This window comes from Hippopotamus amphibius, chromosome X, assembly GCF_030028045.1.
Source record: "Hippopotamus amphibius kiboko isolate mHipAmp2 chromosome X, mHipAmp2.hap2, whole genome shotgun sequence".
NCBI classification, from domain to species: Eukaryota; Metazoa; Chordata; class Mammalia; order Artiodactyla; family Hippopotamidae; genus Hippopotamus; species Hippopotamus amphibius.
In genome coordinates, this window is record NC_080203.1 from 68,116,914 (window position 1) to 68,261,092 (window position 144,179).

At 36.2% G+C, this 144,179-nt stretch overlaps 1 protein-coding gene across 1 annotated transcript; it reads right to left on the reverse strand.

Moving 5' to 3' along the window:
• Positions 1 to 26,716: 26,716 nt before the first annotated feature.
• LOC130841473 (sodium/hydrogen exchanger 2-like) lies at positions 26,717 to 97,546 on the reverse strand. The gene is given in 9 exon segments (XM_057717624.1): positions 26,717 to 26,885; positions 29,303 to 29,373; positions 38,105 to 38,194; positions 45,629 to 45,825; positions 49,914 to 50,104; positions 85,115 to 85,119; positions 92,704 to 92,949; positions 93,474 to 93,937; positions 97,291 to 97,546. Coding segments are annotated over 9 exon segments (1,689 nt in total).
• Positions 97,547 to 144,179: the final 46,633 nt, after the last annotated feature.

Consider the following 144,179-nt stretch of genomic DNA (forward strand, 5'->3'; position numbering starts at 1 on the left):
TTGAGGGGGGTTTGTTTATTAGTTTGGTTGCTCTCTTCTTTTTTGTTTTCACTTCTTTTTTTCTTGTCTTTTCTTTTTGTGAGTGTGTATGTATGTTTCATTGTGTGATTTTTTTCTGTTTAGTTTTACTTTTACCATTTGTCTTGGGGTTTTGTCTTTTTTTTTTCTTCTTTTTCTCCCACATGCTATTAACATTTACCTTGGGGTTTTTTCTTTTCATTTTTTTCTTCCTTTTCTTCCATATCATGTGGCTTACAGGGTCTTGGTACTCCAGCTGGCATCAGGCCTGAGCCTCTGAGGTGGGATAGCCAAGTCCAGGATGTTGGGCCACCAGAGAACTCCCAGCCCCATGAAATATTAACTGGTGACAGCTCTTCCAGGGGTCTCTATATCAACATTAAGACCAGGGTCCACTCAACAGCCACCAAGCTCCAGCGCTGGAAGCCTCACGCTGAACAACTAGCAAGACAGGAACAAAATCCCACTCATTAGTAGACAGGCTGCCTAAAGTCATACTAAGCTTACAGATACCCTAAAACACAAAACAGGTCCTGGCCCTGACCATCAGAGGAACAAGATCCAGCTCCATGCACCAGAACCCAGGCACCAGTCCTTCTGACCAGGAAGCCTACAAGCAACTGGAACAATTTCAACCACTGGGGGCAGACATCAGAAGTAAGAGGAACTATGTCCTTACAGTCTGCAGAAAGGAAAGCCCAAACACAGTAAGTTTAAAAATGAGAAGATAAAGAAGTATATTGCAGAAGAAGGAGCAAGGTAAAAACACACCAGAACAAAAATATGAAAAGGAAATAGGCAGCATATCTGAAAAAGAATGCAGAGTAATGATAGTAAAGATGGTCCAAAAATCTCAGAAAGAGAATGGAGAAAATATAAGAAATGTTTTACAAGGACATAGAAGAACTAAAAAGCAAACAATCAGTGACAAACAACAAAATGAATGAAGTTAAAAACACTTTAGAAGAAATCAATAGCACAATAACTGAAGCAGAACAGATAAGTGAACTGAAAAATAGAATGGTGGAAATAACTGCTACAGAACAGAATAAAGAAAAAAGAATAAAAAGAATGGAGGACAGTCTCAGAGACCTCTGGGACAACATTAAATGCACCAACGTTCAATCTATAGGAGTCCCTGAAGAGGAAGAGAAAAAGAAAGGCTCTGAGGAAGTATTTGAAGAGATTATAGTCAAAAACTTCCCTAACATGGCAAAGGAAACAGTCACCCAAGTCCAGGAAGTGCAGAGAGTCACAGACAGGATAAACCCAAGGAGAAACACACCAAGACACATATTAATCAAACTATCAACAGTTAAATACAAGGAAAAAATATTAAAAGCAGCAGGAGAAAAGCAAAAAATAGCATACAAGGGAATCCTTAAAAGGTTATCAGCTGATTTTTCAGTAGAAACCCTGCAGGCCAAAAGTGAGTGACAGGATATATTTAAAATGATGAAAGGGTAAAACCTACAAACAAGATTGCTCTACTCAGCATGGAACTCATTCAGAGTTGATAAAGAAATCAAAAGCTTTAAAGACAAGCAAAAGCTAAGAGCATTCAGCCCCACCAAATCAGCTTTACAACAAACGCTAAAAGAACTTCTCTAAGCAGGAAACATAAGAGAAGAAAAGGACCTACAAAAACAAAAACAAAAACAAACAATTAAGAAAATGGTAATAGGAACACACATATCAATAATTACCTTAAATGTGAGTGGATTAAATGCTCCAACCAAGAAACACAGGCTGGCTCAATGAATACAAAACAAGACCCATATATATGCTGTCTACAATGGACCCACTTCAGACCTAGGGACACATACAAACTGAAAGTGAGGGGATGGAAAAAGATATTCCACACAAATGGAAATCAAAAGAAAGCTGGCACTGCAAAACGCACATCAGATAAAATAGACTTTCAAATAAATTGTTACAAGAGACAAGGAAGGACAATACATAATGATCAAGGGATCAATCCAAGAAGAAGATATAAAAATTATAAAAATACATGCACCCAACATAGGAGAACCTCAATACATAAGGCAAATGCTAACAGCCATAAAAGGGGAAATTGACAGTAACACAATAATAGTGGGGGACTTTAACACTCCACTTAAAGCTATGAACAGATATTTCAGACAGAAAATTAATAAGGAAACAAAGTGTTAAATGACACATTAACCCAGATAAACTTATTTGATATTTATAAGATATTCTACCTGAAAGTGGCAGAGTACATGTTATTCTCAAGTTCACATGGAACATTCTCCAGGATAGATCATATCTTGGGTCGCAAATAAAGCCTCAATAAATTTAAGAAAATTGAAATTATATCAAGTAACTTTTCCAACCACAATGCTATAAGATTAGAAATCAATTACAGGAAAAAAAACTATACAAAAATCACATGGAGGCTAAACAATATGCTACTAAATAACCAAGAGATCACTGAAGAAATCATAGAGGAAATCAAAAAATACCTAGAGAAAACTGAAAAAAGATGACCCAAAACATAAGGGATGCAGAGAAAGTAGTTCTAAGAGGGAAGTTTATAGCAATACAATCCTACATCAAGAAAAAATAAAAATGTCAAATAAACAATATAACCTTAAATCCAAAGAAACTAGAGAAAGAAGAAGAAGAAGAACAACAACAACAAGAAAAATGCAAAGTTAGTAGAAGGATAGCAATTGTAAGCTCAGAGCAGAAATAAATGAAATAGAAACAAAGAAAACAATAGCAAAGATCAATAAAACTAAAAGCTGGTTCTTTGAGAAGATAAACAAAATTGATAAACCTTTAGCCAGACTCATCAAGAAAAAGAGGGAGAAGACTCAGAACAATAAAACTGAAAATGTAAAAGAAGTTACAACAGACACTGCAGAAATACAAATCATCATAAGAGACTACTATCAGCAACTATATGACAGTAAAATGGACAATTTGGAAGGAAGACATAAATTCCTAGAAAGGTATAACCTTTCAAGACTGAACCAGAAAGATATAGAAAATATGAACAGACCAATCACAAGCAATGAAGTTGAAACTTTGATTAAAAATCTTCCAACAAACAAAAGTCCAGGAACATATGGCTTCACAGGTGAATTCTATCAAAGAGAGAAGAGCTAACACCCATTCTTCTCAAACTATTCCAAAAAATTGCAGAGGTAAGAACACTTCCAAACTCATTCTACGAGGCCACCATCACCTTGATACCAAAACCAGAAAAGATATTACAGAAAAAGAAAATTCCAGACCAATATCACTGATGAACATTGGCACAAAAATCCTTAACAAAATTCTAGCAAAAAAAAAAAAAAAAAATGCAACAACACGTTAAAAGGATCATACACCAGCATCAAGCGGTATTTATCCCAAGCGGTATTTATCCCAGCATCAAGCGGTATTTATCCCAGCATCAAGCGGTATTTATCCCAGCATCAAGCGGTATTTATACAAGAATTCTTCAATATACACAAATAAACCAATGTGATACACCATATTAACAAATTGAAAAATAAAAAGCACATCATCATCTCAATAGATGCAGAGAAAGCTTTTGGCAAAATTCAACACCTATTTATGATAAAAACTCTCCAGAAAGTGGGCATAGGGGGGAAACTACCTTAACATAATAAAGGTCATATATGACATACCAACAGCAAACATCATTCTCAATGGTGAAAAGATGAAAGCATTTCCTCTAAGATCAGGAACAAGAAAAGAACGTCCACTCTGATTACTTTTATTCAACATAGTTTTGGATGTTTTTGCCTTGGCATTCAGAGAAAAAAAGAACAAATAAAAGGAATCCAAATTGGAAAAGAAGTAAAACTGTCAGTGTTTGCAGATGACATGATACTATACATAGAAAATCCTAAACATGCCACCATAAAACTACTAGAGCTCATCAATGAATTTGGTAATGTTGCAGAATACAAAATTAATGCACAGAAATTTCTTGCATTCCTATAAACTCACAACGAAAGATCAGAACAAAATTAAGGAAGCAAGCCCATTCACCATTGCAACAAAAAGAATAAAATACCTAGGAAAAAAACCTACCTAAGTAGGTAAGAGAACTATACTCAGAAAACTATAAGATACTGATGAAAGAAATCAAAGATGACACAAACAGATGGAGAGATATACCATGTTCTTTGATTGGAAGAGTCAACATTGTTAAAATGACTATACTACCCAAGGCAGTCTACAGATTCAATGCAATCCCTGTCAAATGTCCAATGACATTTTTCACAGAATTAGAACAAAAAATCTTAAAATTTGTATGGAGACACAAAAGACCACAAATAGCCAAAGTAATCTTGAGAAAGATAAATGGAGTTGGAGGAATCAGGTTGACATGGTACTGGTACAGAAACAGAAATATAAATCAAAGGAAAAGTATAGAGAGCACAGAAATAAACCCACGCACCTATGGTCAATTAATCTATGACAAAGTAGGTGCGAGTATATAATGGAGGAAATACAGTCTCTTCAGTAAATGGTGCTGGCAAAACTGGAGAGCAACATGCAAAAAAAAAAATTAGAACATTCCTTAAAACCATACACAAAAATAGACTCAAAATGGATTAAAGACCAAATGTAAGACCAGATACTATAGAACTCTTAGAGCAAAACATAGGCAGAACAGTCTTTGACATAAATTACAGCAAGATCTTTTTGAATCTATCTCCAAGAGTAATGAAAATAAAAATAAAAATAACAAGTGGGGCCTAATTAAACTCAGAAGCTTTTGCACAGCAAGGAAACCACAAACAAGGGGAGAAGACAACCCACAGAACTGGAGATTATTTGCCAATAACGCGACTGTCAAGGGATTAGTCTCCAAAATACACAAACAGCTTGTGGAGCTCAATATCAAGAAATCAAACACCTGATCAAAAAATGGGCAGAAGACTTAAATAGACCTTTCTCCAAAGAAGACATACATCTGGTCAAGAGGCACATGAAAAAATGCTCAAAATCAGTAATTATTAGAGAATAGCAAATCAAAACTAATACAACGCAATATCCCCTTATGCCAGTCAGAATTGACATCATCAAAAAATCTACAAACAATAAATGCTGAAGAGGGTGTATAGAAAAGAAAACACTCCTACACTGTTGGTGGGAACATAAATTGGTAGAGCCACTATGGAGAACAGCATGAAGGTTCCTTAAGGAACTAAAATAGAGCTAACATATGATCCAACAATCCCACTCCTGGGCATATATCTTGAGAAAATCATGGTTCAAATGGATATACACATCCCAGTGTTCATTGTTGCACTGTTTACAATAGCCAAGACATGGAAACTATGACCTAAATGTCCATCAACAGATGAATGGATAAATAAGATTTGGCACATATATACAATGCAATGTTAGCCATAAAAAGGAATGAAGTTGAGTTATTTGTAGTGAGGAGATGGACCTAGAGTCTGTTATACAGAGCAAAGTAAGCCAGAAGGAGAAAAACAAATACCATATGCTAACAAATATATGTGGAATCTAAAAAAAAAAAAAAAAAAAAAAAAATAGTACTCATGAACCCAGTGGCAGTGCAAGAATAAAGATGCAGATATAGAGAATGGACTTGAGGACACAGGGTTGTGGGGAGGCAAAGAGGAAGCTGGAATGAAGTGATAGAGTAGCATTGACATATATACACTACCAAATGTAAAATAGCTAGTGGGAAGCTGCTGCATAACACAGGGAGATCAACTTGATGATGGGTGATGACTTAGAGAGCTGGGATAGGGAGGGTGGGAGAGAGTTGTGGGAGGGAGGGGATATGGGGATATACATATAAATACAGCTAATTCACTTTGTTGTACAGCAAAAACTGGCACAACAGTGTAAAGCAATTATACTCCAATAAAGAGCTAAAACAGAAACAAACAAAAAGGATGAAATAATGCCATTTGCAGCAACATGGATGGACCTGGAGATTATCATACTAAGTCAGTCAGTCAGAGAAAGTCAAATATCATATGCTATAACATATATGAAATCTAAAAAATAAAAATGAACTTATTTAAAAAATAGAAAGAGACTCAGACTTAGAGAACAAATTTATGGTTACCTGGGGGTAAGGGTCGTGGGAAAGATTGATTGGGAGTTCAGCTTTGACATGTATACACTGCTATATTTAAAACAGATAACCAACAAGGACTGCATAGCACAGGGAACTCTGCTCAATATTCTGTAAAGAGTTTGAAGAAGTATAGATAAATATATACGTATAACTGAATCACTTTGTTGTACACCTGAAACTAACACAACATTGTTAATCAAATATACTTGAATATAAAATAAAATAAAATGATAAATAAAATGCATAAACTTAAAAAAATGATTTCTAGAGCTCAAGCAAATATGAGTTCATTTTTCAGACTTTGGGTACACAGTAATAATAATAATATTATTAATAAAAATAATACTATTCATATTAAGATTGTATTAGATGATTGAACCTGGTGTACCCCCAAAAAATAAAAAATAAAAAAAATTAAAAAAAAGATTGTATTAAGTACTATTGTATCAGACTTTAAGCACTTCACATAGATAACCATATTTAATCCTCAAAACAATAACATTAGTCTAAGTAAAACTATTTTTCCTATTTTTCAGATAAATTAATTGAGATTTAAAGTAGCAAATTACATTGCCCAAAGTCACAAAACCAGTACCTGAGAAAACTGGGATTTAAATTTAAGCAATCTGAACCTAGGCTCTATTTTGTGAACTGCTATGTTTTACTGCCATTTAAATCTTGGATCAGGAGGTGGTTCAAAAGATGCCTAATTTTTCCATATATTCCATGGCCAGATTCAAATATGTGCATCTGCTACCATTATTTTTATGCAGTCATATAATAACTTCACTCACAACCCCCCCCCCCATCTTGGAACCAAATTATAATAAAGCTCGGTGTTCACTGCTTATATCTACTCACGTCTGAGAATCACAGAGTTGCACAACCATGAACTATGGTAGTTATATCTGTGAGACAGACTACATTTGTTGTAGGTGCTCTACCTGGGCAACATCATTCCTATTGCTCTTATATCACCTAATCCACTAAAGAAGAAACTGGACAAATGTCTCCTTGTACTATCATTGCACCCTAAGCTCTGGCTCCATGGCAAAGGAAACAATTGACTTTCATCCCAAGGGTGGCAAGTTCATACCATGATATATTCAGGGATGTCAGATACTTTTATAAATCAAGTCCAGCTTCAGCATGCTTAGTAGCTCACATTACTCACTGTTGGTATAGAGTGAAACCTAGTAAATCAATTCATTCATTCACACAAGCATGTTTTCACCATAGAATTTTTGAACACCTATACCAAATGCATTTGGATTCTGATTCTTTTGATTAGTTATCTATTTTTCCTTACTCATCAGTTTCTTCATTTGTAAAATGGGCATAATGATAGTTACATCAAAGGGAATTGTGAGGATTACATGAGATGATGTAAAATGTTTACAATGATTACTGAATAGATAGTAAAAATTTAGTTAATGTTACTTGTGATATCAACACCACTATTATTTATTACTACATGCTAGGCACTATTGCCAGTGCTGGAGACAGAATGGTAAGTTAGGCAATCATAGCCCATTATTTTACTGAATTTAGAACCTAGCCCACAAAGACTGTGTACATTGAAGCCAATCACACACTGCCTAATTTTTCCTCCAAATCTTAACTTCTATTAGCTGGATTTCTACTTAGAAAATCCAAACCTTGGACTCCACCTCCCAGTTTTGCCACTAGCATTGCCTGAAGGACCTCAGGGCTCCCTCTCTACCTATCTTCCTTCCCTATACATCCATCCTGAATTAATATGGTAGCTAACAGGTGGTGTTTCTAAATGAGGAGATAGAAAATATAGCCCTATACCAAGAGTATTAATGAATTGTTTATTTGGTACCCAGATCCTAAGGCACTGCTATATGGTCATATTTAATTCTAATATTCAAATCGAGGTCTTCCAGAACTGTATCAATAATAATTTGTGACAAGGGTAAATCAGACCTTTCACTTCCCCTGTTAAGGCCTGACTACTAAGAAGCTGTTAGAAAAAGTTCAGGTAATCCTATTTCTAGTACAGGGGAGGGAAGCTGCCAAATAAGAACTAACTACAACATAACAGCTAGAAGAAAGGGAAAGCAACTTTAAATATACCTCCTTTTGAGACTGATCAGAGTCGCTTTGAGAAAGACTTCGTTGCAAGCTCTTGTGTCGGCGAATGAGGATTTCTTTTGCTTGTTCTGCTGTTCTTGTTTCTCCTGGAAGGGTATACCTGTTATATGTTTGAGCCTGGTCAAAATACAGAACACAGAGGTTTCAGAATTAAAGTGCCAAGGATATGATTATTAATGAGTAAACTCAATCTATACATAAATAAAATTAATATAACAATATGTGAAGGGTATTAGAGTCCATCAAAGAAGTTCAAACACATGAGACTTCTGTTTATCCTTTTTATGTCTCCACTGAGCTAAGGAGTGAGGCATATTTTTCAAGCTAAAAATATTCAGAATTTCTGCAGCATAAAAAACTCAAAAATTGTAACAGTACAAAAGATTACACTTAACCACATTTAAACCATATTTATTTTATAACCACATCATATCTTTAGAGATTTTGAGTGATACTTTTGAAAGTGAGTATATATTCCAATTTTGACCACTGAATTAGATCACCATTAAAAAATAACTGATTATTTTTTCAAAAAGAAAAAATGAAATTATGAATCACAAACTAATCAAAAACTTATTACCTTTAGGTGGAAGGGAAAAAACTGTGTGGGAGGAGATAGCGATGAAAGCTAGACTTATCTGAATGTACCCTGCACTATACATTCAATTGTAGGACCAAGTAAATGTCTCATGTAATTTTTTAAAAAGATTAAAAAGGGAAAAATATTGAAAACAAACTGAGTTCCAGCCAAGACAGAGCAACAAAGATCAGATTTAACCTCTCTCCTGAAACAAAGAGAAAAACTATAGGAAAAAAGGATGTACAAAACACTGTAAATCAAGCAACATAGGAGAGTGAAGCCAGAAAAATGGGCAACTAAGGAGTTAAGCCATGAAATTGCCTCAGCTAATTGTCTTGAGAGAGTCCCCATGCCCTGATGCAGGGAAAGGAAGCCTGGAATACAATGGATCACTTTAAAATGATAAAGCAGTCCATCCTGGAGTGGCATCAGCAAAGATGGCAGAATAGAAGGTCCTCAGTCCTTGACCTCTACAGAAACACTGATTATTAGTTATCCACAGATGAGAATGGCTTTGTGAGAATTCCAAACTCCAGGGAAGAGGTGACAAGACCCTAGTGGAAAACTAAAGATGAGAAAAATGAATCCAAAGGGGGTAAGAAAAAAAGTTTTACTTTTTTCACATTGATCTTTCCCAAAATCAGCACAGCACATCTCTAAGGATATATACAGTCTGCAGTTTCTCCATTGAGGGAAAGAGAAACTGAAGTGGACATTGAACTTTGCAAGCATTTGGGAAAATGCCTCAGAGGCCCATTTCTGTGTCACCTCATGCAGGACACTGAAGGAAATAGTACAGGTAGACTACCTGGATACACCTAGAGAAAAAGTAAAAGGGGCAGGGGATCTCAGCAATAAACATGCACAGATCTTAGAAGTAGCCCTGCAATCCCTGACAGTTGCATGGCAAGATTGCAGCCCCTAGCAGCAACCTCACCTAACCACAGAAGAGTGCCACCCAGATCTGCCTGAAAGATGAGGCTCTAAGTAGCTTAGCCCGACAATGGAACACCACCAGTTGCCTTATGCAACAGTGGTCCCGATAGGCTGACCCAAAAAAGTATAGAGACAAGGCAGCCAGCTGAACCTCAATTTGGAACCAAGCCAACCACATCTGCTTGACCATGGAGCCCCAGCAGTGGCATCACCAAACCACCAACCCTGCCAGTTGGCCCCATGAAACTGTACAGCCAACGAGCCCCACTTGACTACAGAGCCCAGCCAATAGGTTGTGCCCACCCACAATGGCCTACCCATTCATGGAACTCTGCCAGTGGCCACACCTGACCAGGGAGCCCATCCAGTCAACTCACCTAACCTTGAAGTCCTGCCTTCAGTCTCTGACTGACAGCAGAATCCTGCCAACAACCTTGACATATCATGGGAAACTGTTAGGAGTCAACATATGACCACAGATCCTAGCAACAGGCCCAGCCCATCCGCAAAAACTGACGTAGTTCTCAGCTACTAGCAGACCCTGGAAGAATGCACTGCCTGCTTATGGACAGAGTCGGCTGGCCTTCCCAGAGTGCAAGTCTCTGCTGACTAATGACTATCTTGCTCTGATGAAGTCACTTCATAGGACTAGAAGAGGTGACTACATCTTCAAATGTACAGATGCCAACTCCAGTATGTAAGGATCACACAGAATCAGGGAAACACAATATTGCCAAAGGAAACTAAAAAAGCGCCAACAAATAATCCTACAGAAATGTAAATCAATGAACTACCTGATAAATAATTCAAAATAATCATCTTAAAGAAGTTTAGTGAACTAAAAGAGAACACAGGAAAAATGACACATGAACAAAGTGAAAATTTCTACAAAGAAAAGAAACCATAGGGGAACAAAACACAGAAATTCAAGAGCTGGATAACATAATTACTGAAAAGAAAAATTCAATACCAAGCTTCAATATCAAATTCATTCAAGCAAAAGAAAAAAATAGTGAACTTGAAGCCAGTTCATTTCAAATTACATAATCAGAGGAACACAAAGAAAAAAGGATGAAAAAGAGTGAAGAAAATATGTGTGCCTTATGGGAAGCCATCAAGTAAAAAATATATGCATGAAAGGAATACCAGAAGTAGATGAAGGATAGAAGCTTATTTAAAGAAATAATGGCTGAAATATACAAATATTGAGAGATAAATGGACATTCAGGTTTAGATGAACCCCCAAATATGTTAAGCCTGAAGAGGTCTATATAAGACACATTATAATTAAATTGTCAAAAGTCAAAAACAAATAAAGAATTTTGAAAGTAGCAAGAGAAAAGTGACTTATCAAATATTTAGGAGGACCACCATAAGAATATATACTTTTTTCTCAGCAGAAATCTTGCAGGCCAGGAGAGAGTGGGATGATGTATTCAAAGTACCAAAAGGAAAAGAATGACCAAACAAGCATATGGTAAATGGCAAAACTGTTCTTCAAAAACAGGAGAGATAAATATATTTCCTAAATAAACAAAAATTGATGAAGTTTGTCACCACAAGACCACCCTACAAGAAGTGCTAAAGCAAGTTCTTCAAATTGAAATGAAGAGACACTAAACAGCAAAATGAAAGCATATGAAAGTATAAATCTCATTGGTAAAGGTAAATGCACAAACAGAATAATATAATATTGTAATGGTCGTAGGTAAATCACTTTTATTACAGGTATAAAATTAAAATATAGGAGTATTAAGAATAACTATAACCACAAACATTTATTAAAAGATATACTATATAAAAATAATTAGAGAAACCTTGAAAAAGATGATGGAGGAGTAGGAGGTGGAGATCATCTTCCTCCCCACAAATACATCAAATATACATCTACTTCTGGAGTGGCTCCTACAGAACACTTTCCAAATGCTGGCAGGAGACCTCAGAGTCCAAAAAGGCATGAAAATTTCCACATAATTGGGTAATGCAAAGGAAAGAAGGGGAAAAAAAGGACACAAAGGAATCCTGAGGAGACGGCCCCTCTGGGAGGGAGCTGTGAGGGGGGGAAGGCTCCCATACACTGGGGAACACCCTTACTGGTGGGGAAGGACAGGGGGAGCGTTAGAGCCCCCAGAAGACAGAGCAATGGCAGGTGTGCAGAGGGCAGAGCAGACAAATCCCTGCACAGAGGATTCAGGAAGCACTCCCCAGACAGAGAAGCTAATTTGCTAATCCATGGTGGTGGGGGGGTGGGCTGTGCACCAATGATTGGACTTCTAAGAACAGACATCAGGGAGAGAGCTGGGGCTGGCTGCATGAGAACAGCCTGGGGGACAGGTGTGCCAGCAAGCTAGGAGGGAGTTTGGGGAAAATCCTGAGCCAGACAGAGAGGCAGAGATGTTTGTTTCAGAGTGCTTGGGAGGAGCTTCCCTCTCTGAGAACTCACAGGCTGCAAAGTGGCATGACTCTCAGCTCCTGGAATGAAAAGCCCACCCACTGCCCCACACCCCCACCTGCCCAGCATGCCACTGGGTCCAACAAATGCCTGCCCACCTGCCCACTGCCCAGCTCCCCCACCCAGCTGCCACGCTGCCGGGCAGCATGGCCCACACACCTGCAGGCACCAAGGGTCCTGTGTGTAAGGTAAGACACTGGCCACACCCTCCCGAGAGTAAGTGAAGCCCACCAACACCAAGGGTACTGCATGCAGGACCAACTTCCCTGGGAGAATGCACAGCACACCTCAGGCTCATGTGGACCTCAACTGCTACAAGCATTCCCACAGATTTCAGTTAGACTGCCATATCCCTTCCTCCTCCCCCAACCTGAAGTTGCAAGTGAGCCTCAATAATCCTCTTTTGACCTCTCTTCACTGGGTGGAGAATTGACTCCTGAGAGCAACCTACATGCAAAGTAGGGACCAAAACCCAAACCGACCCCCAAGGACTGCAGGACCAAAGAAAAGAAAGAGAAACAGCCACAGGGGGAGCAGATTTAATGCCCACAAGAGGCTTGACAGACCCTACCTCTGTGGATCACATGAGTACATGACAGTTTCTACAATAGAGACTGTAGACATAGGGGGCAACTGGGGACTGTGGGGACAGGACTAATACCACATCACAGTCTGAGAGTTCCACAGTCCTCTCCACAACAGGTGTAGAGTCCTACCTAGTGGTATTAGAGGACTTCTTGCTATGTTTGTCTTGTTTCTGATTCTAGTATTTGTTAGTTAAACTTTTACTGTATATATTTGTATGTGGATTTGCTTGTAAGCGGTATGGGTACTCTGCTCATTCTTTTCTTTGCTCTCTCTTTTTCTCATCTTTTTGGTTTCTTTTCCTCTTCTCTTTTTACAAGTGCAAGGGCACACATTTCTTCGTGTGATTTTGACTGATTAGAGTTGCTTTTACCACCAGGCTTGGGGATCTGTCTGTCCTTTCCCCTTCTTCCCTTTTTTCTTCCTCTTTTTCTTTGCTGTCTTTCTACCTCATTTTTCTCCATGCTGTGCAGCATCCAAGGTCTTGGTGCCCCGACCAGGCATCAAACCTGGACCTCTGAGACAGTAGAGCAGAGTCCAGCACATTGGACCACCAGAGAACTACTGACCCCATGGAATATTAATTAGCAAGGGATCCCCCAGAGTTCTCATTCTCAACACCAAGCTCCAAATCCAACCAAAGGCCAGCAAGCTCCAGTGCTTAACATTGCAACCCAAACAGAACAAATATAAGAGGAATTACTACTAGGCAGCATAGGGAAAGGAGACAGAAAATACTATAAATTAGACAAAATGAGAAAACAAAGAAACACTTTGCAGGCAAAGGAGCAAGATAAAAACCCACAAGACCAAATACATGAAGAAATTGGTAAATTGCCTGAAAAAGAATTCAGAAAAATGATAGTAAACTTCATCCAAAATCTCAAAAACATAGTAGAGAAAATACATGAAGCATTTAAAAGGGCCTAGAAGAACTAAAGAGCAAACAAACAGTAATGAACAACACAATAAATGAAATTAAAAATACTCTAGATGGTATAAGCAGCAGAATAACTGAGGCAGAAGAATGAGTGAGTTGGAAGATAGAAAGGGAGAAATAATGGCCACAGAGCAGGAAAAATAAAAAAGAATAAAAAGAATGGAAGACAATGTCAGAGACCTCGGGGATAACATTAAGTGTACCAACATTCGAATCATAGGCGTCCCAGAAGAAAAGAAAAAAAAAGAACGGGTCCGAGAAAATATTTGAGAAGATTATGGTGGAAAAGTTCCCCCACATGAGAAAGGAAATAGTACACCAAGTCAAAAAGTGCAGAGAATCTCATACAGAATAAACCCAAGGAGAAACACAGCGAGGTACATATTAATCAAACTAACAAAAATTAAACACAAAGAGAAAATATTAAAAGCAACAAGAGAAAAGCAACAAATAACATATAAGGGAAAACCCATAAGGACAACAGCTGATCTCTCTGCAGAAACACTGCAGGCCAGAAGGGAGTGGCAGGAAATAACTAAAGTCTTGAAAAAGAAGAACATACAGCCAAGAATACACTACCCAGTGAGAACCTCATTCAGATTTGTCAGAAAACTAAAAAGCTTTACAGACAAGCATAAGTTAAGAGAATCCAGCAGCACCAAGCCAGCCTTACAACAACTGCTGAAGGGACTCCTCTAGGCAATAAACACAAGAGAAGGAAAAGAGCTACAAAAACACAGCCAAAACAATTAAGAAAATGGTAAAAGGAACATGCATGTCAATAATTACCTTAAATGTACATGGATTAAATGCTCCAGTCAAAAGACACAGGCTGGATGAATGGATACAAAACAAGACCCTTATATATGCTCTCTACAAGAAACCCAATCCATACCTAGGAATATATACAGACTGAAAGTAAGCAGATGGAGAAAGATATTGCATGCAAAGGGAAGTCAAAAGAAAGTTGAAGTAGTAATACTAATATCAGACAAAATAGACTTTAAAGTAAAAACTATTATGAGATAAGGAAGGACACTCCATAATGATCAAGGGATCAATCCAAGAAGAAGATATAACAATTGTAAATATCTATGCACCCAGCATGCGAACATCTCACTACATAAAGCAAATGCTAACAGCCATAAAAGGAGAAATCGGCAGTAACACAATAATAGCAGGGGACTTTAACAGCTCACTGACACTAATGGACAGATCATACAAACAGAAAATAAATAAGGAAACACAAGCTTTAAAGAGACGTTAGACCATCTTGACTTAATTGAAATTTATTGGACATTCTACCCAAAAACTACAGAATAAAATTTCTTCTCAAGTGCACACAGAACATTCTCTAGGATAGATAACATCTTCAGGCCCAAATCAAGCCTCAGTAAAGTCAAGAAAATTAAAATCATATCAAACATCTTCACCGACCACACGACATGAGACTAGATATCAATTACAGGGAAAAAAAAACAAAAAATACAAACACATGGAAGTGAAACAGTACACTATTAAACAACAAAGAAGTCGCTGCAGAAATCAAATATGAAATCAAAATATGCCTGGAAACAAATGACAATGAAAGCACGACGACTCAAAACCTATGGGACGCAACAAAAGCAGTTCTAAGAGGGAAGCTTATAGCAATACAATCCTACCTCAAGAAGCAAGAAGAATTTTGAATAAACAACTTAAGCTTACACCTAAAACAATTAGAGAAAAAAAAAAAAAAAACAACAACAACAGCAAAAAAAAAAAAAAAAAAAACAAAGGAAACAGAAAGAAAGAAATCATAAAGATTAGATCAGAAATAAATGAATAAGAAATGAAGGAAACAATAGCAAAGATCAATAAACCTAAAAGCTGGTTCCTTAAGATGATAAATAAAATTGATAAACCATTAGCCAGACTTATCAGGAAAAAAAGGGAAAAGAAACACATCAACAAAATTAGAAATGAAAAAGAAGTAAAAACCAACACCGCAGAAATACAGAAGATCATGAGAGACAATTACAAGCAACTATATGCCAATAAATTGGATAACCTGGAAAAAATGGATAAATTCTTGGAGAAGTACAATCTTCCAAGAATGAACCAGGAAGAAATAGAAAATATGCACATACAAATCACAAGCAATGAAATTGAAACTGTGATTAAAAATCTCTCAACAAACAAAAGCACAGGGCTAGATGGCTTCACAGGTGAATTCTACCAAACACTTAGAGAAGAGCTAACACATATCCTTCTCAAACTCTTCCAAAATATAGCAGAAGGAGGAATACTCCCAAACTCATTCCACGAGGCCACCATCACCCTGATGCCAAAACCAAACAAAGATGTCACAAATAAAGAAAATTAAAGGCCAATATCACTATGAATATAGAGGCAAAAATCCTCAACAAAATACTAGCAAAAAGAATTCAACAGCACATTAAAAAGATCATACACCATAATCAAGTGGGCATTATACCTAGAATGCAAGGATTCTTTAATGTGCAGAAATCAATCAATGTGAACCATCATATTAACAAATTGAAGGATAAAAACCATATGATCATCTCAATAGATGCAAAAAAAAGCTTTTGACAAAATTCAACATTCATTTATGATAAAAATTCTCCAGAAAGTGCACATAGAAAGAAGCTACCTGTACATAATAGAAGCCATATATGACAATCCAACAGCCAACATCATTCTAAAAGGGGAAAAAATGAAAGCATTTCCTCTATGGACAGGAACAATACAAAAGTGTGTAATCTCACCACTATTATTCAACATTGTTTTAGAATTTTTAGCCACAGTAATCAGAGAAGGAAAGCAAATAAAAGGAATCCAAATTGGAATAGAAGTAAAATTGTCACTCTTTGCAGATGACATGATATTGTACATAGAAAACCCTAATGATGCAACCATAAAACTGCTAGCAGTAATCAATGAATTTAGTAAAGTAGCAGGATACAAAATTAATGCACAGAAATCTCTTGCATTCCTATAACTAACAATGAAAGATCAGAAAGAGAAATTAAGTAAACAATCCCATTTACCATTGCAACAAAAGGAATAAAATACCTAGGAATAACCTGCCTAAGGAGGCAAAAGACCTGTATGCAGAAAACTATAAGACACTGATGAAAGAAATCAAAGACAATACAAACAGATGGAGGGGCATACAATGTCCTTTGATTTGAAGAATCAATATTATGAAAATGAATATCTTACCCAAAGCAATTTACAGATTCAATGTAATATCTATCAAATTACCAATGGCATTTCTCACAGAACTAGAATAAGAAATTTTATGATTTATATGGAAACACAAAAGACCCAGGGTACCCAAAGCAATCTTGAGAAGGAAAGATGGTGCTGGAGGAATCAGACTCCCTGACTTCAAACTATACTACAAGGTTACAGTGATCAAGACAGTATGGCACTGGAACTAAAACAGAAATATATACCAATAGAACACAATAGAGAGCCCAGAGATAAACTGACACACATATGGGCACCTTATCTTTGACAAAGGTGGCAGGAATAAACAATGGAAAATACACAGCCTCTTCAAGAAGTGATGCTGGGAAAATTGGACAGCTACATGTAAAAGAATGAAATTAGAACACTTCCTAACACCATACACAAAAGTAAACTCAAAATGGATTAAAGACCTAAATGGAAGGGCAGGCACTATGAAACTCTTAGAGGAAAATATAGGCAGCACACTCTATGACATAAATCAAAGCAAGATCCTTTTTGATCCACCTCCTAGAATCATGGAAATAAAATAAAAAATAAACAAATGAGACCTAATGAAACATAAAAACTTTTACACAGTGAAAGAAACCATAAACAAGACAAGAAGACAACCCTCAGAATGGGAGAAAATATTTGCCAATGAAGCAATGGACAAAGGATTAATCTCCAAAATATATAAGCAGCTCATGAAGCTTAATGCCAAAAAAACATATAACCCAATCCACAAATGGGCAGAAGAACTACATAGACATTTTCTCCAAAGAAGATATGCAGATGGCTAACAAACACATGAAAAGATGCTCAACATCACTAATCATTAGAGAAATGCAAGTCAAAGCCACACTGAGTTATCACCTCACTCCTGACAGAGTGGCCTTCATCAAACAGTCTAGAAGCTATAAATGCTGGAGAGGGTGTGGAGAAGAGGGAACTCTCCTGCACTGTTGGTGGGGATGTAAGTTGGTACAGCCACTATGGAAAACAGTATAGAGGTTCCTTAAAAAATAAAAATGAAACTACCATATGACCCAGCAATCCCACTCCTGGGCATATACCCAGAGAAAACCATAATCCAAAAAGAAACATGTACCAGAAGGTTCATAACAGCACTATTTACAATAGCCAGGACAATGAAGCAACCTAAATGCCCGTCAACAGATGAATGGATAAAGAAGATGTGGCACATATATACAATGGGATATTACTCAGCCATAAAAACAATGAAATTGAGTTATTTGTAGTGAGGTGAATGGACCTTGAGTCTGTCATACCGAGTGAATTAAGCCAGAAATAGAAAAACAAATACTGTATGCTAACTCATATATATGTAATCTGAAAAAAATGGTACTGATGAACCCAGTGACAGGGCAAGAGTAAAGATGCAGATGTAGAGAATGGACCTGAGGTCACAGGGTGGGGGGGCCAAAGGGGAAGCTGGGATGAAGTGACAGAGTAGCATTGATGTATATACAGTACCAAATGTAAAATAGCCAGTGAGAAGTTGCTGCATAACATAGGGAGACAAACTCAATAATGGGAGATGACTTAGAGGGCCAGGATAGGGGGTGTGGCAGGGAGTCATGGGATGCAGGGGATATGGGACTATATATATAAATACAGCTGATTCACTTTTGTGTACCTCAAAAACTTTCACAACAGAGTAAAGCAATTATATTCCAATAAAGAGCTTTAAAAAAGAAATACTTCAGGACAAATTTAAAAAGTTGAAAGAAGGCAAACTACAAATTAACCATGAAAATTTTGTTAGCAGTGTTAAAAAAATGACTGCTTCAATTAGTTTTTAGGTTCTCCATAATTTTTCATTTCTTTTCCAATTCAACTGAGAAATGACTAGTTCCACAAATCAAGGAAAACCATCCTTTGTAGAACAAAATACTATGAAAGTGGAAAATTTCTGCTTCAAATTCTAAATCTCTCATTTATTGCCAAGGCTCTGGAGAAACTACTCAGTTTCAATCCCACCTCAAGAAAGCATTATCTGCAGCTCTGGTGTCACAGAACAGAATTTCATTTGGTGAAAGGAAGCATAGAGCAAACTTTCCTCTGTAACAATCTTCTCATACAGTCACCAGCAGCAGACATGCAAAGAAATTGGTAGAGTTATGAGATGATGTCATTAGATAAAATTAATACAAGTGTAACTTTGCATGAAAAAAATTAAACTCTAACATCAGTAATATGAAATGTGGAGGACAAGAGTATAGTGTTGAGCTTTTTAAGGATATTGAAGGTGAGTTTTTAATGAGCATAAAATAGTCTATTATAAGATGTTTGGTGCAAGTTTCATTGTAACAACAAAGAAAAAATCCTGTAACAGATACACAAAAAACAAAGAGAAGAGAATCAAATCATATCACTACAAAAAAATTTGAAACCATGAATAAAGAAGAGAAGAATAAGAGAACTACAAAGCAGATGAAAAATAATTAACAAAATGTCAATAGTAAGTCCTTAACTATCAATAATTATTTTAAATGTAAATAGGCTAAACTCACTCTATGTCAAAAGATGCAGAGTGGCTGAAAAAAAGCCTGAACTATATGCTATCTAAAAAACACCCACATTAGATTTAGGGATACACATAGGCTGAAAGTGGAAGGATGGAAATATATATTTCATGCAACTAGTAACCAAAAGAGATATGGGGTGGCTTTACTTATATCAGCAAATACAGACTTTAAAAAATTGTCACAGATACAAAGAATTTTATTATGTAATGACAAAAGGGTCAATTCAACAAGAAGATATAACAATTATAAATATATATGTACCCAACATCAAAGCACCTATATTATAGTAAACATTGACACACTTCAAGAGAGATAGTGATAGCAATACCAAAAAAAAAGTACAAAACTTCAATTCAATACTTACAGCAATGGACAGATCACCCAGACAGAAAATCAATAAGAAAACAGCAGGCTTAAAAAACACTATCAATCAAATGACCCTAATAAATCTATACAGAACATTCCACACAATATCAGCAGAATACAAATTCTTTTCAAGTGCCTATGAAAAATTCTCAAGGATAGATCACATGCTAGATGAAAAAGAGTCCTAACAAATTTAACAACATGGAATTCATTTTCAAGTGTCTTTTCTGACAACAATGGAATAAAACTAGAAGATTATAACAAAAGGAAATTGGACAAAATGATATAACTGACAAGGGTTAATATCCAAAATATGCAAAGAACTCATACAACTCAGCATCATAAAAACAAACAACCTGATTAAAAATTGGGCAGAGGACCTGAACAGACATTTTTCCAAAGACAAACAGCCAACAGGCACGTGAAAAGATGCCCAACATCACTAATCATCAGGGAAATGCAAATCAAAACCACAATGAGATATCACCTCACACCTGTCAGAATGGCTATTAACAAAAAGATTACAAATAACAACTGTTGGCAATGATATAGAGAAAAGGAAATCCTTGTGCACTGTTAGTGGGAATGTAAATTGGTGGAGCCATTATGGAAAACAGTATGGAGATTCCTAAAAAATTTTAAAATAGAATGACCATATGATCCAGAAATTCCACTTCTGGGTATTTATCTGAAAAAAATAAAAACACTAATACAAAAAGATATATGCACACCAATGTTCATTGTAGCATTATATAAAATGGAATATTACACAGCCATTAAAGAGAATAAAATCTTGTCATTTGCAGCAACATGGTCAAACCTAGTGGCTATTATGTTAAGAGAAATAAGACAGATGAACAAATCCAAACACTATGATTTCACTTATATGTGGAATCTAAAAAGCAAAACAGATGAACAACAACAACAACAACAAAAAAAAAAACAGAAATGGAGTCATAGATACAGAGAACAAACAGATGGTTGCCAGAGGGGAAAGAAATGGAGGGAGAAGAGAAATAGATGAAAGAGATTAAGAGGTACAAACTTTCAATTACAAAATAAATGTCATAGGTATAAAATATACAGTGTGGATAATACAGTCAATAGTTATGTAATACCTTTGTATGGTGATAGATGGTAACTAGACTTATAACGGTAATTATTTTGAAATGTATACACATATCAAACCCCTATGTTGTTTACAAGGAAATAACTGCAATGTAAGTCAATTATACTTCAGAAAGAAAGAAAGAAACAAACTCATAGAAAAAGCAATCAGATTTGTGGTTACCAGAGGCAAAGGTGGGAGGAGCAGGAATTGGATGAAGGCAGTCAAAAAGTAGAAACTTCAGTTATAATATAAATAAGTACTAGGGATGTAATGTACAACATGATACATACATACTGCTGTACCTTATAAATAAAAGTTAAGAGAGTAAATCCTAAGAGTTCTCATCACAAGGAAGAAATATTTTTCTATTTTTTAATGTAGTATCTATATGAGATAATGGATGTTTATTAAATCTATTGCACTAATCATTTCATGATGTACATGTGAAATCATTATGCTGTACACCTTAAATTATAAAGCTCTGTATGTCAATTATATCTCAATAAAACTGGAAAAAACTATACAGAATTATTTAAAATGAGTCTGCATATAGACAGATTTGTTTACAACACATTGAAGATAATAATTACTTCATACTCTAATATAATAAGTAGTATTTAAAAATAAGAAACCCAGGGAACAAAGATATATTGTTATGCCATTCTGATAAAATAATTTGGATCATGTGCAAGCTTGCATTAAAAGAGTAGAATTCATTTATTATTATTAGATGTTTATTACTCTATTTTTCAGCGTTTTCCTCAAGAGCTCAGTGTTTTTCATATTTATTGAGTTTTGTTCTCTAAGCCTCTCAACCACACAGTAACAGAATGATTTTGACATTTATGTTAACTGACATTTCCATTACATTTCTTTTTACAGGGTTGCAATACACACAGACAAAAATTGTCTTAACACCAATGACCTCTCAGGCTGTTTCTAACCTAAAAGTCAACTTTTATATTTCAAAATGAGACCGCACCTACACACCTAGAGACAAGATTTTTTTTTCATTGACTAAGGAAAAAGATAGGATTCTAATTTGCTTAGAAATTTTCAGATTTCTGAATGATTGAAGAAATATTACATACTCTTCAATCTAGATGTATTAGGTCTATTTTATAATAAGTCTAAACCTTTAAAAATTTGGAATTTGGTGGCTCTCTAGTAACCAAAAATAAGTTACTAATTAAATAGCCAATTTTTGTAATATGCTAAATAGAATAGGGTTTACTGTAAAAAAAAATAAAGTATACTTAAGAAAATGCCATCATCTCTCAGGACTCTTGTACATCATGTAATGCACTGCACTGGCAATTAAACAGAAAATATTAAAGCACTTTCTTATGAACAATAAGTTTGAATTGTGGCTTAAACACTGACTTCTCATTTCACTTATGCTGTGATGTATATGGGGAAAATGTTCATTTGGAACTATAAAAAGAAAAGTATATAGATTTATTTCATTTGAGTGACAAAGTAGTATGTACTGAAAAAAATCTTACCACTCTCCTGATTTTATAAAGGTTTGTGGTTAGTATCTCTTGAATATTATACATAAGGCCTTGATGGAGAGGTGCTGGGGATGGGACTGACTTGGTTGTTCCATGACTGTGGCTGCAAAAAAATGTACCTGGATTTGTTATACGCATTCAATACATAAATATACAAATTCCATAAATACATTCATAAAAGGTAAACTATCAATAGATGCATTAGAAAGGTGGTCTGAAAGGCCAATTGAGGGTGAAGTGGAGAGGGAAGAATGTAGAAAGCCTCATTGAAAAGAAGAAATCTGAACTTCAAGGGTAGAAAATTCAGACATTCAGGGAATTTCTACTTTAAGCCCCTTTATCTCAATATTGGGCTAAAAATATTTCAAAGGAAAGTTCTGTTTCTGAGTACTAAAATTTTTATAATCTATACCACTGTTTACTTTATATACAACCAAATAAGTATGTATACAGTATTGATAGTACTTCCTCAAAATGGCTTTAATAAAGATATAGAAATTTAAGTTAAAGTACTTTGTTCAATCATTATGCAAGGAAAATGGAAAATCAATTTAACTATGATAACTGAGACCAGGTGTCAGAATTATGCTGTTTCATACTAGCATTTCAAATAGCTTTTGAGATTTTTCATTTTTGATTTTAAGCATTTTTAAGGGCACAGTTCAGTTGCATTAAATATATTCATAGTTCTCTGCAACCATCACCATCATCCATCATTAGAACTTTTTTATTTTCCCCAACTGAAACTCTGTACTCATTAAACAATAATTACCAATTCTCACCTTCCCCTAGCCCTGGAAACCACCATTCTACTTTCTGTCTATGAATTTACCTATTTTAGGTACCTCATGTAAGTGGAATCATACATTATTTATCTTTTTGTAACTGGCTTCTTTCACTTGGCACAATGTCTTTGAGGTTCACCTGTGTTGTAGCATTGTTAAAATTTCTTTCCTTTTTAAGGTTGAATAATATTCCATTGTATGCATATACCACATTTTGTTTATCCACTCATTTGTCAGTGGCCACTTAGGTCACTTCTACATTTTGCCTACTGTAAATAATGTTGCTATGAACAAGGGTGTACAAATATCTGTTCAAGTCTCTGCTTTCACTTCTTTGGGGTAAATAGCCAGAAGTGGAATTGCTAGATCATATGGTAATTCTACATTTAATTTTTTTGCAGAATCACTGTATCATCTTCCATAGCGGCTCTACCATTTTACATCCCAAACAAAAATGTACAAGCTTTCTATTCTCAGCACAATCTGCCCAACAATTGCTATATTCTGTTTTTTTTTTAATAGCCATCTTAATAGGCACGAAGTGGCTTGAGATTTCTCTTATGTATGCTACTATCTAATGATAGTTGAATAGAATTTTCCTATGTATACAAACATACAACAATATTTTTATGATAATTATTCTATTAAAGCTTTAGTCTCCATCTAAATTATAAAACATTATCATTAATAAAGGCTTATAAATTCCTAAATATTTAGCATACTTCTTATCCTAATATTAATGCCAAAATTATATTATTAAATCAAAGGGAAATGTCAATATTTCTGTGGTTATTTCAGACAATGATGAGAGCCAATTTGTGTGATTTATATAAAATGGAATTCACATGTAGGGTCCTGAATTAATCAGAATTGCTATATATACTACTCAAATATATCAAATTTATATTTAGCTCTTAACTGTGTTTTGATTACATGTACCTGGCTTAATAAAAAATACTTTGGGTAGTATAGTCATTTTCACAATGTTGATTCTTCCAATCCGAGAACATGGTATATCTTCTCTCCATCTGTATTGTCTTTGATTTATTTTATCAGTGTCTTATAGTTTTCTGCCTACAGGTCTTTTGCCTCCTCAGATAGGTTTTTCCCTAGGTATTTTATTCTTTTTTTTTTTAGATCTTTATTGGAGTATAATTGCTTTACACTGTTGTGCCAGTTTCTGTTGTACAACAAAGTGAATCAGCTGCATTTATACATATATCCCCATATCCTCTTCCTCCCACGGCTCCTTCCCACTATCCCTATTCTACCCTTCTAAGTCATCATCAATCACTGAGTTAATCTCCCTGTTATGCAGCAGCCTCCCACTAGCTATCCATTTTATATTTGGTAGTGTATATATGTCCATGCTACTCTCTCACTTCGTCCCAACTTCCCCTTTGCCCCCCCAACAGTGTCCTCAAGTCCATTCTCCTATACACTAACACCGAAAAATCAGGAAGAGAAATTAAGGAAACACTCGAACTTACCATTGCAGGATTATTTTACTTTTTGTTGCAATGGTAAGTGGGAGTGTTTCCTTAATTTCTTTTTCACATATATACACTATCCCACATATATCCCACCCCTAGAGGGGTAGGATAGAGAGGGTGAGAGGGAGGCTCAAGAGGGGATATGGGGATATATGTATAAATATAGCTGATTCATTTTGTTGTACAGCAGAAACTAACACAACATTGTAAAGCAATTATACTCCAATAAAGATCTGAAAAAAAAAGAAAATATACCAATATTCCTAAATATGTCCAAAGCCTAATATATTCAATGATTTACAGAATAAAATTGTTACTCATCTATCTTTTCTTCTTGTAGCCAGTACACCCTTACCTAATACAAAGATCCAGCTGAGATAATAGCAGAAATATTTTATAGCAGAAAATACTTCAGTAGGTCACCTGGTGCAGTTCACTTTAAAAAGGCAAGTCAAAACTCAACAATGAAAAAATTATGTTCTATTCTAATTAATAATCTTTTAAAACAAAAATTATTTGTACTATATTTTGATATCCTATTCCAGTTTCCATTTGCTAACTTATTCTTGAAAAGGCATCCCTTGATTTCAGTCAATTGTTTGGAACCCAGAGGATTCCCATTCTTACACTGTGGAGTTTGGGATTTTTTTTTTTATTTTTACCTTAAGTTCTGTTTTGCTTTCCATTTTAACAATTTCCTTTCCTCGATGCCTTTACAGTTTTTTTCTGGTTATAAAATTAATATATACATACACCAAAAATATATGAAAATATAAAGAATAATACAAAAATCAAGTAATCTTATTACTTAGAGAAAATTACAATTAACTCTTGGTATATCCATTTTTAGAATTTTTATGCACATATACAGACATGTATATAAATTATATTTTCTATGAAAAATGATCATGTTATACTTTCTATCTTTCAACCTTCTGATTCTAATCAACATTGTGTCCTGGTTATAGTTCCATGTCAATACATACAATATATGACTAAGGGCTGCAATAGTGTTCTAGCCAGTTATTATTTAAAAAAAAGCTAAATTTTGAGGTCTTGACTTTTGAATGTAGAATACAGAAATGAGTTATCCACTGCTGAAAGGTATTCCTGTCAAATCAACTACTTGCTGGTTGAGAATGATGGGTCCAAGAATGTTAGTTAATCCTTTTGTCCTAAGCTAAACATGCAACTACAGTTACCTCATACCCATTAAAACAAATTATTCTTAAAGGATTTTTAAAATTCTATAAAAATTTAATAAAAAGAACCTCCCCCCTCAACATCTCATGATGCAGGAAAAGACTAATTCCTCCTCAAACACCAAATACACTAAATAATTACTTATAGTAGTATTCTTTTCTTCCTTTATTACTTCCCCTTTGTTATAGTTTCCCTTTTTAAGCTCTCTCTACAACTGTCTCCTAACAATTGTCTAAAGATCTACAGCAAGACAACCTCCAAATTATATTTTTTCTCTATTGATTCTCCCCAGCAAAAGAAAAAAGAAAAACTAAATACATTTTAACACTTAGTTCAGTCCTTAACTTTAGTTGAAAAGTTAATGATAAATCACTTTACCTGAGTCTTTAAATGAAATAAAAATACAAACATGTACTTCTTAAAAGAGAGATAACCTTTTTTAAAGTTTCAGAAGCTAGAGTTTCATATACAGAATTTATTTCACTAAGCTTTGTTCACCGCTGTATGCTAAACAATGTAGCCTGTGGTACTCAAACAAACATTCTCCATTTTATCTGAGTTCTTTGTATTTTCCCAGGAGTTGATGCAAGGAAAGACAACTGTGCTTTAAAAGGAATGAACTTTAAATAATTGTGTAACTTTTTGTGATATCTCTCTAACCAATGGAAACACACAAACATGCACAAACATATGCATGTGCACGCATACACACACACACACACACACTTACAGCAAAGGTATACTAGATGGTGTGTGTATTAACTGGCCTGCTTCTGCTAGTTCAATGGCATGTTTTCTTTCAAGCTTTTCATAAAGAAGCACAATGCTTGATTTGGGCTGGTCATATTCTCTGAGCAAAATCTTCTGCAGATACTTGCTGTTGAAATACTCCAATCTGTTCAAGAAAAAAATAAAATAAAAATTCCAACAAACTACTACAATTTTTAGTACATTTATACTCTGGCTAGAAGGTCCCAGAACTGGTTCACCCACTGCCTGTTCCAAATGTACTTTGTTTAAATGGAAAAAAACAATCGATGGTGTAAAGAGGGAAAAACTTATAAGAAATTCTTACTAATTTCAAATATGTCTTTATTAGGAAATTGAAATTTTAGATTTATCCCACTAATGTCAACCAAGGCAAGGGAAACACAAACTATGAAGAAAAAAACCTTTGCACCAAAGACAGAAATATTGGCCAAGTAGGGTCTATATTTCAGAGAAGGCCATTGAAAGAAGAGGGCTTATGTAGTTTATTTCAATGAATGTTAAGTGTTTGCTTAGGGAGTCTGAATTTAAACTCACACAGTAAACTCACAAAATGAAAAATAAATCATGTTAAGCCACAGTTTCACAACACCTGAGAGAAAATGTTCAGCTAAATATAAATTTATGGTCAAGTTCATATTAAAAAAAAAACTGTACCATAATCTTAAATATTTTCCTGAGTCTACTTGCTTTTCAAATGTTTATATATTAAAAGGCACTTTCTGATGCTCCAGAAGTCTAAGGCCACCTTGATTCTAGACTCAAGTTGTCAACCTGAAATTTTCTCAGGAAGACAGTAGCTGGCAGTATCAGAAAAACAAAACAAAACTGTAGAACATTAAATAACAATTTTTATCAATGAAAAAAATCAGACCCAGAAACTTATGGGGCTTGGTAGAAATATTTTAGAGGAGGAGGATATTTGTACAGAATATGTGAGAGCAAAGAGAAGAAGGAAAGGAGATAACCCAAATCTATGTAACCATGAAGATTTTGAAGTCTGTTTGTATCGCTCTTCCACAGACAAAAGTCACTGCATAAAACCACATGGAACATACTCAAAAAGAAAGCGAGAAAATTAGCTCAAACTATTTACTGTGAAAAAAACATTTAATTGCATGGCTGTTTGAATTATCAGGAAGGGCAAGATGATAAGTGTAAATAGTCTGATTCATGGTTTACATCCTTTTTCTATAATCAAAAACAAGCATCCAAATCAAACATGTGGAAAAGACTAATTTTTGTTAGATCTTTTGCATTTATAAGAAGGATAAATTAATTTATTCTTTATCAGAGTTTAAAATAAACTTGCTTTGAGGGTGACCACTATTATAATTTCTCTTGGTTCTCTGACCTTAACTTCAACTTAGAAAACATATCTCCTGGAAGGTGACATAAAAAGCCCGTTGAGAAAGTATCAACTCTACAACTTGTGCCAAGTGTTTGCTGCTAAAACCATATCTGTTTTTTTTACACAGCTCCTGCAAGGAATCTAGGCTGAAGCAGCAGATTTTACTATGTGTTATTACCAGGGCACTAAGGAGTAGATCATAATTTAGAATAGTTTAAACATTTGGATTTAAAATCTAGCACTAGATTTAATATCAGCATTAAAAATACACCTTTTATGATTCAGTCAGTCATTCATTTACTTATTCAAAAATATTTGTTGGGTACCTATTATGTGGAAGGAGCTTTTCTAAGTGATGCAATTACAGAACTTAACTGTGCAGACAAGGTCTCTGCCCTTTTGCCACTTATATTTTAATTGAAGAGAAACATACAATAAGAATAATGATATATTTATATGAATTATATTTTCAAATTAATATAAAATTTTATTTAATAAATAAGACATTAAAATATCAGAGAGCTATATGTTTTTCAGGTAATTACAGTACACTGATATAATAGAGAATGATTGAGTAGTAAGGGAAGAGCCATTTGCAGACATGAAATTTTAGCCAAGGCTTAAATGACACGAAGGTACTAGGCATGCAAAAATCAGGTGGAAGAGCTTTCAAGCCACAGGGAATACTACATAAAGGCTTTAAGGTAAAAATGTGCTGAACTTCATGTGTTAAACAGACAGGAAGTACAACATGGCTACAGTGTAGTATGTGGCAGAGAGAATAGAATGAGATGTGGAAGGAAAGCTAACAGTAGTCATATTTGTAAACTGAGATAAAAAGTTTGGATACTTTTTAAGTGACAATGTATTAGAAATTTTAATTAGGATAGTAACATGATCCAATGTAAAATCCCTTTCTCTGGAAATGTGCATAATATTCCCTCCCCCCCAAAAGAAGGGGGTGTGAGAATTTTATGGCACACAGTTTAATTTTGGGGTCTGGACGTGGTGTCAATCATGTCCTTCATGATAAGAAAAAGAAAAAAAGGATCTTTGTTTTTCAGCTGTCATTTTTTTAAAACATGTAGATGAGTAAATCTTAACTATTCCCAACAGAAACATACAGAAAGAGATATTCGCTCATTTCCATTTTTCTATACATGTACACAAGCATACTTTTAGCAAATTCTCACTTGTCTTTCCAGTAATATTGCCCCCAGTGTCCTGATATGTCTTCTATGCCTGCCAGCAAATGATCAAAAAACTGAAATAGAACAAAACATATGTCTAAATATATAGTATACATGAGGAACTTGGTCAATTATTACCAAATAAAAGGATCCTTCAAAAGCATCTTCAAAATTGTTGATTTCATCTGACTTGCTTATTTTTTTAATCCCAAACTCTTCAGGGTAAGCATAAAAAGGAGCATTATATTTATATGTAAGAATGTTTGCAGTAATTCTTGTATAAGCATTGGAGACACTCCATTTAAAATTGAAAATGCACATATCAGTTGGTATCATATGATAGATTCATTCATCTACCAAAAAGATGGGCCTGGTAAAGTGAAGGAAATAAAAGATGTAAAAGGCATGGCCCTTGCCCTTGAAGGACGTAAAACCAAATTGGAGAGGAAAGACTTAAAGAAGTGGACAGGAATCAAAGCATGTGCATGATAAAACAGTTTAAACTTGGCATGCATATATGTATAAATGCAAAAAGAAAAGGAAAATTTAAGAAAGAAATAGAAAAAGATGGAGTTAGAGAAGGTTTATATGAAAATGTGCATTGTAATCTGGCCCTGAAGAAATGGGGTTACATTTGGAAAAAATAAATCATTCTATGTATTGGGGACATCATGAGTAAAATGTATGGGAGAAAACAAGGAACTTTCTAAGAGATTTATGAAAAAAAGAAGGTTGGATAGATGTAGGTCAAGGGTGCGGAAGAGAAAATGGTTAACAAGGGATTTTAAATACTAAGATTAAAAGTTTAATTTGGCATAACATCACAAAAATAACTTGAATATATTTATGAGAAAATAATAAACCCAACTTGAGTGATACTCTACAAAATAACTTCATGCACTTTTCAAAAAAGCCAGTGTCAAAAAACAGCAAAAGCTGGAAAACAATTTTAGATTAAAGGTAATTAAAAAGATCTATGCAATGTATGATCTTAGATCAGGAGAAAATGCTATGAAAACATTATTGGGATATTTGGAAAAATTTTGAGTATGGAATTAGATAACACTATTGTATCAATTTTAACATTCTAAATTTGATAAAGTTATGATTATGTACTAGAATGTCCTTTTACTTAGGAAGTATTAATACATGCTGAAATATTTAGCAGTGAATAGTCAGCATGTCTCTAACTTAATCTCAAATGATTCAACAAATGACATTAATATGTAGATATATAGACAGAGTGGTAAAGCAAAGGTGACAAAAGTAACAGTGAATTCACATAAAGGGTATATACATATTCATTGAACAGGCTTTGAAATCTGTATGCTTGACTTTTTTTAAGTAAAAAGTTGGAAACAGAAAATAAAGTTTGACTTGGTCCTATAAATTGGGTTAATTAATGTCATTAACATAATATATATTATAGTCATTAAAACTCATCCATATGGTAAGAATTCTGTAAAAAATATAATTTTCTCCAAAATAACCTAAAAATGTCATTCCATTATAATAAAAATCCTAACTTTTTTTTGCAACTTGGGCAACAAAGTATTAAAATTTGAATAAAACATAAAAATTTGAATTAGTCATGCTTATCTGCACACATTCTTAGGCACATAGTTATTAATAAAAATTAAATGTCATGTGTAGAAACCCATTGCATGTGCTGGAAATGTATCTCAGAAAATTTTGAACTGTGCCACATTGAAGTTGGAAGCAAGGTAGATAAGCTAGCTCTTCTCTTTGACTAAAATTCCCAGAGTTTTTTTCCATATTGATAAAATCTAAGGGTATCTCGAAGTCATTCTGAATATTCTCTAATTTCAATATTTATTTTTTAAGAACTTTTATTGAGATACTGTTAACATACAATAAATTGCATCTATTTAGAGTTTACAATTTGGTATCCCAATCTCCCAATTCATTTACCCCCAACCCTCCCCGCTTTCCTCACTTGGTGCCCATATGTTTGTTCTCTACATCTGTGTCTCTATTTCTGCTTTGCAAACCGGTTGATTCGTACCATCTTTCTATAGTCCACATATATGTGTTAATATACAATATTTGTTTTTCTCTTTCTGACTCAATTCACTCTGTATGACAGTCTCTAGGTCCATCCATGTCTCTACACATGTCCCAGTATCATTGCTTTTTACAGCTGAGAAATATTCCATTGTATATATGTACCACATCTTCTTTATCCATTCATCTGTTGATGGACATTTAGGTTGCTTCCATGTCCTGGTTACTGTAAATAGTGCTTCAATGAACATTGGAGTGCATGTGTCTTTTTGAATTATGGTATTCTCTGGGTATATGCCCAGTAGTGGGATTACTGGGTCATATGGTAACTCTATTTTTAGTTTTGCGAGGAACCTCCATACTGTTCTCCATAGTGGCCGTATCAATTTACATTCCCACCAACAGTGCAAGAGAGTTCCCTTTTCTCCACATCCTCTGCAGCATTTACTGTTTGTCAATTTTCTGATGATGCCCAATCTAACCGGTGTGAGGTGATACCTCATAGCAGTTTTGATTTGCATTTCTCTAATAATTAGTGATGTTGAGCAGCTTTCCATAGGCCTCTTGGCCATCCATATGTGTTCTTTGGAGAAATGCCTATTTAGGTCTTCTGCCCATATTTTTGATTGGGATGTTTGCTTTCTTGATTGGGTTGTTTGTTTTTTTGGTATTGAGCTGCATGAACTGTTTATATATTTTGGAGATTAATCCTTTGTCTGTTGATTCATTTGCAAATATATTCTCCAATTATGAGGGTTGTCTTTTCATCTTACTTATGGTATCCTTTGCTGTGCAGAAGCTTTGAAGTTTCCTTAGGTCCCACTTATTTATTTTTGTTTTTATTCCCATTATTCTAGGGGGTGGATCAAAAAAGATCTTGCTGTTATTTATGTCGAAGAGTGTTCTTCCTATGTTTTCCTCCAGGAGTTTTATAGTGTTTGGGCTTAAATTTAGGTCTTTAATCCATTTTGAGTATTTTTTTGTGTATGGTGTTTAGGAGTGTTCTAATTTCATTCTTTTAGATGTAGCTGTCCAGTTTTCCCAGCACCACTCATTGAAAAGGCTGCCTTTTCTCCACTGTATATCCTTGCTTCCTTTGTCATAGATTAGTTGACCATAGTGTATCTCTGGGCTTTCTGTCCTTTTCCATTGATCTATATTTCTGTTTTTGTGCCAGTACCATATTGTCTTGATCACTGTAGCCTTATAGTATAGCCTGAAGTCAGGAAGCCTGATTCACCCAACTTCGTCTTTCCTTCTCAAGATTGCTTTGGCTATTTGGGTTCTTTTGCATTTCCATACAAATCGTAAAATTTCTTGTTCTAGTTTTGTGAAAAATGCCAATGGTAATTTGATAGGGATTGCATTGAATCTGTAAATTGCTTTGGGTGGTATAGTCATTTTCACAATGTTGATTCTTCCAATCCAAGAACATGGTATGTCCCTCCATCTGTTTGTGTCTTCTTTGATTTATTTCATTAGTGTCTTATAGTTTTCTGAGTACAGTTCTTTTACCTCCTTGGTTAGGTTTATTCTTAGGGATTTTATTATTTTTATTGCAGTGGTGAATGGGATTGTTTCCTTAATTTCTCTTTCTGATCTTTCATTTTAGTGTATAGAAATTCAAGAGATTTCTGTGTATTAATTTTGTATCCCGCAACTTTGCCAAATTCATTGATTAGCTCAAGTAGTTTTCTTTCTGGTGGCATCTTTAGGACTTTCTTTGTATAGTCTCATGTCATCTGCGAACAGTGACAGTTTTACTTCTTTTCCAATTTGGATTCATTATGTTTATTTTTCTTCTCCGATTGCTGTCGCAAGGACTTCCAAAACTATGTTGAATAGAAGTGGAGAGGGTATTGTTCCTGATCTTAGAGGGAATGCTTGTAGTTTTTCACCATTGAGAATGATGTTTGCTGTGGGTTTGTCATATATGGCCTTTATTAGGTTGAGGTAGGTTCCCTCTATGCCCACCTTCTGGAGAGTTTTTATTATAAATGGGTGTTGAATTTTGGTAAAAGCTTTTTCTTCAGCTATTGAGATGATCATGTGGATTTAATCATTCAATTTGTTAATATGGTGTATCACATTGGTTGATTTGCATATTTTGAAGTATCCTTGAATTCCAGGGATAAACCCCACTTGATCATGGTGTATGATCCTTTTAATGTGTTGTTGGATTCTGTTGGCTAGTATTTTGTTGAGGATTTTTGCATCTAAGTTCATCAGTGATATTGGTCTGTAATTCTCTTTTTTTATAGTATCTTTGTCTGGTTTTGGTATCAGGGTGATGGTGGCCTCACAAAACGCATTTGGGAGTGTTCCTTCCTCTGCAATTTTTTGGAAGAGCTTGAGAAGGATGGGTGTTAGCTCTTCTCTAAATGGTTGATAGAATTCATCTGTGAAGCCACCTGGTCCTGGACTTTTGTTTGTTGGGAGATTTTTAATCACAGTTTCAATTTCATTACTTCTGATTGGCCTGTTCATATTTTCTATGTCTTCCTGATTCAGTCTTGGAAGGTTATACCTTTCTAAGAATCTGTCCATTTCATCCAGGTTGTCCATTTCATTGGCATATGGTTGCTTGTAGTAGTCTCTAGTGGTGTTTTTTTTTTTTTTCCCCTGCGGTGTCCATTGTAACTTCTCCTGTTTCATTTCTAATTTTATTGATTTGAGTTCTCATCCATTTTCTTGATGAATCTTACTAGACGTTTATCGATTTTATTTATCTCTCAAAGAACCAGCTTTTACTTTTATTGATTTGTGCTATTGTTTTCTTTGTTTCTGTTTCATTTATTTCTGCTCGATCTTTATGATTTCTCTTCATCTACTAACTTTCGGTTTTGTTTGCTCTTCTTTCTCTAGTTTCTATAGGTGTAAGGTTAGATTGTTTATTTGGGATGTTTCTTGTTTCTTGAGGTAGGATTCTTTTGCTGTAAATTTCCCTCTCAGAACTGCCTTTGCTGCATTCCCATAGGTGTTGGATCATTATGTTTTCATTGTCATTTGTCTCTAGGTATTTTTTTTTATTTTCTCTTTGATTTCTTCAGTGATCTCTTGTTTATTTAATAGCATATTGTGAAGCTTCTATGTGTTAGTGTTTTTTACAGATTTTTCCTGTAATTGATCTCTAATCTCAAAGCGTTGTGGTCAGAAAAGAAGCTTGATATGATTTCAATTTTCTTAAATTTACCAAGGCTTGATCTGTGACCCAAAATGTGATCTATCCTGGAGAATGTTTCATGTGCACTTCAGAAGAATGTGTAATCTGCTGCTTCTGGATGTAATGTCTGATATATATCTCTTAAATCAAGCTGATTTATTGTGTCATTTAAAGCATGTGTTTCCTTATTAATTTTCTGTGTGGACGATCTGTCCATTGGTGTAAGTGGGGTGTTAAAATCCCCCACTGTTACTGTGTTAATCTCAATTTCCTCTTTCATAGTTGTTAGCATTTGCGTTATGTATTGAGGTGCTTATGTATTGGGTGCATACATATTTATAATTGTTATTGGGGCTTCCTAGGTGGTGCAGTGGTTAAGAATCCGCCTGCCAATGCAGAGGTCATGGGTTCGATCCCAGCTCCAGGAAGATCCCACATGCCGTGGAGCAACTAAGCCCATGTGCAAAAAAAAAAAAAAAAAGGCTTTATAATTGTTATCTATTCTTGGATTGATACCTTGATCATTATGTAGTTTCCTTTCTTGTCTCTTGTAACTTTTTTTTTTATTTTAAAGTCTATTTTATCTGATATGAGTATTGCTACTTCAGCTTTCTTTGATTTCCATTTGCATGGAATTTCTTTTTCCATCCCCTCACTTTCAATCTGTATGTGTCCCTAGGTCTGAAGTGGGTCTCTTGTAGACAGCATATATATGGGGCTTGTTTTTGTATCCATTCAGCCAGTCTGTGTCTTTTGGTTGCTGCATTTAGTCCATTTACATTTAAGGTAATTATCCATATGTATGTTCCTATTACCATTTTCTTAATTGTTTTGTTTTTGTTTTTGTAGGTCCTTTTCTCCTCTTAGTTTCCCCCTTAGAGAAGTTCCTTTAGCATTTGTTGTAGGGCTGGTTTGGTGGTGCTGAATTCTCTTAGCTGTTGTTTGTCTGTAAAGATTTTGATTTCTCCATCGAATCTGAATGAGATCCTTGCTGGCTAGAGTATTCTTGGTTGTAATTTCTTCCCCTTCATCACTTGAATTATATTGTGCCACTCCCTTCTGGCTTGCAGAGTTTATGCTGAGAAATCAGCTGTTCACCTTATGGGAGTTCCCTTGTATGTTATTTGTTGTTGTTTTTCCCTTGTTGCTTTTAATAACCTTTCTCTGTTTTTAATTTTTGTTAATTTGACTACTGTGTGTCTTGGCATGTTTCTCCTTGGGTTTATCCTGCCTGGTACTCTCTGCGCTTCCTGAACTTGGGTAGCTGTTTCCTTTCCCATGTTATGGAAGTATTGAACTATAATCTCTTCCAATGTTCTCTCAGGTCATTTCTCTCTCTCTTCTCCTTCTGATACCCCTATAATGCGAATGTTGGCGAGTTTAACATTGTCCCAGAGGTCTCTTAGGCTGTCTTCAGTTCTTTTCAGTCTTTTTTCTTTATTCTTTTCCACATCATTGATTTTCATCATTCTGTCTTCCAGATCACTTATTCGCTCTTCTGCCTCAGTTAATCTGCTATTGGTTCCTTCTAGTGTATTTTTCATTTCAGTTATTGTGTTGCATATCTCTTTTTTTTTGTTCTTTAATTCTTCTAGGTCTTTGGTAAACTTTTCTTGCAACTTTTCGATATTTGCATCCAGTCTTTTTTCAAAGCCCTGGATCATCTTCACCATCATTATTTTGAATTCTTTTTCTGGAAAGATTCCTATCTCCTCTTCATTTAGTTGTTTTTCTGGGGTTCTATCTTTTCCCTTCATCTGGTACAAAGTCCTCTGCCTTTTCATTTTCTCTGTCTTTCTGTGGCTGTGGTTTTCAGTTCCACAAGATGAAATACCATTGATACTGCTTGATACTGCTGTCTGCCCTCTTGTGGAGGAAGCTGTCTAGGAGCCTCATGTGGGTGCTTCCTGATGAGAGGGACTGATGGTGAGTTGGGTTGGGTGGGCAGAGCTCAGTAAAACTTTAATCCAATTTGGTGAGCAGAGCTCAGTATAACTTTAATCTGCTTGTCTGCAAATGGGTGCAGCTGTGTTTCCACCTTGTTGGTTGTGTGGTCTGAAGCTACCCAGCACTGGCGCTTACAGGCTCTTTGGTGGGGCTAATGGCTGACTCCAGAAGGGCTCACACCAATGAGCACTTCCCAGACCCCTGCCACCAGTGTCCTTGTCTCCTTAGTGAGCCACAGCTGCCCCCCCACCTCTGCAGGCAACACTCCAACACCAGCAGGTAGGTCTGGTTCAGTCTCCTATGGGGTCACTGCTCCTTCCCTCTGGGTCCTGGTGAGGACACTATTTTTTGTGTGCCCTCCAAGAGTGGAGTCTCTGTTTCCCCCAGTCCTGTGGAGGTCCTGCAATCAAATCCCACTGGCTTTCAAAGTCTGATTCTCTTGGGATTCCTCCTCCCATTGCTGGATCCCCAGGTTGGGAAGCCTGATGTGGGGCTCAGAACCCTCACTTTAGTGGGTGGACTTCTGCAATATAGCTGTTCTCCAGTTTGTGAGTCACCCACCCAGCATTTATTGTATTTGATTTTAATGCCATTGTGCCTCTCCTACCATCTCATTGCAGCTTCTCCTTTATCTCTGGATGTGGGGTATTTTTTTTTTTGGGGGGGTGATTTCCAGTGCCTTTCTGTCAATGATTGTTCAGCAGTTAGTTGTAATTCTGGTATTCTTGCAAGAGGGAGTGAGCGCATGTCCTCCTACTCTGCCATCTTCTGTTTGGTCATTTCTTTTAATACATCAGTTATGCACTGTGCTTACTTATACTGATGATGCCACTCCCCCTATATTTCAATATTCCTTTTGTTATATTTTGTAAAAGCCCACCTGGGATAAGCAACAATTCAAATTTTATTTCTATAAGAAGATAAAACCAAGTGATATAGAGTTCACATCCTTAAATTTCTCTCACCTTCTCCTTACTTCTAATGCAGAAATGAGGTATTTTCTTCTAAATGGGGTAATTTTGAAACCCTATTTCAAAGAGTATATTTTGCAATTTGAATATGGAAATTTTTAACATTCTCCATCCTCAATGGTATAAAAAAAAGTTCACCAAAGACTAAAACACCCCAAGAGAAACTTTCTAACTACATAAAGATTACACAGGTTAGCTTATAAGCAATTGCTTTATAATATCAAATAGGTAATTAACTAAGTTACTGGTTAATTTAGTCTACTATTAACAATTAATATGTTAAACAAACCAGAAACACTTATAATCATAATTTGAAGTAAAATAACTCATAATTCATAGATTATTAAACCTGGATAGGCCTTCAGAGACCATGTAAACAGCCATTTAAATTTACTGATTAGGAAACCAAGGCCACAAAAAATTAAGACTCTCCTAAGATAATGTGGCAAGCTGGAGAGTAACAGAGCAAATGCTAGAATTCAGACTTTCATTGTTCTTACCTCTTACCAGAAGAACTGACTAATTGATTTTCAAATTACAGATTATTGCAATATAACAAATACCTATTTAGAATTCAGAAAATCACATCTCCTTTTATTAGAGAAATTCAAGTATAAGAAGACCTGACATGTAAGGACCTAATGTACAAGTGTTAGTTCCAGTCAATAAGATGACCTACATGATATACAAACATCTTACCCGAATGAGAATTTGTTCGCTCACAGTTGGAGAGGTCTCTCTTCTTCTTGTCACATCTAATAAGTCAACAAGAGGACGAATGGTCATCCCCTACAAAATGAAAAACAGAAAGCTGAATTTCTTTCATATGAAATTAGTGCTTGAATATTTCCCTGGTGTGTGTGTCTGCGTGTCTGTGTATCTGTGTCTCTATGTGTGGGTGCATATGCACGTATGTCTTAATCTGGTCATGATAGGAATTTAGAACATTCTCTTAAAATTCAGAAGGATCATTCGGGTAACACCAGAAAGAAATGCTGTGGTTTTCTCTCACAAAGATCAATGGGTAATATATATTGTTTACAAAAATGTGGGTCATTTAATAAAACTTTAAAAAATATACCACTATATTTCAAAAATAGAAAGAAGTAGTCAAATCACAGAGCCAAAGTGCTGCAAGAGATTTTCACTTCAATTATTACCAGATACCTCAGGTATATCATTTTGTCTGTATTATTCATCACCCATTAAATATGGGATTACAGTCCTCTCAGCATGTTACTGCAAATTTTTCTTAAGAGGGATAATAAAAGAAGCAAACATTCTATTTATTGAACATATATTACTTGCCAAATTCTATATTAGGCATTGGAGTTACAATGGGACCTTAAAGTCGAAAGGGCCATAGCCTTATGGAGATTACAGTGTAGTATGTCTAAGGGAGAGAGCCATTAGTTAAATAATTGCATTAATGAATGAACAATTACAACCTGAGATAAGTGTTCTGAAGAAAATGAGGCTGGTTTATGACAGTTACACAGGTTAAACTGAAGGATAAGTTTTTTCCTAAGCTAAAACCTAAAGGATGAGGAGGCACTAGCTATATGGAGGGGAAAGAACCATTATTGGCTGAGGGAATAATAGCATCTATAAGGCCCCTTGACATGGCATATTAGAGAAAATGAAAACCCTGTGTAGCTGGGTTGTAGAGTGCAAGGGAGATCATATTGTTATTAATACTGGAGAGATAGGCTGGGGTTAGACAATGTAAATCTTTCCAAGTTGTGTAAACCATTTTTAAAAAATTCTAAGACTAATTGAAAATTGAAATGCCTTCACCAGATTCATGATTTAAAAAGATAACTAGTTGCAGTGTGGAAAATGTGTTGAAAATGAACTATAATGGATATAAGGAGAATGTTTAGGGGACTATTTTTGTATTCCATGTGAGAGATGGTGATAGCTTAGACAAAGATGATGGCAGAGCAGATGCAAAGAAATTGACTTAGTGACCAAACAGACATTAAAAAAGGGACAGTGACAGAAAGGATGACACTCAGATTCCATGCTTCAGAAAAAGGGGTAGAGGATGGTAATACTAATGTAAATGAAGATAACTAGGGGTAGGAACCAGATTGGCAGAGAAAATCAAAAGTTCAATTTTAAACACACAGAACTTCTTAAGATTCCTGTAAGATAGCCAAATGAGGATGTCAAGAAAACCATATGTTCTAGAACTAAGATATTTAGACTGAAGATATAAATGCATAACTCATATGTATACAGTCAGTAAATGAAGCCATATGTGGGTGTGGATAAAATCATTAGGGAAAGAGTAAAGAGTGAGGAGAGGAAAGAGTCTACAGGAATCTTTGAGGAACTCTGATATTTAGTGATATAATAATGAGAATAAGCTTGAAAAAGAGACAGAGAAAGAGGAACCAGAGAGGTAAGAGGAAAATCAGAAAGTGGGTTGTCACAAAGCACAAAAAAGAGAATATTTCAGGAAGGTGGGAGTTTGACTAGTGGAATCTCAGTGAAAGATCAAGTGAAATGCGGATGACAAATGTGATTAGTAACCTTAATAAAAGAGATGGGAACAAAAAGTTTTATGAGGTTAAGAGAGAATATTACTTTAGTTTAGTGCAGGTGTGTTGTAAGTTGAGGGGAAGGATCTAGTTGAGAAGAAGAGTGTGAATATACATGAGACAAAATAAATGATTGAAAATGTTGGACAAGAAAGGAATAGATTACAGAGCATAGCTTGAGATAGGAGACCCCAGATCTGTTATAAGAAGAAAGAAGAAGCTAGGAGAAGATGCAGTTTTGTTGGGCAGTTGAAGGGTCTTCCGTGGATGAGTACTATATACCAAGTTGCTCTTTTCAGAGTTCTCTTAGTTCTATTTTGTCTTTTTAAACCAAAGTATGGTTGAATGAAAAGTAAGAGAAGTTGAGATTTGCCCTCTCATGTGGTAACAAGGACTTTAAGAAAGAAAGCTATCAACTGAAGTTAAGATCATGAGGTAGAATATGGAAAAAAACTAGCTGCAAATAAACAACAGAATCTATTGCTTTCAAATGAACTTTCACACTACTTAGTCATTTTCAAATGACTTTGAAAATGCTTTGAATACACATCCATGTAAGGTTTCTATTTTCATCTTATTTCAGAAATGTGCAAAGAAGCAGATAATAATTTCCATTAAAGTTAGGGTTGAAACTTAAAAGAAACTCAAGGGTGTCCTAGCTCTTCATCAGCTCTTCAGGACTTTTAAATGATAAAAATGCCTTACTATGGCCCTGGTTTCTTTAATACACCAAATGAGCATGTCACCCCAAAATCTTCCTTTCCAATTTGGAACTATGCAATTATTTGTAAATGCATCTGAATTGCCCAAAGTCAGGGGATCATCTTATACACATGGTTTTCATAAGTAATTTTGTGTAATTCCCACTTTTTAGATGATATTTGAATTGTGTGATTCCACTAAATTCATTCTGACATTTGAAAAATAATCATACAATGCTTTCATGGGATAGAACAGTGTTTATCACAGGCAAAAAGCTTCCCTGTGTGAACAGGTCTGTCTCATAACCTGGTTTTTTAAAAGGCTGACTCCATATTTGTATTTTTAAACCCATCCACGCAACTCTCCATCTTCACTTAATTCATTCCATTCAGTCTACCATGGATAGATAGAAATTAATGCTTTTAAAATAAAGGTGTCAAACCAATCTGACTTAGTGACATTTCTTATAACCCATTTTATGTATTTGTACTATTATACTCTGCTCATTTGAAGATGTAAAATATAGTTGAGAGACAAAATTGTATTCCATATGTTCAAATCTCTGTAGCATATCTGATTAAATGAAAGATTGAGTAAATCAATAAAAATCATGGTTTAAAAATGGTTTTGAGCTCAAAGCACTACTATATATGTTCATAATTTATATTCATACTCCAAATTAACTTTTATTTACTATTTATTCATTTATTTCCTTATTTCACAGATATTTATTACACATTTCATTGGAGCCCACACTAGTAGACTCTGAGTATGTATTGGCAAATAAATTATGTATGTTTCCTTCATTCATGGAACTCAGCCTGGTAGGGGAGACAGACATCACCCAAGTGGAGAAGAAAGTAACTAAAAGATTTATAGATAGGTACATACATACATATATATATATAGTAATACAATCTATGAAAGTGTTCAAAACAATAGGCCCAAAATGGAGATGCTTATACTAAGTCCACACCATCAAACCAAGACAATTTAATTACAGTTTTGGCTCTCCCAGAAATGAAATCAAACACACTTACATGGAGTGTCTGGGAGTACTTCTCCAAGGAGGTTGTATATAGCTGAGGATTAAAGGATAAAAGGAAGACAGACATGCAAGTAACTTAGGAGATAGTGTTTTATGGAGAGGAAATGACTTGTTGGAAAACTCTAAATTGAGAAGAAGTTTGTTAAGTTTGAAGTGGTTAGAGAAGCTTTTAAGACACAGTGAACAAGAGGGAGAATTGACCCAAAACATGAGGCTTCAAAGGTAGTCATGAGCCATATTTGCCACAGCTTACAGTCATGCTAAATGCTTTGGAATATTTTAAAATTTCAAAAATAACCAATAGAAGAATTTTGGAAGATAAGTAATAAAATTTTTGTTTTAAAAATATTGCTTTTGATTCTGTGAGGATAATAGACTGAGAGATGAAAGAAAAATAGAAAATTTTAAGGCAGTTCAAGAAACAGATGATAGTAGCTTGGACTAAGATGATAGCAATGGTAATGGAAAATAGCATAGAGATTCCACAAGGCGACAGATACAAGAATACTCATGACAAAACCATTTATAAAAGCAAAAATGAAAAAAGAAAGAAAAAAACCATATCAATTGAAAAGACAATGAATAAATTAATTGGTGTATAATCATAAAATGCTCTATTGTAGAGCACTGAAAATGAATGGGCTACAATTCCTCACAACTATGTGAATAAATATTTGTAATAAAATGTTAACAAACCAAAAAATTCCAGAAGGCTACATACAAAATATATACATACACACACCTCCACATACAAGCTTTTATAAAATTAAAAAACAATTTAAACTGATCAATATATTACTTATGTGTGTGTCTGTGTGTGTAATATGTGATTTCAAGAATTATGTTTTAAACACAAGAGAATGGTAAATGATTCTTTCAGGATATCAGTTATCCCTGAGAGAGAGAAGAAAGAAAACAGGATCGGAGTGCATTGCATGGATTATTGCTAACTTTCTCAGGCTTAGTGCTGGTCTCACAGCTGTTAGAAGTATTAAATTAATGAATGAGTGAATGAATGAATAAATAAATGTGTAGGCCAATGATTCTAGTGTGTCAAATCAAAATATATTACTAATACAATTTTGTGTAGCTGGAAAATTTTTTAAAATCAAATACATATTTTGAAGATATATTTTGGATTTAGAAACCATAGGGTTTGATATGAGGGATAAGTAAAAGGAAATAATCAAAGATGTATTCTACATTTTTGGTTGTAGTAAATGGCTGGATGTCAGTGCCATCTACTAAGACAGAAGAAAAACAGATAAGAATCAGATTTATCCTTTGTAGGTATATTGCCTGTGTGGACAAAAAAATGTTGCCTGCCATTCCTATAAACAATGAATGTTGCCTACTATCAAGCCATCTGCCACTGTAGCCACCCCTAAAGGTGTGCCCTGAGGGGAATTCAGGATGGAGAAAAAGAGGACACTGGCCGTTTAAAGTTAAGATGCATATCTAAGGAATGATTTCTATAAACTCAGACTCTTGCATCTTCCCATACACAGAAAAACACTAAAATGATTAACTTGAGATGTCTGGTTTTGGTGATTAGCAGTAATGTTTCGATGTTTGACTACATTTTTTTTTCAGCAAAAACTGCTATATATCCTGGCTCCTTTCTTACCTCTTCGAAATAGTTCCTCAGAGCTATCTGAGAGGCTGTTTCCCAGGCTATAGTCCTCAGTAAGTTCCCCAAATAAAAAATAACTCACAACTTTTAGGTTGTGTGTTTTTTGTTTTTTTAGTTGACAGATGTGATGTTCTTGTGAGACATCTAATGGAAGTATAAAGTAATAGTTGAATGTAAACATCTAGATCTCAGAGTAGATAGCTGGACTAGTGGTAAACATTTAGAAGTCATCAGAATTTATACTGCATTTGAAGCCATGAAAATGAATATAAACACCTAATGAAAAAGTGTAGTGACAACAGAATGTTCAGGACCTAATACTGGAGAACTCTCACATTTAGAGACCCAATACAGAAAGATCAGCCTGCAAAGAAGTCTATGAAATGCCCAGAAGACACAACACTAGCAGGATATCATGTCAAGAAAAGAAAGAAAGAAAAAAAAAAAAACATTTCAAGAAAAAAATCCAGTGTATGAAACCCTGCTGACAAGTTTCCTAATATTAGGGCAAAAGAATTTGTCCTAACTTGACACTATGGAGGCCAGCAGAGATCTTTTGGCAAGAATAATTTTAGTGAAACAGTGAGGGCAGAATCCAAATTGCAGTTAAGTGGAACTGACAAGCTCAAGCTAACACAGCATGTGAAGATAAATTTCTTGTGTGTGCTTATAGTAATAGTAACAATAATATCTTATAAACATAAAGTGCATTTATACTTATATTACTCTTTGATCTTTATAACAAAACATCCCTGAAAGATAGGTCCTGTATCCTCTTTCTAAAAAAAAAAAAAAAAAAAGAAAGAAAGATAAATAAAAAGGATACTGAGTAATCAGTCAAATGTCCAAGATTAGAAAGCTCATCTGGAATGAAGTTGTGAATAGCACCCAGGTCTTCTGATTTTAACTCTAGTCCTCTTTTCCACTCAAGGAAAATAAAGGGTTAAAATGGCCAGATCACTAGAGTATCTCAATATATCACAGAAAAAAAATTCATAGACATGTTCTACTGATGGTGGACCAGGTACTCATTTGCCTGAAGTACATCATGGCAATTTTATCAATCTCCAATAACTAAAATATAACATTGTACTTTTGTTTATTTTTTCCCCAATGGGTCTTAATTCTTAAACAAAATTTAAATTTCTGCAAATATTTTAACCACTAGATGGTGATAGAATGACATGAGAAGTTCTCTATTGTACAATCTGTCTACAATTGCAATCACCTAACAATACACCTAAACCCCACCTAAACTCCCCAATCAGGGTCTTAAATGGATTACAGTATTAATCAATGGGAAAATGTAAATATCAAATGATGAAGTCTCTAGGAGTAAGATGTATTTGAAAACTTGGAGGAAATGCAAAATAAAGGAGAACATGAGTGTTATTGATAAGTTATCAGAGACATTAAGTAAGAATTCTATAAGATATAGGAATTGAAAGTTAATTCTTTAAAATGGCTTTGCATTCTGAAGTAACACTGTGCTTCCTGACACATAATAAAATGAAAATCAGTTAATGCTTAGATAAAAACACAATTTGATTTGGGGCTGGTTTAATACAATTCATTGTTTTAAATGAGAAGAAAAATGTTCAGTCAATTAGTCATTTACAAACAAAATAAAACAAAACAAAAAATTCAAAGCATAAAGAATGATCTCATGCATTCTAGAGAAATAATTATTGCATATAAGGGAAGCCTACCAAATTCACACCTTCTGACTAGCCTTATTCCACCACACATCCACAAATATCCACCATTATTATCCTAGTTAAAACATTTTAGCCAAAATTTGAAATACTATCTCATTAAGTTACTAAATGGATTTTAGACATTTTTTCCAATATTCTTTTGGCCAGCTTTATAAAGCTGAAGTGCAGTGAATTGGCAATTAGAGGGAAATGGTGATATGGACAGGATAAAGAGATAATTCAAGAGAAATGCTGCCTTAGAATAAAATTCCTAAAGCATTTTATTTATTTCCTCTTCTACTCTCAACTCCAATCTTACCTTTTTTAAGTATCTAAAATGCAGTCTTTGTTGTAAAGCTACTGGTGTCAACCACTTGAATAAATGGCACTTCATCCACTCCCTTATTGATTTGAAAATAAATCTCATCTCAGCTTTTTCAAATATCTTGTTTGTATTATGGTAGAGACTATTTCACATGCTATAATTGTCTCTCCTAAATATCTGCTACCTCAGTTCAAGTTCCTGAAAGAGAATGATGGCCCATTCATATCCATCTGAGTGGAAGATTTCAAATTGCACTACTTTGTTTTGTTTACCTGAACAATAACAGTAAAGAGGATAACAACTGTGGTTGCTGCGATGAAGAGCTTCTTTCTGGAAAACTCTGGGAGTAGAAAAACAAGGGAGAAACAGATTGCTCCCCTCAGTCCTCCATAGGCTATAATAAATTGGTCCTTTCTGGTGACTGTATTCACATGACATTTGTTCACGAAGAAAGTCAGCACAAGAACTCCTAAATTTTCCAAAAAGAAGAATACTTGAGTAGTTAACCAACAGAAGGAAAATGCTACAAATGTGTTATAATAAATTAATGTTAAACTAGATTGGAATTCTAAGGATTTGTGATGAATAATTTAAAGGCCTAAACTAACTAAACTATTAAAAGGTTTATTTCCTCAGAGATATTTCTTTAAATAGTTACATTTTATTTTGGCTGTGCTTTGGTTTTTCCTTTGTTGTTCTGTTTTTTAGAATGAAAGCAGTGTAATTGCCTTCCTTAGGCCCATGTAGACTAATCTGGGGCATTCTGCAAAAGTAGTCTCTACTACTTTTGGAGCATATGGCAATTTGGAGGCCCATGGGAGTAGTCTTGTAGCCTCTGTATATGATTAAGAATTTTGGTCAATTTTTCTGTTTTTAAAAACATTTTAATTCAATTTAAATATTTTACACAGTACCAGAAAATGAAGACATAGTCAAACTATTAGAGCAGTATAATTAAAATAAATGAGAGCTAAATCCACTGAAAATTTTAGATCTTTTAATTTTCTTTTAAAAACTGCTTGTCTCTTTAGCTCTTTTACTTTTCTCTCCTATCACTACAAAAGCAAAGGAAGCTTTTAGAGAAAAATACAAATATGCAAAGGAAGCATATAGCACCCATAATCCCACCCATCCAGAGAAAATTGTTGCTAACACTTTGGGATAAAACCTTCCAAAGCCACACATGGCTTTGTATTATTTTTTTCCTAATAATAAATACTTCCTTACTGTTGAACATTTAAGTTGTTCCAATACTTCCTAAACATATATATTTAATAAACCTTATAATTACTCTTATGCTGTATTAAAATTATCAGAACTCAAAGCCAGTGACAGTATATTCATTTGAGGCCAAATTTCCATTTTGACTAAATGGAAATTCATCCAACATACTTTGTGTCAAACTGCATTTTGGCAAATTTAGATGCATTGCTTCAGCAATATTGACATATTTCCAGAATGTTGACTTTTCAATTTTGTTTATTACTCATCCTAAGTGAGTCCCCAAACCAAAGGAATGAGGATATTCTACTGAAATTTTCTAATTTAACAGAATCACAAAGATATCATTTAATATGGCTAAAGTCCAACAGGAAAAAAATACCATGGCCTCATATGGCCTGTATTCAGCTCATCTTTCCTCTGGATATCTGGGCACAAAATTAAGCTAAATTGTGATGCCAGGCTTAAAGGAGATATAGATACCTCATTGACTATTTTATGATAAGGATCTTTTTCCTTTTCTCATATCAGATATAGTGATTATCTACACATTATAATTTAGAAATAAAATGGTATTGGAAAGATGATTTATTTCATCTCATGAATTTTCACACAAAACTATACATGCAAATCTGTGAAAATCCTGGCATTTGTCTTTAATGTTTGCTCTTGCTAGGTCTTAACATATTACTACTTTTTTTTTTCAATTGAAATATAGTTGATTTACAATATTGTGTTAGTTTCTGGTGTACAGCACAGTGATTCAGATATATATATATATATATATATATATATATATATACATACACACACATATATATTATTTTCCATATCCTTTTCCATTATGGTTTTTTACAGGATATTGAATATAGTTCCCTGTGCTATACAGTAGGACCTTGTTGTTTATCTATTTTATATATATGAGTTTGTATCTGCTAATTCCAATTCCTTCCATCCCTTTACCCCTTTGGTAACCATAAGTTTGTTTTCTATGTCTGTGAGTATGCTTTGTAAATAAGTTCATTTCTATGATATTTTAGATTCCACATGTAAGTGATATCACATGGTATTTGTCTCTCTCTTTCTGACTTACTAAACTTAGTATGATAATCTCTAAACCCATCCATCTTGTGGGAAATAACATTATCTCATTCTTTTCTATGGCTGGGTAGTATTTCATTGTATATATATACCACATCTTCTTTATCCATTCCTCTGTTGTTGGACATTTAGGTTGCTCCCATGTTTTGGCTATTGTAAATAGTGCTACAATGAATATTGGGGTACATGCATTTTTTCAAATTATGTTTTTCTCCAGATATATGCCCAGGAGTGGGGTGCTGGATCACATGGTAGCTCTATTTTTGGTTTTCTGAGGGACCTCCATACCATTCTCCATAGTAGCTGTACCAATTTACCTTCCCATCGAAAGTGTTGGAGGGTTCCCTTTTCTCAACACTCTCTCCACTACTTATTTTTTGTAGACTTTTAATGATGGCCATTCTAATCAATGTGAAATGATATCTCATTGTAGTTTTGATTTTCATTTCTCTAATAATTAGCAATGTTGAGAATCTTTTCAGGTGCCTATTTGCCATCTGTATGTCTTCTTTGGAGAAATGTCTATTTAGGTCTTCTGCCCATTTTTTTATTGGGTTATTTGTTTGTTTATTTGTTATTGAGTTGTACAAGCTGTTTGCATATTTTGTAAATTAAGCCCTGTCAGTCACATCATTTGCAAATATTTTCTCCCATTTGTAGATTGTCTTTTGGCTTTGTTTATGGTTTCCTTTGCTGTGTAAAATCTTCTAAGTTTGATTAGGACCCATTTGTTTATTTTTGCTTTTACTTTTATTGCCTTGGGAGACTGTAGGTCTTAACAGTTTATAGGAAAACCTCCTCAATTATTCCTGGCACTTTTTATTTCCTGTTAGCTCTTTTTTATAGCACATGGGCACAAAAGAGAATTTTTGTTCAACTTTATTTAAAAAGATTTAGATTAAAAAATAAAAATTTACAACCCTAATGAGATTTTCCAGTGGGCTCAGAATAAACTAGAAATTGTCTTTTGTGAACTTGCATGACATTTTGCTGGTGGTTTGATTGTTAATAGCCAAACTAAACACATTTTAATGGATAATAAAGCATACTCTGTCCAGCCTTATTGTTCACCCTTAAAATCCTAAGCAATTTCCCTAATGTGCCCCTCAGCATTGCTACAGTAACTTTCATAGTCTCCAAAGGAAAGTCTACAAGGATTCTGTTCATTTGTGGAGGAAGAGGGAAACAGAGATATAAATGTAAAGAATATATAATAAACTATAAACTGCAATGCTATGCAGACTATAAAATGTAACATTAAAGAGACAGCTTAGTTTAACTAGCAATGAAGCTGCGGTGTTTTAGGATGAAAAATATGCTCACATGTATATTTTACTTCAGTGTCAGTGGAGTATTTTTTTAAATGTAAGCATTGGATTAGAAGAGGGTTTATCTGCTGTCAATAGTAAAGTCATACAACAGGTGTAGTTTAGGGGTACCAGATGTCACTCAGCCTCTGCCAGGGTTTGAGTAAAAGACACAGATGGTATATATTTTCCTGCTGGAGTCAGCATTCCCCAAGGCACAATTAGTACTTAAATAATACTGATGCAAACATTAGCAAGGTGCATATATGTGTGTGTTAGGACAGAAAGTTGGAACAACAGTGCTGAAGACACTTCTTTGTAAACTGGGATGAGGCAGGGTTATGTAAACATTCAAAAAGAGAAGACTGAAAGAAATTCTTCATCTCTCACCCTAGCAACAGTGATAGGATTATTATTTCTTAGTAGTAGTACTAGGAAAATCCACATACTTGTTATAATATGCTATAGTATATTAGCACTAGAATTTATAGCAGTAGTAGTAGCAGCAGCAGCAGTAGTAGTAGTAGTAGTAGTAAAAGCTAACATTTACTGAGTTTATTCTGTGCCAGGCTCTATGCTAAGCTCTTTGATTGTATTATGTCAAGTAATTATCACACTATCCAGCAGAAGTTGATAGTATTACCATTCCCATTTTATAGTTGAGGACTGTAAAACCTAGCATGATTATATGACATTTTAAATCCATAAGGGTAAGTAGCGAAGCTAGAATTTAAACTCAGGTAGTCTGATTATAGAGCTTGTTTTTTAATCTTGCTATTATGGACCCCCTACAAAAGTGAAGAATATGAAACAGTCTACTTATGAGAAGTAAAGCAAATATAGCATATTGGAATTTTAAATTTCCTATTTCTAATGCAATCCTAAGTTAAGCTGACATATTTTACATAAAAAACAGTATTCACCATACCTAATGCTCTCCATATAAGACAGAAAATGACAGTGAAACAAATGTAAGGCCAATTCCATTCAAGGAAGATGAAGATAAGAGTGTCACTAATGCTACTCCACATCTTCATAAAGTACTTGATAGTGGTATGGGACTTTTGAGAAATGTTGGCTTCCACATAGCGTTTCATGCTCATAGCACAGGCAATAATTCTAAAGAAGAGGAAAAAATATGTAAGAGTAATATTTGCATTCAACTTTAAGGGAAAGTGATCACACAAATGTTGCAGACTAAATTAGGATTTGTTACTCAAGGTGTCTTACTCTGTTCCAGAACATAAAAAGTATGCCATTTCCCCAGAATTTATACAATAACATTTCTAAAACTATCAAATGCTTAGTTTTCAAAATAAGTGAAAGATTCTATGTACTTTTGTGTGCTGAGAAACACCTGCCTGCTTTATCATCTTTAACATTGTCTAATAAGCCCTCCTTAAATAGGGTTACACTGACAGATTCTATTCATTAGTTGCCAGAAAATCACTAAGAGGCAGCTGCTAATAATGAGAAATAATGTATAATTGTAGCCTCTAAAGCACTATAGTGTTATCAGTAAAACAATTTTTGATAGAAAATGTTTTACCATTTTGTTCTATTCACTATACTTTCAAAATTATGTTTTTATATTTCTGTTTAATAATCTTTTCCAAGCCTTTCTCTAAAGCATTTAATTGCACCTTTCAATTCACCAAAATGATTTCTTGCCTGAAAGACTGTGTTTCTACACTTCCTCATTTAAGGGTCAGATATTTAGATATTAACAACTGGGGAGTGGGGTGGGGGAAAAACATTGTGTGTGAGATGAGCAATAACCTACTGGAACCCCATGATAAATTATTTTTAAATTTTGCTCTGCTGAAGATGTAGAGAGGGGTGATAGATATGCACACAACTGCATTAATTTCAGAGGAAACAGATGTTCTTCTATCTCTAATATAACCTTTTTAAAATGCAAAACTCCCAGAAGATGGTTCACATTAAAAGCCATAAGGGTAAGAATGCCAAACTAGGAATCTGGGATGCAGACAAAGGAAGATATGGGTCAGCTTTATAAATCCTCAGTTTTACTCAGGACCAGCCCAGACTAAACAGACAATTCTAAATCTTGTAATTTGATACTCAAGGCATAAAAACCATCAGTTGCTAATCCTCAATTTAAATGAATCTACCCTGGAAATCTACCCTGAAAATGGCCAGAGGATTACCATATGTAAAAACCAAAGTAGTAGGTAAAGCAGTGATGAGCAAGGAACTAGATTCAAATTTCAGCCCTGGATCTGAAAAAGAATGAATGAATATATGTAAATGTATAACTGAATCACTTTGCTGTACAATTGAAACTAATATAATATTGCAAATCAACTATACTCCAATAAATTTTTTTAAAAATTCAGCTCCAATTAAACCCAGTCTCACAAAGGGAGCCTTGAAAAGACTGATTCAGCTTCAGCTCCTTTAATATTAGTAATAACTGATTGACTTCTCCTTAAGTTTACCACAGGTCTTCTGGAATTGCTTCAGTCAAATTAAACACAGATAATTTAGTTAGAAACACACTGATTTAAGATAGTCAGTGACTTAAAATGCCATTTGACAAGCTTAATCCTTGTCCTTTCATTGACCTACAGATGAGGTTAAAATGTACATATACACATTTATATATAAGGGTAGCTACAATTTTTATGTGCTTATTTTGTGGTAAGTATATCTTCTTTTATCCCAGTTAATTCTCACGTTGGCATTTATGAGATAGACACTGTTACTATAGCTATGTCACAGGTGAATGAGGCCAGGAGAAATTGAATAACTTTCTCACAGTCAGTTGGCTCGAAAGTAGCAGAGCTGGGATTGAACCTAATCAATCTGTCTCCAGAGCCCATGTTCTTGACCACCTTGATATATATTTCACATATATACAAGGTATTTCATTTGTGTGAAATGATTAATGTTTTTTAAGTGTGACACTTAATCAACGTTTTGCTTTTCCATATTTTGGAAGTTGGTTACCTTTTCTTACTGACTTGCTTTTTTATGTTTTCTGTCATTAATTGGGTATTGAAATGTTCTGACATTCAGCATCAACCCAATATAACCCCATCCCTTTTTTTTTTTAAAGAAAAACTGTTAACTGTTCCAATTTGAAAGAAAGAGAAGAATGTAAGAAAATTCTCTGACTTTTCATTTCTTTTTTCCTCACAACAGCTTACTAGAAGAATTTTTCAGTTATTTCCATTTTTGAAGAAATAATTTCAAAGTATTTATTACACTTAAAATCAAACATAGTAACAAACATATATTGTTTTCTTTGTCAAGTTGAATTTTTCTCTCTAGTCAATTTAGTTCTAAAGAGCTGCCTCTCCTGCCATTGTTATATAGTGTTGCTTCTTTGTTCTCTAAATAATTTTGGATTTTTTTCCAGAAATTGGAAGAATTCCATGATGATGGTCAGTGTTCCAGGCCAAATGTTTTTAATGTTTTTAATTGCTCTATTTTCATTTTACTCTCAACCACTTTAAGTAGACAGGCTTGGTCAACTAATAAATGACCAACCCTTAAAAAATGTGACACACAACTATCTGCTCACAAATTTTACAGACTTTTTGCTTTCAGTTGTAGTTCTGGGTGCAAATTTTGCAGGTAAAAGCTGAGTTCCTGTTGTAAGTGCATGTGTCTCATGAATAATCAGTTTTATTTGGCTAGTGAAAATTTACTTTTATATTTTAAACCACTTCCTGGATATTAAAAAATGAATTAAAAAATGGACCAGAAACCTTTTTTTCTTCAGAAATGGAGAAAAAAAGGTGGGAAGCTGAAGGTGAGGAGAGGCCCCCACACTCAGAAAAACCCCCTCATGGTGGGGAAATCAGCTGAGACAGAAAGAGAACTCTGGGTGTTTGAAGGGGGACACAGCGGATGGTCTGTGGAAGGTAGGACAAAGTAAGAACTGTTCACATGGTCTGTTCTGCAGCTCTGCACAGCCCAGCCTGAGTCATGTGTCTCCTGTTGCAGAGGGGAGCTGAGTGCTGGAAAGTGGGGTTTTAAGCATGGACCCAGGGAGGGGACAGCTGCTGTCTGTGAAGAGACAGCCTGAAGGGATGGGAGTAAGGAGCTCCAAAACTGGGAAGGTTTGAGGAAGAAGTCTGGGCCACCATAGAAGAAAGGTGCCATTGTTGAGTGGCACACAAGGGGTAGGGTGCCAGGACCACCATTGCAACCCCCTTCCCCACCTGCTGGCCCCTGACTCCATGGGCACTGAGAGGGGCATGCGTCTGAGCAGGCTTGTCCACCCCTCAAGCCAAGGCTTCCTCCACCCATGCAGGCTCCAAGGTCCTAAGCAGTGTGCATACCAAAGCCTCCTTGGGCATCAGCTCTGGGTGCCCCAGCCTGAGACAGGAATCCATCAGTGCTGGCAGAGGCTGAGTGCTAAAGCATGGGGCTAGGAAAGCAGATCCAGGGAGAGGACGGCTATTTGCTGTGCAAATACAACAGAGGAGATAGGAGAGAGGGGCTCCATAACTGGCAATGCCCATAGAGGAAGCATGGTATGCCTAGGAGATAAGGTGCCATTGCTGAGTGGTGCACAAAGGGCAGAGCCACCACTGCCCCCACACACCAGCCCCTGCCTTCTTGGGCACTGGGAGGGACTCCCACCAAAGGGAGCATGCCTCAGTCTGTTGCAACCACCTGCAGATCCCCACTACTGCAGGCACTTCGCACACAACCTAGTTGTGGCTGCCATACCCCTCCCCAGTCTGAGTGAGTAAATATGTCCCAATCAGCCACTGTTTTCACTCCCTCTTGCCGGAGTGGGGAATAGAAACCTGAGGGTGGCACACACACAGAGGTGGGGCCAAAACCAAAGCTGAGCCCCAGGGGCAATGCGACTAAGGAAGAGGAATGGAAATCTCTCCATGCAGCTGCAAAAGCCATGGATTAAATCACTGTGACTGGCTTGGTAAACCCTGCATCTGTGGAATATCTGAATAGACAACAAGAGTGCCTACAAATGAGACCAACTACCGTTAGCAGCAGTGGACTTTGCAGGCAAGTACACATGGGAGTTAAGCAAGGTCAGAGTCTGAACTGATCCCGCAGTGCTCAGAGAAGGTTCAGAGACCTACCTAGAGGTATAGGAGGGCCTCATAGGAAGGCACGTTTTAGCCAGGGCTCATTGTGTGAGCAACAACACTAACAAATGAGGCCCCAGGAAAATATTATTAATGTTCATTTTTTATTTCATTTTGTTCAGTTCTTGGTGTTGCTGTTATATTACTTTTATTTACTTTTTTAAATTTTTAAATATATTTCTTTATTTTTCTATTTTTAATTTACTTTTTGGCTGTTTTGTGTTTTTTCTCATTTTTGTACTTTGTATTATCTTTTTTTTCATAATTTTATGTATTTGTTTCATGATTTCTTTGCTTTTCTTTCCAGTTTGATTTCTGTTTTTCTTTTCTTTTTAATTTTTTTTGATACTTTAGTCCTTATGGATTGTTTTCATTTCTTAGTTTTTTTTTAAAAGCTTTTTATTGGAATATAATTGCTTTACACTGTTGTGCCAATTTTTCAGGTACACCAAAGTGAGTCAGATGTATTTGTACATATATACCCATATTCCCTCCCTCCCACAACTCCCTCCAACACTACCTATCCTGACCTTCTAAGTCATCACCAATCATCCAGTTTATGTCCCTATGGTATGCAGCAACTTCCCACTAGCTATTTTACATTTGGTAGTGTATATATGTCAATACTATTCTTTCACTTCATCCTAGCTTCCCCTTGGCCCCCCCACCCCATGTCCTCCAGTCCATTCTCTACATCTGCATCTTTATTCTTGCCCTGTCACTGGGTTCATCAGGACCATTTTTTTAGATTCCATATATATAGTTAGCATATGGTATTTCTTTTTCTATTCCTGGCTTGCTTCGCTCTGTGTGACAGACTCTTGGTCTAACCACTTCACTACAAATAACTCAATTCCATTCCTTTTATGGCTGAGAAATATTCCATTGTATACATGTGCCACATCTTCTTTATCCATTCATCTCTTGATGGGCATTCAAATTGCTTCCATTTCCTGGCTATTGTAAATAGTACTTCAATGAACATTATGGGACATGTTCCTTTTTGGATTATGGTTTTCTCAGGGTATATGCCCAGGAGTGGGATTGCTGGGTCATATGGTAGTTCCATTATTAGTTTTTTAAGGAATCTCCAAACTGTTTCCACAGTGGCTGTACCAATTTACGTTCCCACCAACAGTGCAGGAGAGTTCCCTTTTCTCTGCACTCAACCCAGCATTTATTTTTCTAGATTTTTTGATCATGGCCATTTTGACGGGTGTGAGGTGATACCTCATTGTGGCTTTGACTTGAATTTCTCTAAGGATTAGTGATGTTGAGCATCTTTTCATGTGTTTGTTGGCCATCTGCATGTTTTCTTTGGAGAAATGTCTATTTAGGTCTTGCAACCATTTATGGATTGTGTTATTTGCATTTTTGGTATTAAGCTGCATGAGCTGCTTGTATATTTTGGAGATTAATCCTTCATCAGTTGTATTGTTGGCAAAAACTTTCACCCATTCTGAGGGTTGCCTTCTTGTCTTGTTTATGGTTTCTTTCACGGTGCAAAAGATTTTAACTTTCATTAGGTCCCATTAGTTTATTCTCAATTTTATTTCCATTATTCTAGGGGGAGGGTCAAAAAGGATCTTGCTTTGATGTATGTCATAGAGTGTTCTGCCTGTGTTTAACTCTAAGAGTTTTATAGTGTCTGGCCTTGCATTTAGGTCTTTAATCCATGTTGAGTTTATTTTTGTGCATGGTGTTAGGGAGTGTTCTAATTTCATTCTTTTACATGTAGCTGTCCAATTTTCCCAGCACCACTTATTGAAGAGGCTGTCTTTTTCCCATTGTATATTCTTGCCTCCCTTGTCAAAGATAAGGTGCCCATATGTGTGTGGGTCTACCTCTGGGCTCTCTATTGTGTTCCGTTGATCTTTATTTCTGTTTTTGTGCCAGTACCATACTGTCTTGAGCACTGTTGCCTTATAGTATAGTTTAGTCAGGAAGCCTGATTCCACCAACTCCATTTTTCCTTCTCAAAGATACTTTGGCTATTCAGGGTCTTCTGCACTTCCATACAAATTGGGAAATTTCTTGTTCTAATTCTGTGAAAAATGCCACTGGTAATTTGATAAGGATTGCGATGAATCTGTAAATTGCTTTCTGCAGTATAGTCATTTTCACAATGTTGATTCTTCCCATCCAAGAACATAATATGTCCCTCCATCTCTTTTTATCATCTTCGATTTCTTTTATCAGTGTCTTATAATTTTCTGCACACAGATATTTGCCTCCTTAGACAGGTTTATTCCCAAGAATATTATTCTTTCTGTTGCAATGGTAAATGGGAGTGTTTCCTTAATTTCGCTTCCTGCTCTTCTGTTGTTAGTGTATAGGAATGCAAGAGATTTCTGTGCATTAATTTTGCATCCTGCTACTTTACTAAATTCAGCAATTAGGGCTAGCAGTCTCCTGGTAGAATCTTTAGGGTTTTCTATGCATAATATCATGCCATCTGCAAAGAGAAACAATTTTACTCCTTCTTTTCCAATTTAGGTTCTTTTTTTATTTCATTTTCTTCTGTAATTGCTGTGGCTAAGACTTCCAAAACTATATTAAATAATAGTGGTGAGGGTGGGCACCCTTGTCTTGTTCCTGTCCTTAGAGGAAATGCTTTCAGTTTTTCACCATTTAGAATGATGTTGGCTCTTGGATTGTCACATATGGCTTTTATTATGTTAGCATAACTTCCTTTAATGCCCACTTTCTGAAGAGTTAATTTTTAACATAAATGGATGTTGAACTTTGTCCAAAGCTTCTTCTGCATCTATTGAGATGATTATATTTCAATTTGTTAATATGATGTATCACATTGATTCATTTCTGTATACTGTAGAATCCTTGCATTCCAGGGATAAACCACACTTGATCATGGTGTATGACCTTTTTAAGGTGCTGTTGGATTCTGTTTGCTAGTGTTTTGTTGAGGATATTTGCATCTGTATTCATCAATGACATTGGCCTGTAATTTTCTTTTTTTGTGACATCTTTGTTTGGTTTTAGTATCAGGGTGATGGTGACCTCGTGGAATGAGTTTGGGAGTGTTCCTCCTTCTGCTCTATTTTGGAAGAGCTTGAGAAGGATAGGTGTTACCTCTTCTCTAAATGTTTGATAGATTTCACTTGTGAAGCAATCTGGTCCTGGGCTTTTGTTCATTGGGAGACTTTTAATCACAGTCTCAATTTCCGTGTTTGCGATTTTTCTGTTCATATTTTCTATTTCTTCCTGGTTTAGTCTTGGAAGATTGCACTTTTCTAAAAATTAATCCATTTGTTCCAGGTTAGCCAATTTATTCTGATCTGATCTCTCTGAGTTCTTTCCTTCTGCTTACTTTGGGGTTTTTTTGTTTGTTTGTTTGTTATGATTTCTTTAATTGTTTTAGGTGTAAGTTTAGATGGTTTATTTGAAGTTTTTCTTGTTTCTTGAGGTAGGATTGTATTGCTGTAAACCTCCCTCTTAGAACTGCTTTTGCTGCATCCCATAGGTTTTGGGTTGTTGTGTTTTGATTGTCAGTTGTCTTTAGGTATTATTTTATTTCCTCCTTGACTTCTGCAGTGACTTCTTGGTTGTTTAATAGCATATTGTTCAGGCTTCATGTGTTTGAATCTTTTACAGTTTTTTCCTGTAATTGATATCTAGTCTCATGGCATTGTGATCAGAGAAGATGCTTGATACGATTTCAATTTTCTTGAATTTACTGAGGCTTGGTGTATGCCCCAGGATGTGATCTATCCTGGAAAATGTTCCATGCACACATGAGAAGAAAGTATATTCTGTAGTTTGTGGATGGAATATCCTGTAAATTTCAATTCAGTCAAGATGGTCTAATGTCTCATTTAAAGCTTGTGTTTCCTTATTTATTTTGTTTGGATGACCTGTCCATTTCTGTAAGTGGAGTGTTAAAGTATCCTACTATTATTGTGTTACTGTCAATTTCCCCTTTTATCGCTGATAGCATTTGCCTTATGTAGTAAAGTGCTCCTATGTTAGGTGCATAGATATTTACAATTTTTATATCTTCTTCTTGGATTGATCCCTTGATCATTATGTCGTGTCCTTCCTTGTCTCATGTAATAGTCTTTACTTTAAGGTCTAATTTGGCTGATATGATTATTGCCACTCCATCTTTCTTTTGACTTCCATTTGCATGGAATAACTTTTTTCATCCATTTACTTTCAGTCTGTATGTGTCCCTAGGTCTGAAATGGGTTTCTTGTAGACAGCATATAGAAGGGTCTTATTTTTGTATCCATTCAGCCAGTCTGTGTCTTTTGGTTGAAATGTTTAATCCATTTACATTTAAGGTAATTATTGACATGTGTGTTCCTATTACCATTTTATCAATTGTTTTGGCTGTATTTTTGTAGCTCTTTTCCTTCTCTTGTGCTTAGTGCCTAGAGGAGTTCCTTTAGTGATTGTTGTAAGGCTGGTTTGGTGGTGCTGAATTCTCTTAAATTTGCTTGTTTGTAAAGCTTTTCACTTCTCCATCGAAAGCAAATGAGATTCCTGCTGGGTAGAGTATTCTTGGCTGTAGGATTTTCATTTTCAAGGCTTTAGTTATCTCCTGCCACTCCCTACTGACCTGAATCGTTTCTGCAGAAAGATCAGCTGTTATCCCTATGGGTTTTCCCTTATATGTTATGTGTTGCTTTTCTCTAGGTATATTTAATATTTTTCTTTGTGTTTAATTTTCATTAGTTTTATTAACATGTGCCTTGGTGTGCTTCTCCTTAGGTTTATTCTGCATGGGACTCTCTGCACTTCCTGGACTTGGTTTACTATTTCCTTTCCCGTGTGGGGTAGGTTTTCCACCATAATCTCCTCAAATATTTTCTCAGACCTGTTCTTTTTTACTTCTTCTAGGATGCCTATGATTTGAATATTGGTACACTTAATGTTATCCCTGTGGTCTCTGAGACTGTCTTCCATTGTTTTTATTCTTTTTTTTTTTCCTGTTCTGTGGCCATTTTACCCCCAATCTATTTTCCAACTCACTTACTCATTCTTCTGCTTCAGTTATTCTGCTGTTTATACCATCTACAGTATTTTTAGTTTCAGTTATTGTGTTGTTCATTACTGTTTGCTTGCTCTTTAGTTCTTCTAGGTCCTTGTTAAATGCTTCTTGTGTTTTCTCTATTTTGTTTTTGAGATTTTGGATCATCTTTACTATCACTGTGAATTCTTTTTCAGGTAATTTGCCAATTTCTTCTTTATTTATTGGGTTTTTTGGGTTTTTATCTTGCTCCTTTGCCTGCAAGGTGTTTCTTTGTTTTCTCATTTTGTCTAATTTACACTGTTTTTTGTCTCCTTTCCTTATGTTGCCTAGTAGTAATTCCTCTTATCTCTGTTCTGTTTGGGTTGAGGTGTCAAGCACTGGAGCTTGCTGGCCTTTGGTTGGATTTGGACCTTGGTGTTGAGAATGAGAACTCTGGGGGAGCCCTTGCTAATTAATATTCCATGGGGTCAGGATTTCTGTAGTGGTTCAATGTCCTGGATTCTGCCCTGCTGTTTCAGAGGTAGAGGTTTTAACCCACTTGCTGGGGCACCAAGAACCCAGAAGTTGCATGGTATGGAGAAAAAGAGATAGAAGGTGAGCCAAGAAATAAGCAAGAAAAAAGGGAAGAAGGGGAAAAGACAGGTAGATCCCAAGGCTGGTGGTAAAATCAACTCCAATCTGTCAAAATCACAAGGAGATGTGCACACTTCAACTTGCAAAAAGAGAAAAGGAAAAGATAGCAAAGAGAAGAGAATAAAAGAGAGCAAAGAAAAGAATGAACAGAGTACTTATACCACTTACAAGCAAATCCACCTACAAATATATACAGTAAAGATTTAACTAACTAATACCTAAAACCAGAAACAAGACAAACATACCAGAAGTCCACTAACAATTCTAGGTAGGAGGTAGGACTCTGCACCTGCTGTGGAGAGGATTGTGGGGAGCTCAGACTGTGATCAGGTACTATTTCTGTGTGTAACTGTTCCCAAAGTCCCTAGTAGCCCCCTATTTCTACAGTCTCTATTGTAGAAACACTTGTCTATTCAAGTGGTCCACTGATGCAAGGTATATCAAGCCTATTGTGGGCATTAAATCTGCCTCTCTTGTGACTGTTTATCTTTCTCTTCTTTGGTCCTGTAGTCCTTTGGGATCAGTTTTGATTTTGGTCTCTACTTTGTGTTTATGGGATGCTCTCAGTAGTCAGTTCCCTGCCCAGGCAAGAGGAGACAAAAGAAAGTGATTGGAGCTCACTTACAACTTCCGGTCAGGGGTTAGGGAGGGATATGGCAGTCTAACTGAAATCTGTAGGAGTGCTTGTAGCAGCAGAGGTCAGTGTGTGCCTGAGGTGTGTTGTGTGTTCTCCCCAGGAAGTTGGTCCTGACTGTGGGACCCTTGGTGTTGGTGGGCTTCACCTACTGCCAGGAGGATGTGTCCAGTGTCTTGCCTTACACACAGGGCCCTTGGAGGCTGCAGGTGTGCAGGCTGTGGGGCTGATGGCAGGGCGGGGGAGCAGGGCAGTGTGAAGGTGGGCAGGCATTTGGCAGGACACAGAGGTGCAGGGGGTGGCAGAAACGTGGGGTGGCGGGTGGGCTTTTGGATCCAGCAGCCACCAGTAATGGGTGTGGGGCAGCAGGCAGGCTTTTTGATCCAGCAGCCATTGGTCATGCAGCTTCACAGCCTGTGAGTTTGTGGAGAGGGATGTTCCTCGCTTACACTCTGAAACAAAAGTCCCCTGCTCCTCCATCTGGCCCAGGATTTTCCCCAAGATCCCTCCCCTCCTAGTTTGCTGGCAAACCTGCCCCCAGGCTGTTCTCATGCAGTCAGTCCAAACTCTTTCCCTAGTATCTGTTCTCCAAAGCCCAAGCCTCAGCACCCAGCCCTCACCACTGCCACGGATGAGCAGATTGGCTTCTCTGGCTGGGGAGTGTTGCATGAATCCTCCAGGAAGGGATCTCTCTGCTCTGCCCTCCACACACCTGCCATTGCTCTCTACTCTGGGGGCTCTGAGGCTCCTCCTGTCCTTCCCTGCCAGTGAGGGGCTCCCCAGTATGTGGGAGCCTTCCCTCTGCCACAGCTCCCTCCCAGAGGGGCTGATCTACTCAGGATTCTTTGTCTCTTTTTCACTTTTTTCCTTTGCATTACCCAATTACATGGAAATTCTCTTGCCTTTTTGGCAGTCTGAGGTTTCCTCTTGGCATTCTGTATGTTTTCTCCAGAAGCCACTCCCCAAGTAGATGTATTTTTGATATATTTGTGGGGAGGAAGGTGATCTCCATGTCCTACGCCTCAGCCATCTTTTTCCACCAATGCATTTTTTCATTCTTTTGTTTGATATTTGTTCCCTAGTTTTTTTTTTTTTTTTTTCCTTTGGGGTTTTTTGTTCTTTTTTTTTTTTTTTTTCTGTCTGCTACTTTATTTCTGTTTGTTAGGTTTGTTTGTTTGTTTTTTTCATTTGTCTTGGGTTTGGTTTGCCTGTTTGTTTTCTTTTTTGTGTGTGTTTGTGTTGTTGTTTTTGTTGCTGTTTGTTTCTAATTTTGCTATTTCTCTTGGGTTTTATTTGCCTGTTTTATTTTCCTTCCTTTTCATTTTTTTCTTCTTCTTTTCCTCTGGCTGTAGTGTGCAACTTGCAGTCTCTTGGTTCCCCACCCACAGGGTGTGCCTGGACCTCCAGGGTGAGAGTGCCAAGTGCAGTATGCTAGACCACTGGAGGTTTCCTGGACCTAGGGAATATTAATCTGCATGAGCTCTGCCAGAGGTATCCACCTGAACACCAACACTCAGTTCCACCCAATTGCCTGCTGGGTCCAGTGCTAAAAACCTCATGACAAGCAACCAGCAAGAAAGTAACACAGCCCCACCCATCAGAATACAGGCTGGCTAAAGTCATACTAAGCTCACAGGCACCCCAAAACACACCACCTGATGTGGTTTGCTGATCAGAGGGAAAAGATTCAGCTCCACCCACCAGAGCACAAGCACTCGTCCCTTCCACCAGGAAGCCTACAAAAGCCCCTGAACCAAACTCACCCACCAGGGGGCAGACAGTAGAAGCAAGAGGAAAGACAACCCTGTAGCCTGTGAAAGGAGATCATAAACACAGAGTTAGACAAAATGAGATAACAGAGAAGCATGTTGCAGACAAAGGAGCAAGGCAAAAAACCAGAAGACCAAATAAATGATGAGGAAATGGGCAATATACCTGAAAAAGATTTCAAAGTAATGATACTAAAGATGATCCAAGATCTCAAATATAGAATAGAGGCACAGATTGAGAAAATATAAGAAATGCTTAACAATGACCTAGAAGTACTAAGTAACAATCAGTGATGAACAATACAATAACTGAAATAGCAAATGTGATAGAAGTAATCAATAGCAGAATAACTGAGGCAGAAGAACAGATGTGTGTACTGGAAGATAAAATGGTAGAAACAACTGCCACAGAGCAGAATAAAGAGTGTAAAGACATGAGGACAGTCTCAGAGACCTCTTGGACAACATTACATGCACCAATAATCAAATTATAGGGGTTCCAGAAGAAGAAGAGAAAGAAAAAGGGTCTGAGAAAATATTGAAGGGATTATAGTCAAAAGCTTCCCTAACAAGGGAAAGGAAATAATCACCAATGTCCAGGAAGCACAGAAAGTCCCACACAGGATAAACCCAAGGATAAATATGCAAAAATACATATTAATCAACTACCAAAAATTAAATTCAAAGAGAAAATATTGAAATCAGCAAGGAAAAAACAACAAATTACATACATGGGGATCCTTTTAAGGTTATCAGATGATTTTATAGCAGAAACTCTGCAGACCTGAAGATACTGGCATGATATATTTAAAGTGATGGAAGGAATAACCTACAAACAAGATTTCTCTACCCAGCAAGGATCTCATTCTGATTTGATGGAGAAATCAAAAGCTTTACAGACAAGCAAAAGCTAAGAGAATTCAACACCACCAAACAAGTTTTAGAACAAATGCTAAAGGAACTTCTCTAGGTGGTAAACACAAGAGAAGAAAAAGACCTAGAAAAAGAAACCCAAAACAATTAAGAAAATGGTAATAGGAATATACATATTGATAATTACCTTAAATGAAAATGGATTGACCGTGCCAACCAAAAGACACAGACTAGCTTAATGGATACAAAAACAAGACCCATATATATGCTTTATACAAGAAGCCCACTTGAGACCTAGGGACACATACAGACTGAAAGTGAGGGGATGGAAAAACATAGTCCATGCAAATGGAAATGAAAAGAAAACTGGAGTAGCAATACTCATATCACACAAAACAGACTTTAAAATAAAGACTATTATAAGAGACAAGGAAGGACACTACATAATGATCAAGGGATCAATCCAAGAAGACCAATTGTAAATAATTATGCACCAAACAAAGGAGCACCTGAATAAACAAGGCATATGCTGACAGCCAGAAAAAGGGGAAATTGACAGTAGCACAAAAATATTGGGGGGATTTAGCACTCCACATTCACCAATACATAGATCATCCAGGCAGAAAATTAATAAGGAAATAGAAGCCTTAAATGACACATTAGACCAGAAAAAAATTAATTGATATTTATAGAACATCCATCTGAAAACAGCAGAATAGGCTTCCTTCTGAAGTACACACAGAATATTTTCCAGGAAAGATCACATTGTGGGTCAAAAATCAAGTCTGGGTAAATGTAAGAAAACTGAAATAATATCAAGCATCTTTTCAGAATGCAATGCTGTGAGATTAGAAATCAAATACAGAAAAAAAACTGGAAAAAGCACAAACACATAGAGGTTAAACAAAATGCTACTAAATAACCAAGAGTTCACTGAAGAAATTAAAGAGGAAATGAAGAAATACCTAGAAATGAATGATAACAAGAACACGGTGACCAAAAACCTATGGGATGCAGCAAAAGCAGGTCTAAAAGGGAAGTTACTAGCAATACAATCCTACTTCAAGAAGCAAGAAAAATCTCAAATAAACAACCTAACCTTATACCTAAAGCAACAAGAGACACAAGAACAAAATAAATAAATAAATACATACATAAATAAATAAATAGTTAGTAGAAGGAAAGAAATCATAAAGATCAGAGCAGAAATAAATGAAATAGAAATGAAGAAAACAATAGCAAAGATCAATGAAACTAAAAGTCATTTCCTCAGGAAGATAAACAAACTTGATAAACCTTTAGCCAAAGTTATAAATAATAAAAGGGAGAGGACTCAAATCAGTAAAGTTAGAAATGAAAAAAAAAATACAGCTGACTGCAGAAATACAAAGAATCATAAGAGATTAATACTGCCACTATATGCCAATAAAATGGACAACCTGAAAAAAATGGACAAATTCTTAGAAAGGTACAACTTTCTAAGGCTGAACCAGGAAGAAATAGAAAATATGAAAAGACCAATCACAAGTAATGAAATTGAAACTGTGATTAAAGATCTTTGAATAAACAGAAGTCCAGGACAAATGGCTTCACAGGCGAATTTTATCAAACATTTAGAGAAGAGCTAACACCTATCCTTCTCTAACTCTTCCAAAAAATTGCACATGGAGGGAAACTCCCAAACTCATTCTATAAGGCCAACCTCGTAGAATACCCTGATTCTATGGTATCACCCTGATACCAAAACCAGACAAAGATTTCACAAATTAAAAAATTACAGGCCAATATCACTGATGAACATAGGTGCAAAATCCCTCAACAAAATACAAGCAAACCAAATCCAAAAACACATTAAAAGGATCATACAACATGATCAAGTGGGATTTATCCCAGGAAGCTAGGATTCTTCCACATTCACAAAATAAACAGTGTGATACACCATATTAACCAATGGAACCATAAAAACCATATGATCATCTCAATAGATGCAGAAAAAGCTTTTGACAAAATTCATCACCCATTTATGATAAAAAAAAAAAAAAAACTCTCCAGAAAGTGGGCATAGAGTGAACCTACCTCAATATAATAAAGGCCATATATGAAAAACCCACAGCAAACATTCTCAATGGTGAAAAAATGAAACCATTTCCTCTAAGATCAGGAACAAGACAAATGTGTCCCCTTTCACCACTGTTATTCAACATGGTTTTAGAAGTCCTAGTCACATTAATCAGAGAAGAAAAATAAGTAAAAGGAATCCAAATTGGAAAAGAATTAAAAGTGTCACTGTTTGCAGATGACATGATACTATACATAGAAAATCCCTAAGGATGCCACCAGAAAAATACTAGAGCTAATCAATAAATTTAGTAAAGTTGCTGGATAGAAAATTAATATGCAGATATCTCTTGCACTCCTATACACTAACAACAAAAGATCAGAAGGTGAAATTAAAGAAAGAATCCCATTTACCATTTCAATGAAAAGAATAAAATAACTAGGAATAAACCTACCTAAGGAGGCAATACCTGTATGCAGCAAACTATAAGATACTCATGAAATAAATCAAAGATGACAGAAACAGATGAAGAGATAGACCATGTTCTTAGATTGGAAGAATCAATATTGTGAAAATGACTATACTACCCACAGCAATCTACTGATTCAATGCAATCACTATCCAATTACCAATGGCACTTTTCAAAGAATTAGAACAAAAACTTTTACAATTTGTATGGAAACACATGAGACTTCGAATAGCAAAAGCAATCTTGAGAAACAAAAATGGAGCTGGAGGAATCAGGCTCCCTGACTTCGGATTACACTACAAAGCTACAGTAATCAAGACAGTATGGTACTGGCACAAAAACTGAAATATACCTCAATAGAACAGGGTAGAAAGCTGAGAGATAAACCCACACACCTATGGTGACCTAATCTATGACAAAGGAAGGAAGAATATTCAATGGAGAAAAGACAGCCTCTTCAATAAGTGGTGCTGGAAAAATTGGACAGCTACATGTCAGATAATGAAATTAGATCACTTTCTAACACCATACATTAAAATAAACTCAAAATGGATTAAAGACTTAAATCTAAGGCCAGACACTATAAAACTCTTAGAGGAAAACATAGGCAGAACACTCTTTGACATAAATCACAGCAAGATCTTTTTTGAGCCACCTCCTAGAGTAATGAAAACAAGAAGAAAAATAAACAAGTGGGACCTAATTAAACTTAAAAGCTTTTGGGCAGCAAAATAATCCATAAACAAGATGAAAAGGCAACCCTCATATTGGGAGAAAATATTTGCAAATGAAGCAACTGACAAGGGATTAATCTCCAAAATATACAAACAGCTCATGCAGCTCAATATCAAAAAAAAAAAAAAAAACAATCAAATCAAAACCTGGGTGGAAGACCTAAATAGACATTTCTCCAAAGAAGATGTACAGGTGGCCAACAAACATATGAAAAAATGCTCAACATCACTAATTATTAGAGAAATGCAAATCACAACTACAATGAGGTATCACCCTCACACTGGTCAGAATGGCCATCATCAAAAAAATCTACAAACAATAAATGCTAGAGAGTGTGTGGAGGAAAGGGAACCCTCTTGCCCTGTTGGTGGGAATGTTAACTGATACAGCCACTATGGAGAACAGTATGGAGGTTCCTTAAAAAACTAAAAATAGAACTACCATGTGACCCAGCAATTCTAGTTCTGGACATATACCTAGAGAAAAACATAATTCAAAAGTATACCTGCACCCAATGTTTATTGCAGCACTATTTAAAATAGCCAGGACATGGAAGCAACCTAAATGTCCATTGACAGATGAATGGGTAAAGAAAATGTGGTACATATATACAATTTAATATTACTTAGCCTTTGAAAGGGACAAAATTGAGTTATTTGTAAAGACGTGGATGAACCTAGTGACTGTCATACAGAGTGAAGTCAGAAAAACAAATATATTAATGCATATATGTGGAATCTAGAAAATGGTATAGATGATCTTATTTGCAGAACAGAAATAGATACACAGATGTAGAGAAGCTTATGGATACCAAAGGGGTGGGGGGAGGGGAGTAGGGTGAATTGGGAGATTGGGATCGACATATATACACTATTGATACTATGTATAAAATAGATAACTAATGAGAACTTACTGTATAGCACAGGGAACTCTACTCAATGCTCTGTGGTGACATAAATGGGAAAGAAATCCAAAGATGAGGGGATATATGTATCGCTGATTCACTTTGCTATACAGCAGAAACTAACATAACATTGTAAAGCAACTATACTCCAATAAAAATTAATTTAAAAAATTCAAAAATAATTGGGTATCAAAACCCTTAAGTAAACTGTCAGGTGCTAATTAATCTCAAAAGAATGTATTTCCTTATTATTTTCACTGTGTTTAATAATTTCTTCTAGGGGCCTCCCTGGTGGCACAGTGGTTAAGAATCTGCCTGCCAATGCAGGGGACATGGTTTCTATCCCTGGGCTGGGAAGATCCCACATGCCACAGAGCAACTAAGCCCGTGTGCCACAACTACTGAACCTGTGCTCTAGAGCCTGTGGGCCACAACTACTGAGCTCCTGTGCCACAACTACTGGAGCCCATGCTCTGCAACAAGAGAAGCCACTGCAATAAGAAACCTGTGTACCACAACAAAGAGTAGCCCCGACTCACCACAACTGGAGAAATTCCATGCACAGAAACAAAGACCCAACACAGCCAAAACAATAAAATAAATAAAATAAATAATAAAATAAATCTTAAAAATAATAATAATAATAATAGTAATTTCTTCTAATATTTAGCATTTGGTTATTTGATAATTATAATGAATTTCTTGTTTTCCAACCTGCTACATGCAGGTTTTATTCTTACATCCTATTCTGTAAAAAAAAAAAAAAAGGAAAGCTGCTCAGTAACCACTAATGTGCATTCTCTTGGGTCAGTTTGTGATCATTTGAGAGAAATGGAATAATGAAATCCTCAGGGAGTAAAATTCATATAGTGCATCTGCTGAAATTCCTGAAATACTACATGCTGTCTGCTGTCTTTCAGCACAAGAGAGTTCTATGTTTGCATCTTTGAGTATCTTAGAGGTGGTAACTAATTAAACTATTACCCAGAATATATTATTGCCACCGTACATGCACTATGACCACATCTATGGTTATTCCCAGTTGAAAGCACTTAATATTTACTGATCAGTATGGTGCATTGTTTGATTTCTCTCCCATCCATGGTTCCTAGTCTTAATCATTTTATGTTCTTATATAACATGAAGTTACTCTGACAGTACATACATTAAACTAGAAATACAATTTTCATATAAATGATTATTTTCAAAGATTGGTTGTAATGTTTCTTTCTATTCTGTTTTCTAACTATGGACAGACATACATTCACACATCTCATAAAGACAATAGGTAAAAGATGAATGAAGTAGCTGTGGTTTTAAAGTACCCCCCCACACACAACACTTAGGTCATTTCTAATTCTTTTGTAGAAATGACACCAAAAAATATTAATAGAGGTGGGAATGAAAGATCAATTATGCAAAACCAGAACAATGATTTGGTCATTTCTTTTAGCCAGAGTAAGAACAGCTAAGGAAGGTGACAAGGTCAGGTAAAGGAAAAGTTATTTAAGTGAAATTTGGGGATAAAGCAGGATTAAAATATATTTTGATTTACTAACTATTAAATATAGCACATTCCTAATAAAATGCTTACAAATGCTAACATTGAGTGCCTACTACATGCTAGTCATATTTCATGCATTATTCTATTTAATCTTCATAACCTCACAAAATACACAATGTGTAAATAAGTTAGCTAACTGGCCCAAGATTAAACAACTAGCAAGTTGCAGAGCATATATTTGAACCCAACTCTGACTAATTCCAGAACTTATGGCCTTTCTATTACCCAATTCCACTTCATGTTAAAATAGACAAAAATTAACCTGTATAGATCACTTATTTTTCATATTGTAAAAATGTTCTTAATGTCCTTCGCATACAAAAAAAAACGTTACTGTAAGCATCCCAAGACTGTACTTTATAAGGAAGAAAAGCCAAAGACCTAAAACACAAAAAATCTATGGTGGAGTATAGGCATACCTCAGCGATATTTCAGGTTCTGCTCCAGATCACTGTAATAAAATGAATATTTCAATAAAGCAAGTCACATGAATTTTTTGGTTTCTCAGTGCACATAAAAATTATGGTTACTCTGTACTGTAATTTATTACATGTGCAATAGCATTACGTCTGAAAATCAATATATGTAACTTAATTTTAAAAGTCTTTATTGCTAAAAATGGTAACCATCAACTGAACCTTCAGTGAATTGTAATCTTTCTGCTGGTGGAGGGTTTAAAATATTGCAAAAATTACCAAAATATGACACAGAGACATGAAGTGAGCAAATCCTATTAGATAAATGGTGCTGATAGACTTGCTCAATGCAGGGTTGCCAGAAACCTTCAATTTGTAAAAAATGCAATAACTATGGGGTGCAATAAAATGAAGCACAATAAATTGAGATATGCCTGTACTACACTCAAAAATTTACAGGTATGTTTTACTTCATACACTCTGCATACTTTATGATTTCCCTTTACATAACAAACTGTATATGGTGCAATAGTAAATTGCTATATAATTAAGTTATAACTATTCATGTTTCTGGGTAATGGCTAGGACTAGAATCTACAATTTAGAACACCTATCAAAAAAGATCCATGTCAAATCTTTACCAGTAATAATCATATGTGGTTCCTGTAGCTCTCCATGCAAAACAAATAAAGCCTGCCTACATAAGTTAAAATCATGTCCTTGTATTGATAGTTTGGCACTCCCCATGTGATAATTTGGCAATAATTCTCACCTACTTTATAAGGTTTCCTGTCCCTACTTCTTTTATTTCTTTTCCCTTCACTAGCAACTGTCATCCAACAGATTTTTGATCACCGCTTTTTCTTTTTATTTCTTTCTCTTTTCATTGTGCAATTCCAAAGTTTTATTTTAGCAACATTTTTTTAAAAAGGGGAGACAAATATTGTTTTTGTTTTTTAAGTACAACCATTTAGGCATCAAATTCTAACAATAGGTTTTTTTAATAAATATATTATAACAAGGATTTTCAAGAAAGTGAGAACAGCTTTCTTTTTAGACCATTTATTAGATGATCAATTTCAACCATTTATTTTCTTTCACCCTTACTATATAAAGTGTTGAAGTACCAGCAAGCTCTAATAATTAAAAAGGGAATGTATCTCTGTACACAAATTTTGTATCTAGCACCTAGCACTGTAAATTGGGCTACTAGGCATTTAATACACCTATCAAATTGTAAGCAGCTTTTTGCAAGAAAGAGATATTTGCAGGAAGCAGCTCTTTGCAGGAGGCCCTTTGTCCCATCACTGTACCTAAACCAGGTGCACCCATGCTTTACTAATCCCTGGCCCAAGCATACCTCTCAAATTTTTTGATCACATAATGTCTTGTCTAACCTGTTGATTCTTTTCTTAGATTGAAGAAGTAGGAATGTAGAATAAGTAATTCATGGATGACTAGATCTTTTCCCCAGTTTCCCTTTCAGTAATCTCATGAGCAAACTGCATGAACAAGATAGCATCTAAAGAAAGACCACACGGAGTCAGCAAGTATGCACACAGTGAAAGATGACAAAGATTCTTACCCCCTCCCCAAATGATTAACTGTGACTAGCTTCCCCTTTTCCCCTTTAAAACTTCCATGGCTGAGCAGAATCTTTGGAATTTGTTTTTGGACATGAGTCCACCTTCTTCCCAGGTTGCCAGCCTCCCGAATAAAGCAAACTTTCCTTTTCCAACCAACACTTATGTCTCCAGTATTGGCTTTCAAAAGGCAAGCAGCTGAACCTGAGTTTGGTAACAAAATAATATTTTTACCAGTCTCCAAAGCATTTTACCAGTCTAACTTTTCTCTAGGAGGCACACAGAAGTAAAATAATACTAATACTTAATAAATTAATTAATAAAACATCTTCAATAAATATTTAGCATTTATGATATGTTAATTAAAGCAGAAAAATACAGGAGATATTGTCACTTTTATGGGAGCTCATAATCTTGGGGGGTGGGGAATGTATAAAATATGCTCACATATGCATAAGATAAAAATAAGTAAGTGCCTTCTGGCCACTTCCTGGAAGATTTAATGAGCAGCTGGTTACAAATTGTCCTCACACTTAAAGTAGTTAATATGAATCAGAAATTGTGCAATCCTCTAATGGCACTAAAGATTAAAAGAAGTTATTACAGAAGGCAAAAGGAGGAAGCAGGTAAAACTGTTACAGGCTCTAGGTATTCAGTGTTGAGAGAGCTTATGGTTATCTTTACATATGTGGTTATAAATCTCTTTTTTTAAGTGTAAATGTTGTGAATATTTTATAATGAACATGTATAATTTATAGGGAAAAAAAAGAAACTGTTTTCCAAAGTTACATAGTGTGACTCATACACTGCTAGCAGCACTATAGGTTACCAGTTCCACAGGTGTCTTGGATAAAGAGAAAATCTTGGAGGCAGAAATGAGTAAGATTTCTTCTCATTACATTTAATAGAGTATAAGGTTCACATATTCTCAAGGATGAAGAGAAAACAGAAAATAACAATATAATATACCATTTACTGAGCTCTCATCATGGGCCAGGTACTGTGTCAAGCCCTTTACATCTCATTTTTAATACAACACAGTCATGCAGCTAGTAAGTAATAGAGCTGAGATTTATATCCAGATTTGTTTAATTTCAAATCCTATGGTCTTAATCACTATCCTATGCTACATACTATCCTCCACCTCTATCTAAGTTTAAAAAAGTAACTGACCCTCATCATACTAAAAATAATTTAATTTTAATGAATAATCAGCTATTTTTTCTCAAACACAAAAACATTAATATGTTCTACAATGATTATTTCATTTATCGAAATTGGCAACCCCCCATTTCAACATCTCCAGACTATCCACCAAATAATAGCTGTTGTTTCTGGGACTTGATTTCAAGAATAAATACATACATACATATATACATACATACATACATACATACATACATACATACATACATAAAACACAAACTAAAAGAACAAAAAGAAAACTATTAATGAATGATTATTTGTAACACAAACCATATATGGCTCTCAGCTGTACTTTGTGTTTCTAAGGAATTAGATATGAACAGTCTACAAACTGTACATTAATGAATGAGATGCAACTCAAAAGTCTATATTTAGAATTTTAAGGTATCAATGTTCTGAATTATGGTTGTATTCCTAGACCATCACACAAAATCTATTTAACCAAGAACACAGCTAATAAGTAGCAGCAGGCCAAGCTACACATCCTGGGAGCTGGAGGTTCTGCAGGGTTGGAGGTAGAAGTTTTTCCTTTGGTTTTATTGGATGAAAGAGTTGCCTGGCACAAAATTTTAAAATCAGATTTTTCCAAGTCAGCAACAAACTATATCTCCTCCAGCTGTATCACATTGTCTTTTTATTTCAAACAAACCTAAGATCAATTTAGAAATGCAAGATGTCAGTTAAATGTTTGGCCTTTGATTACACTTGAATAATGATTCTTTAAATTTAAAGTTAAATGTGGTTAGTCTAATATATTTGCTTTTAGAGAAAACTGTAATCCCTGTATAACAATCCAGAAGGCCAAAGCAATCCAAAAAATTTCTTTTAAAAAATTCAAACTTTTTGTTCTCCATGGCATTTCACTAATGAAACCCTAAAAATCTGAAGTGCCAACCAACTAAGTCAAGACAAATGAAAGTTACAAAATTGCAAATTCTTTTTGAGGGCCACCTTTTATGGAAAGGATTTTTCCAGAAAATAAGTACTCATAATCTAATGAATTTCTCTAGAGAATTATAACCAAAAAAGTGTTTTGTACAAAATCAAGTGTCCCTACTCAACAAATCTTTGGTTGCTCAAATTATACTAATTCTTCAAAGACCTGAATCACTTATTCATGAAGATTGTATCACTCATAGAAATTTATTTGCAACTTTGGCTTAACTCTTGTCATATCTGCCTTGTATCATAGTTATTCATTTAGATGATTCTCCCTCACAAATATTAACTAATATTCATTGAGCACTTCCTGTATATCAGGTGTTATGCTTATCACTTTATGTACATTATCTTATTTAATTCCCATGGCAATTACATCAGTTAGGCACTATTTATTTGCCCATTTTACAGATCAGAAAGCTGAAGCTTAAAGGGATTAAATAACATGCCTAAGGTTATGCCTCTGGCAACCATAAGAGCAGGGATTCACACACAAATGAGTTTTATTACAGACCCCAATGTCTTAAAAACTACACTATAGAGACCTCAAAAAAGATGGAAGAGAAGTAGGACATGGAGATCACCTTCCTCCCTACAAATACATCAAAAATACATCTACTTGTGGAGTGGCTCCTGCAGAACACCTTCCAAATGCTGACAGGAGACCTCAAACTCCCAAAAAGTCAAGAGAATTTCCACGTAATTGGGTAGCACAAAAGAAAGAAGGGAAAAAAGAGACAAAGGAATCCTGAGGAGACTGGCCCCTCTGGGAGGAAGCTGTGAGGGGGCTAAGGCTCCCACATACTGAGGAGGCCCCTCACTGGCAGGGAAGGACAGGGGGAGCTCAAATCCCCAGAATAGAGAGCAATGGCAAGTGTGTGGAGGGCAGAGCAGAGAGAACCCTGCATGGAGGATTCAGGCAGCACTCACCATCCAGAGAAGCTAATCTGCTCACCCACAGCAGTGGGGGCTGGGTGCTGAGGCTTGGGCTTTTGAGAACAGACACCAGGGAGGGGGCTGGGCTGGCTGCATGAGAACAGTCTGGGGGGCAGGTGTGCCAGCAAGCTAGGAGGGAGTTTGGGGAAAATCCTGGGCCAGACAGAGAGGCAGGGGACCTTTGTTTCTACTGCTGCATCCCACCGAATGCCCACCCACCTACCCAGTGCCCCACTCCCACACCCCACCGGCGTGCTGCCGGGCCCCAGGGCCTGCCAACCTGCAGCTGCCAGGGGTCCTGTGTGTAAGGCAAGACACTGGCCACACCCTCCCAGGAATAGGTTAAGCCCACCAGCACCACGGGTCCCACATGCAGGACCAACTTCCCTGGGAAAATACACAGCACACCTCAGCCACACGTGGACCTCTGCTGCTACAAGCACTCCTACAGATTTCATTTAGACTACCATATTCCTCCCTAGCCTTCCAACTTGAAGTTGTAAGTAAGCCCCAATCACCCTCTTTTGTTCCCTCTTGCCTGGGTGGGGAACCGATTCCTGAGAGCAACCCATGTGCAAAGTGGAGACCAAAATCAAAACTGATACCCAAGGACTACAGGACCAAAGAAGAGAAAGAGAAACAGCCCCAGGAGAGGCAGATTTAATGCCCACAAGAGGCTTGACAGGCCCTGAATCTGTGGATCACATGAATACACAGCTGTTTCTACAATACAGACTGTCGACATTTGGGGCAACTGGGACTGTGGGGACAGGACTAATACCAGATCACAGTCTGAGCTCTCCACAGTCCTCTCCACAGCAGGTGCAGAGTCCTACCTAGAAGTATTAGAGGACTTGTTGCTGTTTGTCTTGTTTCTGATTCTAGGTATTTGTTTGTTAAATCTTTACTGCATACATTTGTATGTGGATTTGCTTGTAAGTGGTGTGAGTACTCTGTTCATTCTTTTCTTTGCTCTCTCTTTTTCTCTTCTCTTTGGTTTCTTTTCCGCTTCTCTTTTTGCAAGTGCAAAGGTGCACATTTCCTTTGTGATTTTGACTGATTAGAGTTGCTTTCACCACCAGTCTTCGGATCTGTCTGTCCTTTCCCCTTCTTCTTTCTTTTTTTCCTTGTTTTTTTTTTGTTTGTTTGTTTGTTTTTGTGTTTTTTTTTTTTTGCTCTCCTTCACCCTCCTTTTTTTCCATTCTGTGCAGCTTCTAGTGTCTTGTTGCCCCAACCAGGGGTCAAACCTGGACCTCTGAGACAGCAGAGCAGAGTCCAGGACATTGAACCACTATAGAATCCCTGACACCATGGAATATTAATCAGCAAGGGCTCCCCCAGAGTTCTCATTTTCAACACCAAGCACCAAATCCAATCAAAGGTCAGAAAGCTCCAGTACTTGATATCTCAAGCTGAACAGAATACAGATAAGAGGAATTACTACTAGGCAGCACAGGGAAATGAGAGAAAAAGTAGTATAAATTAGGAAAAATGAGAGAACAAAGAGAAACCTTGCAGGCAAAAGAGCAAGATAAAAACTCACAAGACCAAATAAATGAAGAAGAAATTGGCAAATCACCTGAAAAAGAATTCACAGTAATGATAGTAAAGATGATCCAAAATCTCAAAAACAAAGTAGAGAAAATAAAAGAAGCATTTAATAAGGACTTACAAGAACCAAAGAGCAAACAAACAGTAATGAACAACACAATAACTGAAACTAAAAATACTGTAGATGGTATAAACAGCAGAATAACTGAGGCAGAAGAATGAGTAAGTGAGTTGGAAAATAGAATAGGGGAAGTAATGGCCACAGAGCAGGAAAAAGGAAACAATAAAAAGAATGGAAGACAGCCTCACAGACCTCAGGGATAACATTAAGTGTACCAAGAATCTTTCAGATTCAAGAAAGTAAGAAAAAGCTTTACAGACAAGCAAAGGTAAGAGAATTTAGCACCACCAAACCAACCTTACAACAACTGTTAAAGGAACTCCTCTAGGCACTATACACAAGACAAAGAAAAGACCTACAAAAAACACAGCCAAAATAATTAATAAAATGGTAATAGGACCATACATGTCAATAATTACCTTAAATGTAAATGGATTAAACACTCTAACCAAAAGACACAGACTGGCTGAATAGATACAAAAAAGAGACCCTTATATATGCAGTCTATGAGAAACAACTTGAGACCTAGGGACACATACAGAATGAAAGTAAGGGGATAGAAACAGATATTCCATCCAAATGGAATTAAAAGAAAGATAGAGAGGCAATACCCATATCAGACAAATTAGACCTTAAAGTAAAGACTATTACAAGAGACAAGGAAGGACACTACATAATGATCAAGGGATCAATCCAAGAAGAAAATATAAAAATTATAGATATCTATGCACCCAACATAGGAGCATTACAATACATAAGGCAAATCCTAACAGCCATAAAAGGGGAAATTGATAGTAACACATTAAGGGTAGAAAACTATAACACCCCACTTACGCCAATGGACAGATCATCCAAACAGAAAATTAATAACGAAACACAAGCTTTAAAGAGACATTAGATCATCTTAACTTAATTGAAATTTATAGGACATTCTATGCAAAAACGACAGAATAAATTTTCTTCTCAAGGACACATGGAAAATTCTCTAGGATAGATCACATCTTCAGGCACAAATCAAGTCTCAGTAAGGTTAAGAAAATTGAAATCATATCAAGCATCTTCTCCGATCACAATGCCATGAGACTAGATATAAATTACATGAAAAAAAAACTGTAAAAAATACAAACACATGGAGATGAAAATATATGCTGTTAAACAACCAAGAATTCACTGCAGAAATCAAAGAGAAAATCAAAAATTACCTAGAAAAAAATGACAATGAAAACACAAAGACCCAAAACTGATGGGATACAGCAAAAGCAGTTCTAAGAGGGAAGTTTATAGCAATACAATCCTACCTCAATAAACAAGAAAATTTTTGAATAAAAAACCTAAACTTATACCGAAAACAATTAGAGAAAGAAGAACAAAAAACCCCAAAGGGAACAGAAGGAAAGAAATCATAAAGATCAGATCAGAAATAAATGAAAAAGAAATGAAGGAAACAATAGCAAAGATCAATAGAACTACATGCTTGTTCTTTGAGAAGATAAATAAAATTGATAACATTAGCCACACTCATCAGGAAAAAAAGGGAGAAGAAGCACATTAACAGAATTAGAACTGAAAAACGAGAAGGAACAACAGACGTCACAGAAATAAAAAAGATCATGAGAGACTATTACAAGAGACGATATGCCAATAAATTGGATAACCTGGAAGAAATGGATTAATTCTTAGAAAAGTACAATCTTCCAAGACTGAACCAGGAAGAAGTAGAAAATATGAAAAGGCAAATCAAAAGCACTGAAATTGGGACTGTGATTAACAATCTCCCAACAAACAAAAGCCCTGGGCCACATGGCTTCACAGATGAACTCTATCAAACATTTTGAGAAGAGCTAACATCTACCCTTCTCAAACTCTTCCAAAATATAGCAGAAGAAGGAACACTCCCAAAGTCATTCTACAAGGCCACCATCACCCTGATACCAAAACCAGACAAAGATGTCCCCAAAAAAGAAAATTACAGGCCAATATCACTTATGAATATAGATGCAAAAATCCTCAACAAAATACTAGCCAATAGAATCCAACAGCACATTAAAAAGATCATACACCATGATCAAGTGGGCTTTATCCCTGGAATGCAAGGATTCTTAAAATATGCAAATCAATCTCTGTGATACATCATATTAACAAATTGAAAGATAAAAATGATATGATCATCTCAGTAGGTGCAGGAAAATCTTTTGACAAAATTCAACATCCATTTATGATAGAAACTCTCCAGAAAGTGGGCATAGAAGGAAGTTATCTCAACATAATAAAAGCCATATATGACAATCGAACAGTCAACATCATTCTAAATATTGAAAAATGAAAGCATTCCCTCTATGGACAGGAACAAGACACGAGTGCCCACTCTCACCACTATTATTCAACATAGTTTTAGAAGTTTTAGCCACAACAATCAGAGAAGAAAAAGAAATAAAAGGAATCCAAATTGGAAAAGAAGTAAAATTGTAACTCTTTGAAGATGACATGATAATATACATAGGGAATCCTAAAGAAGATACCAGAAAACTGCTAGCAGTAATTGATTAAATTAGTAAAGTAGTAGGATACAAAATTAATGCAGAGAAACCTCTTGCATTCCTATACACTAAGAATGAAAGATCAGAAAGAGAAATTAAAGAAACACTCCTATTTACCATTGCAACAAAAGGAATAAAATACCTAGGAATAAACCTACCTAAGGAGCCAAAAGACCTGTATGCAGAAACTATAAGACACTGCTGAAAGAAATCAAAGATGATACAAACAGATAGAGGGACATACAATGTTCTTTGATTGGAAGCATCAACATTTTGAAAATGACTATCCTACCGAAAGCAATTTACAAATTCAATACAGTCCCTATCAAATTATCAATGGCATTTTTCTCAGAACTAGAAAAAGAAATTTTATGATTTATATGGTAATGCAAAAGACCCCAAATAGCCAAAGCAATCTTGAGAAGGATAGATGGAGCTGGAGGAATCAGGCTCCCTGATTTCAAAGTATACCACAAGGCTACAGTGATCAAGACAGTATGGTACTGGCACAAAAACTGAAATATAGATCAATGGAACACAATAGAGAGCCCAGAGATAAACTGACACACATATGGGCACCTTATCTTTGACAAAGGAGGCAAGAATATACAATGGAGAAAAGACAGCCTCTTCAATAAGTGGTGCTTGGAAAATTGGACAGCAACATGTAAAAGAATGAAAGCAGAACACTTCCTGACACCATACACAAAAATAAACTCAAAATGGATTAAAGACTTAAATCTAAGGCCAGACACTATAAAACTCTTAGAGGAAAACATAGGCAGAACACTCTATGACATAAACCAAAGCAAGATCCTTTTTGACCCACCTCCTACAATAATGGACATAACACAGGGTTGGAGGGGCAGGGAGCAAAGGGGAAGTTGGGACCAAGTGAGAGAATAGTATAGACATATATACACTACTAACTGTAAAATAGATAGCTAGTGGAAAGTTGCTGTATAACAAAGTGAGATAAACTCAATGATGGCTGATGCCTTAGAGGGCCAGGACAGGGAGGGTGGGAGGGAGTTGTGGGAGGGTGGGGATATGGGGACATATGTATAAATACAGCTGATTCACTTTGTTGTACAGCAATAACTGTTACATGAGTGTAAAGCAATTATATTCCAATGAAGAGCAAAATAAATAAATAAAATATAAACAAATGGGACCTAAGGAAACTTAAATTCTTTTGCACAGCAAAAGAAACCATAACAAGGCAAGAAGTCATCCCTCAGAATGGGAGAAAATATTTGCCAATGAAGCAACAGACAAAGGATTAATCTCCAAAATATATAAGCTGCTCATTCAGCCTAATACCAAAAAAAGCAAATAACCCAATCCAAAAATGTGTGGAAGACCTAAATAGACATTTATCCAAAGAAGACATGCAGGTGGCTAACAAATACGTGAAAAGATGCTCAATATCACTAATCATTAGAGAAATGCAAGTCAAAGCCACAATAAGGTATTACCTCCCACTGGTCAGAACGGCCATCATCTGAAAATCTAGAAACAATAAAAGCTGGAGACGGTGCAGAGAAAAGGGAACTCTCCTGCACTGTTGGTGGGAATGTAAATTGGTACAGCCACTATGGAAAACAGTATGGAGGTTCCTTTAAAGACTAAAAATAGAGACACCATATGACCCAGCAATCCCACTACTGGGCATATACCCAGAGAAAACCATAATCCAAAAAGAAACACGTACCACTATATTCATTGCATCACTATTTACAATAGCCAGGACATGGAAGCAACCTAAATACCCATCAACTGATGAATGGATAAAGAAGATGTGGCACATATATACAATAGAATATTACTCAGCTATAAAAAGGAATGAAATTGAGTTTGTTTGTAGTGAGGTGGATTGACCCAGAGTCTGTCATACAGAGCAAAGTAAGCCAGAAAGAGATAAACAAATACCGCATGCTGTGTATAGATCCCATATATATGGAATCTAAAAAAATGGTACTGATGAACCCAATGACAGGAATGTATATAGAGATTCCATATATATGGAATCTAAAAAAATGGCACTGATGAACCCAATGACAGGGCAAGAATAAAGATGCAGTTTTAGAGAACCAACTTGAGGACATAGGGTGTGGGGCGAAGGGGAAGCTGGGACTAAGTGAGAGTCTAGCACTGACATATATGCACTACCAAATGTAAAACAGATAACTAGTGGGAAGCTGCTGCATAAAACAGGGAGATCAACTTAGTGATGGGTGAAGACTTGGAGGGATGGGATAGAGACAGTGGAAGGGATTCGTGGGAGGGAGGGGATATGGGGATATACGTATAAATACAGCTGATTCACTTTGTTGTACAGCAAAACCTGGCACAACAGTGTAAAGCAATTATATTCCAATAAAGAGCTTTATAAAAAAATATTGGAGGTCTCTCTAGTGATATGCTTTTTTTTTTTCATTCCTGATAATGGCTATTTAAACCTTCTCTTCTTCTTTATCAGTTTTGCTAAGGGTTTAACAATTAGTCTTTTCAAAATATCAGCATTTGTCTTTGTTTTGTTAATGTTCTCTGTTTTATGTTTGCTTTCTACTTCATTAAAATCTGTTCTTATCTTAATTATTTCTTCTTTCCTTTTCTTTGTGTTTAATCTGTCATTTAAAAATATTTCATGGTTGCTTTGAACATTAATCCTTAGTCTTTCTTCCTTTTGAATAACGCATTTAAGCCTGTAAACTTTCCTTTAGCCCAGATACTTTCCAAAAGCTTTCATATGTCATATTTGTATCATTTAATTCCAAATATTTTCTCATTTCCATTGGGCATTCTTCTTTGACCTATAGATCATACAGAAGTGTATCAAAAATTTTCCAAGCATACAGAGCTTTTCTAGTTAACCTTTCTGTTGTTCATTTTGAGTTTAATTCCATCATGGTCAATGAAAATACTCTAAGGTTTAAATATTTTAAAATTCATTAAGACTCACAAATATTGCCACTAAACTCAATTTTGGTATATGTTTCATCTGCCTAATAAATGCTAATTTATATTCTGCAAAACAAAACAACAACAACAAAAACAAAAGACTACGCTATAATCCCCCAACCTACCACCCACCCCACTCCACTGGACTCATAGATCCTTATTCATCTTTGTATGAAAAGATCCTGATATGGTGCCTCACACATTTTTAAATCCTTAATGAAGGTATTAAATGGCTATTTCTAAGGTTTACTTTGGTCTAGATCAGTGCTTCTCAAACAGTCTGTGTTTAAAAATCAGTTTCTGTCAATTATAATAAAAATGAATTCCTACAAAAATGAAGTTTTAAAAAGACCTATAAAATACAAGCTCCCTTTTATTGTATTTAAAAGATGGTTGAAGACTATAAAAGTTTTCAATTTCTATACTAACCAACAGTTCATGGACCAGCATGAGTCCATGAACCACTTTGAATATTATAGGCCTATATCACTATGAAGCATTTCACATTGTCAAAACACATTCTCTTAGGCAATTTTAGTCCTTTTGTGCAAAAGCTACAGCAATGCATAAACTCTTGAGGTCATGCAAAGGAGAAAAATCTAACACCCAAATAAGATTTTAAAATTTAAAAAAATATCATAGATTATTTCTAAGTCCTTTCTCTCTTAATAGAATTAACCTTGATTTTTATGTGCTACCTTGATTTATTTCATGTTTGTTTTTTGATGAATTCAATAAGATTTCTCAGAGTCTTTAAGACTAAACTCTGAATTTTAATTAAAGGTTTAAGTATTGATTGCCATATGAGTAAAAGAGTTTCTTAGTAATTGAATTCAAAAATAAAAGGTCATGTCTGTCATTGACTCATTACAGATCTTTAGGGAATTAATTTTGCCTCCTTCCTTAAGTTTGAGATACTTAAAGTCATTTTCTCACTTCCTAGATCCATTTCTCTATAGGGAAGATTGTGTGTGAGTCATAAAACATGATCAATACAAGTACTTTCTTTTACAGAAGTGGTCTGATGATGTCTCATCCAAAATTTCCCTAGTCATTTATGCATTCATGTGTACATTCATTAAAAAAGTAACAATTGAGTCCCTACTGTGTGCAAGTCTCACTACAGATCTTGCATCTCATATTATTTTCATCAAAAGGCACTGGTTCTTTCCTGAGAACACTGTTGCCATTGTAATTTTGAAACTGAGCAAGCTGGGGAAGCCAGAGAAGTTTTGCTGAAGACACATCCAACAAAAACTATTTTATTCTGGTCTTGGAAATTCTGAATTAAAACAGTGGGGTCGGTAAACAGAGACTTTTTGTGAATCCCAATTTAATTGCTTGCTCTAATATTAGTGATTAAATATATATTCTGCCCAGGTGGTGCAGTGGTTAAGAATCTGCTTGCCAATGCAGGGGACACAGGTTTGAGTCCTGGTCTGAAAGGATTCCACATGCCACAGAGCAATTAAACCCATGCACCACGACTACTGATCCTGCACTCTAGAGCCCGGGAGCCACAACAACTGAGCCTGTGTGCCACAACTACTGAAGCCCACATGCCTAGAAGCCTGGGCTCCACAACAAGAGAAGCCACCACAATGAGAAGCCCACGCACCACAATGAAGAGTATCACCCACTCGCTGCAACTAGAGAGAAAGCCCACATGCAGCAATGAAGACCCAACACAGCCAAAAATAAATAATTATATATATATATTCCGTCAGTTACTCCAAATGACAAAGATGTATAAGCTTGATACATTTTGAAAGAAATAGAAAGAAAATGACATTTTAAAGAAACTTTGATTCTATTTGGTATCTTTAAGGAATGTTCTCAGACTAATAGTGTCAACCATAAAAATATAATATGGACTGTATCTATAATATTTGATTTTATTTATGGGCATATTTTGAGCTGACAACTTTAAATTTAAATTTAGTATTTAAAGTGTCCAATTAGACTAGAAATTAATTAGAAGGTTCTTATATGTTATCTGCAGATAATGAAGATCACAGTTGCCAACTAAAGTCATCTGTGTGTCAGTGAAATAGAAGACAAACTCCTTCCAAAAGTGAAAGAGAACTATGCTCCACAGGCACATAGAGTTTCACTATGTGAGCTAACAAACGGAAATTTCTACTGGATTCCAAGTTTTGAAAGTGAAGGAAAGTTATAATACAATGTATAAACTTCATTATATAGGGCATTTTTGTGCTGATTGATGACACTTTCTTGGATAAAGCATTATCATATTTTGAAAACAATGTTATGAAATTATCAACTGGTTCAGCTCAAACTCATTATAGAACTGGAGGCTTAAGCTAGAGTATTCCTAAATTCTAATACCTTAGCTTTATAGTTCACTTCAAATGCATGAAAATAAACTTATATATCTGATATCACAAAAATAGTGTTTGTCACTATGTAAAAACTTATTTCTGAATCCTCATGTCCTATAGTCTCCTTTTACAAAATTTAGAAAGTTTTTTTTTTTATGATAAGGCAAAGAAAACGGTATATAAAAAGAATACCCTTTGAGTATTTTAGCTACAATTATTTATTTCTATTACAATGTAAAATTATTTTGTACAAGCTCCTGAATAGAAATCACAAACAAGCTAATTGTAAAAATAATTTTCTGTAGAGAACATAATCCTTTATCTAAGGATGTTTATAATATAAGGGTGAAAGATGAAAAATGAATTGGCCTGCTACTTTCTGCACTGTAACCCTGATATAATACTATCTGCAGAGACAGCAAATGGTGCACTTCATTAATTGTATATAGAAATTATACCAGGCAAAAATAGTTCTTCTGTCTCTTCTGCCAAAATGTGGTGTCAATCTGACATTTAATAACAATGACTACTATTTTCTGAGATTCTCCAAAACAATATTAGGTAGTCACAGCTGTCTGACTCAACCGGTTAATTAAAAAACATTTTTCTCCATCTATGCTGACAGGCAACAATAGCAAATAGTTTTCCAAATGAAATACAGACCAATTTGAAGCTCAGGTAAGCAAACTCATATTTGTCAAGCTTTTAAAAAATGTAACAAAATATAGTGGTGACACAAAACATGTTATCAAGTTTCTAATAGATATCTAGCCTTGAATATTTGTCTCAAAGAATCACTAACAACTGTTAATTTATAATACAAAGATATATACATATATTTAATTTTCCATCATAGTAAAATTTAATATTTTACATATAAATTTTATATTATATCAATTGGTGCTTCTGGTGAGCAGAAGACATTACCAAAAAATATCTAAAGTAGGAGGCAATATTGATATAATAAAACATTTTAAAATATCAGTAAATTGTACTTACTGACTTCAGATACAATGAATTATTGAAAAGGAACAAAGATGAGTCCTAAATGGATGCAATATACCACTGTTAAAAGCACCCATCATTAAGACTGGAAGCCTTATGCTTTTAGGCTGAAAATAGTGTTCAATCTCACAATTCTCCTAATAGATTTTTATCTACTTTTCTCACAGTGAAGTTGCCCTCCCATTTCCCCCTCCAAAAAAAAAAATCAATGATGATATTGACCATTCTGAGAATCAGTAATCCTTCAGGTAGAATGTGATTTATACAGCTTATTTCTGAAAAAGTGACTGAGTGTAGGTATTTTGTGCTACATTTTTCAAATTATTGGATAATGCAACAAAATGAAAGGAAGAGAAAATTTTTCCAAAGTAATTGTGACTATGATTATATTTTTGTTTCATGCTTAACACAATGATTCAATCAAAGAATAACTACAGAATGACTAAAATTTACTTTTTATATTTAAATAGCCATTCAGTTAATACAGTATTTTATTATTCACAATCATTCTGTGAAGTAGATATTATCATCTACATTTAACAGATAAAGAAATTGAAGCTCAGAAGATTTTGGAGGTGCTTTTCTATTTCTATCACAAACAAGATACAATTTTAATTATTCAAATGTATTAAATATTTAAAATCTACTTGACTGTTAGTTGAATTCTCATTTTATTCATTTTAATTACAGGTTCACATAGCATCATTACCTTATCCAGTTTTGTCATTTACGTGACCTAAATTTTGGTGCTCCATTTCTTAATCCAGTGTTTTCAGCCTAATTAATTTCCCAATTAATACAACATCTTAGGAAAAGATTTTCTCAAATATTTTAAATCATGCTTGTGCTCTTCTTTTTCGACTACATTCAAAATAATTGAACTTTAGGTAAGACAAAGTTTTACACATAAACACAAAGTTTATACAGGTATATATTTTTAAAAGGATGTTTAGAGAGATACCTTTTAAATAACAAAAATGCATATAAAGCCTTAGCCTAAGATGGTCTGAATTAATTAATCATTTAATTATTTTGTTAAACTATCTCCTTAGAAAATAAGGGAAGAGATCTAGAATCAAGATGGCTAGTAGGAGGACTTGCACTCACTCCCTCTTGCAAGAGCACCGGAATTACAACTAACTGCTGAACAACCATGGACAGAAAGACACTGGAACACACCAAAAAAAAAAACCACCCCACAGCCAGAGACAAAGCAGAAGCCACAATGAGACAGTAGGAGGGGTGCAATCGTGTTAAAATCAAATCCCATAAATTCTGGGTGGGTGACTCACAAGCTGGAGAACAGTTATACTGCAGAAGTCCTGAGAGTTCTGAGCCCCACATCAGGCTTCCTAACCTGGCGGTCCAGCAATGGGAGGAGGAATCCCCAGAGAATCAGACTTTGAAAGCCAGTGGGATTTGATTGCAGGTCCTCCACAGGACTGGGGGAAATGGAGACTCCACTCTTGGAGGGCACACAAAAAAGTGTGCTCACCAGGACCCGGGGGAAGGAGCAGTGACCCCATAGGAGACTGTACCAGACCTACCTGCTGGTGTTGGAGGGTTGCCTGCAGAGGTGGGGGGCAGCTGTGGCTCACTGAGGAGACAAGGGCACTGGCAGCAGGGGTTCTGAGAAGTGCTCATTGCCATGAACCCTTCCAGAGTCCACCATTTGCTCCACCAAAGAGCCTGTAAGCTCCAGGGCTGGGTTGCCTCAGGCCAAACGACCACCAGGGTGGGAACACAGCCCCAGCCATTGGCAGACAAACAGATTAAAGTGTCACTGAGCTCCACCCACCAAATCAGATTAAAGTTTTACTGAGCTCCATCCACCCAGCCCAATCCACCATCAGTCCCTCCCATCAGGAAGCACCCATGAGCCACCTAGGCAGCTTCCTCCACAAAAGGGCAGACAGCAGAATCAAGCAGTATCAGCACTATTTCATCTTGTGGAACTGAAAATCACAGGCACAGAAAGACAGAGAAAATGAAAAGTCAGAAGACTTTGTACCAGATGAAGGGACAAGATAAAACACCAGAAAAACAACTAAATGAAGAGGAGATAGGCACTCTTCTGGAAAAAGAATTCAGAATAATGATGGTGAAGATGATCCAAGACTTTGAAAAAAGATTGGATGCAAAGATCAAAAAGCTGCAAGAAAAGTTTACCAAGGACCTAGAAGAATTAAAGAACAAACAAACAGAGATATGCAACACATAACTGAAATGAAAAATACACTGGAAGGAACCAATAGCAGATTAACTGAGGCAGAAGGATGAATAAGTGACCTGGAAGACAAAATGGTGATAATCACTGATGTGGAAAGGAATAAAGAAAAAAGACTGAAAAGAACTGAAGAAATCCTAAGAGACCACTGGGACAATGTTAAATGCACCAACATTCGCATTATAGGGGTCCCAGAAGGAGAAGAGAGAGAGAAAGGACCTAAGAAAATACTGGAAGGGATTATAGTTGAAAACTTCCCTCACATGGGAAAGGAAATAGCTACCCAAGTCCAGGAAGTGCAGAGAGTACCAGGCAGGATAAACCCAAGGAGAAACACACCAAGATATATAGTAGTCAAGCTGACAAAAATTAAAGACAGAGAAAAGTTATTAAAAGCAACAAGGGAAAAACAAATAACATACAAGGGAACTCCCATAAGGGTAACAGCTGATTTCTCAGCAAAAACTCTACAAACCAGAAAGGAGTGGCATGATATATTTAAAGTGATGACTGAGAAGAACCTACAACCAAGAATACTCTACCCAGCAAGGATCTCATTCGATGGAGAAATCAAAATCTTTACAGACAAACAACAGCTAAGAGAATTCAGCACCACCAAACCAGCCCTACAACAAATGCTAAAGGAACTTCTCTAAGGGGGAAACATAAGAGAAGAAAAGGACCTACAAAAACAAACCCAAAACAATTAAGAAAATGGTAATGGGAACATACATATGGATAATCATCTTGAATGTAAATGGACTAAATGCATCAACCAAAAGACACAGACTGGCTGAAAGGATACAAAAAAAAGATCCATATATATGCTGTCTACAAGAGACCCACTTCAGACCTAGGGACACATACAGACTGAAAGTGAGGGGATGGAAAAAGATATTGCATACAAATGGAAATCAAAAGAAAGCTGGAGTAGCGATACTCATATGAGATAAAATAGGCTTTAAAATAAAAAAATGTTACAAGAGTGAAGAAAGGACACTACATAAAGATTGAGGGATCAATCCAAGAAGAGATAAAATTATAAATATATATGCACCCAATATAGGAGCACCTCAATACATAAGGCAAAGGCTAACAACTATGAAAGAGGAAATCGACAGTAACACAATCATAGTGGGGGACTTTAACACACCACTGACACCAATGGACAGATTATTCAGACAGAAAATTAATAAGGAAACACAAGCCTTAAATGACACAATAAATCAGCTGGATTTAATAGATATTTATAGGACATTACATCCAAAAACAGCAGATTACACATTCTTCTCAAGTGCACATGGAACTTTCTCCAGGATAGATAACATTTTGGTTCATAAATCAAGCCTTAGTAAATTCAAGAAAATTGAAATTCTATCAAGCATCTTTTCTGACCACAATGCTATGAGATTAGAAATCAATTACAGGAAATATCTGTAAAAAACACAAACACATGGAGGCTAAACAATACGCTACTAAATAACCAACAGATTACTGAAGAAATCAAAGAGGAAATCCAAAAATACCTAGAGACAAATGACAATGAAACACAATTATCCAAAACCTATGGGATGCAGCAAAGGCAGTTCAAAGAGGGAAGTTTATAGTGATAAAACCCTACCTCAAGAAACAAGAAACATCCCAAATAAACAATCTAACCTTACACCTATAGAAACTAGAGAAAGAAGAGCAAACAAAACCCCATGTTGGTAGACAGAGAGAAATCATAAAGATCAGAGCAGAAATAAATGAAATAGAGACAAAGAAAACAATAGCACAAATCAATAAAATTAAAAGCTGGTTCTTTGAGAAGACAAAATTGATAAACCTCTAGTAAGACTCACCAAGAAAAAGAGGGAGAGGACTCAAATCAATAAAATTAGAAAGGAAACAGGAGAAGTTACAACAAACACCGCAGAAATAAAAAGCACCATAAGAGATTACTACAAGCAACTATATGCCAATAAAATGGACAACCTGGATGAAATGGACAGATTCTTAGAAAGGTATAATCTTCCAAGACTGAATCAGGAAGAAACAGAAAATATGAACAGACCAATCACAAGTAATGAAATTGAAACTGTGATTAAAAATCTCCCAACAAACAAAAGTCCAGGACCAGATGGATTCACAGGTGAATTTTATCAAACGTTTAAAGAAGAGCTAACACCCATCCTTCTCAAGCTCTTCCAAAATATTGCAGAGGAAGGAACACTCCCAAACTCATTTTATGAGGCCACCATCACCGTGATACCAAAACCAGACAAAGATACTACAAAAAAAGAAAACTACAGACCAATATCACTGATGAATTTAGATGCAAAAATCCTCAACAAAATACTAGCCAACAGAATCCAACACATTAAAAGGATCATCTACCATGATCAAGTGTGGTTTATCCCTGGAATGCAAGGATTCTTCAATATATGCAAATCAATCAATGTGATATACCACATTAACAAACTGAAGGATAAAAACCACATGATCATCTCAATAGATGCAGAAAAAGCTTTTGACAAAATTCAACACCCATTTATGAGAAAAACTCTCCAGAAGGTGGGCATAGAGGGAACCTACCTCAACATAATAAAGGCCATATATGACAAACCCACAGCAAACATCATGCTCAATGGTTGAAAAACTGAAAGCATTCCCTCTAAGATCAGGAACAAGACAAGGAAGTCCCTGCCACAGCAATCAGAGAAGAAAAAGAAATAAAAGGAATCCAAATTGGAAAAGAAGAAGTAAAACTGTCACTGTTTGCAGATGACATGATACTATACATAGAAAATCCTAAAGATGCCACCAGAAAACTACTTGAGCTAATCAATGAATTTGGTAAAGTTGCAGGATACAAAATTAACACACAGAAATCTCTTGCATTCCTATACACCAACAATGAAAGATCAGAAAGAGAAATTAAGGAAACAATCCAACTCGCCATTGCAACAAAAGGAATAAAATACCTAGGAATAAACCTAACCAAGGAGGTAAAAGAACTGTACTCAGAAAACTATAAGACACTAATGAAATAAATCAAAGAAGACACAAACAGATGGAGGGACATACCATGTTCTTGGATTGGAAGAATCAACATTGTGAAAATGACTATACCACCCAAAGCAATTTACAGATTCAATGCAATCTCCATCAAATTACCAATGGCATTTTTCACAGAACTAGAACAAGAAATTTTACGATTTGTATGGAAATGCAAAAGAACCCAAATAGCCAAAGCAATCTTGAGAAGGAAAGACGAAGTTGGGTGAATCAGGCTTCCTGACTTCAGGCTATACTATAAGGCTACAGTCATCAAGACAGTATGGTACTGGCACAAAAGCAGAAATATAGATCAATGGAACAGGATAGAAAGCCCAAAGATAAACTATGGTCAACTAATCCATGACAAAGGAGGCAAGGATATACAGTGAAGAAAAGGCAGCCCCTTCAATAAATGGTGCTGGGAAAACTGGACAGCTACATCTAAAAGAATGAAATTAGAACACTCCTCAACACCATACACAGAAATAAACTCAAAATGGATAAAAGACCTAAATGTAAGGCCAGACACTAGAAAACTCCTGGAGGAAAACATAGGAAGAACACTCTTCGACATAAATAACAGCAAGATCTTTTTTGATCCACCCCCTAGAATAATGGGAATAAAAACAAAAATAAATAAGTGGGACCTAAGGAAACTTCAAAGCTTCTGCACAGCAAAGGAAACTATAAGCAAGACAAAAAGACAACCCTTAGAATGGGAGAAAATATTTGCAAATGAATCAACAGACAAAGGATTAATCTCCAAAATATATAAAGAGTTCATCCAGCTCAATATCAAAAAAATAAACAACCCAATCAAAAAATTGGCAGAAGACCTAAATAGGCATTTCTCCAAAGAAGACATACAGATGGCCAAGAAGCACATGAAAAGCTGCTCAATATCACTAATTATTAGAGAAATGCAAATCAAAACTACAATGAGGTATCACCTCACACCGGTTAGAATGGGCATCATCAGAAAATTGACAAACAGTAAATGCTGGAGAGGGTGTGGAGAAAAAGGAACGCTCTTGCATTGCTGGTGGGAATGTAAATTGATACAGCCACTATGGAAAACAGTATGGAGAGTCCTTGCAAAACTAAAAATAGAACTACCATATGGCCCAGCAATCCCACTACTGGGCATATACCCAGAGAAAACCATAATTCAAAAAGACACATGCACTCCAATATTCATTGCAGCACTATTTACAATAGCCAGGACATGGAAGCAACCTAAATGTCCATCAACAGATGAATGGATGAAGAAGATGTGGTACATACATACAATGGAATATTACTCAGCTGTAAAAAGCAATGAAACTGGGACATTTGTAGAGACATGGATGGACCTGGAGACTGTCATACAGAGTGAAGTGAGTCAGAAAGAGAAAAACAAATATCGTATATTAACACATATATGCGGAATATAGAAAAATGGTACAAATCAACCAGTTTGCAAGGCAGAAATAGAAACACAGATGTAGAGAACAAACATATGGACACCAAAGGGGAAAGCAGGGAGGGTTGGGGGGGGGGAACAAATTGGAAGACTGGGATACCAAATTGTACACTCTAAATATATGCAGTTTATTGTAAAAAATAAACAAATAAAAAGTTAAAAAAAAAGAGAAGGGAAGATCTTTTTTCAATACCTTCAGCAGTCAAAAGAAACAAGGTTGTCAGATACAATCCTAAAGGATACTTGTAATCCTAACCCAAAATAAAACATCTTAGAATTATAAGAAAGTTAAGAATCAGGAGATTTTCAGAGGAAACACGTAGTTTTGACAATATTGTTTTCCCTGTTTCTTTCTTTCAGGACTCAACACAGACACGGCTGTATTCTCCACATTGCCAAGTTCTTTAAAAGTCCAGAGTGCTTAAAAGAAGGAAGCCACTTAAAAGATACTGTATTCAGAGCTTTGGAAACTGCCCTGGATTAGAAGAATTAAATTTAAATTGCCTCATCCAATTCCTTTATTGTTTTTTTTTAACATGTCTTTCATTAATAGGTAATGCGAACAATAAAAATCAAAGACAATTTAAAGCACAAACTACATCTCTCAACAAATTAAAATGCAATCACCCAGATGCTAGATAGAATCCTTGGTTTCAACCTAGAGCATTTTATTTAAAATAGACTAATTTCAACCACTATACTGTGACATTTATCATGTATAGTAAATCCTTTTAGAACTCAGAGCAACTTAAAGTCAAATGGCATTAGTTCTATAGATCTTAATTTAAAAATCAATATTTTGCAGGAGGGAGGGAATATGGGGATATAGGTATAAATACAGCTGATTCACTTTGGTGTACCTCAGAAACTGGTACAAGAGTGTAAAGCAAATATATTCCAATAAAGAGCTTTAAAAAAAATCAATCTTTTCTTTCTTTTCAAGCGTTCAGAAAACATGCGACATTTGAAAAAATGCATCCCATTTCATATAAAAGCACAGAACAGGATGGTCTGTCTAAACCCTAGTACCAAAGCATTTTGGTGTTAATACTTATCATGTGGGCATTTAGCCTTACAAGCTAATTACTAGATATGAGGTACTATCATCATTGGTTAAATGCCAGTGATGGATAAGAAAAAAGCATAGCATATGCCATATGGTTTACAAAAGAAGTCATAACATTACTTAATTGTTATGGCAGAAAGTTCATCTATACAGTAATGCCAAGCTTATTTATATGCTGTGCAATCTAATTACTTACCGCTGGAATGCTACTGAATTCAGATACACAAATCCATTAGGAGGATGATTCTCCCCTGCAAAGATAGAGAACTGCCCTAGGTGGCCCCATGCCAAATTCTCAGCATTTTTGTTATACAATAAAAGAGTCATACTGACCCACACCCTCAACATAAGTAAGGTAGTCAGGATGTAACCATTTCACCTCTACAGGGAGCCCATGAACTTGACCACAATAACACTTGCAGTGCTATGACTAAGTGACTATTAGAGGTAACAGGAAATCCTAGAAGAACATAAAGGGAGGGTCTTCCTCCCATATCTAGGAATGCAATTTTCTAGATTTCTAGTGGAAAATCAGACTCAATTCCTAAAAGAAATTCAATAAATCAAAGACTTGTCCAGATACTTATGCAACGATCCCTGAGAGATGGAACATTTCAGCTGTCAGGTAGGAGAGATAACTATATAAGAAAACAAAGAGTGGTTCGATGACCTAGATGGTCTCTGTAAAGCGTGTAGTAAAGGCAACAACCATGCCAAACAGGAGCCCGATGAAAATGCCTCCTATTCCAACCAGAAAAAACTTTCCCATCCCAGCCAAAATATCCAATGGTTTGATAGATGGCATTTCAGAGAAAGATTTGAACAGCTTATAGAGCACCTGCATAAAATAAGATTAGAGTGAATTTACCAATCAGAAAAGTTTCAATTTATGCCCTATGTATTTTTCTAATTTGAGGTTTCTCAGCTTTGAAGTCCTCGAATTCCCCATTTCCTTCCCAACATGAGTTCCTAGAAAGCTTCCTTATATCAAAAGATATTTCTATAGATTAATATCGTTATGCATGATTCTATTTGAAAATTGTCTGATAGGCTGTGAATATATCCTTCATGACTAAAATATTCTGATATGACATGACTAGGAAGATTGTGGCCTCCAGAAGTTTTATCCTAGTTTTCACTTAATAAACTGATACAAGATTAGTATAGTATCAAAGAAGCATGGTTATTTTTGAAAACATATTAATGGTGAGTAAATCATATTCTCTCAATTCATAAATTCATTCCTAGGACTAACTTGCTCAATCATGGCCTAAATCAGAATTCAATTCTAATTTAAATTTCAATGGTGAGCATAAAGGAACCTAATTAATTACTACAAAAGCTCATGCCTGGGATACTTACAACAGTAACAGCATCATTAAGGAGAGATTCTCCAAACACCAAAATATGAAGCTTTTCATTCACATGAATTTCTTCAAATACAGAGAGTACAGCTACAGGATCTACTGCAGCAATCAAACTACCAAACCAAAGGTTGTGGAGCAATGACACATCTTGAAGCTTGAAGTACTTCACCTGACACATGCCATAGAGGGAAAGGCCTATTCCAAATGCATTCCACGTGGTTCCAACTACAGCATACAACAGAATGGTCCCTATGTTTTCAAAAAATGGCCGACTGGGCATAAAATATCCTGCATCAAGGACTATTGGTGGAAGTAAATACAAGAAAAATATATCACTGTTCATGACTGGTGGGGATTTGTCATTTAAACTGTACATTAGTCCTCCCATGATGAGGCCTACAAATATCAGGAGGCAGCTTTCAGGTACAACTGTGGGTATCTTATTATAGAGGTGAAATCCTAGAAAAGAGAAAAAAGAGAGACTATTATAATATTATTATCAGTTATCTGTATATGTCAGCCTTCTTCTCAAGCCTCATGATGTCAAGAAAATAGCTTCTCAGTCATTTTACATTTTACTAATGATTTAATAAAGATGCAGAGGCATGAGTGGAGGCACTTATCTTTATAATGGAAAATATTTACTAATAGAATAAAAGTATTCACAGTTAACAGCAACAAGATTATTCACGTGTCCACTGAATCATTTTTAAATGTGAGTACTTATTTTAAAATGGAAACAATGCATTTATTAGCTGGCTATATTCTTCTGCTCTTCTCATGATAATAGTCAAAGACATCAGAAGCTTAAAAATATAAAAATGACAATCATGATTCAAAACATCTGCATTGAATAATAAGAGTTGAAAGGGCTTTAGTAATCATAACTAATTCTTTACTGATAAGGAATCATAATTATTTATAAGGAAATTGAGGTCAAAGAAGTAAAATGACTTTTCATGGCTAAGCGGTAAGTATCGTGGCAGAGCTGGGATGATAACTCAGCCAGGTCTCCTGACTTTTAGCTTAATGTTCCTATAGTTACTCCAAATTGTCACTTGGTCTGATTGACAGATATGGACTGACATTAATGCATACTACTGAATTATCAAAATACAGTTCTAGCTTCCCCTTCACCCCCCACCCCGTGTCCTCAAGTCCATTCTCTACATCTGCATCTTCATTCTTGCCCTGTCATTGGGTTCATCAGTGCCATTTTTTTAGATGCCATATATATGAGTTAACATATGGTATTTGTTTTTCTCTTTCTGGCTTACTTCGCTCTGTATGACTGCTTAGAGGGGTGGGAGAGGGAGGGTGGGAAGGAGTCACATGTGGGAGGGAATATGGGGATATATGTATAAATACAGCTGATTCACTTTTGTTTTACAACAGAAACTGGCAAAACAGTGTAAGCAATTATACTCCAATAAAGAGCTTAAAAAACATAATCCCAACTATAAAGTTTGTTTTTTCTCATAGAATGAAATGTCCTTCATCCCATGAGCTAAATGCAGTCATCTCTAGCAACATGCATAGTAGCAGTTCTCTGTTTTATCCTGTATTCTTTTACCTTTGCCCACATTATATGCCCAATCATCATACTCTAGCTTACAGGAAGTCTATAGATAATGACTCTAATTATCATCAATCCTCCCTGCTATAGAAATAACCTTAATGGTCATCTAATCTAATCCATCCCTTTCCTTTCTACCCCAGTCTCCACCAATACACAGTTGAGATCCCTTTCTAAAATGTTTGTTAATTAATTTGACCACAACTTTCTTAAGGATTGAGGCTAGTTTTTACATAAATCCCCTAGCATATTGCTAGCACATAGAAATAGCTCAACAGATACTTATCAAATAAAAAATAAATACATTTTTAGAAAAGAAAGCCAGCTGGCTCCTAAGCTAAACTTTATTTCTAAACAGTTTCAAAAGTGCTTTCACATATATTCTTCTATTTGATTCCCTCATCATACCAACACAGCAATGTAAATACTGTTATTCCAATATTAGAAATGAAAAATATGAGGCCAAACAAGTACTTCACTCATCTAACACATACTTATTGATTGCCTATATGCCAGGCACTGGCTCTTAAATTTGAGCAAATATTAAATACCTCAAAGTAATCTTATCTTTCCACTAAACTATGCTGGGTCTCTCTTCATTTGCTACAGAACCACTTATTTCCTCTAGGCATTGAAATAATTTGAAAATTCCCCATGGGAAGGATGGGATCTTATTCATCTCTGTAGTCCATGGGCCCAATATAATGTTCCACATGTAAAATGTGCTCAAAAATATTTGTGGAATGAATGCTAACAAGGAAGTTTTTTGTTTGTTTGTTTTTAATTTACATTCTCTTACAAGGTCACGGCAAAAATATCATCTGTCACTGTTGGCTCAATAAAGTCCTACTTAAACTAATGGGGATGGAAGACCTACTGGGAAGTCCCTTTGCCCTATAATCCTGAAATTAACATTGAATTAGACTATTTATTACAATCAACATATCTAGTACTGCAAAAATAATTTAAAAGAACTGTAACCCTAATAACCTTAATTATTTTTTAGCTCTTTATTGGAATATAATTGCTTTACACTGTTGGGCCAATTTTTGCTGTACAACAAAGTGAATCAGCTGTATTTATACATATATCCCTATAACCTGTCCCTCCTGCAACTGCTTCCCACCTTCCCTGTCCAACCCTAATGATTTAAAAGAATCCACAAGTGCTAATTATTATCACCCAAGGAGGCATGAGACTAGAATTATAGTTTTGGTTTGTTGAACTTCACAAAGCATCTTCTCTCCCTTGGCCTCAGATTTCCTGTCTATAAAATAAAGGAGTTGGATGAGAATGGTTTCTAAGGGTTTTTCCAGCTCTGATAATCTATCATGCTATGAATCTATGGATTTTCTGTGTCATCATTAAATACTACATTTCATGAATGGTAAAGCTTTGGTATCTATAAAGTTACTTAAATGAGACTTTGAAATGCTGAACATTTATTTTAGAATAAATTCATTTTAAAATAACAAAATTAGAGAGCCTTTCATGTTTTCCTGGCATTGTTTTTGATTCTGAACCTACAAAAAATGATAACTCCATCATAAATACTTTGAACTGTTAAAGGACTCTCATAATTTTAACACCACCAACACAAAGGTCCAATAAATTATTAAAGAATATAAAAGGAATAACAGAATAAATCTCCTTAGGAAAATCATAACACTAGCAATTCAGGGTGTTCATAAAGGTGAAATAGTTAAAACATAACAGCTCTTCTTTTCTTCGTGGATTTAGTCTTAGTTTGTGTTTCCCCTTAAATTCTGAGGGGTGACAAAAATGCCTATCTTTTTAAAAAATAGGAAATGGACTTGCCCTATTTTCTCACTACCTGGCAACTATAACAAGCATCCTGTGAGGAAAAAAGGTTTCTTAAAGATTCAAATCAGTTAGAATCATTCTACTAAGATATTTCTGTTCTCCCTTTTAAAGTTATGTCTCATCCACTCAATCCTTGAACAACTGGGAACTTTATTAGTCTAAGTTCCTGTGCTGGGCCTGTGTGCACCTCCTTCTGCTGGGAGATCACCAACTTTTAAACATAATCACTGAAGAGGGTTTGAGCTATAAAGATAAAGATCCTTTTGGCAGAGTACAGGAGGCATATATTCCACTTTGCCTTTCTCTGGTCTAATAAGAAAAGGGTGCCTTTTTTAACATCTGGAAAAGCCTGGAAAGTCTCCTCCCCCATTAGGCAACTCCCTGGGAGAGCCTTGGAAAATTCCTCACTTACCTATCTTTGCCAGAGAGGCTAACATAAGCCAGAGTGTGATCTCAAAAGGAATCTGCACATGCTGGTAATCCAGGGAGAAGAGGAGTGTGTGAGCAGACACCATTGAGGCATTATCCTGTGTTCCTTTGGGTCCCCAGCTGCCATTTTCTGCCCTCAGGTCCAAGTGGTGCAGCATGCTATCCCCAGACGTTCCCAGAAGCTGGGAGCAGAGCTGCCCCAGTAGCAGAGGTAACAGGAGCCCTAGTCCATGGGCCATCACCAGCTCTGCCAGCTGTGCTTACTAAAGTACTTAATCTCCTCCCCAGCTGTAGTTGCTCACAAATGTGGTTTGCTGCCCCTGACCTTTAGTCCTGCTGGGTAGCATTTAATGGATCAGTGAAAATTCCAGCAGCTCCCTTGAGTCCCAGAAGAGAAATACTGGGCTGTTATGCCCTGGACTGAAATTAGAGCTGAGCCAGCAAAGGGAGGAAACTGGGACAAATTCATTGATTGACATGGAAAAGAATTTTATCCCCAGTTCTAACTCTCCAGGGAAGAAAATCACTGGGAACTGGATTCTGGCCACTTAGCAATCTATTTTCTTCCTAAAGATAACTCCAATTCAGAATGAATATGGAAAACTATTCAAGAGGAATTCCTAAATCTCCAGAGAGTATCAAGGCCACGGCATACAATAATCCTAACTAGGATGCCAAATTCAAGCTACCTTTTGGGGAAAACTCTAGATGTAGAGCTCCTTGTTTCCACAGAGAGAGGTGAAGGGGTTGACAAAATTAAATCAGCTCCTCCTGAAAATTCCAGGAGAAGAGCCTTTTCTTTATTCTGAATAAGTGGCCTAGTACTTAAGAGTAAGATAGATGTACTATTTTTTTTTACCATAATTCCTATCTTCCATGTGATATCTTTCAATAGAACTTCTAAAAAAGGACAAAGACCTTCTACTCCAACTTCTACCCCATGTAAATTATGCCTATTTTACTTGTTAATCAATTTTCTCAGGTTTCACCATGAAAAACAGGTATTGGTTGATAATAAACTCAGTGAGATTTCACCAGAGAGGCTGACCTGCAGAATAGTTACATACCCTTTTGTATCATTGTGCCCTTTTCATTTTTATTATTCTCAAATTAGGCATGATTTTAAGCCTGGTGTCTTCTTTTCTGTTGTTTTCCTTTGTCAAACTATTTAAAGCATGTCTTTTTACGCAGATTACCAAATGGAATAGCATCAAAATTTAATACTTGCATATCTATTTTGTCTGTAGAAGTTGGGGGAAAATGAAATTAAAAGTGGAATGTGATGAAAGAAATTTTCACATATTGAGGTATAGGGAAGTCATTTTGTCTTATACATAAGTAAACTTGGATTTTATGCTAACTAAAACAGCCTGTTTGTGGCCTATCAAACATACATTGTACACCTGCTTTAATTATTAAAGAAAGGGAACATTGACAAGAAGTAAAGAATGTCCATGTTAAAAATAAAGATTAAATGCCTCCCTTCCTGGACACTAATGCTATACTCCTTTGATGATAAGACTCCCTTCCCAAGTGCCAAAGCCATAGTGACTCATTGTGTACATGCCGATCTGTTTTCTTGAAACTTTGAAGAAATGTATCTCTGAAATGTTTAATGTTTTTTCGTTCTGAAAAGATATAAAATTGTACTGAAAACTATGCTGCCCCTGAGCCGTTCCCCAGAGTTATCTGAGAAGCTGTCTTCTGGGCTATAGTCCTCACTTTGACTCAATAAAACTCTTTCCTATTTCTATTGTATATTGCTTATTGATTATTTTCATCAACAAATGTGTTATTAGTTTCAGAGAAAGAATAGAACCAATCTAAAAAAAAAGGAAAAAGCTTTATGCAATTTCCATGTGATTTCTTTCCCTGAGTTTTGAATGTTAAGCATCCATGTCTCACTGTCTATATAGTTAATAGTTACTATGAATAATACATATATGAATCCTGTGGCATGTTGACAAAGATGGTGAATTTTCTCTGACTACTGTTGCATTTTTGAATGACTTCTTTGTATTTGTCCTGTATTATTATAAAATCCTTTATTAGTATTATCTCTTTCTTGTAAATATTTTACATTTTCAGCCTCTGAAATTAAATAGACCAGAATAGATCACCATTTTCTCGGGGTAAAGGCATTGCTTTATAGACATTGCTTATATAAAGGTATATGTTTATATAACAATGCTTGCAATAGGTACTCAATTAAAAAATTCATGGAGGATGGTGATGAATCTATTTTAAAGTGATGTACACTTTGAGAATTATGGCAAATATAAATATTTGTGATACCAAGGAAAAATTTCTTTTTTGTTTTCTGTGTGCTAAGAATACTGCAAAATTACATAGTAAAAGTGGAAAAATGTTTTCCCAGTAAATTCTTGTTTTTAATAATAATCATCCTTGCTTTCCTGACAGAAAGCAAAAACTATATACACATACACACACATAGAAAAGGGAGGGAGGGAGAAAGAAAGGAAGGAAGGCCAAAATAAGTAAACAATTATTTCACAAAACAGGATGTGGAAGTGGTACCATAGGTGACTATTCACAGAGAACACAGGTAATTAAAATATGGGAGCCCTAGGCTATTAGATAAATGAATGACCCATTTTTTTTTAGTTGCCTAAACACCATCTAACCTAACAGCTAATGATAAATCAATGACCCATTTTTCAACAAAAGGAATAATTTGGAGACACAAACTCACCAGTGCACATGCTTTTGATATAACAAGCAGTCTTCTTGAAAATAAATCTAATTTTTTTAAATGAGGCATAAATTAAAATTCTGACAACGTAAAATTTAATTTGCTTGTAAACTTGTCCATTTGCAATTTCATTTACCTGTACATAACATTTAGCTATTTTCTTTATTTTTATATCAGAGACTGCAAATTTGACACTAACCACTACTCTCAGTAATTATTTTCTAGGTTTCCATTAGACCAAGTTCTGGACTAATCATATTAGGTGTGGAATATTCAATATTGGTGTCCCTCATTATCTAGATCTAGCCTTTTATATAAGAGGCATATAATGTGATTTTAGGATCTATGGAAGGTTATTCCATGGAAAGAAATGCACCTCTCCATTCTTTTCTCTTTTTATTGATGTATAATTTATATTTAATAAAATGCACAGTACTTAAATGTTTAACTTGATGTTTTGGTAATTTATATATGCCTTTATATAAATTTATATAAACCACCCAAAGAAATATTGAACCTTTGTCTCACACTCCTTTTCAGGTTATCCCCACCTTAACATACAGACAACCACTATTCTGAGTTTTTTTCAGTATAGATTAATTTTTGCCTATTCTTGAACTACATATGAATTGAATCATATAATGTGTACTCTCTTGTGTCTGGCTTTTTTCAATCAGCATAGTATCTATGGTAATTATCCATGTTGTTACATGTATCAGGAATTCAGTCCTTTTTATTGCCAAGTGTTGTTCCATTGTACAAATATACCACAATTTGTTTATCCATTCTTATGTGGATGGACATTTGGGTTGTTACTAGGTTTAGCTATTGTGAAAAAGCCTGCTATGGATATTATTGAACAAGTTTTGAGTGGATGCATGTTTTTATTTATTTTGGGTAATTGTCTGTGCATGAAATTGATAGGTATTTCCTGCCTTTAAAAATATACAAGACAAATATTAAATTCTATAGCTCATTGTTATTAAGACTTACATAATGTAAATCTGTAAATAAGAAAATTATTAACTTAAAGTCATAGTATAAGATAAATGACTGAACTCAGAGGACTTGGTAAATATAAAAGAGCAATAAACTATGAATTAGGAGACCTGTATTCTAGTCCCACCATTAGGTGCTAGTTCTATGACCTTGAACAGTTTACTTAACCTTTATGAACTTCTTTTTACTCCTCTTCACAAATAAGGTTTAGTGTTCAAAATCATTTGTGTATTCTGTGCATCTATTATGCTATGTGGGTATAGAACTAGATTCTGTAGACATAAGGGGTAACACTGATTCCCTGCAATTAAGGAGTGGATGATTTAGTGGGAGAAAAAGGTACATAAACAAGTAAGGTCATTAGAATATAATAAGTGAGGCTCATTCAACAATAAGTATACAACCAACAAGTATCTATAAAGAGTCTATCTTGTATTTCCTGCTAGGTACTAGGCATATGATGCTAAATACTTCCAATATAGATTTGGCCTTTGTGGTACAGATTAATGGGAGATACAAATTAAAAATCCAATCTTCCATTATATATATGTACCACATTTTTTTCTTTTTTCCATTCATCTGTTAATGGACATTTAGGTTGCTTCCATGTCCTGGCTATTGTAAATAGTGCTGCAATAAACATTGGAGTGCATGTGTCTTTTTGAATTATGGTGTTCTCTGGGTATGCCCAGCAGTTGGATTGCTGTGTCATGTGGTCATATTACTCAGCTGTAAAAAGCAATGTAACTGGGACATTTATAGAAACATGAATGGACCTAGAGACTGTCATACAGAGTGAAGTGAGTCAGAAAGAGAAAAACAAATATTGTATATTAACACATATATGCGGAATATAGAAAAATGGTACAAATCAACCAGTTTGCAAGGCAGAAATAGAGACAGATGTAGAGAACAAGCATATGGACACCAAGTGGGGAAAATGGGGAGGGTTGGGGGGTAATGAATTGGGAGATTTCAATACCAAATTTTACCCTTGAAATATATGCAATTTATTGCCTGTTAACTGTATCTCAATAAAAGTTCTTAAAAAAATCCAATCTTGATGTAGTACAATTAGACACTGGGGGAATACACAACACATGGGAGCACAGAATCAAGGTTCTTAACCCAGACTGAAAGAAGACAGAGAAAATGTCCTGGAAAAAATCTGAACTGAGACTCAAAGGAAGAAAAATTTGAAATAATCTTAAAAAAATGATGTTTCACTGGCAAAGCAAAATAGAGACATAAATGACCAGAGAAAGATCATGGCAAGTACCAGGAATGAAAAAAAAAAAAATTAAGTGTGACTGCATCTTAAATGAATGGCATGAATAAAGACATTGAGACCCATTGGGAGATGACAGTAACCTGAAATAGAGACACAATAATGAAAACATAAAGTTGACAGATTAGAAAGATTAGCAACAAGAAGCTGCTACTATGCCTAGGCTGAGGAGACAAAGAGAGGAGAGAGAAACTTATCACACTGTCCAGAATAAACTGACAGAAAATAAAACATTAGGAGTCATGTTCAGTGAGACATAGAGTCATGAACAGTTGCTTCCAGAGACCTCCCCAAGGAAAATAAGAGAGAAATGCTCTGGCCTTTCTATTCTCTCTCTCCAAATTCCCATCAGTACCTAGAATTATATGAGTCCACCAGGAAGCCAGCTGACATAGATGTCTGAGAAACACAGTCTAGAGGAGTCTGCCCCTCTGCAAACAGAGCAAAGAAGGCAAATGTCAAGGAATGAATCTGAGAGAAAGCAGGTCCAAGACTGGCATACAGTTCTAATTACTATCTACTAATTCTTACTCTTACTCTTACTCTTACTCTTACTCTTACTCTTACTCTTACTATTACTATCCCAGATGCATGTGAGGGAAGAAAAAGAATAAAAAGGAAGAGAAGACATCAAAAAAAAAAAAAAAAAAAGAGCAAACACACAAGTAAGAAGTGAGAACTTTCAATCTCTTCATTTCTTTGAATAGGAGATGCTTAAGTGTACCACATATAGACTGAAATCTTTTTTTCTGCACCCAATCAGTTAAGAATATGACACATCCCATCAAAATGTGTGGCTCAGCACAGCAGTGATTTGCACATAAGGGAGTGCAGTTGGACATATTAGGTATTCCTGAGGTTATGTGTAGTTTGAAGTGCCTCCCCAGCTTTGATGCATGCTCTTACACACACACATGCACACACACGCACATGCACTCAGAATCACTACACATTTTTATTGACAGCATCCACCTTCTTAAAGAGGTCAGTATCAGAAAATCCTTGCCTGTAATTTTTCAGAGTCCTTTTGTTATACCAAGAGCTATTTCTGCCTGGAGAAATTACTCTTTTCTAAGAAAATAGGATGGAGCATCCATTACTGCCAGAAATAAAAAAGGAGAGGAAATTGATAAGTTGTCAGCTATAGGGGCATATCCCAGAGATGGTAATAGACAGGCAGTGGAATATCCTTAAACCAAATGGGCTTTCCCAAGAATTCACAAAGGGAAATAACCTTGGAGAAAACATTTGAATTGCAGCATATGACATATTATGAGGGAATTCGGTGCCAAATTACAATGGAGCAGTCCAGTAAGATACATTTTCTCCCCCTCACCTCTGCTTCAAATCCCAACCCTCTTGCATGAGCTAGAGGCAGCCAAACAGGAAAAGATGAAAGGCATAAAAAGAAACTTAAAGAAATAGGAAAGAAGCCATCCACATATAACCTCTCTACCACCACTTCTCACTGCAGGCTTCCAATCATGAGTCAGACTCAACTATAGGAAGAAATAAGGAGAGATTAAAAATATAATAATAGACTAGATTGATGTGTGTCAAACCTAAAATTAGACTGTTGATCCCTGAAAGTGACCAGAAAAGCAATTAGATATGCCAAAGATATAAAACATAAACAGAATATGGATGTTCTTCAGAGCTCAGTTAAAAAGTAATAATGAGGAGGAGAAAAAGATGGTGGTGAAGTAGAGGGATGTGGAATGCATCCCTCACCACAGATGCATTGGGAATGCACCAAAAGACCCAATGATTCCCATAGAGAACCAACTGAACACCAGCAGACGGCCTCGGACACCAGAAAGGACCACAAGGATCCCGACATAACTGGTAGGGAGGCATCTATGATGGCTCAAAGAGGGTGCAGAGCTGTGGCAGGTGAGAGGGAGTGAGAAAAATACGGTGGGTCCACACCACAGCTCAGTGTTCCCGGACTGAGACATTGATTCACAGCTGAACAGTGGGTCCGGGAGCTGGAGCTTGGGAACTGGAGAGCTGGTTCAGGGTGAGAAAAATTGTTGCCAGAAAGTTGACCAACCAAGAGGACAGGAGGGAAGAGGTCCGCGGAGAGGATTGCCTGCCCCTGAGAGCTGCCTGGCCATGATGGCAACAGGATGCTGCAGTCTCATGAGAAGGGGGAGGAGCCACGGACATAGCCTCGCTCTCTCTTTCAGCACCTGCAACAGGCAGTGGAGCCACCTAAGTCGCTCAGGGATAATTGGGATCCTCAGGCCCTCGGGCGAGGCTGGAGTAAAACCCCTTGGAACTCTGGCAGCAGGGAGGCTGCCAAGAAAAAAAAATCCCCAAGAGAGGCCCAACTCTGAGACTCTGTTTACACCTGAGCCACAAGCGTCCCTCTGCAACAGGCACCTCCAAGCCCGACTGAAACAACAGTGTGCCACTGCTCACTCACTCCCAGGGGAAGGAGCCACTATTGTACCCTCTCCCTCCCCACACACCGACGGTTACAGATGAACAATAAAGGAAGCTCTGCTGGTCACAGAATAACACAAAAAAACCCAAGGCGAATAGAAGGACAGTTACAGCTGAGTCTCTAAGGAAACAGAAATATTAGTATCAAATATATTGAACTGGTCCATTCTGGGATCAGTTGTGGATTTTTCTTTTTTCCTTCTCTTTTTTTCCTTTTTTAATTATGATCTTAGTCCTAAAGGATGTACAAGTTTTATAACATATTTTTAATTGTATTTTTATTCTATTTTTTTTTTTGCCTTTTTCTATACTTCTATTTCTAGCTAAGTTTTTGGTAGTATGGACAATATCTCTCATACCTTCCTTTCATCCCTATCTTTTATACATTTCTATTCCTTTCTTTTTATTTGCATATTTCCAATCACACTATGCTCTTCTGTTCCCCTATCTACCATCCATTTTTAGTTTATTTTATCTTAACATACTTATAAGCAACACTATTGATCTGCTCAGACTCCTTGCTCGAATCTCCAGATGACACACTGCCTTGGGATTTAATATTAGGTTTTTGTCTTTATCATATTTCTTACAACAATTGTCTAATTTCATTCTGAGAATCTCCATTCTGTCTGGTGGTACCCTAGCTTTTTTTATATTTGATCCTAACTTACAAAATCTCCCTGGATTACTGTTTGTATATGTAAGGTGTTATTTGTTTGTTTGTTTGTTTTTGCTTTTGTTTCTGCTTTGGTTGTCAATTTCTTTGGGTTTCTCTTTGAATATCTGATAGCATACTGGGGTTCTTCTGTCAGGACTTTCCAGAGCCTTATGTCCTAAAGGATTCAGTAATTGTGTGTCTTATACATGTATGTGTTACCCAGACTTAATATTTGTTTCACCCAACACTTGAACATTAGTCTGAGGCTTGGACAGTCTTCTATAAACACCTCTATCACCGGGACAAGTAACCCCAAAAGTTTGGACTACCATGCGGAAACAAGGAAACATCATGCAGGCAAAGAAGCAGGAAAAAAACCCACAAGACCAAATAAATGAAGAGGAAATAGGAAAAATGCCTGAAAAAGAAAACAGAGTAATGATAGTAAAAATGAAACAAAATTTCAACAACAAAATACATAAAGTACAAGAAACATTTCATAAGAACTGAGAAAAACAAACAGCAATGGATAACAAAATAACTGAAATTAAAAATACTCTAGATGCTATAACCAGCAGAATGACTGAGGTAGAAGAATGAAAAAGTGAGTTGGAAGATAGAATGGGGGAAATAAATGCCACAGAGCAGGAAAAAGAAAAAAAGAATAAAAAGAATAGAAGACAGTCTCAGAGACCTCAGTGATAACATTAAGCATGCCAACATTCAAATTATAGGCATCCCAGAAGAAGAAGAAAACAAGAAAGGGTCTGAGAAAATATTTGAAGAGGTTATAGTGGAAAACTTCCCCAACATGGGAAAGGAAATAATTAACCAAGTCCAAGAAGCACAGAGAGTCCCATTCAGAATAAACACAAAAAGAAATACTCCAAGGCACATATTAATCAAACTAATGACAATTAAACACAAAGAAAAAATATTAAAAGCAGCAAGAAAAAAGCAACAAACAACATATAAGGGAAAACCCATAAGGATAACAGCTGACCTTTCTACAGAAACTCTGCAGGCCAGAAGGGAATGGCAGGATATACTGAAAGTCCTGAAAGAGAGAAACCTACAGCCAAGAATACTCTACCCTGCAAGAATCTCATTCAGATTTGAGGGAGAAATCAAAAGCTTTCCAGACAAGCAAAAGTTAAGAGAATTCAGCACCACCAAACCAGCCTTACAACAAGTGCTAAAGGAACTTCTCTAAGTAGGAAACACAACAGAAGGAAAACACCTACAAATACAAACCGAAAACAATTCAGAAAATGGTAATTGGAACACACATGTCAACAATCACCTTCAAAGTAAATGAAGTAGATGCTCAAAGCAAAAGACACAGACTGGCTGAATGGACACAAAAACAAGACTCTTCTATGTGCTGCCAACAAGAAACCCACTTCAGACCAAGGGATACATGCAGACTGAAAGTAAAGGGATGGAAAAAGATATCCCATGCAAATGGAAGTCAAAAGAAAGCTGGAGTAGCAATACTCATATCAGACAAATCAGACTTCAAAGTAAAGACTATTAAAAGAGACAAGGAAGGACACTACACAAAGATCAAGGGATCCATCCAAGAAGAACATATCACAATGGTAAATATCTATGCCCCCAACATAGGAGCACCTCAATACATAAGGCAAATGCTAACAGGCATAAAAGGGGAAGTTGACAGTAACAAAATAATAGTGGGAGACGAACATCCCACTTACATCAGTGGGGATATCATCCAAACAGAAAATAAATAAAGACACACAAGCTTTAAATGACACCTTACACCATTTCAACTTCATTGATATTTATAGGACATTCCATCCAAAAATGACAGAATACACTTTCTCCTCAAGTGCACATGGAACATTTTCCAGAATAGATCACATCTTGGGTCACAAATCAAACCTCAGCAAATTCAAGAAAATTGAAATCATATCAAGCATCTTCTTAGACCACAGCACCATGAGACTAGCTATCAATTACAGGAGAAAGTCAGCAAAAAATACAAACACATGGAGGCTAAACAATTCACTATTAAACAACCAAGAAATCTTTAAAGAAATCAAAGAGGAAATCAAAAAATATCTAGAAACCAATTGCAATGAAAACGCAAACTAAAACCTATGGGATGCAGCAAAAGCAGTTCTAAGAGGGAAATTTATAGCAATACAGTCCTACCATAATAAACAAGAAAAATATTGAATAAACATCGTAAACTTTCACATAAAACAATAAGAAAAAGAAGAACAAAGAAACCCCAAGGTGAGCAGAAGGAAAGAAATCATAAAGATCAGAGCAGAAATAAATGAAAAAGAAAGGAAGGAAGCAATAGCAACAATTAATAAAACTAAAAGCTGGTTCTTTGAGAAGATTAACAAAATTGATAAACCATTAGCCAGACTCATCAAGGAAAAAAGGGAGAAGATGCAAATCAACAGAATTAGAAATGAAAAAGGAGAAGTAACAACAGACATCACAGAAAAACAAAAGATCATGAGAGATTACTACAAGCAACTATATGCCAATCAATTGGATAACCTGGAAGAAATGGATAAATTCTTAGAAAAATATAATCTTCCAAGACTGAACGAGGAAGAAATAGAAACTATGAAGAGACCAATCACAAGTATGGAAATTGAGGCAGTGGTTAAAAATCTCCCAACAAACAGAAGCCCAGGGCCAGAAGGATTCACAGGAGAATTCTATAAAACATTAGGGAAGAGTTAACACCTATTCTTCTCAAAATCTTCCAAAATATTGCAGAAGGAGGAACACTCCCAAACTCATTCCACGAGGCCACCATCACCCTGATACCAAAACCAAGCAAAGATGTCACAAAAAAAGAAAACTACAGACCAATATCACTGATAAATATAGATGCAAAAATTCTCAATAAAATACTAGCTTACAGAATACAACAGCACATTAAAATAATTATACACCATGATCAAGTGGAGTTTATCCTTGGGATGCAAGGATTCCTCAATATACACAAATCAACCAATGTGATGCATCATATTCACAAATTGAAGGTTAAAAACCATATGATAATCTCAATAGATGCAGAAAAAGCCTTTGACAAATTTCAACATCCATTTATGATAAAAGCTCTCCAGAAAATGGGCATAGAAGGAAATTACCTCACCATAATAAAAGTCATATATGAGAAACCAAAAGCCAACATCGTTGTAAATGGAGAAAGACTGAAACAATTCCCTCTAAGAACAGGAACAAGACAAGGGTGTCCACTCTCACCATTATTATTCAACATAGTTTTGGAAATTTTAGCCACAGCAATCAGAGAAGAAAAATAAATTTAAATTGGAAAAGAAGAGGTAAAATTGTCACTCTTTGCACATGACATGATATTATATATAGAAAACCCTAAAGACTCTACCAGAAAACTGCTAGCACTCATTGATGAGTTTAGTCAAGTAGCAGGTTCCAAAATTAATGCACAGAAATCTCTTGCATTCCTATACACTAACAACAGAAGAGCAGAAGGAAAAATTAAGGAATCTCTCCCATTCACCATTGCAACAAAAAGAATAAAATACCTAGGAATAAACCTACCTAAGGAGGCAAAAGATCTGTATGCAGAAAACTTTAAGACATTGATGAAAGAAATCAAAGACAACACAAACAGATGGAGGGACATATCATGTTCCTGGTTTGGAAAAATCAACATCGTGAAAATGACTGTACTACCCAAAGCAATTTACAGATTCAATGCAATCCTGGTCAAATTACCAATGGCATTTTTCACAGAACTAGAACAAGAAATCTTACAATTTGTATGGAAACGCAAAAGACCCCGAATAGCCAAAGCAATCTTGAGAAGGAAAAATGGAGTTGGTGGAATCAGGCTTCCTGACTTCAAACTATACTACAAGGCCATAGTGATCAAGACAGTATGGTACTGGCACAAAAACAGAAAGGAAGATCAATGGAATAGAATAGAGAACTCAGAAGTAAGCCCAAACACATATGGGCACCTTATCTTTGATAAAGGAGGCGCGAATATACAATGGATAAAAGACAGCCTCTTCAATAAGTGGTGCTGGGAAAATTGGACAGCTACATGGAAAAGAATGAAATTAGAACACTTCCTAACACCATTCACAAAAATAAACTCCAAATGGATTAAAGACCTACATGTAAGGCCAGACACTATAAAACTCCTAGAGGAAAACATAGGCAGAACCCTCTATGACATCCATCAAAGCAAGATCCTTTTGGACCCACCTCCTAGAATCATGGAAATAAAATCAAGAATAAACACATGGGACCTCATGAAACTTAAAAGCTTTTGCACAGTGAAAGAAACCATAAACAAGACTAGAAGGCAACCCTCAGAATGGGAAAAAATAATTGCCTATGAAACAACGGACAAAGGATTAACCTCCACAATATACAAGCAGCTCATGCAGCTTAATACCAAAAAAGCAAATCACCCAATCCACAAATGGGCAGAAGACCTAAATAGACATTTCTCCAAAGAAGACCAACAGATGGCTAACAAACATATGAAAAGATGCTCAACATCACTAATCATCAGAGAAATGCAAGTCAAAGCCACAATGAGGTATCACCTCACACTGATCAGAATGGCCATCATCACAAAATCTGGAGACAACAAATGTTGGAGAGGGTGTGGAGAAAAGGGAACTCTCCTGCACTGTTGGTGGGAATGTAAGTTGGTGCAGCTACTATGGAAAACAATTTGGAGGTTCCTTAAAAAACTAAGAGAACTGCCATATAATCCAGTAATCCCACTTCTGGGCATATACCCAGAGGAAATCATAATCTGAAAAGAAACATGTACCATAATATTTATTGCAGCACTATTTACAATAGCCAGGTCATGGATTCAACCTAAATGTCCATCAACAAATGAATGGATAAAGAAGATGTGGCATATGTATACAATGGAATATTACTCAGCTATAGAAAGGGATGAGATGGAGCCTTATGTAATGAGATGGATGGACCTAGAGTCTGTCATACAGAGTGAAGTAAGTCAGAAAGAGAAAGACAAATATTGTATGCTAACTCATATATACAGAATCTAAAAATGGTACTGATGAACTCAGTGACAAGACAAGAACAAGGACGCAGATGCAGAGAATAGACTGGAGAACTCGAGCTTTGGGAGGTGGGGGGTGAAGGGGAAGCTGAGACGAAGTGAGAGAGTAGCATAGACATATATCTACTACCAACTGTAAAATAGATAGCCAGTGGGAATTTGTTATATAACAAAGGGAGTTCAACTCAAGGATGGATGATGCCTTAGGGGTCTGGGACAGGGAGGATGGTGGGAAGTCGAAGGAGGGAGGGAATACGGGGATATGTGTTAAAAACAGATGATTGAACTTGGTGTACCCAAAAAAATATTAAATAAATAAAATGAAATAAATATTAAAAAATGTAATAATGAGAATAAAATAGAAGAAAAATAGACCAAAGAAAATTCAGTCAACCTAACAAAGGCTGTCAACAAAAAATCAAGAAAGATAGTAAAAAACTCTAGAAACTGGCAAATATGAAGACACAAAATAAGATATAGTAATATATCTAAATATAGTCATAATTATAGGCAATGTAAGTTCGACAAAGTTATTAAATGGCAGATGCTCTCAGATTGGAATTGCTAAATCCAGCTACATCTTTTTAACAAGAGATAAACCTCAAATAAAAGTTGCAAAGAAAATGATAGAAAAAATATACAAGGCAAATTGCTTTACAATGAAAAGAAATATAACAATATTAATATCTGACAAAAGAGATACAAGGAAAAAATTATTTGATAAAAAGCTGGAGATGACACTGATATCAAAGGACCTGAAATACTGTCACTGTTCTCTGAATAAGGTGGGAGCGTAAGGAAGCCAGGATGATATGTGGAGTTCTGGCCTAAGTCCATCTGACAGTGGATCCAAAGATTCTATGGACTTACATTGTTGTTATTTCCCCAGTCCCTGGGTAATAATTGGGTTGGAGTTTTCAACATCTGGCAAAAATCTTACATTTGGTCCCCTCGGCACAGTTTTGAGTAGGGCTCTGAGCAGTAAGAGAGGGTGATTTAATTGCTTGCCTTTCACCCCATTGGTGAAGAACACCCTAGAGTTATGTCAATGGCCAAACACACAACAACCAACACTGGATAGATAAAATCAACAGCAGTTTAAGAGTCATATATACTCACAACCTAGGTGAGAAGAACACCATATGTCACATAACACCTGAGTGTTGCAATCTGGAATAGAGTAAACAAGAAAGGGCTGTAGAAGTCACGTTTTATAGGATCAAAAGAGTGAGGCGCTGCCTAGTTCCTGTCAGAAGATGAAATTGATGTGTTTGAATAATTCTATAGGCTGGAGGAGAACTGAAACCTACTACCAAGGGGTAAGCAGGAATTGTGCCTGACACCCTTGATAAGGAGGATGGTCTGACTAGGAAACCTTATTCACAAGGCAGAATACAGAGGGGAAATTTGCATTTAAGCCATTAGGGGCATTTCTGGTTTCACATATCAAGGCAGTATACAATATTGGGCCTTAATTTTAGACCTTGTATCACAGAAGCTCTGAAAAAGATCCAGGTGAAAGCTGCCCTGTTCTCAGGTCATATGACCTAATAGATTTGATGGTGTTAGAGGTATCTGTAGTGAATGGGGATGCTATGTGGATTCTATGGCCCCAATTAGAGAGTTATAACACAGACTCCAAGGGTTATGGAACAAGGCCATGCTTTCTGCAGCAAATTATTACTTGATGTTTGAAAAGAAGACCTAGATGTGCTACTAGACACTAGTAGTGACTAAACACATGACTAAGGGACATCAGTGACTACCACTAGAGCTGACCATCATGAGCTGGTTATTATCAGATCCACCAAGTCAATAGCAATCCATCATACAATAGACTGGTCCCAAAGTCTCAAGCAAGTTGCACAAACAGAACGCCTAGACCTTATGTCACTTATCTCTGTTGTACTGATGCCTATCCCTCACCTAGGGTACCCTATGACAAGCTGGAGAGAACGAGAGAGAGAGAGAATATTCCAGGGCTTGGTTCACATATGGTAGGCTCAATATGCTGTTGTAAAAGTAGCCTGTTATTGCATCTATCAGCCACATATATAGATGTTCCTAAAGGACAGAAATAAGTGAAAATCCTCGCAGTTGTTAAAGTTTTATGTAGTACACCTGGTTATCAATTTGATGTGTATAGTAAACTAATTAGAAAAATGACCACAATTATTTACCCTATTCTTTCTGACTTTTTAACTCCTCCGATGAAAAGGTAGAGTCTATTTCTCCATCCCTTGAAAATGGGCTGGCCTTGTGATTTGTTTGGCCCATTGGATGTAGCATTAAGTACCAATTCAGGGCCTAGTACTCAAGAGGATTCTATGCTTCTCCTCTCTCTCAGAACCCTGATATAATGATATGAACAAGTTCAGGATAGTATGCTGGATGATGAGATGTATGTGGCCACCAATTATCCTAGCCAATAGGCAACAAATTACTATACATGTGAGAAAAACTCTCCTAGACAAGCCATCTCCCAACTGATTCACTAGTTGACTACAGATGCATGGACAAGCCCAGCTAAGATCAAACAAGCATGGTCTAGAAAAACAGAACCATCCAGCTGACCAAAATCTCATGAGCAAAATATATGCTTATTGTTTTAAACAGCTGAATTTTGGGGTGATTTATTATGTAGCAATGGATAACTGATACAATGTGGAAGGAGAAATGGCTTGGAAGTATGGATATCCATGGACTTCTGGGCAGTGATAATGGCTTGGCTGGCTGGTCAGAGGCCTGGAAATAGCAAGATTAAAATACTGGGGCAAGGATAGAGGTATGTGAATGACACATAGGAATGGGCAAAACATGAAAAAGCTTGTAACACACATCAATGGTGAGGATATCTTCAACACATAAGTGAATAGGATAATTCACCCTGTAGATATCAGCCAACCTCTCTTCTAGGCTATCCCAGTGCTCTTGTAATGGAACCATGAATAAAGTGGCTATGATGGCAGCACTGAGAGCTAGGCAAGGCTTTCTTTAACCAAGGCTGATAAGCTACCTCTACTGCTGAATGCTCAATCTACCAGCAGCAGAGACTGATATTGAGGTCTTGATATAGTATGATCCTTCAAGGAGACCAGCCAGCCACTGTTGCTGGTTAATGACATAATTCCTCTTCCATCCGAGATCTACTAGTTCTACCATAATGTCACATCACCTAAGATCAATCAGCCTAATTAAAAGGTCTAGTAGATGCTCAATGAATGCTCCATTTGGAAACTACACTGTACAGGTTTGCGGCACAATTCTCTAGTATAGAGCATATTCATTGAACAAATAGCTAATACATGGTTCTTAACCTCAATAGTTGGAATAAATTGGTCCAGTGAATAATGGGATTGGCTCCTCTCTCCAACACTTGTGAGCTATGACTTACTATTCATAAATTCTTAGGCTCTGCCAGGTTCAAAGCCCTGGTTTGGAATGGGGAACAATGCTTCTAAAAAAGAGGAGAGAGTAGGGTGCCATTGAACATGAAACCACAACCCCTACCTGGACAGTTATGACTTCTCATAGAAGTAGACCAGCAGGCAAAGAAAGAAATTAACATTAATGGTGGAAATTGATCTCATTACTACAAAGAGCTAAGGTTACTCTTATATGATTGAGGTAGGGAGAAATTTCTAGAACTCAGGGAATTTTACTAAGGTGTCTCTTTGTTTCAACACCTCATAATGAAGATTAATAGACAATTACAGTTACTATAGCCATGCAAGGGCAAGTGAACTAGGGATTCAGACCTCTTAAGGTTGAAAATGTGGATAATCCACCAGACAAGTAATCTATACCAACTAAAATACTGATTGAGAGTGAGGGAAAATAGACTGCAGGTGAAGGAGTGAGACAGTAATTATCAATATGGACTTGGGACCCATTGTAACAGCAGGGACAGTAGTAGCATGTTCCATTAATCTCCCCAATGTATTGTCATTTTTAGAGAATGCAGTTGGTAACTGCATTAAAAACTTAATAGAGAGAATGAGAGACAGAGAATGCAATGGGTGGACTCTATAGGACACAGCTTGAGCACTATGTCACAGCATCTCACCCTCAGGTCTGATTCCAGCCACAAAATGACAAAAAGTGGTTTTTAAGGTTTGATCCTACTTCATGCTGACAGTACCTCATCCCAATAGCATAATCCTCAACTAAATTGGGGCAGGGAGTCAGTAGAAAGACAATATCCCTTAGGTGGTCATTCTGAGGTGCATTCTACATATCTCCTCAGAATGGCTATCTAGATTGAATATCAACTATCCACAGCAGCAGCCAACTTGATTCCACATAATTGGATTTTTCTCCTTCCCTGTTTTGCTCTCTGGTTCCTCATTTACACTGTCTAGCATCACTTCTCAAATAAACAAAGCGAAGTAAGCCAGAAAGAGAAAAACAAATACCCTATGCTAACTCATATACATGTAATTTAAAAAAATGGTACTGATGAACCCAGTGACAGGGTAAGAATAAAGATGCAGATGTAGAGAATGGACTTGAGGACACAGGGTGGGGGGGGGGGTCAAAGGGGAAGCTGGGACGAAGTGAGAGAGTAGCATTGACATACATACACTATCAAATGTAAAATAGATAGCTAGTGGGAAGCTGCTACATAACATATGTAGATCAACTCGATGATGAATGATGACTTAGAGGGCGGGGATAGGGAGCGAGGGGATATGGGGATATATGTATAAATACAGCTGATTCACTTTGTTGTACAGCAAAAACTGACACAATAGTGTAAAACAATTAAATTCCAATAAAGAGCTTTAAAAAAGAAAAGAAAAAGCTTTTGAATAAGGCTCAGCTTTCAAGATAACCCAGGATAAGACATATGTATTTCATTCTTGCTGTATTTTTCCCTTCCTTGGTCCTTCTAGTCTCAGAGAAGGGTTGAAATTCAGTGCTAAACACAGAAGTTGCTTTCAGAAAACAATTTTCTGAAATTTTTATTTTCCAGAAGCCTAAGTAACCTGAGGTAAAAAAGCCTGGAAACAACAATAGAATGTATAAATTTGAGGAAAGAGAGGCATAAACAGTGAAAGAGAATAAAAGTTCCCAAGACCAGAAAGGGATTATGGTTTGGAGTTCTACAAGCAGCAGAGGACATATGCCCTGAACCTGATGCTTTAGAAAGATGTCATGACTTCCCGTGAGTGGGGGTGTGATACAGCAATCTAGGGAAGCTGGAATCTAGACAGGACAGCTTCCAAATGTGGCAAATAATGTCATGCCAAAGCTTGACAGAAACGTAACAGGTCTTCAAGATATCATGTAGATTCAGTCAATAACATCAACATTGCAGCAAAGACAAGATTTCCAGGAACCATATATAACCTCCATATTTTTGTGAGATTCTAAAGAGGGGGAAAGGTCCTCAAACACACACACACACATGCACATGCACACATACATGCATGCATGCAACACACAGTGACTGAGATTGAAACACCAATTGATTAGTAGGGGCCTCAAAATTAATTTTAATTTTATTTTTTGAAGTAAGTAGTGTGATATTTATGGAATGCCCAGAACTGTATTCACAATTTCACACCACTATACACATTTCACAGCTCAATGCAGAGCTTAGGCCTTCTTTATATATGCTGTTTCTCCAAGCATGTGAACATGCTTTCATACACACACACACACACACCATCTGTCCCAACCTTCTACATGGAACAGAAAGAAATATAAATGCACTCAAATATTCCCCTCAAAAAGTATCAAGACTGAAATGGAAGCATTTATAGCAAGAGAGATGTATCATTTTTAAAAAATACTCATTTCTTAAAACATATTACAATGTTTATAAATTCCACCCTCCAACTCAACCTGTTCAGAATTGGATATGTTACCTCATATTTTCTTACACTAACCCAGATTTTCTTCCTGTATTCCCTATATCAGCTAACAGTACCACCATGTCACACATGCTAGAAACCTGAGCATTATTCCTGACATTTCTTCCTTACCTTATATATCTAACCTATTACCAAATCCTATTAATTTAATTTTCTATCCCTTTCTTATATCTGTCTCCTCTTCTCTGTGTTCACTGTATCAGTTTGTGGCCTCAACATCTCTCCCTGGAACCATTGTAATGGCCTCCTAACAGCTCTTCCTATATCTGGTCTCGTCATCACTGAAACCATTCACTATATTGCTTGCCGAAGTTATCTTTCTAAAATATCAAATTGATAATGTCAATCCCTGTCTAAAACACATAATTAATCCCAGCAATGAAGAGAATAAAATTCAAACATATAAAAAATATTGGTCATTACTTCACTCATACGCACCTATCCACTCTCATTTCCTACCACTTTCTTCCTCTAATTTCATACTTTAATGGCATTAAAATATTTGTGGTTGCTTTCATACAATATGTTATTCCTCACCTCTGTACTGTGGTCATATGGTTATGTTTTCAGAAAGCCATTCCTACCTTTCTTCTCTAGGTAATTTTTATTCCTCCTTCAAGATGTAATTCAGATGTCACTTTCTCCAGGAAATTAAATTGTATTAAGTACCCAGCCTCAATGTCCCATATCACACCATGCCTCTATCAATATTTGCTATATTGAAATTACTTTTATTCTTTATTGTCCTTTACACTCTACTGCGAGCGCCTTCAGGACAATAACTTATTAATTTATAGATCCTTTGTTCTTAGCATTGTGCCTGGCATATAGCAGTGTTTATCAATATTTATTGAGCTAAATAGTTAAGTGACCTACCTTTCCAGACTTATGTTCTACCACCACCTTCAATATACATTGCACTATACTCTTGATAAACTACTTTCTGTTTTCTAGACTTGGAATACAGAGTATCACAAGCTTCTGGAGCAAAAACTCACAAGCAGAAAACTTTCCTGGGGCAAATACCAGGGTAGGAAAAAAAAACTTCAATTGACAAATTCTTAGATGATCAGTGTCTAAAATTTTAAAACTTTGGGGTGGCAGTTATAAAGGGTTTCCCATAATTTAACTACAGAAGATCTACCAGATTCTCATAGTGAAAATAGAAGAAGATAAAAATCCCCTTGTGCTTCCTACAGGGGGGAAGGGAAAAATAATAATTTTGAAATACACCAGAGCATTCCGTTCTGTTAAACGAAGCCTGTCCTGAGGAGAAATTATTTTACCAAAGCCTAAGCTATTAGGAGATTTAACTGACCTGGGGGAACTCCAGTCCTCTCTACCCTTCCCCATGGGCAAAGAGAAATGCTCAATTTCTGCCCATGTTAGTTGTCCTGTCCCACCTAAGAAGGGGAAGAGACTGATAAGTACTAGTGAAGTGCATAGCTCAGAGATACACACTCACTGAAAGACTGACACCTAATCATAGAACTACAAACTGCTTCCCTCCCCCCATACCTTACCACTGTACCACCAAAAAACTATTTACCATAATTTCTTAACCTTAGTATATCATGTCTGGCTTTCAAAAAATTTAAAAAACATAGTAAAAGGCCAAAAACACAGTTTGAAGAGACAGAAAAAGCATCAGAACCAAACTCAGATGTGGCAAAGATGTTGAATTATCAGACTGAGAATTGAAAACAACTATAATTATTTTGCTAAGGATGCTAAAGTAAAAAGTAGACAACATGCAAGAACAGTTAAACAGTGTAAGAAAAAAGATCAAAATTCAAAGAAACAGTAAAACATAAATGATAGAGATAAAAAACAAAAATGAAGAATGCCTCTATTGAGCTAATTAGTAGAATGGGCACAGCTGAAGAAAGAATTTCTGAGGTTGCAGATATGACTGCAATAGAAACTTACAAAACTAAAAAGTAAAAGTACAAAGAATGAGAAAAAATGAAACAGAATATTCAAGAACTGTAGTACAGATACAAAAAAAAATGTATCACATGCATGACAGGAATAAAAGAAGGAGAATAAAAACAAAAACAGAAGAATTTTTGAAACAACAATGAATAATTAAGAAGAATAATTAATAATGAATAAATAAGAATAATGAAGGAGAATTAATCTCTCACCTTAATTCAACAGATCCACAAAGTACAGAGAATACCAAGGAGAATACATGCCAAAAACTACACCTAGGCGTAGAATATTCAAACTGCAGAAAATCAAAGATAAAGAAAAATCCAGGCACAACAGTGTAAAGCAATTATATTCCCATAAAGAGCTTTCAAAAAAGCCAAAACAACAACAAAAAAAAAACCTCACCCATAAAAAAAAATTATAAATATAAATAGAAAATAATCTAAGTATGTGAAAGATTACATGGTTTAGGGTTTTGTAATTTTGTTATGCTTTTAGAGTATTGTCACAGTACTCACTACTGTTTTGCATGAAGATTGGTGGCAATATATGAAATAAATGTGGCTTATGTTAAAAAATTAAAATAAAATAAAATAAAATAAAATAAAATCCAGATCCTTAACCTCTAAAAAAAATCTGGAAAAAAGCCAGAGGAATAAAACATCTTACCTATACAGGAGAAAAAAAAAAGAATTACATCTTACTTCCCATAAAACATGCAAGCAAGAAGAGAGTGGAGCAAAATACTTAAAATGTCAAGAGGAAAAAAAGAAAAAATGCACACACACAAACCTAAAATCCTGTGTCCTGCAACATTATTCTAGAAAGGTGAAGAAGAAATAATTTCTCACACAAATAAAAATTGAATCTGTTGCCAGTACACCTGTCTTGCAAGAAATGTTAAAAGACATTCTTCAAAGAGAATAAAATGATATATGTCAGAAACTTAGATCTATATAAAGAAAGAAAGAGAACTGGAGAAGGAAGAAAAGAAAACCTTTTTCTCTTATTCTTTATTGATCTAATGGATAACAATTATACTCCAATAAAGATCTGAAGAAAAAAAAAAAACAACAGGAAAAAGTTAAATTATCAAACATATGTCTTGTAGGAAAGAAAGCAGTATCTATGGAAAGAAATGATTATGTTGTGATTTTCAGTGGGAAAATAAGTAATTAAAATTTAAAAGCAAAAGAATGCATTGGAGCAATTCTCTCAGAGGACCTATTGGGCACTAGTGGGGGAACTTGGACACCTAAGAGGATGGGAGGAATCCCAGCACCCCCAGGTAAGACATGGGAAGGAAGGAGGGAGAAAGAACAGTGGAGGCAGGATGGGACTGGTGCCCCTGAGGTGGGGTTGGAGGAAAAGAGAGGTTCCTACACTCGGGGGGGCCACTCACAATAGGGGGATAAGCAGGGATGGATAGGGGCCTTTGGGGGATCAGAGGGGAATGCAACAGGGGTCTCCCCCGCCTGCTTGGGCCCTGGTGATCCTGCTATTTTCCCAGCCCTGAGCCCCCCTAAAGCCCTCTCTGGCCACGTGGGTCCAAGGCCTGTGCCCTACTGCTGCCAAGGCCTCTTCCAGCTGCATGGATCCCAAGCCTGAGCCAACACCTCCAAGGTCCCCAGTGGCCACCCAAGTCCTAGGCCTGAGCCTGGCTCCCATCAATACCTCTTCTGGCTGCATAGGTGCCTAACCTGAGCCCCCCACCCTAAGGCCCCCTCTGGCCACACAGCTCTTGGGCCTAAGCAACAGTGCCACCAAAGCCTCTGAGGGCCATGTGGGCCCCAGGCATGATAATCAACCCCCCAATGCCTCCAACAGTTGTGCAGATCTCCACCCTGAGCCCTGCATGAGCCAAAGATTTCTCTGGCTGCATGGGTACTGGCAACCCAACTGATGCCCCTGACAGGGCCTCCTCTGGCCACGTGGGTCCAGGCAGGCTGAGTGCTGACCCCTCCAAGGCCTCTTCTGGCTGTGCTGGCCACTGCAGGAATGTCTGTAGAGGCCTGCACCCCAGCTGGCTTGCACAGGCACATGTGCTCTTGGCCACGTTAAGGAGCAGACACTGGTGAGATGAACATGTGCAGAGGTAGGGCTGACACAGTGGGCCCAGACCTACCTAGAGGTTTGGATGGCCTACTGGAGAGGTGGAGATTGCCTATAGCTCACCATGTGGGCAAGGACATTGATTGTGGAGGCAACAGGCAATTTTTTATTTTCCATTTATTTATTTTTTTATTTTTATTCTTATCTTTATATTTTATTGTATTTTTTATTTTTTTTAATTTTTATTATTTTATTTTTATTTATTTATTTGCTGCTGTGGTTCTGTTTTGTTTTGTTGTTTCATTTTTATTATTTTCACAAATATATTTTTAATTTTTCTAATTTGATTTTATTTGTTATTCTTTGTTATTGTTATGCTTTTTTTTTTTTTTTTTTGACCATGCCACACAGCTTGTGGGGTCTTGTTTCCTCGGGCAAGGGTCAGGCTTGAGTTCCTGTGGTGGGAGCTCCAAGGACGAGCTGCTGGACTAACAGAGAACTTCAGTTCCCTGGGAATATTAATTTGTGTGAGCTCTGTCAGAGGTCCTCATCTTGGCATCAAGACCTGCCTCCAACCAACTGCCTAAAAACTCCAGTGCTGGATGCCTCAGGACAATACATCAGCAAGACAGGAACACAGACCCAACCATTAAAAAAAAAAAAAAAGAGATGCCAAAAAAAAATATATGTTACAAACAAAGGAGAAAAGTAAAAACCTACAAGACCAAATAAATGAAGAGGAAATAGGAAACCTACCTGAAAAAGAATTCAAAGCAATGATAGTAAAGATGATTCAAAATCTCAGAAATTGAATGGAGGCATGGGTCAAGAAGATACAAAAAAATGTTTAACAAATACCTAAAGAACTAAAGGACAAAAAGACAGAGATGAACAACACAATAACTAAAATAATAAATACAATAGAAGGAATCAATAGCAGAATAACTGAGATATAAGAACAAATAAGTAAGCTGGAAGATAGAATGGGTGAAATAACTGCCCAGGAACAGAATAAAGAAAAAAGAATGAAAATAAACGAGGACAGTCTCAGAGACCTCTGGGAAAATATTAAATGCACCAACACTCAAATTACACAGGCCTCAGAAGAAGAAGAAAAAAAGAAAGGATCTGAGAAAATATTTGAAGAGATATTAATCAAAAACTTCCATTACATGGGAAAGGAAATATTCATCCAAGTCCAGGAAGCACAAGGACTCCCACACAGGATAAACCCAAGGAGAAATATGCTGAAACACATATTAATCAAACTAACAAAAATTAAATACAAAGCAAAAAAAAAATATTAAAAGATGCAAGGGAAATGCAACAAATGACATACAAGGGAATCCCCGTAAGGTTATCAGCTGATTTTTCAGCAGAAACTCTGTAGGACAGAAGGGAGTGGCATCATATTTAAAGTCATGAAAAGGAAAAGTCATGAAAGGAAAAAACCTACAAGCAAGATTACCTAACAAGAATCTCATTCAGATTCGATGGGGAAATCAAAAGCTTTACAAACAAGCAAAAGCTAAGAGAATTTGGCACCATCAAACAAGCTTTACAAAAAATGTTAAGGGAACTTCTCTAGGTGGAAAACACAACAGAAGAAAAAGGCCTACAAAAAGAAACCCAAAACAATTAAGAAAATGGTAATAGGAATGTACATATAGATAATTACCCTAAGCGTAAATGGATTAAATGCTCCAATCAAAAGAAACAGACTGGCTGAATGGATACAAAAACAAGACCCATATATACACTGTCTACAAGAGACTCACTTCAGACCTACGGACACATACATACTGAAAGTGAGGGGATGGAAAAAGATATTCCATGCAAATGGGATTCAAAAGAAACCTTGAGTAGCAATGCTCATATCAGATAAAATATACTTTAAAATAAAGACTATTACAAGAGACAAGGAAGGACACTACATACTGATCAAGGGATCAAGAAGAAGATGTAACAATTGTAAATATCTATGCACCCAACATAGGAGCCCCTCAATACATAAGGCAAATGTTACCAATCATAAAAGGGGAAATCAACAGTAACACAATAACAGTGAGGGACTATAACACTCCTCTTACACCAATGGACAGATCTTCCAGACAGAAAATTAATAAGGAAACACAAGCTTTAAATGACACAATAGACCAGATAGATTTAATTGATATTTATAGGACATTCCATCAGAAAACACTAGGTAACACTTTCTTCTGAAGTGCACATGGAACATTCTCCAGGATAGATCACATCTTGGTTCACAAATCAATTACAGGAAAATACAACTGGAAAAAAAAATCCAACTGGAAAAAAAAAAAACAAACAACCAAATATGTTGAGGCTAAACAATATATTACCAAATAACCAAGAGATCACTGAAGAAAATAAAGAGGAAATCAAAAATACCTAGAAACAAATGACAACAAAACATGATGAACCAAAATCTATGGGATGCAGCAAAAGCAATTCCAAGAGGGAAGACTATAGCAATATAATCCTACCCAAGAAACAAGAAAAATCTCAAATAAACAACCTAACCTTACACCTAAAGCAACTAGAGAAAGAAGAACAAACAAAACCCAAGGTTAGTAGAAGGACAGAAATCATAAAAATCAGAGCAGAAATAAACGAAATAAAGACAAAGGAAACAATAGCAAAAATCAATGAATCTAAAGGCTGGTTCTTTGAGAAGCTAAACAAAATGTTAAAACTTTAGCCAGACTCATCACCTCAAAAAAAAAAAAAAAAAAAAAAAGGGAGAGGAGTCAAGTCAATAAAATTAGAAATGAAAAATAAGAAATTACAACAGACACTGCAGAAATACAAAAAAATCATGAGACTACTACAAGTAATTATATGCCAATAGAATTGACAACCTGGAAGAAATGGACAAATTCTTAAAAAGGTACAATCTTCCAAGAATGAACCAAGAAGAAATAGAAAATATGAACAGAACAATTACAAGTAATGAAATTGAAACTCTGATTAAAAATCTCCCAACAGACAAAAGTCTATGACCAAATGACTTCACAAGTGAATTCTATCAAACATTTAGGAATAGATAACATCCATTCTTCTCAAACTCTTCCAAAAAATTGCAGAGGAAAGAACACTCCCTAGCTCATTCTATGAGGCCACCATCACTCTGATACCAAAACCAGACAAAGACATCACAGAAAAAGAAAATTATATACCAATATCTCTGATGAACATAGATGCAAAAATCCTCAACAAAATACTAGCAAACAGAATCCAAGAACACATTAAAAGTATCATACACCAGGATCAAATGGGATATATGCCAGAGATTAAAGGATTTTTCAATATTTGTAAATTAATCGATGTGATACACCATATTAACAAATTGAAGAATAAAACAATATGATCATCTCAATAAATGCAGAAAAAAGCTTTTGACAAAATTCAACACTCAGTTTTGATAAAAACTCTCCAGAAAGTGGGCATAGAGGGAAGTTACCACAACATAATAAAGGCCAGGACTTCCCTGGTGGTGCAGTCATTAAGAATCCACCTGCCAATGAAGGGGGCACAGGCTCAACCCCTGATCTAGGAAGATTCCACATACTGTAGAGCAATGAAGCCCATATGCCACAACTACTGAGCCTGTGCTCTAGAGCCACCCACAGGCCACAATTATTGAGCTTGTGTGCTACAACTACTGAAGCCTGTGTCCCTAGTGCCCATGCTCTGCAGCAAGAGAAGCCACCATGATGAGAAGCCTGCACACCACAATGAACAGGAGTCCCCACTCACCACAACTAGAGAAAGTTTGTGTGGAGCAACAAAGACCCAACACAGCCAATAAATAAATAAATAAAAATTTTAAAAACATAATAAAGACCGCATATGACAAAACCACAGCAAACATCATTCTCAGTGGTGAAAAAATGAAAGCATATCCTCTAAGAATAGGAACAAGACAAGGATGTCCACTCTAACCACTATTATTCAACATAATTTTGGAAGTCCTAGCCATGGCAATCAGAGAATAAAAATAAATAAAAGGAATCCAAATTGGAAAAGAAGAAGTAAAATTGTCACTCTTTGCAGATGACATGATGCTATGCATAGAAAATCCGAAAGATAATATCAGAAAACTAATAGAGCTAATCAATAAATTTAGTAAAGTTGCAGGATACAAAATTAATATACAGAAATATCTTGCATTCCTATACACTAACAACAAAAGATCACAAAGAGAAATTAAGGAACAATCACATTTACCATTGCAACAAAAAGAATAAAATACCTAGGAATAAACCTACCTAAGGAGGCAAAATCTTTTATGCAGAAAACTATAAGATACTGATGAAAGAAATCAAAGATGACAGAAACAGATGGAGAGATATACCATGTTCCTGGATTGGAAGAATCAATATTGTGAAAATGACTATACTATCCAAAGCAATTTATGGATTCAATGTAATCCCTATCAAATTAACAATGTCATTTTTCACAAAAGAAGAAAAAAAAATGTAAGGACTCCAAATACCCAAAGCAACATTGAGAAAGAAAAACGGAGCTGGAGAAGTCAGACGCCCTAACTTTAGACTATAATACAAAGCTACAGTCATCAAGACAGTATGGTGCTGGCACAAAAACAGAAATATAGATCAACAGAACAGCATAGAAAGCCCAGAGATAAACCCACACACCTATGGCCACCTAATCTATGACAAAGGAGGTAAAAATACACAATGGAGAAAATACAGTCTCTTCAGTAAGTGGTGCTGGGAAAATTGGACAGCTACATGTAAAAGAGTGAAATGAGAACTCTCCTGAATACCATACACATACACACACACGAAAACTCAAAATGGATTAAAGACCTAAATGTAAGACCTAATACTATAAAACTCTTAGAGGAAAACATAGAAAAAGCATTATTTACATAAATCTCATCAAGATCTTCTTTGACCCATCTCCTAGAGCAATGAAAATAAAAATAAAAATGAAGAAATGGGAACTAATTGAACTTAAAAGCTTTTGCACAACAAAAGAAACAATAAACAAGACAAAAAGACAATCTTCAGAATGGGAGAAAATATTTTCAAATGAAGCAAATGCCAAGGGATTAATCTCCAAAATATACAAACAGCTCATACAGCTCAAAAAAAAAAAAAAAAAAATTGTAAAGAGTGGCAGACCTAATAGACATTTCTCCAAAGAAGACATACAGATGCCCAACAAACACATGAAAAGATACTCAACATTACTAACTGTTAGAGAAATGCAAATCAAAACTACAATCACCTTACACTTGGTCAAAATGGCCATCATCAAAAAAATCTACAAACAATAAATTCTGGATAGTGTGTAGAGAAAAGGAAACCCTTTTGTACCATTTGAGGGAATGTAAATTGATACAGCCACTATGGAGAACAGTATGGAGGTTCCTTAAGAAACTAAAAATAGAGCTATCATATGATCCTGCAATCTCACTCCTGGGAATATACCTTGCAAAAACCATAATTCAAAAATACACATGCACTTGGTAGTGTGTATATGTTGATGCTACTCTCTCACTACATCCCAGCTTCCCCTCCCCCCAATGTCCTTAAGTCCATTCTCTATGTCTGCATCGCTATTCCTTCCCTGCCACTAGGTTCATCAGTACCATTTGTCTAGATTCCATATATATGTGTTAGCATATGATATTTGTTTTTAACTTTCTGATTTACTTCACTCTGTATGACAGACTCTAGGTCCATCCACCTCACTACTGGGAAGCTACTACAGAGCACAGGGAGTTCAGCTTGATGCTTTGTGAAGACCTAAAGGGGTGGGATAGGAAGGTTGGGAGGGAGGCTCAAGAGGGAGGGGATATGGGGATATATGTATATATATAGCTGATTCACTTTGTTGTACAGCAAAAACTAACACAATACTGTAAAGCAATTATACCCCAATAAAGATTAAATATATATATATACACATGCACCATAATATTCATTGCAGAATTATTTACAAAAGCCAGGACATGGAAACAATCTAAATGTCCAGATGAATGGATAAAAAAGATGTGGTACATGTATACAACAGAATATTACTCATCTATTAAAAGGAAGGAAATTGTGTCATTTATAGAGATGTGGATGGACCTAGAGACTGTCATACAGAGTGAAGTAAGTCAGAAAGAGAAATATATAGTATATTAACACATATATATGGAATTTAGAAAAATGGTACAGATAAATCTGTTTGTATAGCAGAAATAGAGACAGACAGAGAGAACAAATATATGGACAGTAAGATGGGATGAATTGGGAGATTGGGATTGACATATACAATACTATTTATAAAATAGATAACTAATGAGAACCTGCTGTATAGCACAGGGAATTCTACTCAGTGCTCTGTGGTGACCTAAATGGGATGGGAATCCAAAATGAGGGGATCTATGTATATGTATATTTGATTCACTTTACTGTACAGCAGAAAGTAACACAACATTGTAAAGCAACTATACAGCAAGCAAGCAAGCAAGAAAGAAAGAAAGAAAACATATGTCAAAGAAGAACTCTGAGGAGAATTTTTTTAAATTTTTGAAATAAATGAATATGAAAATAAGCTTACCAAAATTTGTGTGATACAGTGAAAGCAGTGCTTAGAGAAAAATGTATATCATAAAATGAATATATTAGAGAAGTATAAAGATCTAAAACCAATAATCTAAGCTTCTACCTTAGGAAATTAGAAATAAAACAGCAAATTAAGTAAACAAAAAAATAAATTATAAAATTTAGAGCAGAAACCAATGAAATTGAAAAAAAAAAGAAATCAATATAAAAAAACTGGTTCTTTGAAAATATTATCAAAGTCAATAAACCTCTAGAAAGACTAAGAAAAAAAGACTCAAATGACTAATAATAGAAATGAGAGATGATACATCATTACAGATCCTATGGATAGGATAATAGTAGAATATCTTAAACAACTCTATGCCCACAAATTTGATGACCTAGTCAAAATGGAAAAACTTCTTGAAAGATATAATCTGCCAAAACTTATGCAAGAAGAAACTATCTGAATACATCTATATCTATCAAATAAATTGAATCAATAATTAATAAGGTTGCAAAATAGAGAGCACCAACCCTAGTTGTCTTTACAAGTGAATTTTACCAAATATTTAACTAAGGAACTATACCTAATTCTCTATTATTTCTCCCAGAAGATAGAAGCAGAGGGAATACCTCCTATCTCATTCTGTGAATCCAGTATTATCCTAATATCAAAACCAGGAAAGGACATTATAATAAAAGAAAACTGGTAATCAACATATCTCATAAACACAGATGCAAAGATCTTCCATAAAATATTAGCAAATTGAATTAAAGGTGTATTAAAAAATATGCACCACAGAAAAACAAGATTTTTTTCCAGATACCCCAGCCTTGTTCAGCATTGGAAAATCAGTTAATTTACAGGTATACCTCTTTTATTGTGTTCACTTTATTGTGCTTTGAAGATATTATGTGGTAGCCCCATTTCAAGCAAGTCTGTTAATAACATTTTTCCAACACATTTACTCACTTTGTATCTCCGTGTCTTATTTGGTAATTTTTACAATATTTCAAGGTTTTTCATTGTTATTATATTTGCTATGGTGATCCGTAATCAGTAATCTTTGTTGTTACTATTGTAAATATTTGGAGGCCTCAGGAACCATGACTATATAAGTTGGCAAACTTAATAAATGGGGTATGTGTTCTGACTGCTCCACTGACCAGTCTTTCCCCCATCTCTCTTCCTCTCCTTAGATCTCCCTATTTCCTGAGATACAACAATATTGAAATTAGGCCAATTAATAACACTATAATGACCTCTAAGTGTTCAAGTGAAAGGAAGAGTCACACATCTCTCCCTTTAAATCAAAAGCTAGAAATGATTAAACTTAATGAGGAAGGTATGCCAAAAGCCTAGACAGGCCAAAAGCTTCTTGTGACAAACAGCCAAGTTGTGAATGCAATGGAAAATTTCTTGAAGAAAATTGAAAGGCTGTAATTCTTTCAATTCTATGAAGGCTGAGAAGTGAGGAAACTGCAAAAGAAAGGTTTGAAGATAGCAGAGGTTGGTTCATGTGGTTTAAGGAAAGAAGCCATCTCCATGACAGAAAAGTGCAAGGTGAAGCAGCAAGTGCAGATGTAGAAGCTGTAGCAAGTATCTAGAAGATGTAGCTAAGATAATTACTGAACATGGCTATTCTCAAAATATATTTTCAATGTAAATGAAACAGCCTTATATTGGAAGAAGGTGCCATCTAGGACTTTCATAGCTAGAGAGAAAGCAATGCCTGGCTTTCAAAACTTCAAAGGACAGGCTGACTTGTTTATTATGGGCTAATGCAACTGGGAGCTTTAAGTTGAAGCCAATGTTCATTTACCAATATGAAAAATCCTAAGGCCCTTAAGAATTATATTATGTCCACTCTGCCTGTGTTCTGTAAATGAAACAACAAGGCTGGATGGCAGCACATCTGTTTACTACATGGTTTATTTACTGAATATTTTAAGCCCAGTATTGAGACCTACTGCTTGGAAAAGAAAATTCTTTCAAAATATTACTGCTCATTGACAATGAGCCTGGTCACCCCAGAGCTCTGATGGATATGTACAAAGAGATTAATGTTGTCTTCATGCATGCAAACACAACATCCATTCTGTACTCCACAGATGAACAAATAATTTTGATTTTTGTCTTATTATTTAAGAAATACATTTCATAAGGTTATAGCTGCCATAGAGTAATCCCTCTGAAGAACCTGGGAAAAGTAAGTTGAAAACCTTCTGGAAAGGATTCACTATTCTAGATGTCATCAAGAACATTCATAGTTCATGGGAAGTTGTCAAAATGTCAACATTAACCAGAGCTTAGAAGAAGTTGATTCCAACCCTCAAGGATGACTTTGAGGGGTTCAAGACTTCAGTAGAAGAAATAAGTGTAGATATATTGGAAATAGCAAGAGAAATAGAATTAGAAGTGAAGCCTGAAGATGTGACTGAACTGCTGCAATCTCATGATGAAACTTTAGTGGATCAGGAGGTGCTCCTTATGGATGAGCAAAGAAGCTGGCTTTTTGAGATGGAATCTACTCCTGGTGAAGATACTGTAAAGATTGTTGAAATGACAACAAAGTGTTTAGAATATTACATTAAGTTAATTAATAAAGCAGTATCAGGGTCTGAGGGGACTGACTCTAATTTTGAAAGAAATTCTACTGTGGGTAAAATGGTACCAAACAGCATTATGTGCTGCAGAGAAATCATTCATGAAAGGAAGAGTCAATCAATGCAACAAACTTTATTGCTGTATTTTTAAAAATTGCCACAGCCACCCCAATCTTTAGCAACCATCACTCCAATCAGTCAGTAGCCATCAACATCAAGGCAAGGCCCTCCACCAGCAAAAAGATTATGACTCACTAAAAGCTCAGGTGATGGTTAGCTTTTTTAGCAGTAAAATAAGTTTTAATTGAGATGTACATTGTTTTAGACATAATGCTATTGCACACTTAATAGACAACAGTTTCGTATAAGCATATTTTTCATGCACTAGGAAACCAAAAATTTGTGTGACTCACTTTACTGTAATTTTCACTTTATTGTGCTGGTCTGGAACCAAACTTACAATATCTCCAAGGTATGCCTGTAATCCATCAGGTAAAAAGATAATAGAAGAAAAATCAAATGATCATATTATTTGACAAAATGCAGAGGTAGAGAATGCATTTGACTGAATCCAATACACATTTATTATAAAAACTCTCAGAAATCTACGAATAGAAGGCAACTTTCCTAACTTAATAAAGAATATCTACAAAAAACCTACAGTTAACATCTTCATCATGAGAAACTCAAACTTTCCCACTAAGATCAGGAGCAAGGCAAGGATATTCCTCTCATCATTTTTTTTGTCAACACTATACAGGAACTTATATGTAAGGCAATATGACAGGAAGAGGAAATAAAAGATATACAGATTGGGAAGGAAGAAGTAAAACTGTTTCAGTTCACAGATGAAATAATTGTCTATGTAGAAAATCTAAAAGAATTGGGGAAAAAACTCCTGAAACTATGAAGTGATCATAGCAAGTTTTCAGGCTACAAGGTTAATATAAAAAAATCAATCTCTTTCCTACTCTAGAAATGAAATTAGTGGAATTTGAAATTAAAAATACAGTATAATTCACTTAAAAATGAAATAAGTAGGTACAAATATAACAAAATATGTACAAGATTTATATGAGGAAAACTACAAATGTCTGTTGAAAGAAATCATAGAATAATGAAACAAATGGAGGGAAGGTTCATGTTCATAGGTAGAGAAAGCTCAACGTTGTCAAGCTGCAAGCTCTTCCCAATCTGATTTATCGATTCAATGTAATTCCAATCAAAATTCCAGCAAGTGTTTTTTTTTTTGTGCTTTTTTTAAAATTTTATTTATTCATTTATTATTTTGGGGGGGGGTACACCAAGTTCAAACATTTGCTTTTACTTTTTTTTTTTTTATTTATTTTTTTTGGGGGGTACACCAGGTTCAATCAACTGTTTTTATACACATATCCCCGTATTCCCTCCCTTCCATGACTCCTCCCCCCCAGTCCCTCCCACTCTCCGCGCCCCAGTCCTCTAAGACATCATCCATCCTTGAGTTGGACACCCTTTGTTATACAACAACTTTCCACTGGCTATCTATTCTACAGTTGATAGTATATATATGTCTGTGCTACTCTCTCGCTTCGTCTCAGCTTCCCCTTCAACCCTGCCCCCTCCCAAACCTCGAGTTCTCCAGTCCATTCTCTGTATCTGCTTCCTTGTTCTTGTCACTGAGTTCATCAGTACCATTTTTAGATTCCGTATATGTGAGTTAGCATACAATATTTGTCTTTCTCTTTCTGACTTACTTCACTCTGTATGATAGACTGTAGGTCTATCCACCTCATGACATATAGCTCCATCTCATCCCTTTTTATAGCTGAGTAATATTCCATTGTATATATATGCCACATCTTCTTTATCCATTCATTTGTTGATGGGCATTTCGGTTGCTTCCATGTCCTGGCTATTGTAAATAGTGCTGCAATAAACATTATGGTACAAGTTTCTTTTGGGATTATGGTTTTCTTTGGGTATATGCCCAGGAGTGGGATTACTGGATCATATGGAAGTTCTATTTGTAGTTTTTTAAGGAACCTCCAAATTGTTTTCCATAGTGGCTGTACCAACTTACATTCCCACCAACAGGGCAGGAGAGTTCCCTTTTCTCCACACCCTCTCCAACATTTGTTGCTGCCAGATTTTGTGATGATGGCCATTCTGATTGGTGTGAGGTGATACCTCATTGTGGCTTTGACTTGCATTTCTCTGATGATTAGTGATGTTGAGCATCTTTTCATGTGTTTGTTAGCCATCTGTATGCCTTCTTTGGAGAAATGTCTATTTAGGTCTTCTGCCCATTTGTGGATTGGGTTATTTGCTTTTTTGGTATTAAGCTGCATGAGCTGCTTGTATATTGTGGAGGTTAATCCTTTGTCTGTTGTTTCATAGGCAATTATTTTTTCCCATTCTGAGGGTTGCCTTCTAGTCTTGTTTATGGTTTCTTTCACTGTGCAAAAGCTTTTAAGATTCATGAGGTCCCATTTGTTTATTCTTGATTTTATTACCATGATTCTAGGAGGTGGGTCAAAAAGGATCTTGCTTTGATGGATGTCATAGAGGGTTCTGCCTATGTTTTCCTCTAGGAGTTTTATAGTGTCTGGCCTTACATGTAGGTCTTTAATCCATTTGGAGTTTATTTTTCTGTATGGTGTTAGGAAGTGTTCTAATTTTATTCTTTTCCATGTAGCTGTGCAATTTTCCCAGCACCACTTATTGAAGAGGCTGTTTTTTATCCATCGTATATTTGTGCCTCCTTTGTCAAAGATAAGGTGCCCATATGTGTTTGGGCTTACTTCTGAGTTCTCTATTCTATTCCATTGATCTTCCTTTCTATTTTTGTGCCAGTACCATACTGTCTTGATCACTATGGCCTTGTAGTATAGTTTGAAGCAAGGAAGCCTGATTCCACCAACTCCATTTTTCATTCTCAAGATTGCTTTGGCTATTCGGGGTCTTTTGCGTTTCCATACAAATTGTAAGATTTCTTGCTCTAGTTCTGTGAAAAATGCCATTGGTAATTTGATCGGGATTGCATTGAATCTGTAAATTGCTTTGGGTAGAACAGTCATTTTTACGATGTTGATTCTTCCAATCCAGGAACATGGTATGTCCTTCCATCTGTTTGTGTCGTCTTTGATTTCTTTCATCAATGTCTTAAAGTTTTCTGCATACAGACCTTTTACCTCCTTAGGCAGGTTTATTCCTAGGTATTTTATTCTTTTTGTTGCAATGGTGAATGGGAGAGTTTCCTTAATTTCTCTTTCTGCTCTTACGTTGTTAGTGTATAGGAATGCAAGAAATTTGTGTGCATTAATTTTGTATCCTGCTACTTGACTAAACTCATCAATGAGTGCTAGCAGTTTTCTGGTAGAATCTTTAGGGTTTTCTATATGTAATATCATGTCATCTGCAAAGAGTGACAATTTTACTTCTTCTTTTCCAATTTGGATTCCTTTTATTTCATTTTCTTCTCTAATTGCTGTGGCTAAAACATCCAAAACCATGTTGAACAATAATGGTGAGAGTGGACACCCTTGTCTTGTTCCTGTTCTTAAAGGGAATTCTTCCATTTTTCCCCATTGAGAACAATGTTGGCTTTTGGTTTGTCATATATGGCTTTTATTATGTTGAGGTAATTTCCTTCTATGCCCATTTTCTGGAGAGCTTTTATCATAAATGGATGTTGAACTTTGTCAAAAGCTTTTTCTGCATCTATTGAGATGATCATGTGGTTTTTTTCCTTCAGTTTGTTAAAGTGGTATATCACATTGATTGATTTGCATATATTGAAGGATCCTTGCATAAACCCCACTTGATCATGGTGTATGATGTTTTTAATATGCTGTTGGATTCTGTTAGCTAGTATTTTGTCGAGGATTTTTGCATCTATATTCATCAGTGATATTGGTCTGTAGTTTTCTTTTTTTGTGACATCTTTGCCTGGTTTTGGTATCAGGGTGATGGTAGCCTCGTAGAATGAGTATGGGAGTGTTCCGCCTTCTGCAATATTTTGGAAGAGTTTGAGAAGGATAGGTGTTAACTCTTCTCGAAATGTTTGATAGAATTCACCCGTGAACCCATCTGGTCCTGGGCTTTTGTGTGTTGGAAGATTTTTAATCACTGCCTCAATTTCCGTACTTGGGATTGGTCTGTTCATGGTTTCTATTTCTTCCTGTTTCAGTCTTGGAAGATTGTATTTTTCTAAGAATGTATCCATTTCTTCCAGGTTATCCAATTGATTGGCATATAGTTGCTTGTAGTAGTCTCTCATGATGTTTTGTATTTCTGAGGTGTCCGTTGTGACTTCTCCTTTGTCATTTCTAATTCTGTTGATTTGCATCTTCTCCCTTTTTTTCTTGATGAGTCTGGCTAATGGTTTATCAATTTTGTTAATCTTCTCAAAGAACCAGCTTTTAGTTTTATTAATTGTTGCTATGGCTTTCTTCCTTTCTTTTTCATTTATTTCTGCTCTGATCTTTATGATTTGTTTCCTTCTGCTCCCTTTGGGGTTTCTTTGTTCTTCTTTCTCTAGTTGTTTTAGGTGTAAGGTTATGTTGTTTATTCGATCATTTTCTTGTTTCTTAAGGTAGGACGGTATTGCTATAAACTTCCCTCTTAGCAGTGCTTCTGCTGCGTCCCATGGGTTTTGGGTTGTTGGGTTTTCGTTGTCATTTGTTTCTAGATATTTTTTTGATTTCCTCTTTGATTTCTTTAGTGATTCGTTGGTTGTTTAAGAGTGAATTGTTTAGCCTCCATGTGTTTGTATTTTTTGCAGTTTTTTTCCTGTAATTGATATCTAGTCTCATGGCGTTGTGGTCTGAGAAGATGCTTGATATGATTTCAATTTTCTTGAATTTGCTGAGGTTTGATTTGTGGCCCAAGATGTGATCTATCCTGGAAAATGTTCCATGTGCACTTGAGAAGAAAGTGTAGTCTGTTGTTTTTGGATGGAATGTTCTAGAAATATCAATTAAGTCGAGATGGTCTAATGTGTCATTTAAAGCTTGTGTCTTTATTTATGTTCTCTTTGGATGATATTCACACTGATGTAAGTGGGGTGTTCAAGTCTCCCACTATTATTGTGTTACTGTAGATGTCCCTTTTTATAGCTGTTAGCATTTGCCTTATGTATTGAGGTGCTCCTGTATTGGGAGCATAGATGTTTACCATTGTGATATGTTCTTCTTGAATGGATCCCTTGATCATTAGGTAGTGTCCTTCCTTGTCTCTTTTAATAGTCTTTACTTTCAAGTCTAATTTGTCTGATATGAGTATTGCTACTCCAGCTTTCTTTTGACTTCCATTTGCATGGAATAATTTTTTCCATCCCTTTGCTTTCAGTCTATATGTATCCCTTGGTCTGAAGTGGGTTTCTTGTAGGCAGCATATAGAAGGGTCTTGGTTTTGTATCCATTTAGCCAGTCTGTGTCTTTTGGTTGGAGCATTTCATCCATTTACAGTTAAAGTGATTATTGACATGTGTGTTCCAATTACCATTTTCTTAATTGTTTTCGGTTTGTATTTGTAGGTGTTTTCCTTCTGTTGTGTTTCCTACTTAGAGAAGTTCCTTTAGCACTTGTTGTAAGGCTGGTTTGGTGGTGCTGAATTCTCTTAACTTTTGCTTGTCTGGAAAGCTTTGGATTTCTCCCTCAAATCTGAATGAGATTCTTGCAGGGTAGAGTATTCTTGGCTGTAGGTTTCTCTCTTTCAGGACTTTCAGTATTTCCTGCCATTCCCTTCTGGCCTGCAGAGTTTCTGTAGAAAGGTCAGCTGTTATCCTTATGGGTTTTCCCTTATATGTTGTTTGTTGCTTTTCTCTTGCTGCTTTTAATATTTTTTCTTTGTGTTTAATTGTCGTTAGTTTGATTAATAGGTGTCTTGTTGTATTTCTCCTTGAGTTTATTCTGTATGGGACTCTCTGTGCTTCTTGGACTTGGTTAATTATTTCCTTTCCCATGTTGGGGAACTTTTCCACTATAACCTCTTCAAATATTTTCTCAGACCCTTTCTTGTTTTCTTCTTCTTCTGGGATGCCTATAATTTGAATGTTGGTTCGCTTAATGTTATCACTGAGGTCTCTGAGACTGTCTTCTAATCTTTTTATTCTTTTTTCTTTTTCCTGCTCTGTGGTGTTTACTTCCCCCATTCTATCTTCCAACTCACTTATTCATTCTTCTGCCTCAGTCATTCTGCTGGTTATAGCATCTAGAGTATTTTTAATTTCAGTTATTTTGTTATCCATTGCTGTTTGTTTTTCTGAGTTCTTATGAACTGTTTCTTGTACTTTCTCGATTTTGTTATCAAGATTTTGTATCATTTTTACTATCATTACTCTAAATTCTTTTTCAGGCATTTTTCCTATTTCCTCCTCATTTATTTGGTCTTGTGGGTTTTTTTCCTGCTCCTTTGCCTGCATGGTGTTTCTTTGTTTCCTCATGGTTGTCCAAACTTTTGGGGTTGCTTGTCCTGGTGATAGCAGTGTTTATAGAAGACTGTCCAAGACTCAGACTAATGTCCAAGTATTGGATTAAATAAATATTAAGTCTAGGAAACACATACTTCTATAAGACACACAATTACTGAATCCATTAGGACATAAGGCTCTAGAAAAACCTGACAGAACCCCAGTGTGCTATCAGATATTCAAAGAGAAACCCAACAGAACTTGACAACTGAAACAGAACAAATCAGAGACAAAAGCAAAAGCAAACAAACAAACAAATAACACCTTACACATACAAACATTAATCCAGGGAGATTTTGTAAGCTACGATCAAATATAGAAAAGAGCCAGAGTACCACCAGAGAGAATGGAGATTCTCAGAATGAAATTAGACAACTGTACTAAGAACTAAGATAAAGACAAAAACCTAATATTAAATACCAAGGTGGTGCATCCTCTGGAGAATAGAGCAAGGGGTCCTAGCAGATCGATAGTGTTGCTTATAAGTATGTTAAGATAAAATAAACTTAAAAAGGCTGGAAGAAAGGGGAACAGAAGAGCATAGCGTGGTTGGAAATATGCAAATAAAAAGAAAGGAATAGAAATGTATAAAAGATAGGGATGAAAGGAAAGTATGAGATATATTGTCCATACTACCAAAAGCTTAGCTAGATATAGAAGTATATAAAAAGGCAAAAAAAAAAGAATAAAAAATATCATTAAAAAATTATGTTATAAAACTTGTAGATCCCTTAGGGCTAAGATCGTATTTAATAAAGAAAAAAAAAAAAAAAAAGAGAGAGAGAGAAAAAAAAAAAAAGAGAGAGAAAAAGAAAAAAAAATGAAAAAAAAAATCAAGAGCTGATCCCAGAATGGACCAGTTCAATAGGAATTGATACTAATATTTCTGTTTCCTTAGAGTCTCAGCTGTAAATGTCCTTCTTCTCACCTTGGGTTGTTTTGCATTATTCTGTGACCAGCAGAGGTTCCTTTATTGTTCATCTGTAAACATCGGTGTGTGGGGAGGGAGAGGGTACAATAGTGCCTCCTTCTCCTGGGAGTAAGTGAGCAGTGGCTCACTGTTGTTTCAGTCGGGCTTGGAGGTGCCTGTTGCAGAGGGACTCCGGTGGCTCTGGCGTAAACAGAAAGTCTTAGAGTTGGGCCTCTCTCGGGTTTTTGTTGTTGTTGTTGTTGTTGTTTTCTCAGCAGCCTCCCTGCTGCTGGCATTCCAAGGGGTTTTAATCTAGCCCCGCCTGAGTGCCTGATGGTGCTTTTTATCCCTGAGCACCTTAGGTGGCCCAGGGGCGTCTCTCCACTGCCTGTTGCAGAGGCACTGAAAGAAAGAGAGAGGCTATGCGCATGGCTCCTCCCCCCCGCCCGCGAGCCTGCAGCCTCCAGCCGCCATCATGCCCAGGCAGCTCTCAGGGGCAGGCACTCCTCGCCGTGGACCTCTTCGCTCCTGTCCTCTCGGTCCATCTACTTACTGGCAACAATGTTTCTCACCCTGAACCTGCTCTCCGGTTCCCATGCTCCGGCTCCTGGACCCTCTGTTTAGCTGTGGATGGACGTCTCGGTCCGGGAACACTAAGCTGCGCTGCAGACCCTCCATATGTTTCTCACTCCCTCCCACATGGCTCCGCCACTTAGCCCTCTTTGAGCCGTTGTAGATGCCTCCCTACCGGTTATGCCAGGCTCCTTGCGGTCCTTTCTGGTGTCTGAGGCCATCTGCTGGTGTTTAGCTGGTTTTCTGTGGGAATTATTGTGTCCTTCGGTGCATTCCCAATGCATCTGTGGAGAAGGATGCATTCCACATCCCTCTACTTCGCCACCAACTTTTTCTCCCTCCCCAGCAAGTGTTTTTGATATCAAAAAATTGATTCTAATGTTTACATAGATACAAAAGATACAGAATAGTTAATATAATATTGAAGGAGAACAAAATTGGAGAAATTACACTACTTGACTTCTAGAATTAATATAAAGCTATGGCAATCAAGACTTTATTGTATTGGTGAAAGAATAGACAAATAGATCAGTGGAGCAGAATAGAGAGCCCAGAAATAGATCCACATAAATACAGTCAACTGATCTTTTGACAAATGGGCACATACAATACAATGGGGAAAAGATAACTCTTTTAACAAATCATGCTGGGACAACTGGACACTCACGTGAAAAAAAGAAAAAAGAATCTAGCCACAGACCTTAAACTGTTCATAAAATTTAACTCAAGATTGATCATAGATGTAAATATAAAATGAAAATCTGTAAAACTTCTAGAGGCTAACATAGGATAAAATCTGGACAATTTTGGTTATGGTAATGAGTTTTTAGTTATAACACAAAAGGCACAGTCCATGACAGAAAAAGATTTATAAACTGAACTTAACTAAAATTAAGAACATCTGCTCTGCAAAAGACACTGTCAAGAGAATCAGAAGACAAGCAACCGACTGGGATAAAATATTTGCAAAAGACATCTCTCATGAAGGGCTGTTATCCAAAATATACAAAGAACACTTAAAAATGAGATTGGAGGGGAGGAGTCAAGATGGCCAAATTAGAAGACATGGAATTTGCCACTCCTCACAAGTACATCAAGAATACATCTACAAATGGAACAATTCTCACAGAGCTGAACGCTGGTGGAAGACTTCAGACACCTAGAAGGACAAGAAACATCCCCAGACAACTGGGTAGGACAAAAGAAAAAGAAAAGAGGAAATAAGAAGGGACCATCACCCCGGTGGGGAGCTGAAGATGAGGAGAGGTTCCTGCACTCAGAGAATCCCCCTCAAGGTGGCGAAGTCAGCTGGGTCAGAAAAGGACCTTCAGGGGATTGGAGGGGAACACAGCAACCGGTCTGTGGAAGGCAGGACAAAGTAAGAACCTCACACATGGTCCATGCACCCCAGCCTGAGTTGTATGTCTCCTGGTGAGGAGGTGGGCTGGGTGTTGGAAAGTGGGATTTGGATAGCTTACCCAGGGAGGGGACAGCTGTTAGCTGTGAAGAGACAGTCTGAAGGGACAGGACTAAGCAGCTCTACAACCAGGAAAGTTTGTAGAAGAAGCCTGGGCCACCATCAAACCAAGGTGCCATTGTTGAATGGTGCACACGGGATGGGGCTGCCATTGCAACCCCCTTCCCCACCTACTGGCCTCTGCTTTCACAGGCACTGGGAGGGGCACCCACTTTAGCAGGCTTACTCACCACTCAAGCCAAGGCTTCATCCACCCATGGATGCTCCAGGGTCTTGAGTACCACACTGCCAAAGCCTCCTTTGTGCACACAGGCCCTAGTGGGCCCATGCTTGCCACCCATGCCAAAGCCTCTGCAGGAATCAGCCTTAGGCACCCCAGCCTCAGACTGCAACCTGCTAGTGCTGGCAGGGGCTGAGTGTTAAAGCATGGGGTTGAAAGAGCAGATCCAGGGTGAGGACTGCTGTTGGCTGCATGAAGACAGCCTGAGGGGCTCTATGGCCAGGAATGCTCCTAGAGGAAGCATGGTCTGCCTTGGAAAAGAGGTGCCATTATTGAGTGGCATATAAGGGGAAGGGCCACCATCATGACTCTCTCCCCACATGCCAACCCATGTCCAAGGGCACTGGGAGGGATTCCCACCAGAGCAAGCATGCTGAAGTCTGTTGCAACTTCCTGGCAGTCATGCCACCACAGGCACTTCACACATGTCCCAGTAGTGGCCACCTTATCCCTCCCCATCCTGAGCTAGTAAGTGTGCCCCAATCAGCTTTTGCTTTCACTCCTTCTCACATGAGCAGGGAATGGATGCCTGAAGGTGGCCTACATGCAGAGGTGGAGAGAAAACCAAAGTTGAGCCCCAGGGGCTATGACTACAGAAGATGAATGGAAATCTCTCTGTGCAGCTGCACAAGAGATGGATTAAATCCCCATGATCAGCTTGGTAAACCCTGCATCTGTGGAATGTCTGAATGGAAAATGAGTGCTCCCACAACTGAGACCAGTCTAGCTTTAGCAGCTGTGGACTTTGCGGGCAAGTACACATGGGAGTTGGACCAAGTCAGAGTCTGATCTGCCACCACAGTGCCCGCAGCAAGTCCAGAGGCCTATCTATGGGTATTAGAGGGCCTCCTGGGGAGGCAAGTGTTGGCTGTGTCTCACTGCGGGAGTAAGAACACTGACAGCAGGGGCCCAGGAAAATATTATTACTAATATTTTTGTTTCACTTTGTTGTGTTGTTGTCCTATTTTTTTATTATTTTTATTTTTAAATTTATTTATTCTTTTTTTAATTATTTAATTTTTTTATTTTCCTATTTTTAATTTACTTTTCTACTGCTTTGTCTTTCTTGTTTTTTTGTTCTTTGTTTTGTTTTTACCTTTTTTGTCTGTTTTTGTTTTTGTTTGGTTGTGCTTTTATTATTTATCTTGAGTTTTGTTTGTCTCTTTCAATTTTGTTGTTGTTGCTGTTTTTTTTTTTTTTTTACTATTTGTCTTGAATTTTGTTTTCTGTTTGTTTTCTTTTCCTTTTTTAATTTACTTTCTCTTCTTTTTCTTTTTCTTTTCTTTTTTCTTTTTTTTTTTTTGGCTGTGGAAGGTCTTAGTTGCAGCACACAGGATCTTCACTGAGGCATGTAGGATCAATCATTGTGGTGAGGGTTCTCCATTGTGGGCACATGGGCTTCTCTCTAGTTGTGGCATGCAGGCTCCAGGGCAAGTGGTCTCTGTAGTTGTGATGCAAAGGCTCCAAAGTGCATGGGCTCTGTAGTTTGAGGCATGCTGACTCTCTGGTTGAGGAGTGAGAGCTCAGTAGTTGTGGGGCATGGGCTTAGTTGCCCCATAGGATGTGGAATCTTAGCTCCCTGACCAGGGATCAAACCCATGTCCCATGCATTGTAAGGTGGATTTTTTACCACTGGACCACCAGGGAAGTCCCTGTTTTCTTTTCCTTTTTTTTTTTTTGGCTGTGCCACACAGCTTGTGGGGTCTTGGTTCCCTAGCCAGGGCTCAGGCCTGAACCTCTGGGGTGGGAGACCCCAGTACAGACAGTGAAAGGCCAGAGAATTCCTGGGCCAAGAGAATATTAATAGGCATGAGCTCTGTCAGAAGTCTCCATCTCAACATCAAGACCTGGCTCCACCAAACTGCCTGCAGGCTCCAGTGCTGGACACCTCATAACTAACAACCAGCAAGATAGGAACAAAATCCCACCCCATCAGCAGACAGGCTAACTAAAGTCATACTAAGCTCACAGACACCCCAAAACATACCACCTGGCACTGTCTTACCCATCAGAAGGACAAGACTCAGTGCCACTCACTAGAGCACAGGCACCAGTCCCTCCCATCAGGATGCCTACACAAGTCCCTGGATCAACCTCACCCACCAGGGGGTAGACACCAGAAGCAAGAGGAACTATGACCCTGCAGCCTGAGTAAAGGAGACCACAACCACAGTAAGTCAGACAAAATGAGATGATGGTGAAGTATGTTGTAAATGGAGAAAGATAAAAACCTACAAGACCAAACAAATGAAGAGGAAATAGGCAATCTACCTGAAAAATGAATTCAGAGTAATGATAGTAAAGATGATCCAAAATCTGGAAATAGAATGGAGGCACAGACCCAGAACATAAAGAAATGTTTAACGAGGACCTAGAAGAACTGGAGAATAAACAGTGATAAACAACACAATAACTGAAATGAAAAATACACTAGAAAGAATCAATAGCAGAATAACTGAGACAGAAGAATGAATAAGTGAGCTGAATGATAGAGTGGGGAAAAAAACTGCTGTGGAGCAGAATAAAGAAAAAAGAATGAAAAGAAATGAGGACAGTCTCAGAGACCAATGGGACAACATTAAATTCATCAACATTCGAATTATAGGGGTCCCAGATAAAAAAGAGAGAGAAAGGATCTGAGAAAATATTTGAAGAGATGATACTCGAAAACATCCCAAACATGGGAAAGGAAATAGTCACCTAAGTCCAGGAAGTACAATGAGTCCCATACAGGATAAACCCAAGGAGAAATACATTGAGACACATATTATTCAAACTAACAAAAATTAAATTCAAAGAAAAAATATTAAATGCAGCATGGGATACCATATGACCCAGCAATCCCACTACTAGGCATACACCCAGAGAAAACCATAATTCAAAAAGACATCTGCATGCCAATGTTAATTGCAGCACTATTTACAATAGCCAGGTCATGGAAGCAACCTAAATGTCCATCAACGGATGAATGAATAAAGAAGATGTGGTACATATATGCAATGTAATATTACTCAGCCATAAAAAGGAATGAAATTGGGAAATTTGTAGAGACATGGATGGACCTAGAGACTGTCATACAGAGTGAAGTAAGTCAGAAAGAGTGAAACAAATATAGTATATTAACACATATATGCAGAATCTAGAAAAATGGTACAGATCAACCAGTTTGCAAGGCAGAAATAGAGACACAGATGTAGAGAACAAACATATGGACACCAAGGTGGGAAAGCAAGCAGGGTGGGGGGTTTGGGGTGGATTAATTGGGAGATTGGGATTGCCATATATACATTACTAATAAGAAAAAAATAGAAAATTGTACACTTTAAATATATGCAGTTTGTTGTATGTCAATTATATCTCAATAAAACTTGTTAAGAAATAAAATTAAAAAATACCAATAGGTGCCAAGCCTGTAAGTCTGATGAAAACTAACTAAACCACTTTTCACAGAGTAACTGCAAACTTACAGAACTAATGAATAACTAGCAGAATTAACACTGGCAAGCATGACCTGCAACCATGACATCAGGACCAAACACTGTGCTGGCTGGACTGTGAGTCTGATCACTCTAATATATCACACTATACAGATGTTCATCAGGTGGATAAAAAGCTCAATTCTACATTCACTTATGTTATCATTAGTTAAGTACTTTTCATTTCAAATATTTGAAACAGGAAAATTCTGTTAAATAAAAATGTAAAGTAAAAAAAAATGCAGTAAGGAAAATGCAACAAATAACATACATGAGAATGCCCATAAGGTTATGCCCATCACCTGATGTTTCAGCAGAAACTCTATAGGACATAAGGGAGTGGAGTGATATATTTAAAGTGATGAAAGGGCAAAACCTACAACCAAAAATACTCTACCCATCAAGGATCTCATTCAGATTTGATGGAGAAATCAAAAGCTTTAAGACAAGCAAAAGCTAAGAGAATTCAGCACCACCAAACCAGCTTTACAATAAATGCTAAAAGAACTTCCCAAGGCGGGGGTAGGGGGTGGAGGCAGGACACAAGAGAAGAAGAAAAAAAGACCTACAAAAATAAACACAAAGCAATTAGGAAAATCATAATAGGAACATACATATCCATAATTATCTCAAATGAAATGTATTAAATACTCCAACTAAAAGAGACAGACTGGCTGAATGTATACAAAAACAAAACCCATATATATACTGTCTACAAGAAACCCACTTCAGACATAGGGTCACATACAGGCTGAAAGTGAGGAGATGTAAAAATATTTTCCATGAAAATGGAAATTAAAAGAAAATTGGAGTAACAATACTCATATCAGATAAAATAGACTTTAAAATAAAGACTATTACAAGACACAAGGAAGAACACAACATAATGATCAAGGGATCAATCTAAGAAGCCAACATAAGAGCATCTCAATACATAAGGCAAACGCTAATAGCTTTAAAGGGGGAATCGATACTAACACAATAATAGTGCTGGACATTAACACCCCACTTACAGCAATGGACAGATTATCCAGATGGAAAATTAATAATAAACACAAGCATAAAATGGCACATTAGACCAGATAGACTGATATTTGTAGGTCATTCCACCTGAAACCAGCAGAACACATTTTCTTCTCAAGTGCACAAAGAACATTCTCCAAGATACATCACATCTTGAGTCACAAGTCAGGAAAAAAAAACTATAAAAAACACAAACATGTGGAGGCTAAATAATATGCTACTGAATACCCAAGAGATCACTGAATAAATCAAAGAGGAAATCAAAAACTACCTAGAAAAAAAAAAAGACAAGAAAAACGCAACATGATCCAAAACCTATGGGATGCACCAAAAGCAGGTCTAAGAAGGAAGTTTATAGCAATACAATTCGACTTAAAGAAACGAGAAAAATCTCAAACAACCTTACCTTACACATAAAGCAATT